Raw genomic sequence first — 144179 nt, 5'->3', positions numbered from 1 at the left:
CAATAAAAGCTCACTGAGCAAGTACAAAAAATAAAATCACACAATATCATTTTTAACTTTGATTAAGTTGTGCTGAATTGCTCCAAGGGAGGTAATGGCAAGCTCCAAGGAGTTAGAACCAGCCTGGGATGTGAAGGATGTTTATCTTGCAAGTGTTTGCTTTGGGCTGTGTATGTAGTTCCCACTGCTGGGGAAACACTTTGTCAAAAGCCCACTATTAAAAAGAGTTTGGGGAATAAACATTGCAACAATGGGAACAAATAAAATCCTTTATACTGTAATGTGCATAGCAAGCCACTGTCAAATATAAAAACTGAAAATGCTTTAAAATTCTCTGAGCCATCCAGCAGGGGGGCTGCCTGAGGACTGGCAGCGAGTGGCTGGGCACTGCCAGGGCCATGGGGCTGGGGCTGGCGTGTGCCACGAGGGGCAAAGGGTGAGGGCACGCCCAGGCTGCTGCTGCAGGGTGAGCACAGCAGTGCTGCTGCTCAGTCTGGGGCCCCTGGGAAACTGGCACTTGCTGTTTTGGGCTTCTGTGCTGTGAAATGTGGGGTCTGGGAGGTCTCCTGCAGAAGACACCTCTGGGAAGGGGAGGAGGAGAGCTGAGGAGCAGCTCCTGGGACATTGGGCTCCTTGTGTTGGACAGGCTCATAACTGGAGTTTGGAATGGTGAGGAGTTATGATGGATCCACATTCATGAAGCTAAAGGACTGGAACCATTCAAGGGTTCTTCCCTCGCCTGAATCCATGGGGGCTGCTGGCTGTTTTATCCTTATGCCTTTTCCCCACTCTGGTCCTTGCTTGCTCGGCACTGTTTCAGTAGTTTAGGACTGGCCTCCTGCTTAGCACATCCTCAGCTGGATCTGGACTGTCTCTGTGACTCCTCTTTGAGATTTACCTCTGAAGATATGTTCAGGGAGCAGTCAGCCTTCAGGTGCTTCACATTTGCTTTTTCTTTAGGGTGCAGGCTCTTCTCTCAGTGCTCAGCATGCCAGGGACATCAGCTCAGCCCGTCCTGCTCTGCTCTGCTCCATGGGGGAGGCAGCACATCCTCAGAGCCACAGCTCAGGACAGCCTCTCCCCTGACTTATCCTGTCCTGAAGTAAAAGCATCTTTACACGGAGGGGAGAGGACCGGAGGGGAAAATCCTCTAACCCTGTCCAATTCCACCTGGCCTTGAGGCCTGCTTGAACAGCTGCCATTGTACTGGAGGTTCCAAGGACTCACAAAATCTGCTTTTTCCTTCCCTGACTTCTGGCATGTAGGACTAGCTGGGGACACAAAGTACATCTCTTTTCCCCTGCTCTGGTGTCCAAAATGTAACTTCATTTTTACTTTTCTACATCCCTGCACTGCCCTGCAGTAGATGATTTCCCCATTCCCAGTCTCCCTTCACTTGAAGCTGTGTCCTTGCTCAGCTCCAATGTTTGTTGATCACATCCTCTCCCTGGATATTACTAATGGCCTTCCTGTTTGCAGGTTTAGCTTTTTGCCTGCAGTAATTCCTCCTGAAAATCTTGGGTCCCACAGAGAGCTCTCTCTCAAGTCAGGAAGTATTTGTGCTTCCTGGTTTGTATGCAGATGCCAAAGTTCTCAGCTGTGGAGCAGAAATCTCTATTCTGTCCTCCATTCCTTGGTTTCAAGTGAAAAAAACAACACAAAACCCCAAGCCCCAACAACAAAAACCAAACTCCAAAGCATTCTATTATTTTTTCATTTTTCCCATTGATGGAGTTTCAGTGTTCATCAAATGACTCTTTAGCTTTTGCACTCCTGGGGATATCATCCTCCAGTGCCTCAATTCACATGCTTTTTATCACTGTGAGGCAGTAAAATCCATTGCATTTTTCTTTTGCTCCCCTTTATCCCATTATCTGCCCATTACATATACACTGTGCTTGCTTCCACATTGGTCTGAAAGTTGTTTGTTTTTTTTTTTTCTCCAGAAATCCATCACTTCCAGAAGCTCTGGCACTGGTATGCTTCATTGCCAACACACTGCTGCAGAGCACCTCTGGTCTGACCCACATCATTATATCTCACAGACACACGGGCTGATGCACCTGGGAGAAGTCAGGGAATGCCCAATATCCACACAAGTGGAGTGAGAGCTGCCAGCAAGGCCATCAGTGGATGCACAGCTCCAGGATAGCTCTGGCCAGGAGAGCAGAGGAGCTGGGCTGAGTCGTTTATGGCCCAGTAGAGACCCATTGCTCCTGTGCCCAGCAGCAGCTTCTTTAAAACCTTCACTAGGAATTGTTTGGCCATGACCTGGCAGGAGGGTCCTGCCAGTTCCTGTGGGCAGCCTGGCTGGACATCTGCCAGCCCAAGGGTGGACACACCTGATGTGAAAAATTTATCCCAAGGCATTGAATGTGAAATTCTTTGTGTGATAGCACCAAGGGGAGACATTTTCTCTCATTGGTTTTCTTTATGAAAACCCACAGGTTTTCTTTGGCTCCTTCTTTAGCACGTTTGGAAACACAAGAAACCATTTCTTAGGGAGCAGCCAATGAGCCCTCCAACCCCCAGTGCATTTCCATTGACATTCACATATTTTTGTCGTATTTCTCTTGGCCTGTGCTGTAATTTAGGCACTTGCTTCTATGCCTCTTTGGTAAAGGTTTATATGGACCTAAAATCCCATGGTGCTTTGCTGTGTAGGCTTGGGCCTGGCTACATTTTTTTAGGGTCTTCAGCTCTTTTGAGTTTTTTTGTATGCTGCATAGTACCATTGGTTAAAAGCTCTGCTTTTGCAGTAAATTAAATTGGAGCCTGTTTGTATTCCTGGTGTTTTCTCTTGCAGAAATGCCAATAGCCATGAGGAGAGCTTCAGCAGCAAAGGCTTATGTGACAATATTTTTGTATGTTGGTGTTTGAAATGGACTCCTGTTGTGCTAGGGGAGGTTTAGATTGGGTATTAAGAAAAAAATCCTCACTGGAAGGGTGGTCAAGCATTGAAATGGGCTGTCTAGGGAAGTCTTAATCTCTGGAAGTGTCCAAAAAATGTGTGGATGTGGCACTTGGGGACATGGTTTAGTGCTGGACTTGGCAGTGTCCACCACTGGTTTGACCTGATGGTCTTAGAGGCCTTTTCCAATCTTAATGTTCTTCCTTAATGTGCATTTTTTAGCATTTTCTTTAGTATTTCTTTAGTATTTTTTAGCATTCTCTGTAGTATTTCTGCCCTATTGTGGTGTCTGATGACAGAGGGACAGCTTATGCTCTTTGTCAGCAGCTGAGAACCTCACCCATGCACTTGACTGCAGGGCTTGCAGCTTGAGGAGCAGAGCCCCACACCAAGGGCATGTTGATCTAGAGAGAGCTGGAATCAGTGTGGCTGTGAAACTGAACATAAACATGCAAGGCTGAAGAGCTGCTGTGTTTACCCACCCTGCCATCCCTTTTATAGCAGTGGCTGACAAATCTTGAAAGGATATTATTTATACTGGAGCCAGTTCCCATTAGGTGAATTGAACTTCTACCCTCTTCCCCCTGAATCTGGTATCAAAACACCTCAGCAGAATAAATATAACAACTGTAAAACATACTATTTACTTTTGATACTTTTTGTGTTTACTTTACAGCATGTTTGCCCAGTTCAACCACTGGCCACTCACTCCAGCCGTGCCTGTGGCAGGGTGAGCTCGTAAAGCCATGGTTGGAGGTGAGGTCCTTCTGCTTAATTATTTTTAAGCAACTGAAGTTTTTATTTGGTGAGATATTCAGAACCAGATGCTCTTCAGCCACGGTGAAGCTGAAGCATGGAGAAGCCTGCTGACCTCCAGCAGTGATGTGTGCATCTTCCCACAGCCGTGTGGGGACTGCTGGGCCTGGGGCTTACAGCTGCAGACCCTTCCTGGGGCTGAAAACCCTCTGTGGGCTCATGTCCTCACCCAGAATTTGGCATATTCCCTCCTCAGACATCTCTCCTAGAGGGTCCTTTCACACTCACAGAGGATGAGGGGGGTTTACTCTTGATGGATGCAGCTCTTTAAAAGTGGAGACATGTGCTTGACATGAATTTGTTGTCTTGTCTTTTGCCTGGTCACTGGGGAGGGAAAGGCATTTCTGGAGGGGGATTCAACCTTCTCAATATCCTATCTTTAGGATGGCATGGCTCAAAACCCCAGAAGGGCTGAGGGGAACTCAAAGCTGGTTTTTGCATTCCCATTGCTGTAAGGCAGGGCTGACTTCCATAACTGTCTGAAATGTCCTCATAAGGAGTTCTTGAAGGAGGTTAGACTGGTGGTGGTAAATCCAGAGCCATCCCAGCACCACTTATCCTCTGGCCTTTTCTTTCTTATGTCCCCATGGGGCTGTGTGCCATGTGCCTGCACCAGTGTCACTGAGGACCACTGTCCCTGGGGCCCTGGGGCCTCTCTGGGCCCACCTGGATGCTTCAGCCACAAGGTTTCTACAAGAGAAACAAAGCCAGTCTCTGCCTAGACCTGTGTAACATGAAACTGCAGAGCAAATTTCATATGCATGCATAGATAATCAGAGCTATCAGGATATTCAGAATAATCAGAAATCAATATATTTTCATACACTGACATCAGCAGTGCTATAATTTCCCTGGCTGTCTTGCAGGGCAGAAGGTCTGCAGAGATCTGACTTAGGTGGTTCATGTGCAGCAGCCTCTTTGTATCCCAGTGTTATTACAGCTCACCCTTAAAGAAAATTAGCACTCCACTTAACAGCTCTTCATATGACAACACACCATAAGTTAAATTCAGTGTAGAAGTGTATGCATTACTGGCCCTAGTCTCTGAGCCTTTTCTGTTAGGAGTAGAGCTATATTCCAGATTAAGATGCTATATTAGCTCTGGGCTTTGCCACAATTAAATCACCTTCAGGTTTGAGCTGTCACTCGAGACAGATTCACTTTCTCCTGAACAAAGACACATAAAGAAATGAGAATAGGCTGTAATGGGGAAATTGGCCAAATGTCTTAATTTCCAGGCAAATGTTTTGGGGTGGATGAAGGTATGAAGTGTTTGTGACAAACACAGAAAGCCATGAAGAACTGCCATATGTGGGTGAGAGAGGAGAGATTTGGAGGAGCCTCTTGGCAGTGGCATTCTGGAGAGGTTATAGAGAGTAGCTTTGGATGCTGCTCTTGTGCCAGTGAGGTCAGCATCTGATCTTGGGGCTGACACCTCAGGCAGCCAAAGGCTGAAGATGACCCAAGTGGGGTGCTTTTGGGACCTACAGAAGGTTTAAGGGAAAGATAATAGAAAAATAGGAAATAGCGAATATTTAAAATTATTTCAAGGGCTATGACAGCTTCTCTATCACTGGAAATATCTCCAGCTCAAGAACTACTCAGCTCATGCAGATTCAGATATCATGCATGGGCATAATGCAGATGAGACTTGGATGGCTTGAGTGGTCTCCAGTGGGGTACACCTTCACTCTGGAGAATGTGACCATAACCACAAATAAAATAAAGGGAAGGAAAAACCTCCTGGCACGAGAATGGCCTGACAAGAGAAGGCAGACTGGACAACCAGGCTACATTAGGTAATCAAGGCCTGGGAGTAATTCATACAAAGTAGTGGACTGAGTGACAAGTGCTGGTGTGGCATTTGGAACTCACTGCTGCAGGACACCGTGGGGGCTGGGAACATATTCTGAGGCAGAAAATGAGCAGACCTTGGAATCAGGTGGGGGAGATCCAGAACCTGGTTTCTCACCTCTCCTCTTGCCCTCAGGAGAGTCCTGTAAGACACATTTAACCTTCATGACTGTGCCTGAAGATCATCCCCTCCTGAGACAGGCTCTCACGAGGGAGTGGTCTTTGACACTGGTTTACTCACACTGGCTTCAGTGTGGGCAGAGGCAAGGCAAGGCTGAGGGCTCTGTGGGTATGAGGGAATGCTCCAGTTCTTTTAGACTTCATTAAGCCACCTAAAAATAAAAGAAAGAGCTGAAGATGTTTAAACTCCATTGTGAAGCCATCCTGGGCTGGGAAATTGGAATGGGATAACAGGTAACACCCTGACTCCTCTGCACAGGGAGGAGTGCTAAGAAATCAGCATACACACACACACACACACACACACACACACACACACACACATCTATCTATCTATCTATCTATCTATCTATCTATCTATCTACACTGGAATGTAGGACTTGTAGATACAGACACTTCAAGAATGTGGTCACTGCACACGGGCATTGAAATGCCAATTACACATCCCTGCAGGTAATTCAGCTGAGTAGAAATGGGACCAGAAGTGTGTTTCTGCCTCTTGTTAAAAAGGCACTCTTTCAAATGCTGGGCCCTATCCTGACCTCAATAACTTTGAGTGGCCTCTACACTGTGAGTGAGGTGGTTTGCTTTATGCTGTGATGTTGAAATGGGAATCTGTCCCATTAGCTGACTTTTTATTTTAATCTAAATATCAAAGCTACTGAAAGGATGGTTGATCTTTAAAATAGTAGTTGTTCTCATTAATTGTTCCAAGTGCAGTTCAAACTGGGTTGTAGAATTCATAATTTAAGTGTAAATTTTAGTCCATCCCAGCTGCAATTAGCATTCCCATTAATATGCTGATTTATTCCCATACAGTCCTTTGTTACTCAGGGAGCGAGGCAGTGAACGAGATCAAAGACACGTGGTCCTGGCACTTCAGCATCCCCTGGGAAATTTCTGCTCCCTCCTGCCAGGAATTTTTGCAGTTATGGCTTTGGGACTTGTGTCTTGCTGCTCCTGGGTACCCAAAGCTGCAGTGTCCCACTGCATATAGCCACTTTGCCTAAAGTGATCATAACAATTCCTCAGGAGGAGAAAAGGTTTCTGTCCACCTTACCTATTGGAAAATCAGTTCCTGGCCCATGCTGCTTTGTTGTGCCCCAGCATCTTGTGGGAGGCCAAGGACACTCATGGAACTATAGACAGGGTGTTTTTCCACTTAGGATTCTAGTATGGATGTAGCCACAAGGAGCAATCTGTTTTCCAGGGCTGGTGGGCCCTGGCTCAGCTGCTGCCAGTACAGCAGGTCCTGCTCTCTTCAGGGGAGAGGGAGAAATCTGTCTGTTCCTTGTGTTCACTATTCCGTGGCTCCTGTAGCAGCAAAACAAAACACAGATTTATTGCAAAAACAGAGAGGCTAGGTAAGGACAGTTTGTTCCATTTTTTTTTTGTGCACCCAGCTCTTCCTCCCACATTTCTGCGTGTACCACAGTGCAGATGTGCACAGCTGCTGTAACCTCCTCAGTGGTGGCTTTAGCACTGGGGCCATGCAGGACCATCCTTTCCTGTACAAACCTCAGTGTCTGGCTAACCCAGATTTGAGGAAATGACATTTCCAGATTGTTTTGGGGAAGCACACACTATCCCACACTTGTGTCTAGGGTTCCAGGTTCCCTGTCCATCTAAGTCCTTCAGAGGCCAGCCCAGGCAGTTTGAAGTGATGGGTCATGAGGCAGGGTTTCCCCCAGAACAGAAGGTAGATGTAAGAAGCATTTTTCTCACTTTTGCTCTCCTCTGTGAGCATGGGGCATGCTCTGCTTGCCAGCATTATCTCAGAGCTTTGTCTTACAAATCCCTTCCTGTTGAATTTCACAGAATATTCTGAGTTGGAGGGCACCCACAAGGATCATGGAGCCCAACTCTTAAGTGAATGGCCCAGAAACCTGCATTTCTCCAGCTCGCTTCCACTGCCACATCAGAGTGATTTCCCAAGGTGTTCTGCTGCAGGATACAAGTTGGACCCTTGAGTGGTCCTTGGAAGCACTGCAGAGCACCCCTGCGTGCCCAGGTGCATGGAGGGACTGCGCATCTGAACTGGGTGTGTGTTTTTAAGACACTGGAGGCAGTGACCCTCTCTGTTTGCCTTTGGAAAAGTAGCAATGACCCCACTATTGGCTGGGAAACTGTGAGCAGTGGCCACAGGCTGCTGTCACCAGCTGCTTTTACAGCTCTGCCCAAGCTGTTTCCCCTGTTTTACATCCTGGAAGCAGTATACAAGGATCATACACCCCTGAAGAGCTTTTTTCTCCAAATACATAACAGTGCTACCTGAGAACGACATTACAGCTACAAATCACACCCCTTTTGCCTCCAACAGTACAAAGCCTGCCTCCCTGGTTTTAGTGCAGCACACCAGCTGTATATGACTGTACATTAGCGTTACTAGCCCCAGAGGTGCTGTTCAGTCTGCCACATTCTCTTTTCCACCCTAACACCTGCACATTATTTTGTCCCTTGTATTTCTCAGCTGTGGCTGGAAGGCGTTCCCGCAGGCAGATGGGAACTGCGTATGTCAGAGGAGGCTCTAGATGGTGCTGCTGCCCCGGGAAAGCAAAGCTGGGCTCTTTATGCACGGACAGTAAAAGCTCCAATAAAAGCAGTGTAAAATGAGCAAGTCGGAGCGACTGAGAAAACCAGGGCGGCTCAGAGCTGCGGGAGCACCTTGCTGGGTAAATCCTGAGCTCCAGGGCCAAACACTGGTCAGTCAAAAATGGGATGCAGAGAGACTGAGGAGTAATCATGGATCACTGTGGGATTCATCAGGGCATTCTCCTTTGGCCGTCCCCTGCAGACCCTGTCGGTCCGAGGTGAAGCAGGACGGTGCTTTGCACATGCCAGTGCTTCCTAGGCACAGACTGGAGGCTCTGGGAGGAGATGTAGCACTCCTCAGGGGTTCAGGAATAGCTGAACTTCAGAGAAACATCTTCCTAATCCCCATTCACTGGTTTAAACTCTGAGGAATTTTATTTCATCCAAACATCTTATTTTTGTTTGTTTAATTCTGGCTCTTGTGACTAGCTAATCTTGTTAGCCATAAGTGCAAGCCATTCTCTTTTGGATTCCTGCTAGGTTTGTTGTGTATGGGAGGAAAATCACAAGGAGTTGAAGTATCATGGCATAATGAATTACCCCTTCTCCACTGGCCATTTGTGAGCTCTTAGCCCTCTGCACAGCAAAGCTCAGCAGCAATTTTAGCCAACCTGCATTTACAGAAGGGGAGGATGTCCCCAGCACCAGACTCTCTCAGTGCCATCCAGTGTGTTAAGGAGCAAGCCATGATCTGTTTATTCCCAGACTCTTGGTAATGCCCTGTAGCAATGAGTTTCACAGGTCAGATGGATAGTATTTAAAGCATTTCCTGATGTTGGTAACATGTCTGTGGCTGGCCAGGTGCCTCCAGCTTTCCTGCAACCTTCTAGCCCATGCAAAAGAGAGCCAAGATTGCCACATAGAAGCTTTGACTTGACTGCTGTGACTTGCCAGGAGGTTTTCAGCTCCAAATACATGCCTAGTACTGCATATCCTCGCCCCTTTCTGTGTGGAGATGCTTGAGGAGCTGCGTTCTGAGCCCTTCATCTGTCCTGTGCACAGTGCTGGAATTTGTACCACTACAGCAACAGTCTGGGATGGTTCAGATTGGGCATTTTTTGTCACATGGTTAAAGAATGCTAGGTAATGCTTCAGCTTTAGAGCTGAGTCTTTACTTCAGGGCTGGCAGTACTGCACAAGTCCTGAATAACACCTTCATCAGACCCTTCAAGCAAATCGAGAAAGCCAGCCCTCCTCAACTCCATTTCAGCCTTGCAAAGACTTTTTCTTCTTTGCCTTCCCTCTCACAGAGGAAGTTTATATCAGAATACTGCTGAATTTCAAGATCCTTCATCTGCCTCCCCCACAAAAAACAGAGGCACAAAAGAGGCATTAAAGACACCGAACATGCAAATAATCGAATGTTTTCATATGTGGAAGAATGGTTGCTTTTAGTAACTCATCCCAGAACACGACAGCATTAGAGGTTTTGGAATGAGCACCTCCCAACAGCATCAATAAGGGGAAAAGGTCCAAAAAGTAAGCCAAACAGTGCTGCTGCCTGAATATAGCCTTTCATTCAGCTCTCCCCACACCATTTCAGGCCCATTTTGGAGGTTTTTTTTTTGATAAATGATGGAATTTGTATTTTTTGGCTCCCATTCAAGAGTTTATATTTTCATTCTATAATTTCCTTAAACATTTAATTTCCTACATTAGCTGACAGTCTCTTGCATCTGTTGGAAAATTAGTTCTGGTACTTCTCTGCTTGTGCTGGGAATTTATTTTTTAAAATTTTTGTTGTTGAAGATACAGAGAGAGCGAACCCACCTGTGAGTAGATGCTGTTGCACACTGACCTCCAGTTTTGCAGATGATATAGATAGACATAAAGGATAAAGAGATATTTGAGTCAAAGGGCTCCACTTTTAAAGCTATTAGAGAATGTTCTGTTCTTCTTGGCTGTGATACTGTGGCCATCTCCTACAGATCTGGACCCAGAGGTGATAAATGCACAGCAAACAGAGTTTTCTTACAAATGCTGCCATTGACCTGTGCAAGTTGCTGCTTTGAGGTATTGGTGCCACCTTCAACCATCAGGCAGCATTTCTGTGAGGTCTCCCCACTCCTCCTCCATCTATGCTGTTCTTCCTTCCCAGTGCTGCCTCTGCAAACAAGGTGCTCCTCATTCCAGACTCACCTTTCCTACAATGGTGGAGCCAGCACATCTGAAGAGTGGCAATCTCAAAAAACAATATGGGGAAATATTTTTTCTAGTGCCCTTTAGGTCTCCAGGGCAAGAATTAATTTAGCATGGAGTATCAAAGAAAGTGCTCAGCATCGTTGGAGGAGAGGCAGTGGCAAGGTCTAGGAGCAGACATAGGAAACAACTGCATAGAAAAGAAATTAGTTATGGATAAAGTAAAAAACGTGAGCGGGAAAATTACCCTGAAAAAATGTAGCTAGGGAGCAGGCCACAAGAGTGATTTTACCTGATCTGTCAGGTATGGAACCCTTCTCTGCCAGACTGCGTACCAAAGAGCATCCCCCCCAAATGCTGATGCAGTCCTTAGGAATCATATACTTTGAGAAGCGTCATTTGACTCTCTGGTGTCTTCTTCAAATAAACCGAGATGAGTTTTTTTGAGAAAAACCCCTTAACCTGATGCCACAAGTTTTTGGTGTGGTTTTGTTTTTGTTTTTGTTTTTGTTTTTGTTTTTGTTTTTTTTTTTGTGCTACTGCAAGGATCAGAAGTACTCAATTTGATTTCTCTGTCACCAGCAAATTATTCCCCACATGGAGTGACTCCTCATCAGTTCCTACTGGGCACCTTTCAGATGGATTTGAAGATGCAAAATGTCAGGATCTGTCTCAGCTTATCTAAGTTGTGCAGTATTAAGGCTACTGGAAAGTTGCAAATTTGTGATTTCCTTGATGCTTGGCTAAAAAGAAAGCCATGTGCTTCAGCTTTTTCCAGCACACAGGACTCAGGGTTCTTGGCACTGAGGCAAGCAAAAGGGCTGAAGTCCTGGACTGAAGTGGGATCAGACATCTGAATGGCAGATGATACACCAGTGGCACCATCAATAAACTACCCCATCAATAATGCAGGTGCTTTCTGACCAGGTTACATTATCTCTAGGATTTAGGTCTGGTCAGATGAGTCTGGTCTTATGAACACCCCTGGTTCTTGTAGCAGCCTGAGCTTGCCACCATAGTCTCTGAGGAAAGCTGAACTGGTTTGAATTAGCGTAGTATTATAAGAGATAAAGGCCTCCTCCCAATCAGTATCAGCTGATACTTGCTCCAACAGACATCTTGCCCAGTCTTTTCATAAGTAAAATCTTCCACTGTCTGGACCTTAAAATTTGTCATATCTTAGTGGAAATGATCTGATGGAACACATAACAAATTTTCTTTGTTCATTAAGCCCACAACATGCACAGTCCTTTCCTTTTGATGGCTGGACTTCATCTCCTTCCTTTCTGCACAGTGTGCTGGTTGTCTCCTCCATCCCCTTCTTGTTCATCAGGCTGGGATATTAGAAGAGCTGTGTGTGGTCCTGGCCAGCTACTGATCCACACTTGCTCCAGCAGAAACTGAGGTTTGAAAGAAAAAGTGTATGTGTGGAGTGGGACTTATTTTTCTTGATACCAAAAATGTCTGGAAAAATGAAGTTAGGCAAAGAAATGCCTGCAAAAGCCACACATCACCTGAATTCCCAGAAAGGCAACGGTTGGAAAGCACAAAACAAGATGTGAGAAAGTATCAGAAGTGGAAAATAGCAGTTTTTAGGCCAGATGTGTTTGAAAAATTAAAGCTCACAATTGGTTCTGCCATCCTTTTCAGGTGAGGTAAAACCTGATGCTGAGACTGGCCAGCAGAAAAAGGCACAAGGGCTCTTGTCCTGCTGGGAATTTTTGTTACAGCTCTTTGTTGAGAAGGAGGTTTTCCCCCTTTCCTCCAAAGATGACTTTCTTCCTGATGGCTCTACTTGCTGCTCTGACCTTGATCTCCTCTAGAAAACTCTGAGGGCACGACTGGGACAAATGACCACAAGAGGAGGACAGATTTAGTGGGAGAGCCTGATGTCTTGAAGATGGTGATGGAGGGAATAGATGGACAGATCCAGCCCTCAGAATGGATCCAGGCCAAGGACATGCTGGTGTGGACAGGCATTCCCAATGCTGGCCACCTCAGCCACACTGTCCCCCCATCTGTGTCCCAGGGAAGACAACAGGGGTGCAGTCCTGCTGTGCAGTTTGAGGTGGGGATGTGTCTGGAGTGCTGACAGACCAATAAACTGATACAGCTGGCTAAGAATTGTCCATCATTTAGGCTAAAAATTAAACAAGGCCAACAATGCTGAAATGAAACATTTGGGCTCAGCTGTGTTGAGCATTTCTGTATGCTCAGCTCGCACAGAAAGAGATCTGATGGCCCCTTCTCCTACACAGACCAAGCCATTGGCTGGATTAGGAATTCTGTGCTGAGCTACTGCTTTCTGCCTTGTTGGATTTCCGTGTGGTACCATGGGACCTGCTGATGAATGCTGGGTGGGAAGCCCTGGATGTTCTGAGCTGGTCAAAAAAGGAGCCTGGTAGCACAAGGCACTAGCATGGAGACGGCTGGGCAGCTCAACCAGGTGCAAGTTCAAGCCTGAAACACGTCAAAATGACGTAAAAAACACTTCTTCCCAGAACACTTCATCCTATGAAAATGCTTTGATATTTCAACATTTTGTCCCCAGTCATAACGGAAACAAATACTAAAATATTGGAAATTCCTGTGGGATGAAATTCCTGTGAAGTTCGTTTTTGCACTTAGTGAAAGTAAGTACAAAAATGCCTTGTGGGTGGTTTTTTGTTTTTGCTCCCTTAATTAAAGTTTCCTGGTTTTTCCACAGTGTCAGGGATGGTTTAAAGAGCTTTCTTCCTCTAAGAGTCATTGCACAGAAATAGGCCTTGAGATTTCCCCATGGTGAGGAGGGAGATGTGCATGGAAATCCAGATTAGTGAGCATGGTCCAAGGTTGGGGAACAAAACCTCCTCCTTGCGTGGTTACGGGCACCTCTGTGCAGAGTGCTGATTGCTGCTCGCTGCTTTGCTCAGTGCTTTGAATCAATGTGATACTGTCAGGAAGAAACAAAGATATGCATTTTTAATTCATTTTCTTCCTGGCATATAAAAAATGTGGTGCTTTGTTGGAAACCTTTTCGGTTTGTTTTTAATTGGAGCGTGGGATGTCAGGAAACATTCAGATTTCAAGCCTTGCACAGTGGCAGAATTCACATTCAGTGAGGTCTGAGGGAGCACTGCCTTTGGCCAGCAAGGTGCTTGCCAGCCCTGGCACTCATCTGTGGGCCTCCTCCTTCTCCTCCCTGATGCCCAGCTCCAGTAACATGGCTGGTAAGTTTATTGCTACCTTGTTTGACAAGAGATTAACACCAGGCTGGGGCTTTACAGGCAACTGGCATTTTTAGCAGGTTTAGTCCATCTGCCTCCTGAGATTCCTGGTTTGAGGCCCAAACTTTAATTTTTGTTCTGCCTCAATGCCCACAAATATTAGTAAGTTGAGATGTGACCTTTTGCTCCAGCATACACCTTTCCCATCATCCAGGGACCCTTAACCTCTCTGAAACTCAGGAGCAAGAAACTCCTTCTACTCCATACAGCAAATAGCATGTGTGTAACGGGGCCATGGCATCTCCAGCTCTCGATATGCCACTCACACTTCTGCATCCTTGCTGTGTTTGGAGTGTGCAGGTGTTCCTCTGAAGGGGGTAAGTCTGGGGGTGTCTGTGGTATTAGGGTGGGTTGATGCTACCTATTTTCGCTGCTGTTGCCACTCTTCCAGGATTACAGCTATCCAGTGCCTGTGAGTGTTTCCTAGCTCAGAGCCAAGGAAGCAATTTAGGATGGTTGGCCCTGGCCACAAGAGGACTGTTATCTTGAGCACAGACTATTCCCTAGCATTTCCAGCACATTAGAGACCTGTTTGTTATGTTTTTCCTTGGAAAGGAAAATGTTACATATAAGAGCCAAGTCCCAGGTTCATCATAGTGGCAAGGTATAAGCACAGTATTTACAATGTGGTGAGCAGGAGAGACACACAGGGACATGAACTTAAGGATCTTTGGATGTTTGCTGGAGCTGTGGCCCCACACCACCCCAAGTCCAGAGAGGTGACATTTCCAAGTGACTTTGAATCCACTTCCCCATGCAGATTCTCTTGAAAATTGCCATGCTCCCTGTGTATCTAATTTGGGGTTCCTGGGTCAATACTGTGGTAATTTGAGCAAGTGGTTTTGGGTGTAGGCCCTCTGAAGGGACTGGGGTGGCTCCAGAAGGCACAGCAGCTATGGGCCCTCCTCTGCAGGCTGATAGGGAGCAGCCTCTCCTCAGGTGGCTGCTGCTGCTGAGGAACTGACCACTGCAACCACAACTTATTTGGGGGAAAAGCTGGGAAAGTGATGTGTCCAAGTCAAGGAGACAAGCCAGAGGATCTCTTTTGGAGGGGCAATAGCTGCTGCAAGCCAGGGCCACTGCCCCTAGCACAGGGCTGGGTGGCTCATGGTGACACCTTCCATGCAGGTCTCCCTCTGTCCCCAGCACCCTTTGTCCCCAGCAAACTGCAGTCTGCTTTCCTGAAGTGGTCAGAGCAGTGTCCCCTCAGGACCATCGTGTCAGCAGGTGACAAAGCTGTTTGGCTGCAGACAAGCCATTTGTCTTGTCTCTGCAGAGGAGCAGGCAAACACAGTTTTCGCAAAAGCCATTGTGTGCAGGGGAGGTGCTGTCTTGGGAACTGCACATCACACAGGACCAGGGCAAATTTGACAACAACTGACATGCAGCCTCAGCTCTTTTATTATCCAGAACAGCAAATTCAGTAGAAATGCCCCCTCCCTCCAGCCAATTTAGCTTACTAGAATAATCCTTTCTATCTACACCAGGGATGAGCTTACACCTGTCTGTTCCAATCCCTTTAGTTCTCGAGACCATTTAACTGTAGGAAATGTCAGACAGAAAAAATATGGAGTCATATGGGATTATTTCACTGCATGGCAAAATAACTTGAGGCACAGACTTACCAAACTGTTTAAAATTTTTTCAGCCTTGATCCCCATTAAAATGCACAATGCAATGTTATTTTAATACAATATGTACTACAGTGCCTATGTAGCCACGCTGTCAATATTATGGTACAAAAATACCTTAATGAAAGAATAAGCACAAAATAACTAAAACTTCTACACAGAATAATTAAACTTCTACAAAATCCCCTGTGCATGGGGAGGTTTCATCCTCAGCCCAGGTGTGGTAGGGCCAGGAGGATGGATCTGATAAATGAGTGATCCTGAGGAACTTGTGTCTGCTGACAGCAGCTTCACATACATCCTGAGCCCATTGCTGCCATGATGCAGCCAGTGAGAAAAGTGGTTGTGCCAAATCCCTTTCAAGTCACTTCCCTTTTTTTCCTACATTTTTTCTATTCAGTACCCAAGAACTAGTTGCTCTTTTGCGCAAAAATAAGCATTAAGATAAGACTCTAATCTTGATTGACTTCAGGACAGTTAATGTTAACTAGTGGTTCAGAGAAGGGAGACATTTCAGAGGAGATTAATAGAAGTCACACAGATACGCTGCTGGAGATTGGTTTTCATGTTTGTCTTGAGACTACTACAATTTGAGTTTCAGTGTGCTCCCCAGACACAAAAATAGTAAATAGTTCAAGCATCAGAGCAACATACATGTTACAAGAATAAGAGGAATGGAGAGGTGGCTTCTTAGCTGGATGCAAGCGATGAGATACTGGTATGCTGAGCATGAAAAATTTGTCAACACATTCAAAGAGCCCAGGGGTGGGGGATGACTGACATGGCCAACACAGCCTTGGGAACACACTTCAGAAGGTGAATGTGTGGGATGCTGCCAGGCACGGTGAGAGGAGACAAGTAGTAGCAGCTATTGCTGTCTGTGAGATTTTCCTAAGGGAACCAGATGGTTGGGAGATGAATGGTGAGTCCCCAGAATCTTGCTCACACAAGCCTTCTCCAGGACAGCCCCTCTGCTCCCCCCACTCTCACGGGCACTGGGTGTGCATGTTGAAGGTTGTGTTCAAATGCTTTGCCCTGACAATGTGTTTTCCTCCCCTGTTTATGGACAAGCCCAGCTGAACAGTGTTTGGAGCTGTATAAAGTCACTAAAATAAATAAGAGTGGAGAAAGCAAAGCTGACACTGATGGCTGTGAAAGAAACTTTTAAAAAAATCTTTTAATATAGCTGTTCCTCCCTCAGGAATTGAGGAATTTGCTCCCTGTTTCTTTAGCTTCCCCAGTGTGCTCTGGTGCATGATTCAGAGCAGACCTGTTCCTCCATATACACCTCACCCTCCTCCAGCCTGACAGATTGAGCAGTCCACAGGGTGATGGAAACAACTCCAGAAGAGACTGCCCCACCTGGGGAGCTGCTCCTGCTGCACTCTGCATCACTCTTTCTGTTAGATTTGGCTTTGAGAAGCCACACACTGCATCTTGGAGATTTCACTGACTATCCACGTGCATCCTTCAGCTGGAGACCCTTCCCACAGATCTCCCTGTGAGAAACCACCATGTGAATCCACACCTGGAGCATGCCTGACCCTACAGTCAGTGTGCATCCCCGTTTCTCCCTCATCTTCTCCTGCTGGTGGGCTTTAAGCTATTGGAACCCATCCTGTGGGAGCTGAAGTTATTTTTTTTTTTCACAGAGCAAGGAGCTTTGCAAATGCAGAACACATCAGAGAATGGGCAGAGGTCAGCTGGCACTGAGCTGGGTGAATCAGTCACCATGCACATTTTTCTTTGTGGTTTGTGCTTCTTTTTGTCACAGAGAAGGTGGTTTTTGTTCCTGAAGTAGGGGGAGACTGTCTATGGTACTGCTGGTATTTGCTTAACTACCTTCCTGCGAGTGTAAATCTTCCCTCTTTCTTTCTCTCTATGGGGGTAAAACATTCAGCAAATCCCCTTTTTCAAACCAGGGATCAGGCATATCAGCAGGCACAAAATGAATTTTGCATTGAGTTTGGATCTCCTCCTCTGCAGGGGTCTCTGGGTCTGCTAAACTTTCACACTTGATAGCTGAAGTCTGCTTGTGATTAAAGGGGAAAATGAAAAGCAGACGGCTGAGGTGAAAGGTGCAGATTGCTCTGTTTTACTGCCCTGGGAGTGAAGTGGGTTGGTATTCAGGCCACTGCAGAGAAGCTCAAAAATTTCTTTCTTATTTCAAAGACTGAAGGGAGCGTCACATCTTCCAGACAGTGCTGGTGAAGGTCCATGTTCATACTGCCCAGTGTCAGGATGCAGCTTGAGCAGCGCAGCAGGTTCTCTGTAGAGGGAGTTGGGGCAGAAAACCTGGGAAATGAGTGCCCCAAATTGCCCATCACTATCTCAGTATTGGCCAGGGGGATAGACAGGCACCTGCTGGGGCAGTAAACCAAATCTGTACCTGTCTAAACTCCTTTCATGGGTGGAAGTATCAAAGGAAGAGTGAAGCAGAGGAATCAATAAAGCAGTGAGTGATGCTTGCCCAGGGTCCTGTCACTTCTTCCAGAGGAGATGTCTGAGACACTGTGAAAGGTGTGACATCTTGCTGATATTAGCAGTCCTGGCAGGAGCTGGAGGGAAAAATGGGCTGATGCAGTTGTCCATGGTGATGGAGTGGGAGGAGCAGAGCAGATACTCTGGTACCCGATGAAGCAACTGAAGTGGCAAAATCTGTAAACAGAGGTGAAGAAATGATTCCATCCTTCACTTACTCCTTTCCAAACCCTCCTAGATCACTTCTCCCAGCCTGGCTGTGTGCTAAGGTCGAGCTGGGACTCGTGCTCGGTCTACACTCTGTGACTGCTGACTTCAGTCCAAGAGCTGAGTGAACCCACCCCATCTGACCAACACAGCCCTGGGGCCATTGTCACCATTTCAAGTCTTATTGCATTCCTGAAGGAGCATTCCCAGCTTGGAGGATGAAGCAGAGGCCAAAATACAAGAGGAAAGTTGAGAAGTTTGGATTACACAAGCAGAGCAAACTTTGCCTTGACTTTTGTGCTGGGCATCAATCACCAAAACAGAGGAATGTTTTTGTGTGAGTTAGAAATCATCACCAAACCTTCCCGGACAGGCACAGCCACCACTTTTGTCTCCCTCAATATAGATGGGCCTGATGATGACATGGGATGTCTCTCTGTCTCTTCAGCTTGGGAGTGGGGTTTTAAGCAGGCTGACCCACTGTGTTGTCACAGGCTCTCTGAAGTGCACAGCCTGAGAGATCCCACCCTGGCCATCAGACAGACACCCTGCTCGCCTCAGTAAATGAAGTGGTGAGAAATTATTAAAAGGATTAGCTGCAGGTCCAAAAGCTCTCTGCTGGGGCAGCCAAAATGTCTCTGCTGGTTCCTAAGCTTCCTCTTGTATTGTCTGTGATTTCATAATTTGGGGGTTCACAGTTCACAGGGGAATTGAACTGGTGAAGCAGCAAAAGGGCAGATTTCTGAACGAGACCTCTGAAAGAAGATAAAATTAGGAATGCTATCAGAATGCCATTTGCTGTCATTATCCATGGAACCAAATCATAGAACAGACTGAGAAGGGCCAGGCCAGGGCTCTGCCAGGTAACTGCAAGAGGCAGCTGAAGAGAGCAGCCCCTCTTCCCACCCTTTGCTCCACTCTGTTTATAGAGGGCTAAGCAGGTATCTGACCTTTTCTAGGCCCTGAAATATTTGCCAAAAGGCCATTCTGGCTGAGTTGGGAGAAGTCCCAGGCCTCATAGAGAAAACTTTAGCACCTTGCCTGCCCACCTCTCCTCCTTCCTGCCAGCAATCTCTTGTTTGAGGACCTGGGATATATTTGCTCAGGACCTTGCCCCATAGCTCAGCAATATTCCACTGAAGCCTTTTATTTCTGAGCCAGTCTATATTTCTTGTTATCTTAGGCAATATAAAAACAAAGGTGTGGTTCCTGCCAGAATAAAGAGAAGCAAAATTTGCCCTGTTGCTTGACTACTTGCTCCCAGCCTGAGATCCTGGATCTTCACTCCCTTGAGGGCAAGTGGAGACATTTAGATCCCATGTTCAGCTTAAATTTTGGCTAAAAAAAAAAAAAAAAAATCAGATCTAGGCTGTCTGGCTCTCCAGAATTCAGGACTATGAAGACCTCAGGGTTTGGTTTCCTAATATATATTGTCTATATATGAAGCTAAGACAGGAAGCAATGAGCATAAATTAGAGGAGAAAAACAATTTAGACATTAGGAATAGTAGAAAGGCAGTGAAGCATCAATGGGATTAGCTGTGGGATCTGCCATGGAGATCTGTGGGAACAGATTAAGTCTTGTCTTCATAGAACTATGGAATGCTTTGGGTTGGTTGGGACCTTTAAAGGTCATCTAGTCCAAACCCCCTGCAATGGGGTCATATTGCCCTGTTCAACCTGATGATGAATATTTGCAGGATTGAGTCATCAGCTCTGTGGGCAACACCTTCCAGTGTTTGACCACCCTCATAGTAAAAATTTCATCCCCTGTGTCTAGTCTAAATCTGCCCTCTGTCAGATTAAAACCACAACCTCTTGTGCTACTGCAACAGGCCATGCTGAAACTTCTGTCCCCACCTTTCTTATACTCTCCTTCTAAGTATTGGAAGGTCACAATAAGGGTTCCTTGGAGCCTTCTCTGCTCCAGGCTGAACAACCCCAACACTTTCAGCCTTTCCTTATGGGAAAGTGCTCCAGACCTCTGATAATTTTCCTGGTATTCCTGTGGACCTGTTCTAGCAGGTACCTCTTATCTTGGGGACCCCAGAGGTGGATTCAGCACTGCAGGTGTGCTCTCACCAGAGCAGAGCAGAGCAGAGGGGCAGAATCCCCTCCCTCACCTGCTGCCATGGGGCTTTTGATGCAGCCCAGGACATATTTGGCTTTCTGGGCTCCCAGTGCACATTGTTGGGTCATGTCCAGCATCTCCTCCACCAGCACCCCAAGTCCTTCTCCACAGGGCTGCTGTCTTAGGACAGCAGAAGGTGGTACATGATTCCCGGGATTGTTTTCAGTCCTTTTCAATTATTTTGTAGCAAAGTTTTCCCTAGTTTCAGTTGGGTGCAATTTTTTTCTCTACTTCTGGTCCCAATGATTCTCTTATTCTCTCTTGTCATAATGTAGGCTGAGGAAGGTGGAAATATCTCCATATGTAATCTGTAATCCTGAGTTCCTTTGGGATTACCAAAATGATATAAATACACCTATGATTTATTATCTTCTGTGCCTAACGCCTAAATGTTCCTGTGTACCCTTTGTTTGGATTTCATTCATGCCATGCATCTCTTGTCCCCAACAAACTCCTTGATTCTTGATTTTGATTTGCAGTGCTCAAAGAGATCTGCTGCCTTCACAGACTTGCACAGTTTTCTCCATCAGCCATTTCACTTTCTCTGGATTTATTTTATGGGCACAAACAAAGGTTAGTCTTCAGTTCTATTAAGTGTGCTAACCAAAAGCAGGGAGAACAACACACATAGAAACAATAGAGAGTAGAATGGAAAATCTCTCATTGAATTATCAGGACTCCAATGGCTTTTTATACCAAAGCTCTGCTTGCCTGAATTTACAGCCATTACCCAGATCAAGATGTGAGGAGAAGGCACATTTTCCATGTTCATCAGAATTGATGAACATCTGCTGGATGGACAATATTTCTAAGTCTTTATCTGGCTGGTGCAACGTTGTTTTCCAGCTTGAGGGAGGTTTTCATGAATCTGTGAGTAATTTGGTGTCTACCAGAATGATTTATGTTGGTGTTATTAATTGTAGCTACCCAAATGCCATTTCAAGTGCTGAGATAACATGAGATCCTTGATGAAATACTGGAGAGCTGAAGGAGAAAACCTCTCTACTCTCAGGAAAAAAACAATAGAATTAATCCTGATCTGCCTGAAGTCCACTTATTACTGATTGCAAATTATCTGGTGTCCATGCAAGCCTTTCTTGAGGCCCATAGGACCTTCCTACAAACCTACATTTGTTCTACAAATGGGTCTACAAACATTCATTAGTTCGTATAGAGCTATAATAAATCCTTGAGTGTCCAGGAATAGACTTTGCAAGACAATAATTACTTGACAATTCCCAAGTAATGGCATTTGGGATTTCCTCTTTATGCTGGAAAATAAACTGTTTAATTAAAAGGAAGAGTGGAATTAAAATGATAGAGATGAAAAGACTCTTCAGCAGGTCAGAGTGTAATTGGTTCCTTAGCTCAGTGTGGTTCAATGGACTGTTCTGCACTCAGTGTCTCAATTATCTCTGAGTATCCAGGGCAGTTTTGCAGCATTTCCTAGCTAGTGTAGTGAAAAGGTTTAAAATAGAAATATCTAGCAATATCAGAGGCTTTCTGTTTAGCTTTTCCTATGCAGAATCAGTGAGTGGTTATAAAGAAGAAGAAAAACTCTGGCATTTTGGTGTATCTCTTGGAATGATGATGTTTAGACATTTGCTTAATCTTATCAGGCCAGCCAGAATGTCTGTTGTGTCTGTTTGTGTTCCCTCACACGATTTCAGAAAACAGCCTGGCAGTGGAAATTCCGAGATGATCCCACCAGGACAGTCACAGGCAGAGCTGGCTGTCAAAGACCATCCTACACTTCTCCTCTGCTTGGCTTCTGGTTTTCACCTCCAAATTCAGGTGGGATTTGAAGGTGATCCCCATTCTCTAGAAGCCCACAAAGGGGAAGATTTTGGCTTTCTCTGACTTCAGTGGGGAGCCTGTGGAACAACTGTCAGGAGCACGACTTTGGTGCTCCACTCACATCCAGGACCCTCTCACAAAATGTGGCAATTCTGTGTTTCCCTGAATTGTATCTCCATCAAAGTATGAAAAGCAAAATGAGAAATCCTCAGGTATTTCTAGACGTGCCAGTTCATTCTCGCTGGACTGAAGATCTGTCAGCAGAGAGAAAAATCCATGCCTGCATGCAGTAGAGTGTCCCAACCTGCAGTGCCTCAATAGCTTTAATCAAGGTCCCTCTGTGCTTTAATCAAGTTCCCTCTGTGCTGGAAGTTTGCGAGGTGATAGTCAAGGTGTGAAAAGAAGAGACAAGTTCATAGAGCGAAAAGATTCTTTTTAGATTCCTTTATCTAGATAGAAATATTTCAACAGTTCTTTAGACACACAGAACAAATCTGAAGGGCTTAAATTCCCCCAAAACTTGTCATGTGAGCTGCACAAGAAGGGCTCTGTGCCCTGCAGGCTGATGTTTAATTCCAGCTCTACCTGTCAGAAGTTTGCCCACGGCAGACTTGCATTTATCACCAGGGAGGGGCCCGTGCTCACAGCAGGGAATTAAAGCAGGCAGGGACCTTGGGGAAAGCCTGCTGTGGGACAGGAAGAATAGCAGCATTCATTGCTTTGAGGGAACCTGGCAGGATGGGCAGCTCCCCCTGTATCTTGGCACTCCTGCTTCTGATACAGGGATCCTGAAGAGCTGAAGGGAAAAGAAAGACAGGAGAAGAAAAAAACAAAACAAAACAAAACAAAACCCCAAACCTCTATTATTCAGACTTTTAAAAACCTCCATCAAAGGATTGGTTTGTGTTTTGGACATGTCTCAATGTAGGTTGTCATTAGTGACTGGCTAGCTATATTTGAATAGATGCAAGTGACAATCCAGAGCCTTTTCCCAGCCTTTTTTTCACTCCAGCATGTAGTTAAAAAAAAGGTTCATTGCAGTCTAAAATACATCTGCAGATGGTGTGTGCTCTCCTTGGCTCCAGCTGGGGCTCAGAGTGAAATGCCACAAAATGCCTCTTGTTACCAGCACTTTCTGCCCTGCTATGGTAAGAAACCCTGTTTGGTCTCAGCAGATTTGGATCCCAGTTCCTGGCTCTAATGTTTCATGTGAACTTTTTGGATGGCACACTAGCCTCTCTGAGGTTTGCCAGTTTCTGATTATAGGGTGGTTCTTGGGAAAAAGAAACAGAGCAATTGTCCTCCTGCTCCAAATGTGGGCTGCATCCCAGGACCCCTGAGGTCAGCAGATCAGCAGCAGTGGATGTTAGAGGGAGTATGAAACCACAACAACTCTGCTGAAGCCCTTGAAAGGTGAGTAAAGTTCATTGCCCTTCCACTTCCAGTAAGTCTGGAATTTGGATCTTGATCCACAGAGGCATTTAGGTCCCTGACTCCCAGTGGTTTCCTTGCCATGGTGCAGGTTAGGAGTGAGTCCCTAAATAACTGGTGGCTGTGAGCCCAGTCTCTCAGTGTGTTCAGATGTATCTAACATTACTTGTGTTATTGTTGTATATTGAGATCCTGACTGGAATCTGGGCTCCTTGAAATAGAGACAGAGACACTCAGGCTGGGATTTAGGTGGCCAAATGTTGAAGTTTATGGTGTGGGTGCCACATCAGAGCTGAAGACAATGGAAACAGTACAGCAAATACAGTTTCTGTAGAGTGGGATATCATGAAGTAATCACCTAAAGCTGATCTTCTGAGAAAGTTTCTTTCTCTTAATCAACAGCAAGGGAAGTTGGAGCTACATCTATGTTATTGGTATCTAAATTTAGGTAGGAGGTGTCCCATTCAGAATGGAAGGCAATTCCTTCTCCAAAGAGGTCACGATGCTGTATAATCGAGGCAGCTGGAGCTGGACTGTGAAAAGCAGAGGCAGTGAATTTTAGTTAAGGTCCAGCCACCAGAGCCAGGAGTTGGCACAAGCTGTGGCAGTCAAAGTTGTTAAGCCGCTCCTGAAATCTTGGTCTGTCTGGTTTTCTCTCTGATCCTCTTCCCCTCTCTCCTCTTGCTCTCTGGCTCAGTTGTTTCGATTGCGTGAAGTGCAAACTCTTCTTTCTTGCGGCCTTTGCCCAAAACTCCAGCAAGACACTTTATATCTGGTTTCAAACATCTTTGGAGCAGATGAACAAGTTTTAGAAACCTAATTCTCCAGTGGTAGCAAATAGGAACATTTCACCTGACCTCAGTAAGTTTTTACATCAGCTGAGGCTGAAGCATTTTATCCTCTGTTATGTACTTCAAAGAAAGATGGCAAAAACATGAAAATGTTTGCTGAGTTTTGTTTTATGGATTATGGGAGACTTTTTGATCATTTCTGAATTGTCTGGGGTAAACCCTAAACCACCAGTTCTTTACATGTTCTGTTCAGATGATGTCAGAGCAGATGGTGAGAGAGTATTTTCACTTCAGCCTCTCCATGTGTGCTCAGGCAGTTCAGCTCCATCGACCTTGATCCCAGCCCGGGCCTGTGGCCGTTCCTGCAGGACACATGCTAGAGAATAGCACGTTTTATTTTCTCACATCAAATGCTGGGTGTGTTTCCATCCCTTAGATAAACTTTATAGTGTTTCTATTTCCCTTTCCCCCATGGTACTGATTATCCCAGAAATAGATAGGCACTGGAAAGCTGTGTTCTGGATCTGAACTATTTCTGCATTGCATCTGGCATTGTGACTGGATCCATTTTTGGGAATGTGATAATTCTGTGTTTGCCTTTGTGCCAAATTTTCTGTCTTTAAGTCTTATTTTTTCCCTACAGGCATGGATTGATTTTTTCTTTTTTTTTTTTCTTTTTTTTTTCTTTTTTGGCATTTCACGTGCTTCTTGTTTGAATAGTTTTGTTTTCATCTTCATCTTTGTACTTGTGCATCTTTCTGCTTCTCGTTGTTGTTAACTTGTGCTGTGCCACCCACCCTGGTCTCTCAACAGCTGAACCTTTTGCAGTTAAAACACAGCAACAGTGGGACACCGTGTTCTAAAGGGAAAAAAAGGGAAGACAAAGGCTACCTTTAAGTTAGCCCTGCCTGAAGAGAATCTCAAACCCTGGGTGAGATGCTCACCTGTTGGTCAGACTGAGATTTCAGCACTTTGCAGTTATTCTGGAAGGATGTGAAACTTCCCCAGGAGGAATTTGATACAAAAACCTTTGGTGTCCTTTTGGGAAGAGCAATACTTCATTGTTGGGTTTTCTACCCAGATGAGCGTGGGATGGGGTTAGCTAATGCCTGTGGAGATGATGGCACAGATGTTTCATTCTTATTGTTTGTTTCAGGGAAGATGTGTCTGTGGTTAGGACACAGCCAAACACCAGACAAGATAAGACACAACCAAAATGAGTGCCCAGTGGCCAGAATGGGCTGGAAATGGAGTGAGCACAAAGGGACAACACAAAGTGCCACCAGAGTGCCGGACTGCAGGGATTTACTGTCCCTTCCCTGCACAGCACACAGCCATCACCAGAGCACCACACTGCTTGCACTGCTCACCCAGACTCAGCCCAACAGCTCTCCAGATTTATTTTGGAATTGTTTTCCCCAGTTTGACTTTCCTCAGGGTTACAAACAAACTGCATAAAAGAATAATGTTCCCAGATGCAAAAGACGTGACATGGTCCATGGGGAGGGGAGCTGGGTCTCCTTGCTCTTCTCCAATTGCACAAAAGGGACATCAGGGAGAAAAGAGCTCCTGCCTGAGGCAGGGAGAGTGACCCCTCTGAACAGATAACACCATCACAAATACACGACTTACAGTCTTTGGAACAGACCAGGCTGCTCCAGATTCTCCTATTGAGATGTTTTCCTTCTCTAGAACATAAAACAAAAAAGGAAGACAACCCTCTGCCTTATTCCCAAACGTTCTACTAAAGTTCAGGAAATTGGTTCAAGAGGTGAACAATGCTGAGCTGTGTCTGCCACTGCTTTGGCAGCATAAATTACCTGGAACCACAGTCTGCAAGTGTTTGGTGTGGGGCAGGGAATCCCACAGGACTGTAGAGAAATTACACTAATAGGAGTGAAAAAGTAATGATTTGCTTCTTCAGGATGGTGGTCCAGGGATTTCCATTGCCGTCTATGAGCTGATATTGACTTTTAAGTTTACTTCCCATGGAAAGGTAACTTCAGTCTCCAAGAACACTGCAGTTTTGGAGGCTCCAGAATGACCTTGGGGCTCTCCTGACATGGGAGACAGGATCTTGTCCATGATTTGCAAAGCTCTTTCAGATCCTTGAGATGCAATTATTATTTCAACACTATTGTGAAATCTTGAGGGTCGTGGCTGAAGAAATAATTGGCTGTATGGAAATAAGGATGAGATATTTCAGCAGATGACAGGACTATCCAGAATTATAATAACAACATTTTAAAGACTACACAAACAATGGCTATGGGAAAGACATAAACTTTATGTTTCAGGGCATAACGCTTGTGTGTCAGGAAGTAATTCTCCTTTTAGGCCATTTGTTCTGTAACTGGTGGCTGAAATTGGAGCTGGACACCATCAGAATCAATAACCCATGGCAGAGGCACCTCTGATTGTTTGTTACTTCCATGTTTTGCAATTAATTCATTGGGATAAACAAGCTTTTGTTTTCTTCTTGCAAATTTGACCACCTCCCCACTCCTTGTATTCCCATACTTTATATTCTTCTTGGCACTAATTGTATGCTTTCAGTCAGAATGTTTTAGCTTTCCAAGACCGTAAGCCATGACTTGGGGGCAGAGTCACATTTACATCCCTTTGCAGATGGCCTGTTTCTAGCACTGTCAGTCCTTGGGTTTTATTTTTTGCTGTCTTTATGCTGAGGGACAGACACTGTTTAGTGGGTCTTTGTGATTCTAATCTTTTTCATACAGTTTGAGGAGCAATGAACTTGAAAAACAAGATCCTTTTTTCCTGGGAGAGAAGGCACCTGAATTTAGTCCTGTCTTTACCACCCACTAAGGATGTGCATGACAGTTTAGAGAGGGCTGTTAGTGGTTGCTGTAATGCCCTTTGTTGTTTCCATATAACTCCCATTTCTGTGGGCACCATCTGTTTGTTGGGAAGTTTTTTCTTTTTGCCTCGTCACTGCAGGCTTCAGGAAATGCCATCTTGCCAGGTGGCACCTCTATTTGCTGCTGATACAGCAGCTCCAGAAGCAGGTGCAGCTTGTGGGATAATGTAGCTTTGTGCCAGCCCATTACAAGCCATGGCCCATTCAGGGACTTGGATGGGGTTATTGCTTTAGCTCAGCTCCATTTGAGATGTGGGCATTGCTTCTGAAGTGGCCCTGGCAGCTGACTTCTCACTTTGATTTATGCTAACCTTAGAGCTGCTGGTAATTACATGCATGTTCTTGTATTCAGGAAGTTTTTGCAGTCACCAAGGAGCGGGGACTTCTTCATGCGACACCAGGAGAATGAATTGTTCATTTTAATGGGCATCTCAGACACTTTGGGACACATGAAAAGGCCTGACTGTGTGTTCCTTCTTGTCATGGAGGAAGGGCTGGTGGAAGAAGAATTGTTAATAACACTGCAGCTCTGATGTCTAAGAGTTTCAGTACTAATTTGCTGGTATTTTGTCAGCCAATATAGTGTGTGCAGAACAATGGGTTTGCATAGTGTGATTCTGTGGCTCATTAGCCTTGTTGGATGACTAGCTGGGATTTGTTGTCTTCTTGACATCCCTTACAAACAGTGCAAGGGAAAGAGTGACCAATACACATTGTTCCATGGCACTTTATTTACCTGAAGTGAATCCAAAGGGTCACATCAGAGAAATGGTCAAAAATCCTTTTCATACTGGTGTGCCCTCTGTGAGTGTCCTAAAGATATCATTTAGCTGGTGTTTTACACAGGAAGACTTGGTCTGATCCGAGCACTGACCGCCAACATTTCTCTCCTAAGCTATCAAGCATTTAATATTTTAGATAACTTTTTCTTCAAGTAGACTCTCATTGACTTTTTTCATTTTCATGCACTGCTGAAAAAGATCAGATGCAGTCAAATGACTGAAAGAGACGAAGAAGAAGAAGAAGAAGAAGAAGAAGAAGAAGAAGAAGAAGAAGAAGAAGAAGAAGAAGAAGAAGAAGAAGAAGAAGAAGAAGAAGAAGAAGAAGAAGAAGAAGGAGGAGGAGGAGGAGGAGGAGGAAGAGGAAGGGTTTTTCTAGCCTAAGCAGCACAGAGAAGTCTGGAAAGCTGTGGATTAGGTCCTTTACAAATTTTCATTTCTCCACAGCGTTTAGGTACCGATTAATATGCAGAATATATATTAAATGGGCTGTAAGCAGAGTTGGTAATGCCACTAATAGAAGTCCAATAAAATATGTGAAAAGAAGGATCATTCTTTTGCTGTGAAAAGATGTGATCATTCCTTCTGCCCATCTGTGTTCACTTTTTTAATCACTTGGCTAATTGCAAACCGATTCTGAGAGAAGAGGGGAGAACTTGAAAACAATAAAGGGACCCGCAAGTTCTTCGAAACTTCATGGCAGAGTAGAGAATTGAGATGCATGTGAGTGTTCTGAAAAAGCTGAGAAGAGGCCAAATTTTGTCATGGCCAGTCTGTCCATAGGCAGGTGGCTCAGGACAGCCATGGTGTGTTTTGCTGTCCAGGGGGGCAGGTCAGAGGGCATGGGGGGAAGGAGGGGAATTGCAGGGAGGGTGAGCTACCAGCCCAGCCTGCATGTTGAAGTGAAACCACATTTCCTCAGTCCCACTGTTCGTGAAACAGCTTCCTGAACGTGGGCAAAGGAATGTATTTTTCCCCCGTCTTGTGCACGAAATCTCCTGAAATGTTTTGTCTCAAATTGGCTTGAAACTTTTAGTGCACAGCAGATATTCAGAGCATAACATTTCAGCCCACACAGTTAAATCTGGCAAAATAGGAAGTGATTGAAAGTAGGGTCTGTCCAGGATCACTCAGGAGGGGACTGAGCTGAAAGGGACAAGCCCTGCTGCTTGTTTCACCCATGTCTGGCTACTTCTGCAAAATGTCACTGAATTTCTGGCTATTGTGGCCATCCTCCACTCCGGGCAGATAGGTCTGAGTTTAAGTAATAGAAGTTGTTTACCAAAGCAGAAGCTGTACAGAGGCCCTTCAGAAAGCCAGAGGTACTGCCTGTGGTGTTTCACTGGCAGCAGAAGGCAAACCTGGACTCAGGATATTGTTTTGGTTGAATTCTGAGTGTGTAAAAGCAAATGTGCCAGAAACACCAGAGAAGGAGAGAGGAGATAGTAACAGAAAGTCCCAAGCTGCCAGAATCAGCTGTGCATATAACCCCAACTGACCACAAAGAGGATGTTTTGGGTGTAGATGTGACCAGAAGAAGAGACCAAGAAAATAGGGAGAGGCTGTTCTTTTACTTTTTGATTCCCATTATGCCCAGGGAAAAATAAGAACATGACCTTACTCTGCTGATAAACAGGACTGAGTAAAAAACACGCAACTTAATTGCCATCTTTCATAACAGAAACATTTCCCATGATCAAAACTATCAGCTCTCTACTGTGGCCAAATATTGCAGTGCAAATTGCACTGTGTTTACATACACATGAAATACATATGTATATCAAATAAAGCCACTTTGGACTAAGCATCACTTCACAGGTTTTTGAAAGAATTCTACTTCAATTTTAGTGTATTCCCATTTGTCATGTTGGGTGAGATACACAGGCTCCAAAAGTTGATGCATGGACATAGATATTTTCATCTAAGCCAGACTCTGGGGCTATGTTTTCTGTTTTTTTTAAATATCCAGGGTATTACTTTACTTATCTTAAAACAGAGCTTTAGAGTAGGTCAGACAAGTGGTCTCCTTAAAGATCATTTTTTGAAGAACCTGAGGGTGGCCAGCTCTTCCTTGTAGGCATCTGAATTAGGTGAAATTAATTCCTTCACCACTGATCACCAGGTACATGGCACATAACTCCTGTGCTAGAGTGGGTGGTCTGATCTTTCAGGCCCTGAGCTGACTGACAGGGCTGTTTGCAAGTGGTTTCCATGAACTCCCTGTAGTTTTCTTTGCAGCCAAACATTAGCTTTTTATGCCTTAGATGGTGGTGGGACACTCCAGCCATGACCACGTGCTTGTCTTTCTGCAGGAGATGTGTGTGATGTGTCTCACTTCTGCGTTTTAGTGATCCAGACATTGACCCTGGGCACTGTTTTTCTCTCTGTGGTGTGGCTGGTGCCACTGGTTTTGGAGTGCTGTCCCTTAACCCAGCTCTTGCAGGCTTGCAAAGGAAGGAGTGTGGTGTGGTGGTGAAAGTACCCCCACTGCATGGCAGGAGATCTGAGCTTGACTCTTCACTCTGCCACAAAAAAATATCATTGTTGATCTTGGGTGTGTTTCTTACACTCTCCACTCCACCACAGTTCCCCCATCTGTAAAAATGTGAAAGATTTTTACCTACCTGGCTGAAAACTGAGGACTTCATAACTGGAACTCGAGGAACCTAGAGGGAAACTCTGGTCTGGATTTGCTCATGACAAAGCATCTACTAACATATTTTCAGCCAGTGCCTGGCAGAGCAGAAATGTTCAGATTTCTGTTTAAATAAGCTCTTTCATCAGATGAAAGAACATACCAGGAACTGGTCAGCAATATTCTCTGCAGAGTGGCCCCTGGAAGGGGAGCGCAGACCAGGGAGTTAATGGCTTCCAGGTAAGGAGAAGGTGCAGAGCTGCAGTGAGATGGAGCTGGTAACAGAATACTGAGCCAGGGAGCTCCTCACCCCTGAGCAATCCCAATTTCCAGCTGCTGGTCACCTCTGCAGGGGGAGGACAAGGTGAATACAGCCATTGCTCTTCACGCTGCTGGTGAATATTGAACAATAACCAGTGCCTTTTTTTGACTTTAACTGGCATGAATCAAAGGCTTTGGTCAGGTTGGCCTTGGAATTGTTTAGGATGAAATTGATTCCTTTCAGCCTTTGAGAGGGTCCAATTTAAGCTGTTTAGCTGAGCAGTGTGGAAAATACAGCAGTTTAGCTATTATGTGGTCACACTGGAGAGCAGACGGCATTTACCGATATTGCTGGATCCATAACCTCACATCCTCTTGGAAACACCGTTCTCATTACACTTTCTATGGCTGTTGTTGTGGCCACCAGCGATGAAAATCCAGCCTGTTTTATCCATCATGTTTCTTGGCTTCCATTTTTCTTATATGTCTTATTCACCCCTCAGAACATTTGATGCACATGTTCATTGCAGGGCCTCCACTGCAAGCAAAAATGTGTGAGTTTTGAGACAGAAGAGCAGGAAATGCTTTTGGAAGGTGTCAATGGCCTTATAGTTTGCAGAGATTATAATGTGGCTACAAAAGTTGTCATGAAAAAAACCCACATTTCTGAGAGTCTGATTGCTTGTGCTTTTAACCCTAGAGCTTTTTAGCCTGGATACAGTAGCATCTTCTTTTACTGCAGATGTGTAAAGCTTATATGAATATATACAATAGTATGTTTTCTGCACTGGAAATTCTCTTTATCCATCCTACCTGAGGGTTGGTTTCTTCCAGAAACACTGGAAATGACTGCTTTGTGAAGTCAGGACAGTCTGAAAACAGAGGCTATTTTTTTTCCTCAGACACATTTTACATCAATTCTCAGCTGCCGTAAAATTATAGAGGGTATGAATTTGTGAGTTTTATACTGGCTGAGAATCTGACCTAAATTTTGGACAATGGATTATATAGACAAAGGAAAATATTAATTTGGACTGCTTTCTGGGAGGAAAAGAACATTTTTCTCTTTACAGCTTGTACCTCTTGTGGAGGTAAATGGAAGAGCAATGAGATAAAATTGAGAAAGGAAAATTTGGGGTGACTGCTAGTAAACTGAGGTGTTAATCTTTCCCCATGAGGACATGATGATGATCTCTCAGCAACATGCAGAGGGAAAAGAAAAGAGATGGAAATGGCAAAATAATAGAAAAGGCATCCTGGTTCAATTATCACTGGTTTCACTTGGGTATAAAATGAAGAAGAACGGGAGAAAACAAGTAAAGCATGAGTCCTTTTCCAGAAGAAAACAACCATGTGATGTGATTCTGAGGCTGGACTGCCAGCACTAATTGCTGCCTCAAAGGCATAAAACTCATGCTTTGAGCAACAGCTCCTTGACAGGATGAGAACTTCTCCTGCCTTACCAAAATGAGCAGGTTGGTTCCTTGGCAAGAAATTTCATGCCAAGACTGGACAGAGTGGAGAAGAAGCATAACCCTATCCTGGCAGACAAATGAGCCTGGGTGATCTTAGAGGCTGTTTCCATCCCTGTTTTTCCCATTTTTCTCCAGAGTGGTTAACCCTCGAAGCAGTCAGTATTTATCCAAACACTTCCATTCTGAAAAACTGGGCTTCTGGCAAAATTTCCTGCCCTCCCTTGTGCTGATGGCTGGAAGTGCTCTGAGGGCACCATTGTGTGTAATGTCTCCTTACTCCCACTTCTGGCACAACTCTTAGGAAGTGCGCAACCATACAAAGAAATAAAAATAAAAAGCCTTGTGGCTAGATACATCAGGTAAAGTCAATCTGAGAGTCTGCAGGAGGACCTACTTTGAAGCTTTTTATCCTTGATATTAAAGCCAGATTCTGTCCATGGTATCGATGTTGCTGGTACAGTGCCCATGACTCTTACTCCTGGGGCAGACCATGCCCCTGGCTAAATATGGGTGGCACGAGGGACATTGCCTTCTCCATGCCTTCTGCTCCTCCTGATGGAGGTGGGCTTTCCTCCATAGCCCAATACACTGTCCCTAAAGTCACAAGAAACACAAATGAATGTGGAATTTTCAAAACAATCACCTAATTTCCTGAAAACGTGTATGAGGTTTTCTATTTAGACTGCTGGAGAATCTGGAAAAGAACCCATGTTTGACTATTAATTAATATGGAGGGGGTTAAAATTAGCAGCCTCTCCTGCAATAAAAACTTGGTTAAAATCATCAACATGATCCAGTACTCTCAACATTCATGTCTGTCTTTATTTATTTCAGGGTTGGGACACATCAACTTAATCTCTGGCTCTGCCAAAGCAGGTCTCCACTAGAGATTGATACTGCTACACTTCACTTTGATTAAGCTGGGTGTGCCCATACCAGAATCATCTCCAACCTGGCAAAGGCAACTTGTCTGTCCCAATCACAAATAGCTCTTTCTTCCAAGAATGACGGTTTGGTGCCATGGGGAGCTGTCTCCTCCTGCCCAGAAACGATGACTTGTGTGAACAGCAGTTGCTCATCCACGGCCAAGGATGTGCTGTACCTAAATCTGGTTATGTGTCAACTGTATTAGAAGAGTTTTCACCTTATGATATGGTTTATTTTATCAAAATGTAATTTAGGTGATGTTTAAAACAACCATGCCTACATCTTAGTTGGGACCTTTGATGTCAGTGGAGCACCATGACAATGACATGACGTCCTCTGAGGGATGAAGTTGCAAACAAACAATGGCCATGTTGGTTGGACAGGTGCCAAGAAATGGCTGACAGGGATGATGTGCCATAGAAAAAGAGCAGGGATAGCCTAAACATGCGTATTTGTTTGGACAAAAAAAAAAAAAAAAAAAAAAAAAAAAAAAAAATCTGTGGAGGGAAAAATGGGTATTATTGATAAGACATTGGCCGGGGACAAAGAGCTGGGTTTAATTCCATGCTGGCACAGGCTTTGGGTGTGCGCCCAAGAATAAGTCATGGCACCTTGTGCCCTGGTTCTCAGCCCATAAAATGGAGATGTGGCAGAGGATAATAACAGCCCCTTTCCTTTATCCTGGCTTTGTGTCAGACCAGCAATCCTGGGGGAAGGGGCTGCATCAAGCACAATAGAGGCTTGTTCCCTTTTCATCATGGCTGCGCAGCAGACACAGGTTGTGCTATCCCAAGGCCTCTCACAAGGTTGTTTTGTTGAGACCAGTATTTAACTCTAGGCTTTAGAAACAGAAAATGAAAAGACACTACTGTTTAAAAGGTCAAATTGTCCACCTGTTCCAGGCAGGCTGGGTTTGGGGTGTGCACTGCATGGCTGTGACGATTTTGCCTCAGGTCTGAGATGTGAGTTCAATGGCAATTTGCAGAGCAAAGCAGTGATTGCAGCAAAACTTGATTAGCAAATCTAAACGTTTGAGCTCAGCAAAACATAACCTTCCTTCTGGGACAGCATTTAATTTTAAGGTTAGGTTGTTTTTGTCCAGGACTTACTTTAATGAGAAATTCTCTCCCAACTGGGAAGATAACTTATACCTTGTGACATAATGAAAATTGAGAGGATAAGTTCTGATTCTTGATTTTGTATTTAATTTAGGTTTTGTGTAATAGGATCACTAAGGTAGAGACAAATAATTTTGAGTTCACTCTTTTCTCCACCATACTTTTTTCAACAGGAAAAATATTTATTTTCTTTAGTCCTCAAATGGAAGCAGCTGCCACAGTGAGAAAGAGCACTGTCTTTAAATTTTGAAAGGGAAAATCTCCCAAGGAGGGTTTTCTTCTTTTTCTTTTTTTTTTCCTTTTCCTTAAAGAACATTACATTTTTGAAATTAAGAGATGTCAAAAAAAAAAATTAACAGTTTGTTGCAATACCTTTTTTCCTGCATTTGTGGGTTAGTCTATTGCATAGGTTACAGAATCATAAAGAGAATGAGCTGTTCTAAAATACCTCTGTAGAATGACTGTACTTGTGTTTGGAAGAAAATCCATAAAAATGTAAAATAGTTCACTAACACTTATTTTAGAAATATTGATAATAGGCAAGAAAAGTGTTACAATCTGTTTACAACCTGAAGTAACCTTTCTGAAAACTTCTAAGAGGATAAAAAGATCACATAGAAGAAGAAAAAAAGAGTAACACAAGTAGAAAATTTGAGAAAACTCCAGAAAAACTTATTTTCAGTTAACCAGGATCAATGCACAAAGTCTAAAAAAGCACTGCGTATGGCTGATAAATTTCAATGTTATTTTGTTTCCATTTTGAAATATTGTGGTGTTGTGCTAAGCAGAATTCCTGAGGCTGAACGAAAACTCAGGTACTCCAAACAAATACCATTTGAAGTGAATGTTTTTTGGCAAGGTGTTTCACAGTATGCATTGAAAAATTCCATCTAAGATATTTTGATACCTTGTTTTAGGAAAAGAAAATGCTGAGGATTCAAAGTAAAATAAGACTGCGGGGAAAGGAAAATTAATCTGTTTCCTTGGAACTTCTCTCAGAATGTTACAAATCCTGCAGAAATTTATGGGTAGCCAGAAGCATCAACTGAAGGCCTCACCATTCACCAGTTACCAAAAGTGAACATGAGAGAACATTTCCATGTTGTGGAATATATATGATGATTTTATGATCGAGAGAAGTCAAGCTCAGACTAGCTCCTTAGGAATGCTGCTCTCCAAACTTCCCCAAAAATCCTCAGCATCCGGCAGCACATCGTGTTTTGTAATATCTACTCATTAATCACTGCCTTACACTATTAATTAATCCTGGCAACACCTTTGTCAGATGGGGAAAGTTAAGGCAAGATGAAGTTAAATTCCAGATCACAAGGGGATTCCTAGCTGGCTGTCAAGAAAACAACACAGAAATCACAGGCATTTCTAAACAATAGGTGAAGCTGGAATTCTAGAGATATTTAGACACATACTACGAAAACCAGGAGATGATGAGGAGATGTTTCTATTTCGGCTGCAGTCAGCATTTTGAGAATTTTCTCTCTTCTGTACCACAGAAAAGATTTATGTGTTTGTGGCATATATTACAGAGCTGTAGGAAACACTGAAGCCCATTCAACACTTGGAATGAGCACACTGAAAGTTGTCACACATTATCTGGGATTAGAGCTGAGTACTTCTAGCCAGACCCTCCACTACTGAAAATTAATTGGTGAAACTTGATTTTATAGGCTGGCAAGATGCCGGTGTACCTCAGCTGGAGGTCAGGAGTCCCCTCCTGCTCCCTGGCTAGGCAGAGGCATGATGGAAGAATTTCAAGGCTGCTTCCATCCTTCATTTTGGGTGACAAGCTGTGATGGGTCTTTAGAGTTGGGGGGAAAAAATGGAGAAAAAGCACATTATTTCTTCCAATTCCCTGATTTAGAGGAGTTTGTGGAAAGAGTTGTAGAAGCCTTGGATGATCAAAAGGACTGGCATGGCCAGGAGAATCTCCTCCCCTCCTCCAGACTTGGGCTGCATGCAAGGTTTGGCTGTGGACACGTAAGAAGTACATGGGCATGTCTGCATGCTTGTAGGATGTTTTAAATTTTATTTTAAAAAGAAACTTAAATTAATAATTCCCAAAGGTGCCTATTTTGCTCCATTGGATGACTTGAGTTCAATGGGATGAAACCCAACCCAGCTGCTTCATCAGTTCTACTTCAGGGGCTTGTTCCTCTGTGAGTTATTGACCTTCAATCAGCTCTGATGGTCCAGCCTTAGGGTGACTTTGCCTGAATAAGCAACAAAAGCAGAAATACAAGGTTTATTTCCCAGCTGTAGACAGCTTTCTCCTCACCTTGTCTGCAAATAGGAAGTGACAGGTCATAAGGCTCCTCTCTGGGGTCTTGTGAGACCTCCAGGTGTTGGGGCTGCCCTCAGCATTGTGCCACCCTGTGCCTGCAGGGATGGCATTGAACATGATGGGGATGCAGCTGCAGCAGAGGCATTTCTTGCCCAGATACCAGGTCCACACAAATCCTCCCATTTCTGAGTCACACTGGGACCAGGAGAAGGCCTTGAAAAATGAAGCTGCCAGCATGAAAGCAGCAGGGGAAAGCTCACAAGGACCCTTCTGGAAAGCTGAAAACAGGAAATGTTTAATCAAGCTCTGAGGGGAAAAAATATACTTTAAAAAAAATAAAGAAGAAGAAAAGTCAGTCTCTTTCTGAGCAGTCAGGATGTTTGTGAAATCCCTGCTCCGTTTATTATGATGCTGAGTTTCAGCTGGCTGTTTTATTAAAGGCAGCTGGGACACATTACTTGCGCATTAACACTGAGCCAGCTTTCATTTTAAAACTTACCCGTTGCTGGGATCTTTCCTTAATGCGTTCCTGCTGCTGCCAGCTCCATAATCCACACCAGCAGCCGCAGGGGAAGATCACCTCGCCTCACCATGCTTCTTATTTCCGGAGAAAGGCCTCATAAAATTCAGCCTGGCCGCTCAGGAGCGGGACTGTCGCTCTCCTCGCCGTGTCTCCGAGGTGGAGCAAAGCTCGCCGGAGCGAGAGGTCGGTGGTGCATCTGCCAAGAGGACATCTGCTTGTGGAGCAAACCCCTTAACACTCATGTGCAGCTCTCCCTTAATTGCTTTCCAGGGACGTATTAGAGCTTTTTGCAATGTAAACTGCATTTCAGTACATCACAAATCACTGAGTGATGGCTCCAGTGGATGGGGTGGAGGCTGGCACGCCTGGTTGGGAGGGCGGTGGAGAAGGAGCCTCAGAGGTTTGTCCGTGCAGCATGGCAAGAGGGGTGCTGGGGTTTGGGAACCACAGTCTCTGTCCCCCAAGCACACAGGGCCAAAATGTTCTTCTCAGGGATCTGAGAAGTTACTGAAGTCCCTCACTCTCAAATTGTTCTGTTTAAAGAAACACTTGTGCAAAATGAGAGAGGGAACATGCCTCCCCTGTGCCCCCAGCCCTGTAGCTTGGGGCATCAGAATCTGTCTGGGCCCTGCCTGCCATCCTGGTTCTGCTCCTGAGCATGGTTCTGAATGCCCCCTGGGAACCCAAGTGTAAAATGCTGCTGTGAATTTGGGTCACAGTTTTGGGAAGGGATCAAAGGAGTGATCACACCTCTTCACACCCCTTCTTAGCTTGGTGTCAGAACAAGACTGGTGCCATCACACAGCGTGTTGGGTGCTGCACATGTGTGGGTTTTAGCAGGTTTGTTCCCTAACTAGTTTGGAACTCACAAGCTGACTGCAACTAAACATAACTGAAAGGCAGAAAATTTCAAGAGTGTTAAGCCCTTACAAGTGTGAATAAGCTGTGGGCTGGAGAAAAGCGGCTCTGTTTATGCCATTGCTCATAGGCTACACTTGGACCCTCAGGCTTCATTAGGCACTGGAGAACACAAATATGCTCCATTAGGTGGTTTAAGTGCAGAGGACAGTTCATCAGCTTTCATACAGAGGGCTTTCTTTTGCAATACTCCTTCAATTCCACTGCCTTGAAACACCTTGTCTTCCTCAGCTCCCCCATTACAATGTCATAATACTCATCTGAATAAATGTGAACTTTCTGTTGTACACCATGTCCCCCATGTTAGCAGGGAATTAATTACTGGAGTTCAATACAGGAAGGAGCTCTGCACTTCATTCATTGCAGTTTGCTGTAATGAATTCAAGAGCAATTGTGTCAGGCCCTAAGCTCAAGTAAATCTACATAACTGCACTAGACCAGGTGATGATCTGCCCTATTATTTTTCTTACAGTGCTGCAATTTGCCTGGGACACTTGGTTTAACATTTACATCCTGAGTCTTGCAAAAAGTGCCAGGGGAAATTTATAACCACGAGTTAATTAACCATGAATCAGTTAATATTTGGGCATGTGAAGTGCTATATACATGCAAGGGATTAAGCTGTCAGAGGGAACTTTGGTTTTAAATCTCTTAGGAAAGTTGTCACTTCTGGCAGCCTGCTGGTCTCCAAGTTAATGCTGTGCAGGGCGACTGCAGGATCATTGATTCAGGGACAAAGTTCCTCTTGCTATTTTTTACATTTTCTGGGTTGACTCTATGGGACTCCCATCCAAATAATTCTCCCCCTCTGACCTTGGGAACCTACTCAAGGCTTTGGTCAGGGGAGAAACTGGTGCAGAATGGCTGGGTGAGATTCATGCTCTTGTGCTGTACAGATCACAGTGTGTTCTGTCAGCTCTGGAAGACAGACAGACACCTGTAAGGTCTGCACAGCCCCTGGTGTCTGCAGGGATCTTGGCAGCAACTGAGAGATGAGCTCTGCATAGCAGCTGGGATTCAGTGGTGAATTTAAGGACCCATCTGCTACTGCTCCCCTTTCTGGCCAATTTTGCTGGAAGATTTATACTCTAATCAACCCCACATTTCATTTTTATCCTGAGCAGTGCTGTAAGCAGTTAGTGCAGTGACCCTCTGACACTGCCTCTTTCCCTACTGGCATGCTCTGCCCTGCCCCAGAGATGCTCCACAGATGCAGGCAGAGGTAAGCATCTCCACATTAAAGCCAATTCCTTACACCCCCTTGCTGCTGGGATCTTTGTGCTTCCACGTGGGCTTTAAAACAGCTGCTGAAACAATTGGGCAGCTGGGTGGATGGAGAGGGACAGAGATGTTAGTTTTGTGTCTGGCTGGCAAACCTTACTTATATTTGGGCAGCACTAGCTATTAGGATAATATTAGCATGCTTTGTCATCAGGGCAAAGAAGATAAAGGCTAAGAATAAAGTAGGAGTGTTTTTTTAATCTTGTCCCTGGTGATAAAGTCTGGCTTAATGGTGCTGTTTGCAGAGCTCTGACTGTGGTCAGTGAGCAGGAGGAGGAGAGGCACATCAGAACAAGTTGGTAATCAATAACAGAATCACAGAATTATTTGGGTCAGAAGGGACCTTTGAGAATTCTAATTCCACCCCTCTGCCATGGGCAGGGACACCTTCCACTAGAAGGTGGAAGACCAGCTTGCTCAAAGCCCCATCCAGCCTGTCCTTGAGTCTTTGCAGGGACAGGGCATCCACAGCACCTCTGGGTGAACGCGCCCAGCAGACTTCAGCAGCCCCGAATCTCTCACCCTCTGCCCTGTGAAACCCACTGGAGCAACCACTGCTGCTGCGAGGCATTTCAGCTCCTTGCTGGGACAGGGTCAGCCCCGCTGGCCCAGAGGCTGCAGGTGACCTGCTGGGGCCAGGAAGGGATTAGGAGCTGAGGAGAGCAGCGCTGGTGCTGTGCTCCGCGGTGGGGCTGGAGGAGGTGACGTTTCCCCGTGGTGGCCAGGAGCACCGCTGGCTCTGCAGGACAGCACAGCCCTCCCCGAGCTTTGGCAGGCTCGGCTGAGCTTTAGGATGTTGATGTGGCTGCTCCAAGCTCCCTGAGGTGGCAACAACTGCGTTTCACACAGCTTCAAAGAGCCAGGTTTGATATAACAAACTTATTTTTTTTCTGCTTACTTGAACCTGATGAATGTCCTGTATGAGCAGCAGCTGCTGACAAATAGTGACAGTTTGCATGAAGAAAATGAGCATGAATGGAGCGTTAATAAAGCTCTGCTAGACTCATTTAAAGCAGGCACTTTCCCAGAGCTGAGGTGACTTTAAGTCACTGGAGTTGTATAACCAAAGGAAGGGATGGAGCTGAACTTCCCTGCCTGTGATAACCCTCTCTAAAATACTCGGAGAAATAAAGTCTGCATAATGATGTGCCATTATTCAGGGGCTCTTGCTACCAGTTTTCTCTGCTCTGCAGGTCCAATTCAAAAGCCTTATAACATTTTTATGAGCAGAGAAGCAGAATAATATTAAGAAGGGTATTTTTTGCCAGGGATGGTTGTAGAGTTATATATGGGTAGGCAAATGTCTTGGGTAATGTCATGACACCCAGCATGTCCATTCACCAGTACAACTATTAACCATATTTCCTGTGTTATTCAGTCTTTTGGGGCCCAGTCAGGCTGGTTTTACCACAGGGAATAGCAATTAATGTTTCCTCCCAGGCTAAAGATTAGATTTATCCCTGCTCTCCTCCAAGTAACTACATGAAGCATTAACATCTCAGAGACTACTTGAGGATGATCAAGTGTTATTTATAATGCAGTCATTTTAACAGGAACTACAGAGTTTTGGCTGTAGGAGGCTGATTTCTCAGTAATTCTGTTGTCTGAAAGCTTGAGCAATGCAAAAAATACACGACTTGTATTTAGGGACTGCTCCCAGGGCAAGAGGCTGCTCCAAGAACAGGGATGGAAAGGCCCAGCCCTTGACATGGCAGTTGTGAAAGAAACACAGAGATGGCAACTTCCTGCACCTTCTCCAGTATCTGTCTGCAAATCCAGACAGAAAACTTTGTGGGGAGAACAGGCTGCCATTTACTTTATTTTTCAAAACATTTACTCTACTCCAGCACCTACCAGACCACCTTATCCTGCACTAGATGGGAATGGATGAGCCGAGCTCTTGACAGGACCACAGTGTGAATGTTTTCATGCAAGCATAAGAACAGCACACAGTGAAGGAGATGGATAAATATCCAACAGGTTTTCCCCAAAACAAAACAGTTATTAATGATTCTGCAAATTTCCCTCAACACTAATTTCCTGTTTCATGCAATAGATGAAGAATGTCAGTGCTTTGTTGACTTCAGGGCTCATTTTTTTCAGGGCTCAATCCCTGATGGACCAGATACCTATGACATCTTTGTGATCAGATACAACTCAAGATGTTTATTTCTTGTTCCAACACGTAGTTTCTAACATTCTGCCTCCCTTGATTCTAAATCTTTCAGATGCCAAGAACCTGGAATTTCACCCAACCCGTGTAGGAGCTGGTTTGGCATTCCCTCACCCCACACCCGTCAGGAGCAACCTTACTGGAAGAAACAAAATTGTATCAATACGAGATTAGGATCAGATCAGCTCAAGGCAATTCCCCTGGAAAAAACCCAAACAAACAAGCAAACAACAAAAAGAAAACATTATGAAGTTAGCTCTAGGATGAGCACTTGACTGGCAGAAGTCTCTGACTACGGAAGGGTTTGGGACATGGTGCCTTCATTAGTGTGACTGATGGAATTGCAGAGAATTCCCATACAGAGCCACGAGGCCCAAGCAGGCCATTAACACAATTCCACTGCATTTTTCTTAAGGCCATTAGGCTATACTGTTGTGGAGACCCATTTTTTCCTTCCATTTGTAGATTCATTTCAGAGGGAGTGATTTTGCAGGAGCACCTTGTGATTTAGTTCAGTGTAACCCAAAGTCAGACTGTGGTCTCCTGAAGGAACACTAATTTCTCTTACAGTCTATCCCCTCATGCTCAGCCTGTTGGCAGCTCAGAGCATGCACATGTACATTTCTTATGAGATCCCTGATGACCACAGGGAAAAGGTCCTGGGAGATGCTGGAAATGCATGTGCTGTATGGAAACTATATCTTACCCAGGTGCACAGCTCTTGAGAAGCCTGAGCCTCTGAGGAGCTGAAAAACTCTCCTTCCTGTGTGGGAGGAGAAGGTTTTGCAAAGATTGTCAAATGGGAGCATAGACAAGAAATAGGTATAATTTGCCTGTCATTCCTTGGGCAGTTGGGTTTTACAGGCACATTCATATAAAAATCAATTAAAATTCATCTTCCAAAATGAAATGAAAGGGGCAATTAAAAACCACCCAAATAAACTCTGACCATGAGAAGCTATCTACATAGGAAATTTGCTTTATTATTGCAGCAGAGGCAAACCATGCCAAATAAAGTTTAGCTCCTGCTGTGCTGGGTACTGCAGAGACATTAACAGCCAAAACTTAGTAGAATGGATATGTAATCAGAACACATACATATGTAGTCAGAACACCACACCACATCTTTTCCAACTGATTTTCTCACATGAAAATTATAGCCTCAAAATATGAAGCAGCTCTGTGACACAAAACCAAAAGGCCATGCTAAAATCAGAAATTAAATACTGCTGTGCTGAATTCTGATCCAGTGAAGGTGTGCAGTGGCTCAGGCACTTCACAGTGATCAGCATCTCCTGTAGATGTGTTTCCACATAAAAACATGACCCTGCACAGAAACCTCCCCTCTTCCCTGTGATAACTCCTCCATGAAACAATACCATCATCACAGGGAGAGTGGGTGGTTTAGTTTTTGCAATCAGGAGCTGCTTCAGCGTCTCCCATGCACACACCTGCCTTCAATTCCTTTCTGAATGCAGCTCAGCTGTGTCTTCACTCAGGTGCACTCTGCTTGTTCCAACAGCAGCTCCTCTGTCTGCTGCTGGCATCATCTTGCTCATTCCTTCCAGAGCAGCAACAGCTGTTTCCTCTGCATGTGTGAAAGTCTTTACACTACCCGAGAACTGCTAAATACCTCTAATTGCTCGTGTAATAATCTCAGAGTGAAGGACATGAGCTGGATAATTTCCATCTGTGCAGGCAAACTCTTACCCCCCACTCTGAGGAAGCACAGAGTGGCTTCTGGTGAAAATGAGGTTGTAAGTTGTTGGAGGAGATGATCCTCTCAGGTTGGGAGCCTGTGTCTTACTGATTTGGGGAAGAGCATGTGAAAATGGCAAATGTAGTGTTGCTTGTCAAAAAAAATTCTCTTCCTATCACTGATTTGCAGCTTAACTACAAATTAAATTTTGTATTTCATATTTCTGTGCTGCTTCTTCTTCCATGAATTTGCCCAGTGGCTTCTTTGAACCCAGGTGTCTGATATCTGGAGTACCCAGTATCAAGGAGTTCCAAAGTTTAACAGAGAAGCCTTTTTTTTTGTGTTAGAACCTGATATTTTTGTGTGATCATTAATTGTTTTTGTACCAGGAGTGGATCTACTTATTGTGGACTCTCTTGAGCTCAGAAGTTTCCAGCACCTCCTGATTTGTAACTTGGTAGCTGTGGAAACCAGCAAATGATGAACTCAGCTGCCCCACTTCTCTGAACTGGAGGAGGTCAGAACAGCATTACTGTTTATTTTTCTTGGTTTTTTCCTCCTAAAATTATTCTCTTTTTTTTAATGATAAACAAGCTCATACTCAATTAAATGCTTGAAAATTTAGATAAGCCACTGTGTTATAACTCTCTTAATCCTTTTTTATACTTTGCCTTCCTCTTCCAGCCTCCTGAGGGTCTTGACTTGCAGTTTGAGAAACTACTGCACAGCATTTGAGACAGTAGGCAGTATCCTTAAATTGCCTTTTACAAGACTGAAACTTTTATTTATGATCAGTTTGTGGTTTGAAAAGGAACTGTACATCTCTTCAGCAGCTCTTTCACAGCTCATAGAGCAGCATATCAACATCAGTGAGCTGAAGTTTACCAAGTCTTAGGAAATCAGTGAGCCTTAGATGTGCTTCAAGCCTTGCCATCTCACTGAAATGTTGATGTTTCTGCATTGGAAAGAGCCAGGAAAAGCTCAGTTTCATGTTTTCCTTGTCCTTGATCTTAATCTAGTACTTATCCAGGTTTCAGAGATTTGGAAACAGGTACAGACACTTGGGCTGCATCAGAGGACAAATCTTGGGCAGAAACTGTGCTGACTTCTGCTTTCCTTATGCTTTAAACCTAAGCTTGGACGTTACTGAGGGTTAAGAAACAATTTGCAAATTGTTAACTGAGGAGTGTTGATTAACGTTTCATTTCACAGAGGAACTGGAAGCAAGGTTGTTTCCATGCACAATTTAACAAGGAGGTGAAGGTGAAAGGAAACTGTACACCATCCACCTTAGAACCTAAAAGTCTTAATTGCTAAGGAAAGCAGAGGAATTTTGCAGTATCACAGGCCACAGTAGGATTTCTATTTTATACCTCATAACCTGGCATTTCTTTTTGGGAATAATGACACACCTAATGCACGGCAGAAGAAATCCTTGTCAGGTAATCCAGCTTTGAAGCCGAACAAACAGTGAGAACAGCATCAGAAGCTTTGAATAACAAAACACTCATCCCAAGGAATGGGAAACACGCTCCTTCTGCAGGTCTGCTCACTGCTATTTATTCAGCAAAGGCTGTGAATAAACAGTAGAAAGCTAAATGACATTAAACTTTAGTAATGACAGACAGCACAGATAGGATGTACAGGTTTGAATTCCTTTGTAGCCACATGAAGCAGGAGTAATTAGAAGTGGCTGGGCAATTGCCAGCAGCGTGCTCTCATTGAGAAATAAAATCCTATTACAATGCAAGTACTAAACTAAGTCACACAGTAATTTTGAAAGTCATGTGCTGGAGAAAGGACCAAGTTCTCAGTTCTGGCATTCAAAGCTATGTACTTGAAAATGAAAAAAAATCCCAACCGACTGATGCTGTGTAATCAATCCTAAATGTTATTTCTTCCATCAAAGATTTCTCCATTTACTGAGCAGTGGAAAGGGAGGGAATATTTTAATGTGGCATGAAGATAGACATCAGCCTCTCAAAAAAGATTAATATCTACTGTCAGTGGTACCCAGGCCAGGGAGCAACCTCTGGCTCCAGAGAAATTCAGTGCAGAGAGTTTTGCATCTGTAACATTTAGGGCAACTTCTAGGAGCAAAATGTCTGAGTCCATGCTGTGTGTCCAGGCACAGAAATCTTTCTTTGTATTGTTGAGGGAGGTGTCTCTGGCTGTACAGGGTGCAGTATTGGATGTGACCAATGCCCTGTGGCCATCCATGATCAACTGCTGCAGTTCAACACTCACAGAAATCTTTAATTCTCTCTTGAGATGGCAGATCTTGTTGCATGGGGAATGTGCCCTGCAAGTTTTCTGGCTGCATCATCTCTGCTCAGATCTGAGCCCGTTGCTTCTGAGCTATTTACAGATACATTGCTCAGTGAGAAAGACCTTTAGCTGTTCAGAATACTGATGGCCTCTCCAACTTATTTTCCCGCTGATCAAAAATTTCTGGAAAATACAACCAGATGTGAGGCTTGTCTGTTGAAGGAAATGGATTTCAATCTTGCCTTTTTACCTAGTACTCTATTGCATGGAAGCACACAGCCAATAGCCATGGAAAGGAAGGGGCTGCATGATTAAATGATTCTTCTATTCTGCAGGCAAACCAAAATACCAATATTCATTTAACTGACTTGAACGAAATTTTCATTTTGTTTACAAAAGAGATTGTGACAAAACACTTACCCTGGTTTACATGTAGTGTTATGGTTTAGGCTTTAAAATGTCTTAAGAATTAGCTAAATGTAGCTACAGAGTGAGAATGATTTAATTCCAGTTAATCTGTTTAAAGTGAAAATAATTTCATTTAACTTCATTACTTTGAAGACAAGCTCTTTTCATACTCCATCTAAAGTTAGGCAGCTCCAGAGGATAAATCACCCCATCTGTTGCAAAGCATTGAAAGCAAAACTGTATAAAGGTTTCCTTTGAAAGCATAAAAATAAAGTATTTCTGTGTTTAGCCCAGTTTTTTAATAGCTTTGTGAAAGCAACACATTGAAAAAAAAATTTAGTCCCAAATTAGCCGGTTGATTGGAATCAGCACTTTTAATTAAAAAAACGTTCCCCTTCCTTGTCAGCCATTCAAAGCTGTTTCCAGCAGCTGAAAAGTCAGGCACTGTGGATGCTGAAGCTGCAGGAGCAGTGTGGATGGTGTGTTTGTGCACACAAATGCAGCCTTGCATGGTGCCCCAGTGGGCATTTCCTGCGATGATGCATGTGCGTGCAGCAGCGCTGCCTGCCACACCGCCCTCTGCCATGGGGTGAGCCCAGAAAACATGCTACTCTGCAGAAAACTTAACTTTGTGCCTGTGTCCCTGTTTTTGAGCTGTCTGTAGTTTTCCATCAGGTCATACTTGCAAGATTTGATCTGCAAGCCTGGAGGCCAGAGATGCGGGTTTGGTGGAAGCCGAGATCCTCGCTTAATCAGCCGAGTCAAAGAGCTGATGTTTGGGAAGGGTGCCAGTTGTGACAGAACGTAATGAAATGATGAGAATTGGCACCACTACAGTGCAGAGTGCTGCTTGTCCCTGACAGCAATCCTGAAAGTCATTTATACATGGAAAGTACACACAAAAGCCATAATTAGACCATATGGCTGAGTGGTTCCTCTGGTGCTGCTCAGCTGAGCTGTAGAACTTTTCTCTTGCAGCAGAGGAGTGACTGGAAGGGTCAGATCCAACCTGGAGGATTTCCACTTCTAAAAATTTTTAGAATTTTCTCTTACATCTCTATGGAAACCTGCCATTTTTGGCTTTCTGGGGGGAAAACAAGTCTATATCTTTGATCTTAACCACATCCCACATGGCCTATAAAACCTGGAAAGCTGCAGTACTGGGATTCAGTATCCCAGAACAGAGCAGCCATTCTTATTATGTCTGTATTTTTAACATCCTTGTCTTGGGCAAGGTACAACACTCCAATGACTCAAATACAACTTGGTGCAGAGGAAAATACAGTTTATCCATATATAATTGCTTAACTGATTGTGAATAAAAATATAAACAACTCAGGGAGCTAAATGGGGTGGAAAGCTCATGTGTAAAGGGAAGGTCTGTGAGTCCCCCCCCCCCACCCATGACATTCACTGTGTTACTCTAGGAGAAGGGCAAGTGTTGTAAAGAGAAATAATGACAGCTGTTTGTTTCAGGTAAAATATGGGACATTTCCAGTTCTCTCCACTCTGGATGCAACGCTAGGAAACATTTCTGCAGTCAGTGGGGTTATATCAGCAGAGACAAGGTGGAGGTGAATGGAACTGACACTTTGAATTTCATATCTGTTTTGCAGACCACTGAAAACAGATATAAAGCCAGTGAGAGATCACACCTGCAGGCCTGGTTACACTGGGGTCAGAAAAAAAAATAAAAGGTATTTTGTTTGCCAAAAAACCTTGAATTTTGTGCATGTTCTGGTTTCGTGGCCATCATGATTGTGTCAACATCAGTACCCAGCCCTAGGAAATGTTTATGTCTAAATTTTTCAGGTCCTATCCTAAGCATTTTAATAAATAAATTATTTTATCCACAGAGCAATTCATTAAGGGAATGGGTCACAAAATGTATTTCTAAAGGCTGCAAAGGATGATGGTGAATGGATTACGGTGTCCCTCAGTTACCCAGTAAATTTTTAGTACAGATGGTATTGATTCACATCTGTTGGTTTGCATTTCAATGCCTGAATCATGAGAATGAACTTTATTTACCTGTCTTTTATTTCCTGACACTCTTCATTGACCCACTCTTCTCACCATTATGCACAACAAAAATGATTCCTTTTCAGGCAGAGGAAAGTCTATGGGTGTGACAGCTGGTTCCAATATTTCCAATTTCCAAATATCGGTAACATTTATCATGAATTTTGAATTTCCTTCCAAGAACACCCAGGAATCTGTGCATTTTTTCACTGAATTCCTCCTCATTTTTGACCAGCCATGTACAGGATGTGTTTGGGGTACAAGACAGAGAAATGTCAGTACCATTTCAAGTGAAATCTTTGACATCACTTTACAAAAGGCGGGCAGATGGGGCTTTATATTTCTGTGAGAGCAAAGCTTCTAATTTATTTATTTATTTGTATTTCTATAGTGTAGATCAAATTGAAGGTCTGTGCAAAACATGGACCACCTCATGCCTTCAGCCCTTTGGACTCTACAGAGACATTCCCAGCTCAGAAGGTGTGGTGGAAATGTCTTGTTGACATAGTTCATTCCTTTCAGCATTTTACAGAATAGGCCACTGATTTTCAGCTAGTGAGCAGGCATGGTTTGTCTGCCTGAGCATCAGTAAAATGAGCATCAGAGACACCAGAAGGCCCCAGTGTTTATTGGTGTGGCTGGTGTCTTGATTTCTTTTGATACCTCACATGTTTTTAGGGTAGTGGGCAGGGAGGGTGCCTCTCCTGCCTGGTGGGAAGTTCATCCCAAGGGAGGGAGGACGAGGAAAGCTGGATCATTCCGTGCTGTGCAAGCCACAGCTCTTGCGTGGCGCCAAAGCAGCCGTTGCTGCTTGTGAGGGGCAGAAGCAGTGCTGGGTTTATCAAATTATAGCTGGGTACAGCTCTTCAAAGGCATCCTTGTGACACGTCACATCAACACCGTGATCAGTCATGATTTATGAGTGTCTGGCAGCTTCTCTGCCAGATGTGCGTGTCTTTTGTTTTCCGCAGGAGCTGGAAGCCATCCATCCCGAAGCCGACCCACGCAGAGGGAGTGTGCAGAAGAGACAAGTTCTTGGAAAGGGAAACCAGGCAGTTTGGAAATGGCAGAGCCCCTGGGCACTGCTCAGATGTCTCATCTGCCTGCATTGAGCTGCATCTGCTCTTTACAAGCTGCAGGTTTCACTGATGCGTAGACGGATGTTGTGAAAGGCAGTTGTGGCTGGGATTTGCTGGGGCTTGCAGGTGGTAGTAAAATTTTGGAGAGCTGACAGCAAGTGATGTTGTAGTTCAAAATCTTAGAGAAATAACAGTGATTGTTATGGGGATATAAAATGCTTAAGATCGGTGGAGAAGTTCCCATTTGTATCTTGGGGACAGAAATAAAATGGGATTCAGTGATTCCTGGTAATATTTGTTGGCTGGAAGGAGACACACATGTAATTAATTCTGCATTCACTTGAAGTGCTGGTGGAGGAATCTAGTCCACCTGCCTAAGGCATGTTGAGGAATAATCCTCCTACACTGGATGAAACTGCTTCTGCATAGTTAGTGAAGCCAGTTCCCTCTCGGCTGGGCAGGCCCTCACACAGTAGAATTCCTAAGTACCTTCCTTTCTTTCTCCATAGGAGATGCAAAATCACTTGCTTTAGGAAGACTGGTTCACCTGACCCCTAAAATGTACAGCTGCTAAGGGAAGCAGAATCCAGTTCACCCAGATTTCCCCCAGATTTCCCCCAGATTTCCCCCATTCCTCTGGTTTGGGACTACTTGGCTTCCAATGACTTCAGCTAAGTTTTATCAGCCAGTCATGGAAATGACTCTGCTGAAGACCAGCCTAAAGCAATGCTGCAGGAGTTGGGAATCAGAGATAGTGAAGTCAGAGTGAAAAAGTTGTTGGAAGCAATCTGATCCTGAAAGGAGATTTACAGATGTGACTTTGTAGCCTTCTGGATCTTTTGTTTCTTTGATTTGTTGAAAAGATGATATGAACAGACGAAAAATGTAAATGGGAGTGTACTCTGGAGAAAGCATAGCCTGGGGAGGGCATAGAGCAGGAGGGGACATGCTTCTTTGATGGGTCTTTAAAACTCTTCTATAGAAATCAGCAGAGAGGCGAGGAGAACCTTCCCTTCATGTTCCCAGGCTGTGAACTGATGAGAGGCTGTCACCACAGATCCCTCCCTTGTTAAGGCCAGTGCCATCTCCAGGCACAAAGCCCCAGAGATCCGGGGTGTCCAGTCTCTGTGGGAGAGGCAATGCAGGTCTGACAGCTCATGCTTTTGTGGTGTTCAGGAGGGCTCAGTCTAAAGGCACAAAATAAGTTATTTTAGACAACATTGGACTCTACCACACAGCTTGAAGGACCAACTGGAAATAAATGAGGTTGGAGGCAGACCAATTCCTATCCATGGTTGGCTGTAAACCCCTTTCTAAATGCAATTTCTTGGACAGGTAGGCCATAGAGGAGTCTCACCTGGAACATCTCACCATTGTGTATTTGACTTGCCTTTATACAGGGGCAAGAAATCTGGCAAGCAAATGATAGCTGGAGATTTAAACTCCCAGGAATAGCAAGTTTCATCCATTTCACACTCAAATCACTTTAAATCCAGATGGTGGCTAAAGGACCTTCCTTGAGAAATTTGTCATCAGCAAATAGAAAGGTGACAAAATCCACAAGCCCATCAATATTTATCATTGCTGAAGTGTGAAGAATTTGCAGAATCTGTAAGGAGGATGCTGCTTACATCCCTTCCATTGGCCAAAGAGAACTCACCTAGCAAGGATATATATTATTTTTTATCTTTTAAATATTTTAGATGCAGTCTGATTGGTGGGTTAAAGAGCTTTTGCCGTGGTTAATTTTACTGTCCTCTGTCCTCATGACTGGATTTTTATTCTGTGCACTTGTAATACTACTTAAATGTAGACTATGGGAACGTAGATTTGGTGACTCAGATTAGACCTCTGGGATAATGCAGAGAATTAAAAAATGAGAAATATTTGTGGAAAATCTGAGCCATGAAATCTCTGCCTGTAACTGTGGTTCTTGTTTCCATGTGTGAGGCACACAGAGGCCAGTCCCAGTTCTTCCTGGGCACAAGTCTTAGAGTGATGAAGGTCAAAAGACTCAAAAAGTATTATTTTAATGTGGTTCCCTCTCTTGCTTTATGAAAGGCCATTGCTGCATACTCAGAGGCCCCACATTAGGATGGATCTGTCCCTATAAAGACAAACACCTGAGGTCCTGACAAAGGTAATGTGGATGCAGAGAGCTATGAGGAAAAAGAATTTCACCCTTTGGTCCTGGAGCAGTGTTAAATAGAGTAGCTTAGGTCTGGGCTGATGGTGATTGCCCTGGCCAAACCTTGCAGTAGCATGCACAGTATAGAAGATAGATGATGATGATGATGATGATGAGGATGATGATGATGAGGGTCCCAGAGGACCCACCTGCTTTTGGAGAGAAATTTAGAAGTTGCAGAGCTGAGACTGCAAGACACTTCCCTCAGTATCTGTGTACCCATGGGCAATTTTTGTCTTCAAGTGAAAATGTGCACAGCTCATACCAGAATACAAACGCACCCACAGAGCCACTGGGGGAAACCTGCTGATCTGAGCACTGCCTGTTGGTGTCAGGGACCACTTCAGTGTCTGAATTGCCATTTGCAATCTCAGGGGCTTGAAAAGGAGCCAGGAGCCTTCCTCTGCCTTGCTGGCCATGCTGTGGCAGTGGCAGAGGTCCTGGCCAGCCCCAGCAGCTGCCACCAGCCCCTGGCCATGGTGCCCCTGCTCTTCCCACTGTGCAGGGCAGGGAAACGCCCCAGCAGAGTTAATGCCAAACCACTCTTTTTTCTGGTCCAAGGGCTGCCAGGAGGGACTTTGGGGCTGATGGGCTGTGTGAAAGGTGCTCCTGTTTGCTCCACACAAAGCCACTTATCAGAGCCAGGAGGTGGGAAGGGGGAGAGTTACTGTACAAACAGGCATTCAAGATTAATTGCTTTTCATCTCTGGAGCTGGCCTTTCAGCCCTGGGATACAATAAGGGCCTGTTCAGATTGTATCTGTTCAGGGGCCGTGTACAGCCAAGGGTTCTTTGGCAGGGGCAGGCTGAAGCTTTTTGGGAGAAATGAATCGAGCTACCAAGTGCTTTGTCCTCCTGGGGCTGGAAACTGTTACAGTGCTAATGGAAGTGATTTACCATGTGTTTACAACTACAAACGGGGTGCTTGCATCATATAATTTCTCTTCTCCTTGGAATTTGTGTTGTGAGCTGTTTCCACACCAAACTCCTGCTTGTCATGGTTTGTCACTGCTTGTTGTGCCCTGATCTTGCTGATAAATCCCAGTATTTGATAGGGTGATTAATGTATCTGAAATCAGTTTGCCAGCTCTGGTGCCTTTCTTATGAATCATGCAACATGCAGTGTTTCCTTTAAAACTTGAGGAATGGCAGGTAAACAATTACATGAAAATCTCAACCTTCATTGAAAAAAATAACTAAAAATTGCCCAAAGATATAAGCCAAAAAAGCTGATATAGAAAAAAAAAATAACTCCCAGAATCATAGAATCTAGAATGGTTTGTGTAGGAAGGGACCTTAAATATCATCTAATTCCAGCTCCCCTGCCATGGGCAGGGACATCTTTGACATCTTAACAGGTTGCTCAGAGCCTCATCCAACCTGGCCATGGACACTTCCAGGGATGAGACACCCATAGGTTCTCTAGGCAGCCTGTGCCAGTGCCTCACCATTCTCACAGTAAAGAATTTTTTCCAAATAGCCAATATAAATCTACTCTTCCTTGATTCACTAATATGGAACACCTGATGGTAAATATCCTGAGAGCTCCTTGTGATGCAGATTATGCCATAAGATCTGTGAAACACAAATCATGGATTGCACTGCAGTGATGATGACTCTGGACCACAGGAGGACTTAGGGGGTCTAATGGGCCACTGCAGGCAGCTGTGGCACAGCTTTTGGAGCCACCACACATCCACTTCACACCAGTGCTCTTCCCACCAGCCACAAAATGTAAGGTCTTTTGTTCAAATGCCAGCTGCCTCATTCAGTGTAAACTGCTCTCCTCCTCCTCCTCCTCCTCCTGTGATGGGCTGTCTTCTCCCAGTGTTGATTTCAAAATGCCAACGACAATGCAGTCAGGTCCCTACCTGCAGTTCTGCCCCGCCTCTCTGCAGAGGAAAGGGGCACCTTTGAACCTGACAGTGTCCTTACCCTGTCATTTTGTGCTGTGCTAGTAACTGATGCTAAGAAATGGGGAATATCTTCCTTTACTGGGCTGAATTATGATCACACCCTCCTAAAGTAGTATCTCTGTTTGCAAAAATGTCAGCAGGTAGTGAAGGAATTTGAAGGTGCTCCTGACATGAAGTATTTTAATTTGCTTTAGAAGTGGTTCCAGAGTAACTCCATTGTTCTGATTTAACCATACCTTCCCCCAGATTTGCATTGCAGGAAATCAAGTAAAACCTTCAGTTACTTAATTCAAAGCATGTTACAGTGAGTTGCCAGCATAAACCTGTACTGACTTGTGGTTGAGTTCAGTGCTCACCCATATTGACCAAAGAGATAAATATAGACCAAGTTAAAAACCAAAGAAAATAGTGTCCTTCTGGGACAACATATCTATATATTGGCCAGAAATCTCACATCAATTTTTCTTATACCCTCAGATGGGAAAAACTAGAAAACAATGAAGAGAAACAAGCACATTTTTAAAGAAGAGAAAGATATAATTTTTAAGGCAACATAGTAATTTTTCTGATTTCAAAACCACTTGCCTCATTGATTTTTGATCCAAACCACATAAACTCCACATTAAAAATATAGCCTGTCCCTACAGGGCATTTAAAAATATACACTCTTTAGTTCTTTTCCTTTGTCAATACAGCATGTGTCAGTATGGAAGAAAAACATCAGAAATAATAAAAATTCCAAGGGGGATTATCTGCATTAGTCCAGGAGGTGCTGTGGAATCCCATAGCTGGGGAAGAATCATGGTCTCAGGCAGATGATGGGGAAGTCAATAGGGTCTTTGTCCCTGGTTTCAGTGAGGTTTTCATTTGCTCTGCTTCTGCCAAGGATCATCACATGAAGCGTGTTGCTAAAATATGCTAATATACAAATGTGTTTTAGCTTGTACTCCCAAGACGGAGACCAGAACCACTGAAGCTCAGGATGGGAAAGATGTGACACACTGTAACCAACAATTTTATACCATACTGATCTCATTCTTGTGCAGCTGAATTTCCCCATGTTAATCTAAGACTGGGACATGTCACCCAAACCCAGCTGAGAGCAGCAGCAGAATTCCTCATGTACAGCACTGGGCTTTAGTTTGGACCCATCACAAATTTACTGTCTCCTTGTTTCAGTTGCTTTCCCTGTGTCACTGTGCATTCCTAAGTAATTCTACCACTGCAATAACATCTCAGTGTCTTTTAGCATTGACCTCTCATCTGCTTACCTCACTTGATCCTTCCCCCCACCCTGGGGTCACTGCTGGGGTTCCCTTCTGTGTTGTTGGAGGCAGAACTGATTGCACTCCTGATGCAGATGGGCTGGATGAGCAATGAGAGTGTGGCAGCGTCCTCCCCTCACAAAGGTTCATTTTTGCACGTGCAGGCAGGAGTTTTGGGTAGGGAGTGTTGTATTCCCTTGAAGCAAGCTTACTGAGGAAAGGGGAGCTCTTTGTGACTGAACACTTGCAAAGTGTTTCAAGGGGTTTCTTCTCTGCAGCCTTAGCAGGACGGTGCAGGGGAGTCAGGCCCTGTCCTGGAGAAGGCAGATGGACCAGATGAGCCCTCTGGCTCCTTTGGAGTCCTGTTTCCTATGGATGTGACAGTCCATCAGCCTCAGGGTCATCTTTGATCTCCAGTGTGCTTTTGTTTTCAATTTTCTTTAAATCGTAAAACTTTGCAGCACCCAACAGGCTGCTGACCTTGATGGTTTGGGAGCACACCAAGTCATTTGTTTAGGCTGTACCATTAAACCAGATGGCTACATTTGAAATTCATTTATCTCAATCAGTTTGGGTGGACTGAAATTGCAATTTCATGACAGCTTCTTGGGAATCATGATGATTTTCAATATCCCCATCCTTGATACACCTGTGTTGAAATTTCTTGGAGTTAACGTCCAGAGAATTAAGTAATTGCCATTGATAAATCTGTATCTCATGCATATTATGGAAAAAAGGCTTTACATTCTCTTACATCCTGTTGACTCCATGTAGAAGTGCACGGGATATGCAAATATTTCTCCTGCTCTGGCTAAAGAAATTCATGTGCCCAGCTTCATTCCACCTTTGAAAGTCTGCCTCTGAATTGCTAGGAGCTCAATACATGCTGCATCACATAACGTTCCTAAAATACAAATCCAAAATGGGTTTGGGATTAAATGTTTTCCCTTGGGCGCTCTTAAATCATGTTAAAAAATGAAGCTAGGGGAGGAGAGCGTTTTATAATTGGCATTATTTATTTTCTTTTCCTTGCGATAAAACTCATTACAAACAATAAGAAAACACTCCTACTCTCTCGGTGGGTGAGGATCCAACAAATCATGTCCAGAGGCCCTGTGTGGAATCGTACCTTTCTGCTGACTCACTCAGGATTTTTCCTGACCCTTTGGTGGAACGCCTGGAGATCCCTATCTCCGCCGGGGCTGTGGCAGGGCTGTCAGTCCAGCCGGTGCTGCCGGTGCAGCCAGCGGAAGCGTTCCCGAGGGAGCACACCTGGCGCTGGGTAGGTGTGTTTGTCCAGGCGGTGCTGGGAAGCCTCGTCTCCTGACTGGAAGCCAAACGCCTCCCAGCTCGACGTGCCGCAGCGCCGAGATGTTTGCTGTGGGCTCACCGCCCGCCGCGGGCCAGCCCTGCCCTGCCCTGCCAAGGGACGCAGGTTGCCTCCAGAGGCTGCCGGCACGAAGGGATGTGCTTGTTATTGTTCCTTCCTTGGAGGCTCCTTGGCATCTGCAAACACAAGGTTGCCTCTTCAAGAACAGAGGGGAGGAGAAATGGGGGATTAGGGAGGAAGTGGTGACAAAAAGGCGCTGGCTGGAATTTTCCTGCTGGCAACAAGAACTTTCCCCATTTATCTCTGCTTCTCTACCATGGCCTGGATGAAGTGGGGCAATATCTCTGTGTGAAAATGAGAGATGAAGGTGGTGGAAAGAGCACTGCTCTCCTGATGCTCTTTTCAGAGCATTGTTTTGCCTTTGGGAAAAATGTTTTTTAATGACAAACTCAACATGATGATCTGATTCAGGACACTGCCTTCAGGGGTTGGGTCCTACTCTTCTCCACCCAAAAGTTTCGTCTGCAAAGATGGAGTAAAGGAGTAGCTCTTCCATGAGGTACAGCCCTACAGAGTCATCACTAGGGCAGTAGTGATACAAGAGGAGCACCTTATGTGTTATTTGAAGGGCTTTTACCCAGAATTTTAGAGGCCTCAGCTGGGGTGCAATGTAACCAGGCACATGGAAATGCAAACTTCCACAGAGAGCAAGGATGGATCAACAGCCTTCCAGGTGGCACAAGATTTCAGATCCTCTCTAGACTCACTTTCAGACATTTTTGTGGTGCCTTATTTAGGCTGTGGGACTCCTTCTGGTAACCCAGAAGAGCTGAACTGCTCAGGTCATCTGAGTTTATGCTTGAGCTTACAGATGACAGCTGCTGAAAGAGGGGCCTGACAACACATTGCTCAACCAGAGCAGAAGCTGGCTTTAGGGACACATATCCCATTTTCAGGCTGAGATTGTATATGAACAATAGGAAATTATTGCCCAATGAGCTCTGGGTTCATCTGCTTCTAAGCCATAAGGTCACTGCAAAGACCTCATTCAAGATTGCTCAAATTTTCATGGAACTGTTTACTTTGAGAGGGGAACCAACAAGGAAACGATGGACAGAATTCAAAGGAGGGAAATATTTGGAGTTGTAAGCTGTTCTCAGTCTATCTCTGCAGGTTATAGGCACAGCTGGAAACAGAGTGTGTTAAAGCTTCCTTAGGTATGGGTGAAAAACCAAACCAACAAGTAGTCATTGTTGTTAAACACCCTGTATAGAATTAGGGTTGGTGGTCCAGGGAAAAGTTTTTTACTTGGTGTAAACTGAATTATCAAGTATTGTGACATTGGTGAAATTGGCCTGATTTGCAGAATTAAGTGTTGGTAAGGAACAAATTTTTGGAACATTTCCATTGTAACTGCCTCCAAAAAATTAATAGCTTGAATGAAAGATACAACATTATAATCCCCAACTGGAGAAGACCAAGTGTCAAATCCCAGGACTGACATTGCAAATGACTTAGAAAACAGCAGTCACTCAGGTCAAGGAGAACAAATAACCACGTCTGGAAATTGTCTTGGTGCCACTCATCTCAGTAGGAAATGACACAAAAGTGATGATGAAACAGAGCAGATTGCAAGTTCTCCCTGGGAGGTGGGAAGCCCATGGGAACAGGCTTAGACAACTTCACTAAAAACAACCAGACAACTTGTTTTTATTATACAGAATAATATATTACCTTGAAATTACCCTGCGTATTCACACTGCCCAGGTGGCTTACTGTAAGACTGAGAAGGCATGGAATTACAACAGGAAAAGAAATCCATCTATAAATAAAGGCATTCACCTTGGATAATTGATAGATTGTGTCACAAAACATCCTGCAGCTTTCTTGACAGCTTGTGGGTTTTCCTCAGCAGACACTGTTGTGGTTTCATGGTTGACTGTCTGATCATTCTTCAGCATTATCACATCGAGTCCTTGCCAAGTTGTGCAGCATTTCCTGTTTACAAAACCAGGAAATCTCTGGAGCAGAAAGGGCAGGTTGCAACAACTCATTTATTGCTCTTGATTTTTTTCCCTACCCTTCACTAACTACCTTGAAACAAAGAGGAATGCTGGTGGGAGTGCCCTCCAAATGCATCCAGCGCAGAAAAGGATGTGCTTCACTGCCTTTTGTGCTGGCATTAGGCTGGGCTGTCATTTATGCTCATGGAGCCATGTTTTGCTTTACTCACTGCCTTTCCTTCTTGTAAAGCAAATATATCTCCTGTATTATTTCTAATCAATGTGGAACTTAAAGCAGTCCACGTATTGCTTGCTTTCCATCTGAATGGTGTCTGCAGCTTTCCCAAAGTTATGGCACATTCATTAATTTGACTATAAACTATTTTATGATTCTGTGCTAAGTGTATGCTCTTCATAAAACAACTCAGAGACCTGAATACATTTTCTTGCCCCCTGAGCCTTTTGAAGTGCTACCTTGGTTGGGCAGATGGTTTGGTCTCTAATGTGCAAGGCTATGGATGGTTTAAATTCAAGATCAGAGGTTATAGATAGAGCTGGGATGGTTTAAAGAGCTCAGCCTGAGCATCCTGCAGCATTTGATCTCACAGGTTTGGGAGACTCTTGTCCCAGCAGGTGTTGCAATCTGGAGCCTGAAGCAGGGAGACATCACAGCACTTTCAGCTACCATTACTAAACCTGTCATTTAAATGCTGATTGGGCCTAAGAAATAAAAAGTTAAGTTTTAACATTGAGAAGAAAGGTAGCAGAAGATGCAAACCTTGAAAACCAGATAATTTTTCAGCTGGGGAGAGCAAGTTGTCCTCCTCCTCATTCAATTGCTCTGTTAACCAGGGTGCCAAGCATTGGGCTTTCATGGATATCAGTTTAAACCACCCACTGCAATGAAGCAGGGAAGGTGTTAAATACAGGGGACATTTTCTGTGGGTCCTAACCTAGCAAGTCCTGCTGTTAATTTTGAGGGTGACAAGGGAACATCCTCTCAGTCTGGGGCAGGAGGAAGAATAAATTCTTTGTGTAAGGGCTGAGACATCACCCACCCCTGCCCATGCTCTGCTCATGGCTGGTCCTTGCCCCCAGACCTTCCATGGGCAGTGGTGCCCCCCCCCAGCAGCCTGCTGGCACCCATGGGCTGAGCTCCCAACTCTCCCAGGCTGTCTGCAGAAACTGTTTTGAGAAAGGGCCTTTTTCTCGGCGCCTTAAGGATTTTCAATGAAAGAGCTTGAAAGGGAAAACCGACAGGGGCTGCTTCCAAAGGAGGTTTGGCAGCACTGTCTTCCCAGCCTTGCAGCCCATGTCACCCCACTGGCTTGAGAGGTGGCCTCAGGCAAGGCCACCACAGCTCTGAGGCGGTGGTGAGCTGGGAATATTTTCCATGTGATTAAAAAAGAAAATAACAGAAAAAGGCCCTAATTCCAGAGAGAGTTATCTTCTTGGGGAGGATTTGGGAGCAGCTGGGCTGCAGAGCTGGGGTGTGCAGGGCTGGGAAGCCAGTGTGCTGCAAACACTGATGGCTTATCACCTGGAACCTTCTCCAAGGGGGTTTTGGATCTTGTGGATCTGGAACTACTTGGTCTTGGGTGCTTTATTCATGATCAAAAAACCCTTTGTGACTGAGTCATCTCCATCCCAGGGTGCCCCAGCCTCTGTCCACACTCCAGGGCTCCCATTGTTTCAAGGACTTTTTGTCCATAGTCCAGGAAATCCCATTATTTCCACAACTTTCTGGTGAATGCACTGGAGCTTAAATCTGAAGAACACCAGGACAGGAGAGACTCCTCTCACCCCTTCCTTCCTCAGACACTCTGGGGCATTGCAATGCCTGGGTGTTTTTGTTTTTTTTTTTTCTGGGAAAAGCAGTTTTCCTTGAGCATCAGCCTGCGCTGCTGTTGACAGAAGCATCTCTGTGCTGTGCTGACACCCCAAATCCAGCCCACTCTGCTGCCCCTTCCCCGGGGCAGTGCTGGCCTCCCCCCGCTGGCACAGCCCCTGCTCTCCCCGCCAGCCTGTTAGCATCACAATGGGGGAAACCAGGGAAATATCAGCTCTTCTGGTGCCAAACTGGAAGGAAAACCCCGGCAGAGAGCTGGAGGAAATGAGGCTGTAATACCCAAAGGCAATGGGAACTGGGGCATTTCTGAGGATTTGGCCTTAAAACAGAGCACAAGGTCACAGTGGTGAAGCAGGGCTTGGACCTCCAGATCTTCCAGAGAAGTGGTGTCACTTCCTCCACCCCAGGACTGTGAAAGGATGTGTACAGGTTAGGGCTGGGGTTGTCACTTGCTCTTCCTTGGATCTAGGAGCTCTCCCATTATGTGTCCTACCCCACAGCCCTCAGCTGGGACTTCTCCTGACTGGAGGGACCAAGGCTGAGCAAACAGAGGCAGCTCTGCTGTGAGCCTACAGCAAATACAGAACCCCTGACAAGAAACCTGCGTGCTTTAACACGAGCAGGAGAGCCTGGTTTTGAGCTGCTGAAGCAAGCTCTCCTGGCAGAGCTGTCCCCAGCTGATAGATGCTGGCAATCAGCAGCGTTGGTGGAAGGGCAGCACATCCCAGCCCTCTGGGTAACCTTTATACAGGGAGAGCCAAGATTGCCCTTTCTAGCTCGGGCCAGCCCTTCCTCTCACATAACATGCTAGACAAGCACAAGAAGATATGCACACCATCCAAGAGACCCCTTGGGAGCAGATTTCTCTTGTTCTTCAGAGGGACCAGCATTCCTGTGGCAGATTGCTGTGAAATCCTCTCTCCTGGCTGTGGCTGCAAGTGCCACAGACCTGTCTCAGTGTTGCTGCCCAGAATTAGATGTGTGATGTGAATTTTCCTTTCAGGATCCCTCCAATGAGAGCTGGCCTGTGGGACATCCCTGTCCCAGGAAGGATAATGAGGCTGGTGGGGCAGGATCCACTTTGTTGGACTGTGCTTGGAGGTGCAGCAGGTAGGCAAGAGATGGAGGGAGGGAAAAGACACCCAGTCCCCTGCCATTTCTAATCTGGGGACAAAAGACAATCTTTGTGGATCTCTGTAAATTTAAATGTCCAAATAAATGTTTCTCTTTAACTTAAAACCAGAAGTGGTGTTGTCTTTTAAACAGAAATGGCATTTTCTAAGTTTTTTTTTCTTTTTGGTCCTTGATTGGATTCCACCAACAGAATGAAGAGCAGGATATATTTTCCCACCAACACCACCAAAATGTGAGTGAAAGACATGGAGAAAAGAATGAGATTATTTTGAAATTTTCTTGAGACCCTTCTGATTTATTTGCAAAATGTAAAGAGAAATGTGATTCCATATGGATTGAAAACAATATGAAATGCTTTGTTTGGAGTCTTACTGGATCTAAGATAAATGTTTCAATTTTTGTATGGTGAGGAGGAAAGGGGTAAAACACTGAGAAACAAAGAAATCAAAACCAAAATGGAAAATTTCTGTATCATCAGGAACTTCTTTTTTAATAAAATGAAAATGTTTCACAACAACATTTTCTAAAAGAAGCTAAAGAGAATTTGATCAAATTATAGTCAGGTTAAAATAAAATAACAGTGTTTCAGCAATTTATTAAATGAGATCCCCAGCATCCTCTGCTGTGTTAAGAGATGATCTATGTAAGAACAGCAATAGGAGGCTCTGAAGCACAGAACCTTTTAGGAATGGTCTCCTGCCCCCCAAATCATCACAAACAATAAAGTGAAGTATCTGGAGTTAAATGAGCTTAACTAAGAGATGATGGATGTATCTAGGGCTTATCTCGACCTGTTCTCAATTGTTTCATTTTACTGACAAAATTCCAAGCAGGTTTGTGGTAATTTGAAAGGTCAGGAAAGCCTTTTCTCCTTTAAGTTTGGAAGCAAATAATTTTTCTCCATTCTTCTCTTCCTCAGCCTTTACTTTATCTTCATTCTTCTGAGAACTTGCACTATTAGAAATGATGTGCAGACTTCCCTGTTAATAGCTGTGGATCTTGAATATCTTTCCTGATTTTTGATTGATTTTTATCCTGATTTTGACTGATTTTTGCCTATGAAAAAAAAAAAAAAGAGGGATGTTCCTGTAGCTGATGGAAATAAGGCCAATGAATTCTGTTTGGGGGTAAATGCTGCATAATATGCTGCATAATTCCAATTGCAAGTTAACAATTGTTTGTGGATTTTTATCATGGGATATGTAGTCTTTTGTATCATAAAAAATAATCATAATTATTACGTGTGCTTAGAACATCCCAAGGCAATCTCTTTACTCAGCAAATCTACACAAAGGGCCTTTTTCCAGCTGGGCACTATGTCCAGATTCCCTATGGAAAATGGTTACGAGCTTTTAGCTCCAACTTTGGCTCAGTTTGTATCCCACAGAAAGCCTGGCTTTGCTTTTGGAGCCCTGGAGAGGCCGAGAGAGGCATTTCACACGAATTTGGAAGAGTGCACCTTGACTGGGTGATGGATGCCGTGCCTGCAGTGCCTGCAGCTCACTGGTGTGTGGGAAGAAGAGCTTTTTGCCAGCCAAAATACAGGTGCACAGTGCTGCTCCTGCAGCCTACGTATCACAGGCATCCAAGAAACAAAGGAAATACACTGTGGGCTGAGATTAGGCCCAGAGGGCTGATACTTCTTCCCTTTTTTCTAAAGTTCTTATGTTTTATCGAGTCATATTATCTCTTTTAAGAGCAATCTCGCTCAGGGTCACTGGGTAGCAGGGCCAGGCCAAGCACAATAAAATAACTGGGCTGCTAATTCAAAGCAGATTGCTCCAGCTCTGCGGGTGCACATGGCAGGACATCGCACTTCCAAACCCGACACAGGCTCCCAGGCCCAGCCAGAATAAACTGGGTTGCAGTCATACCTCAGAATAAACTTCAGTAAGTTTAATAAATATTATATTTAAATGTGTGCGGCTCTGTGTGTAAACCGCTGTGACCAAACTGCAGCAAACTGCAGCTTGTGTTACAAGCACTGTGGAAATATCAGCATTTGGCTTTTTTAATAGCCCACTGTTTGTACTACCAAGCAACAAGAGCCCCAAATAAGAAGCCATAGCAGACCTCACCTCCTCCTGACGCCTACTGTCTAATGGAGACCAGATGCAGAAGGATATCTTGCCTGTAGCAAGTCAAAAAGTTGGGATGCATCCAAACACGGTGGTACCAGGACCTGGTAATGCAAGGGACAGCCACTTACCTCTTTTGTCTGGGTTAATTTAGTCAGTCTGCCTTCTCTGACTTGCCTGATGAAATATATTCTGGTTTGGGAAGTGTTTGTTGGTTTTTTTAATTCCCATTTCTGTCAAAATCTTTTTGACTGGAAGTTCCCCTGTAAATTCCTGTGTTATTTTCATGGTGACTTTAATGTTCATCCTTAGGTGTAGTCATTCCATTGAAAATGAACAATAACAGCTGCTTATATTCAATGGCTGTTCAGGTTAAAGAAGTTATCACCTTTGATCAGAAGAAAAGAGGGGTTTTTGGTGAGGGAGAGCAGTGTGTGAATGCCAGAATACACCATTCTCACAGGGAACCCAGAGGAGGAGAGCCTACATGAAAATATCCATCACTGGGTAAACATGGACTGGAAGTATTTACTCAGAAAACAAGTAATAAAAATGGCTTGCCCTCAAATTAGAGGATGCGCTAAGTGGCCTTCTGAGGCAACAGATTATAAAGAGATATTTTAAATGGTGATAGAACATCAAGATTAGCTAGGCTTGTAATAAAATGTTAGTATTTTCTCTGGAGGACAGTATTGGAATTTAAAATTATTTTAAAACTCAGAGACAGAGACTCTAAAAAAATGTAAGGAAGCTGAAAAAGGAAGGGAGCAAATCAGGAAGGACAAGATACCCCACTTTGGCATAGGCAATTGTCCCAACCAATACAACAAAAATTGATTAGACAGCAAAGTATCTAGGGGCTGCAGTAAGACACAAGCTGATCAGAGTCTGAAATGTCACACTGTACTAAAGGCATGGAGGTTGTGGAGGTGTATATAAGTATGAAACTTCCGTGAAGGAATGTTTGCATCCTGCTTAACATCAGCAAAACCTCCGACTGTGCTTCCCTGCATGGAGTGTTGATAGAAAGGGAAAGGCTGTAAACAGCTTTTTATTCCTGATGTCCATTATGCATAGAGCAAGATGTTATCTGTTCATGACCATTTTTCTTTTCTGTTCTCTGTGTGAGCACTGAAATTTTTTTTTAATCTTATGCATGTTTGGTTAGAAACACAGATTTTTTGGATAGGTGTGGCTACAGATGTGTGTAGGCTTCATATAAAATGATGTGCAAAGGCAGCTGTGTGAGACTATGAATGCAAGTCCCCATTTATGAACACATGGACAATTAAGTACACTCATCATTGGAGTGCAGAGTACCAGTTGCACATTCCTAGCAGCAAATGTGAAATTTAACCCACTTTGATCGCATCTTTAGCAATAAGCCAAAAGTATTGACTTTCAGCTCTGCCAATGCACAGCACCCAGGAGGCCAAAGAAACTTGGTACTGATGTGCTGCAGCCTGATGTGCTGACCCACCTCCCCTTTCATGAACACACACCCCAGTGCAGCCCTGGAGCCTCCCCTCTCTGTGCTCCAGCAGGAGCCCCACTGGCATCAAGGTGGGAGGTGAAGGCATACCACAGGAAAAGAAAATCAGACACATCCTGTGGGTTTTCCTGAAATGTTGTAAGTGCATAAATCCTATTGATTGCCATGATATTTTAGAAAAATGCCACTTCAATCTGTGGACAGAAATGGGGTGTACTTAGGAATGGTTCACAGTGGATAATTGAATGCTTTCTTGCACCTACCACAGCATCCCTCTGAGCACTGACATTATCTCACTGAGCTGAGTGGTGGGAGAAGCAAAACACTTAGAAGGAGATAAACGGGCCATGTTTGAGCACTGTATGCCTGATAAATTAGCTGTTCATCCAGGCTGCCTTTCATCTCTGTAGGAAGGAAGGGTATTTCAGAGCACTGTGATCTCCCAACCAGGGAGAGGCTATCCCTGCCCTGCTAGAGGCAGCCAGTCCATTAGCTCCTTGGGCTATCAGGGCATTTAAACAAAACCATCTCACAATTAGCAATTTGCTGTGTCCTCACCACTGCCTCTAATTTGGGGATGTCAGAGGGTTGCTTCAATGCTGGTTCATGCCCTTTATGTTGCTGCTCACAATTCTCAGCTGTTGCCTCCAACAACATTGAGGGACCAGTTTTCTAAATGTTCCTTAAGCAGTGCATCCTTTTTTAATGGGAGAGAACCCTTTCAATGAAGGGAAATCAAGTCCATAAAATGGAATCCCTCATGTCCTGTATGAGATTTTATGGGTTCCCAAAAATAGCCTTCATATGAATTGCCATCAAGGTTGCAGAAGTTGGGATTGATGTAGTGAAAACCTCTTATATGTAGATCAAGAGATGAGGTCGATCATGGCACAAGCTGATTTTACAAAAATACTATTTTTTTTCATTTTGGCCATCTCAGGAGTCAAGTGATTTTTTTTTGTGCTTTTGTTATTTTCTTCAGCCTTTAGGTCAGAGCCAGAAGGCAAGTTGTCTGGCTAGTTTGCACAAACCCTGCATTGAGGCATTTGAAGCTGAAGCCTCCAAAAGTTAAGCAGGGATTCATCCTGGTTTAATTCCTCTACAGCCCAGCCATGTGCTCAGGCTCTCCAGTCCAGCTGAGACAGTGTTGGAGCTTCGGAACTCAGGCTGAGGAGATTTTACGTTCAGTGGCATCAAAAAGTTCAGTTTGCTTGGAAACATAAATCCAAATTCCAGTGGCAAATTTTGCTGTCACAGGAGAAAAATGTCCTGCTTCAACAGGCAAAGCATGGCAAGGCAAGATAAAGAAATAAAGATTTTCTTTTCATGCAGAAAAATCTCTGGAAAAGTTTATTTGGGGAGAATCAAAGTAGATTCTTCTCTAGAAGGGCAAGGTCTTGAGTTACATTTACTTTTTCCTCCTAGACATGACTCAAATAAATGTTTTTTGAGTAGATGGATTACAGGTGCTTACCTCAATTTCACTGACACACAATGGAATTTCAAATGGCATTTACAGATGTCTCAATCGAAAATACTGTTTTTTTTTCTTGTAAGGTGTTAAAAAATCATTTGTGATCCAGCTTCAGGGCAATCAAGTCCTAATTGTTTCTTGTTTAAATGTGTAATGTTAACCAGATTATAGGAGAAGCAAAGCACACCCCTATGGAATTTATGTAATTTCATGCAAAATATTAAGTGTATATTATTATTGTTATTTTTTAAAAAGCAACTAAGCCTCTCAAGTAAAAAGAGAAATGTGCCTTTTCCATTAACCTCTGGAATACCCTTCACTGATTTTTTTGCTTTGTTTTTTTTTTTTTTTTTTCTATTCTAGCTAACAGCAACTCAAAGAATGAAAGCATGGTCTTGATTCGTGGCATGTACTTCCCCAGTTCTCCTTTGAGTGCCTTGGCACCATCTCACAATTAGTGCTGCTTGGTTAATTGGTGTATGACCACTTTAGACTCTGGAGAACTTGAATTAAGCTTCATGAATTTGACTTCCAAGGACAAGGACTCTTAAAGGAGAAAGAGCAGCAGAAGGACAGCATTGATCAACAGCTCAGACAACTGAGATACAAAAAATGCTGTGCATGGGAAGGGAATGTCTCAGTGTTTCCTAAAACCATGGAAAACGAGAGTTTTCAAGCTTCATGAGAGGGTGGTCTTTGCTTTAGACAAGGACCAAAGGGATGAACAATCACAGGTTAAAACTGTCAAAATATTTATTTCTTGGTTTTGACCCAAGTAAGCCTGTAATTAGGAAATATATTTTTTCTTGTGAGCACCCATTTGATGTGCTATGTAGAGCTGGGAGGTGGCCAGAAGAGGACTCTTTTCCGGGCTGACCCTAATAACCAGAGATGGAAAATAGCCCTACACTGAGTACTACTTCAGGGAATACCCAGGCAAACAGAATTTGCTTTTCCTAGGAAAGAATAAGCTCCCGTTTAAAACAGGGTTTTATTTCAAGCATCATGTCTGAAAAAATAGAACAAAATATCCAGGATACCTACCAGCTCTTCTGAATCCATTATTAATGATGGGAAAATTTGCTTAGGATAAAACAGAAGTGTCCCTCAGCTCCTCCCATCAGTGTCCACAATCCAAGCTTACAGGGTCACCACTTCAGCAAAGAATTAATGTTATTGTTAATATTTAGCACTTCTCCAATTTTTTTTCTATTCATGAGAAAAGAGGAGTTAGGTTTTTCAATTGAAAAATTTCCTATTGGTCCAATGACCAATCTGAAGGGTTTTGAATCTTTAGTTTTTTCATTTTTATCACGTGAGCCTCCTGCCTCTACTGCTGTGCTCTGTGCTGGTCTGACCTGAGCCCCTGAATCATCCCTGGGAAGTGGCTGCTCTGAGCAGTCCAGAAAGAAGTGTGAAGCTCTGTGGTGGTTGCTGTGGTTTCTTCTCTCTGTTTTGCAGGGCTCAGCTGTTTTCTGGTATTCAGTAAATGACAAATATGTCCATTTAGTGTGGTTTTGTAAGGAGATGTGAATTGTGTCTGCTGGTACCTGCTTGTTGGTTTAGCCTTTTCATTAACTCAAACTTATTTCCACCAAATCTGATGGAGGGATGGGAGTATCAAACATAATTGTTCTTCTACAGACTTCATCAAAATCAGCACATGGGAAGGAAAGAGAAATCAGAATTTGTGTCTCCTAGGGACACGATTTAGTGATGGACATGGCAGTGCTGGCTGGGCAGTTGGACTTGGTGATCTTAGAGGTGTTTTCCAACCTAAACAATTCTATAAGATCCAGTTTCTGGTTTCTTTGACAGCATCCAGCTGATGTGCCTGATGCCCACCCCTGGCCAAGCTGCACATGGGTGATTCCAGTGCTGCCATAGGACCTGCCTTGTCCTTGGGCATATCTCAGGGAATGTGAGGCAGAGCTGGGCTCTGTGAATGTGACCCAGGGGGACACAGAACAAACAATTCCTTTGAAATGTATTTTTGCCAGAAATCAGATTGGGATGCAGCTCAGTGTGAAAAGAAAAAGGAAATTAAACATTGGTTCTGTTGAAGCCAACAGCAAGATTACTAATCTTGAATTTTAGCCACTCTCTGTAATAATGTGGCCAAAGAAGAAGTTCTTAAAAATAAAAAATTGTGGATACAACCCTTGCCATAGATAACACCCCAATAATGTGGTAGATGATTCAATCCAGTCTCTCTTTGGGAACTACAGCTTGTAAATGCAAAGTTTGGATTTTTCTGTCTTCCTTGAGACTTCATTGCCAACACAAACCTAAGAATTTGTCGTCCTAAACTCCCTGTTTTGCCTTAAATGAGTTAAGCTAATTCTTATTTTGGACCTGAATGAGGGATGAGTGTTGGATGGGACACAGGGCCCTGTGCTGCCAAAGGACCTCAACAGGGGAAACAACCACCTGCCTTGGATACTCACCTCAGGCTTCCTGAATCTCCTTCTGGAGCTACTCATCCCTTCCTGGGACTGTGAGGGAAGCCCTGATGTTGGCTGGTTCCCCCACTTTTAGACAGCTGGGAGGGGATTATCTGTTCACCCTGGAGAATGCTGGAGAGATTCAGTCTTGTATAAAAAATTTTGAGAAATCTCTGCAGGGAGCATTTTATGGTGGAAAGTAGAGAGCAGCAACCTTCAGCTGCCTTTTTCTGAGGTTCATCATCAGTATTTACAAAGCAGTAAAGGTCAGCACCATTCTGTGTTATGCACAGGCAAGAGAGTAAACTCACTTGGTTATGGAAATGTGAGACGTACTGAGATGTTTAAAAAGAAGCTTTCAAATGAGCTTCGTCTTTTCCAGCATTTAGGGACAGCCATCAGCCATTAGCTGTCCCTCCAGCTTTTGATGCAGATGATCAAATACTTGAAGGCATTTCTGGAGTGCTCAGAACTATTTCAGTGAAAGAGGTAATTACAGAAATGATTCTGCTTCCAGCCAGCAACTCCCCACAAGATGAGAGCACCAGACAGCCCCTGGCCACAAGTACCAGAAATCTGAAAGAAAATAAAGGGTTCATTTTAAAAAGAGAAAGATCATAACTTTATAATAACACTATTATTCAAAGAAAAATACTTCCTTATGAATTTGTAAAACCACTTTAGGCTTCAGGATTTTTTTTCCATCTCCCAATTGCAATTAATTCTAAACCATGAAATAGAGCATGCAATAACATCAACTGCTTCCCCAAAGGCTGTCACTTTGCCCTGGTCTACCAACTGGTTTTCAGGATTACTCTACAAACTTTGAAGGTGCTGGAGAGAAAACAGGTTAAATGCTGCCTCCTGGATTTTCTCTCTGCTGAATAGAAACTTTATTTATTGACAGATAACCACTTGTTGTTCATTATTTCAAGGGAGAACTTTTTGTCCATTTATTTTCTTTCAGTTCCTCTCAAATAAAGCATACATTTGTTTCAAATTTAAAAACTGCTGAAAAGTTGACTGGTTTTGTGAGTACTAATTTCACTATTCTGCTCATTTTATCTGTGTGAAATACTCTTGGTTTTGTGTGTGCAGTGAAAAGCCACCCTCCTGCTGAAAGCTGTCCTGGAATCTTTCTCTGCAGTGACTTCTCCCTTTTGTATACAGGAGTGAAACAACACTTTTGTACAAGCACAGTTTAAAGGTGGAAAAACGATCTTATGCCTGGTATTTTAGGTTTCTGCTGCAGAGAAATAGAAGAGCTGCAGTTCAGCCAATCTTAAGGAGAGTCTCGATTTCCCAAGAGTTTCAGATGCATTTAAACTTTCATGTGCTCTACATCCCAGACCAAGTCTTTGGCTTGTAATTGTACAAGGATTGTACAAATTGACAAAAGGATTTTGTCAGCAAAGTATCAGAGCTGATACAACCCTTGTTGTAGGCTGATTTGGTTTGAAAAACTCATATATCTCAAAGCTTATGGCTGTGAAAAATAAATTGTCTCTGAAAACTGGGGTTACCTGTTGTTTTTTTTTTTTTTTTTGTGTAGCTTTTTGTTTGTTTGTTTGTTTGGTTTGTTTTGGTTTTGTTTTGTTTTGTTGTGTTTTTTTTTGTTTTGTTTTTTTTTTTTTTTTAAGGAGAGGCAGGCAAGAAGAGGCTTTGCATGAACCTTGTGTCTCCCTAATTCCTGACTGGATAAACTTGCTTCCTGGTGTGAGGCTGAGAAGTGTCTTGAAGGTATAAGGTATTTTCTTCTACATCTGGCACTCAGGGAAGCTTCTTCATGTCTAGCACTGAGACTGGAAAGATGCCATAATCAACCCCTTCCTGAGGAAAAAAGATAGTTAAAAGTACCCCTCAAAGAGCCCCGGAGTGTAGTTTGCTTCATTTACCCTAATATTAGGCAATCTCTTTAAAAGAGATTTAGGAGAACTGTCATCTACTACTACTACTACTACTACTACTACTATTATTATTATTATTAAATTTCTCACTAGAACAGGTTTTCCATTGGCTCCCCTGGAAAATTTGCCATATTATCTGGTGTATTTACCATATTATTTGGAGTTTTTTCCCTTATGCAGAATAAAAGAAGAAATAACCTTCTACATTGAATTTGCACTTTATTACTAGTAAGAAGCTTATTTTCAAGGATGGGTTGGAGGGCGGAAGGAGTTTGCAATGGAAAGAATGACACTTGGGTTCTTTTCTGTTAGAAGAATGTATTGTACAGCATGACAGAGCTGTCTTTACCAAAAGGCTCCTTGAGCTTGGCAAGGAAAAAAAGGCAAAGCTGATTTGTGGGAATAGTAATGGCCCCTATTACCAGCCTGTTTAGAACAGACCAATGGGTTGGGCAATTGTTTTTGCTCCTGAAGTCCAAATCTGGGTGCAGATGGACACTGGCACCAATCTTCCAGAGTGAAGGAATCTCAGCCCTCGCCTGTAACCCATGTTCTCCAGGCAGAGATTCTCAATTACCCCCAGGAAATAACACTGTCAGGAATGCACCTTAAACATCACTGTTCTGTAGGGTTTATGCCCGAGTCAGGATCCCAGGAAGATTCTATCTGTCCTCTGGAAGACATAACCTTGAATCCTCCCCCAAAGGGTCTTCTGTGTCCTTTCCTTCATGAGCTAAGGAGAGACTCATCTTTTCTCTCAGAACACCATGGTACAGAGTGGCATTCACTTCAGAGTCCTCCTCATGGTGTATGAATCCTCTCCATAGCACCGAGGTTGTAACTTTTTCAGGAGGGAGAAGAGATGAACGTTTAACTTGGGGAGTTATTGGAAGAAGCAAAAGATTTATGAAACCAGAGAGAACATGGATGAGCCTGACTCTGACCAGTGGGGTGATTGTGCCAAGACTCACTTGATGTTGTGTTCAAGTATTTTACATTACATTCCACAAAAACAGAAATGATCTTTTGAGCAATGTCAACATCACGGTCTTGCTCTCCCACATAGAGCCCTTAGGTTATAATGTCATGTTTACTCATTCCCACATGTTCACAGAAATCTTTCATTTTTGTACATAATGGCAGAACTCCTACTGGATAAAAGGATGCTGCTCCCCATTCAAGTTAGCTTGAAGCTGGCAATTAGGGCAGTGTTCAGAGGAGGAAGGAATTTGAGGCAAGGACAAGAACAGAACCTTGGTTTCCAGACTCTGAGTGTCATTCAAGTGTTGGGAGGGTAAGTTGGGTTTGGTCAGGGTTACATATGTTTTTGTGCTTGGGACAGTGGCACCACTAATAGGACATATCTTTGTGCCATATCTGCTGGTCTTTTTCAGATGTCTTGAATGCCCTAGAGCATCTTTTACAGGTTGTTTATCATCCAGACTTTCACAGAGCAGGTACAGTCCAACTTGCAGCTCACACTGTGTCACTGCTCCTTGCCAGGGAGCAGTTGTATGGAAAATCCACTTCTGTCTTCCCCTGGCCGTTGATCACCCCACGATCTCAGCCTTGCTGTACCCAGGCAAGAGGAGGGACTTTACAGTAAAACCAGAACCAGCAGATTTCACTCCAGACAGCAAGAGCTGAATACACTTCTGATTTCTATATTCAGCTGAGGAACATAAAACCCATGATAATAGAAGCAGGTCTTTTTTCCTCCTGATTGTGGTTTTATTAGGCATAATGTCCATTTTTCTTTGAATATTCCAAATATCTGGGCACACATTTTGCTTACAGTTTCCTGTAAGGCAGATGTCAGTGGCTCACAGTTTCTTGCTTGGCATCTTCATCACTGTACAGATATATTGATTTTGTCTCTCTCCTCAATAGCTCTACATGAATGAGGCTTAACATGCCAGTGAGGCGAATGATAACACAGGGCTGACACCGTATCAAATTACCCTTTACAAAGCTGGAACATATGTCCAATAGCTGAGCCTATGTAAGCCCTAAAACATGATACTCTGCTAAGACATGTCCAAGATGTAAAGGGGAGCTCCTGTGTTTGGATACAGCACAGGTCTGAAGGTTTCTCTTTCCCTTTTTTCTCCCTGTTGCTACCATTGACAAAGAAATCAGACTGACATCTCTGCTATGAATGTGTTTAAACAAAGTAATTTGCCTAATACATACATTATTTCTGAGTGCAAATAAAAAATTATTCCAAATTATTTGCTCATCAGGGGCTGTTGAAGTTTGCAGACTTAATCTTGCCTGACTGTGGAGGGGTTTATGTGAGTTAATGTCCAGAAATATTCTTCATAGTTAACAGAGATAAAGAATCTCTTAGAAGGTGTGATTCATATTATCCTGAAATGTTCAATAGTGACTATATGAACGACACCCTAAAAATGCCTCTCTGTCCACTGACTACACAGACAGCTTGCACAAGGTCTAGCTCAGTTTTTGACATCTACCACAAAGGCACTGAAAGTTGATGAGATGGGAGATTCATCCCACCTTGGCAGTCTGAGTGGCTGCATATGAAGTGTCTGCTGCTATGAAAAATCTTTGGAAACAGCCAACCAAGTTAACTTTTCCTTTTCCTGCTACTACAATGGAGTAGCCTTGAATCAGGGAAGAGCTTACACTACAGACTCCATTTCCTCAGCCCCTATTTCCCTCTCAAAAATCTGCACCAACCCAAAGAAAGAAGATGGAGCTCTGGTGCTTGGCTGGGGCTACTAAGTGCTGCAGAAACAGCAAATGCTGTTTGCAGAAAACAGCACAGTAGAACAGCAAAGACTGTCCCATCTCTTAAGTTTTCAAAGTGTTGTGCCAGAGAGGTGCTTAAAAAAAGAGGGAAACAGGTTATGTTAAAGTCATTTATTTGCTATTTGTTGAGACTACTTCTTGCAAATGCCAAGGAAAGGCGGAGAGCTGGGATTATTCATGAAACAGATTAAGGAAAATCCATGTCAGTGAGAGCAGAGACCCAATACCAATATTTGTAGAGGATGGCACCACTCATGCATGGTGTGGGAAATAGGCTGAGGCAGTGATGCTGGAAAATAACCCAACCTCCACATGACACTAGGGAGTGCTACATTTCCATCCCAGACTGGAAGAGAAAGTCATCCAGCTCTGATGTGTGCTCTTTCAAAATCTTCCTTGAACACTGCAGCAGGTGCAGAGAAAAATACCCAATACAAACCAACCAACAAACAAAAACCTGAAACCTAAATGATTTGGTGATTGCAGGAAATGCTGTGCAATGAGCCCCTCAGTGAACTCAAGTTCCTTATTTCAATTTATCAGAAAAGTTGAAAGAGGATTTCACCGTAGTGTGTAATTAATTGTTTTTCTTCAGGAAGAATGTGCTGCCTGTTTGGGGCAGGAAGCTAGAACAAGGCAATTCCAAACTGGAAATAAGGCACATTCTAACTGCGAGGTTGATTAACCATTCCAGTGAACCATGGAAAGATTGATAGATCCTTTCATTTCTCAATGTCTTAAATTAAAGCTGGATGACTTTCTGAAAGAGTTGTTTTAGCCAAACAAAACTTGTTGGAAAATTTAAAGGCTGCATAGTACAGGAGTTGCTGAGGACTTTTCCACAGGGAGGGGAGATTTATATGCTCACTCTGCAGTTTATTTTTTCTGTTTATGTTCTGCAGAAGAGCTCAAATACAAGAGAGATGCTTGAGATAAGTGCAGAAACAAACAAGCCAAGACTAGGCTATCTCCTGAAGATAAATGTAAGCTGAAGTTGATGTGGCTAATTCAGATATGGAGTTTACCTCAATGAATCTACAATGTGAAATGTCTTTTTTATTTAGACACCCTTATAGATCTTATTTGACTACTTAAAAGGAAAGAAACAAACAAAAAAACAACTTCAAAAGTTCAGAGTTGCCATAACCAATAACTAATGAATTTGTCTCCTTTCTCTCTGATTTATAAGTTCCCTTAATCATAAACATTCCTCCAGTTTTGCTAGCTGACCCAAATCAAAAGGACAAGTCAAAGATCATTGTTGCACATTTTAAAATGCAAGACTGTCTCCTTCTCAATAAAACATGATGGATTCATGGTCCAGCATAGAATTCACAATCATAAAGGCGGGTGATAGAGGTTAACCACCACATTGCAAATACCAGGACTTTGATTCATAAATTGAAGAATAAAACATACTTAAAGAAAAAACATCGTTTGCGATTTTGTAAACTATTGACCTCCCTCAAAGCTGGACCTGCCTTTATGCTGCTTGTGAAGAACCTGCTTCCAAAATGAAACAAAGACTAAATTGGCTGGACTATGAGGGTGCCACAGTCAAGAAGTCAAATCCAGTTGCCTTCTATTTTTTTTTCTCTAGACATTACCATGCACATCAAAGCAGACAAGTCTCTTGATCTGTTTAGCAACAGACTTACATAGTGCTTCAGGGATCTTGAAGACTCACATTTGTGACCAAAAAATACCCCACACAAACAAACAAAAACCAACTCAGGACTGCAAAAGAAATGTTTTTTGTGTGCACATTTTTTAGAGAAATATTTATTTTAACTTTATAATTGTCATGATGAGGTGGGAAATTCCCCCCTTTCCCTTTTTGAAAAGCTGGACAATCTAAAACCAAATGATGTGCCAATAAGAGCAGTTGTCATCTCACTAGTGTTTCTGCTGTAGGAATTTCCTCTGTATTACAATATTTATTCTCTTTTTTGCACCTTTCTTTCTGTGGGATAAACCAGTGTGGAGACAAAGTATATTGGAAGGAAATGGCAGAAGATCCACTGGCTGCAGAAAGTAACCTGCAAAGAACCTGTAATGGAGTTATTTCTGCTTTTGTTCTCTTACTCTCCTTCTGCAACACAGAATAATAATATTTACCCTAATTATGTATTTATCCTTCCTCCTTTTCAAGAGATTTCTAGTACTTTCTCAGAGAAACTGTTTATGACTGGTCTCTGCCATCTGCAGAGTCCTGAGGGACAGACTGGGACCATTAACTTAATTTTGGATGAGTGTGTGTACAAGGTAAACATATCCAAAAAAGCAGCGTGGATGCAAGGATCACATACATGCACACACTGCAATTTCCCGTAGCTTAAATAAGGATTCATTTTATTAAAATAATAAGTTAATTAATACACGTGGGTATTTGAGGATCAGATTCTACATACCATTCATATAAACTTGATTTAAAGATCCTGAAATTAATTAAAAGTACTGGTAAAGGAGTCTGTTTCTGGTAGGAACAATGCAGTGATAACTTTTGTAGTTAGAGTATGCAGAAAGTTATGACTGGCTTCTCATAGATCAAAAATTAAAATAAAAAAGGATGATTAATGTCTTGTGGAGAATTTGCTTCCATCTAACCTGACTCCCTGGTGTTGGGCTTGCTGTCCTAAATTCAGACCTGAAGGGAGGAAGGGATGCTCCAAGCCCTCTTTGCCTATGAAGAGGATGGTGAGATTTCCACTGGCTGAAAACAGCTCAGTTTTGTCACCTTTCCATCCCTGGATGAACCCATTTCATTTTGTTTGTGCCAAGGAGTAAAGCAGCTTTGGAGCTGTAGAAAACTTGGATAGGTGACCACATGGAAAACTCAGCCATTGTGGGAATAGATCAAGGACTCAAGGGCAAACCCTCGTTAAACACTAGACCACAAGCACTGGATGTTTTTGTCTTCAATATTGTTTGAGGGCTTCCTGGAAGTTAATTTCATGGCCAGATTTGCTGTCCTTAGGGACAGTACACTAAGGCCACAAGCTATGCAAGGAGGTGGGTGAGTGTTGGGGCATTTCAGAGGAGATGCCTGAAGAAGAGTAAACCTTTGTCTGCAGTTATCCAGCTTTGATGCCTCTGAAACCTTTTGAAGGCAGAAGGGAGATGAACCAAGAGCAATCCCTACAGGCTGTGTAGAACTGTGACTGATTTGTCCTGCTAAACTAAAGCTCAGCTCTCAGGATAAAGAGAAGAAGAAGGTTTTCTATGGCCCAGCTCCTGCAGCAGGTATAAGGCACTGTTAGACATTGGTAGGCACCATGGGTGAGAGGACATCTCATGGTGAGGGTCACTTTGCATGTACTCATGACTCAGGATTCTTCCATTGCAACCTCATCTCAAGACGCTAAGTCAACCCAAAGTCCCCAAAACTGACCCATACTTTTCCCAACAAAACACAGCTTTGGACCAGTGTATTTAATGAAATATCTAAGAAAGCAGCTGGAAGTTTTGTGGGGCAGATTTCATTCGTTTCTTGACTTCAGCCTTCAGGGTTGCAAAGGAGATGTGTCCATGAGCCAGATACAGCAGCTGGTGCTTGTTGGTGACTTGGAGACAAGTGATGGAGTCAAGCACCCCAAGAATTCTGGTAGGACATCTGGGTTAACAAAACAAATATCCAGTGGAAAATAAGCAAAATAGGTCTTCTAAATAAGATCCCAGTTCAGCTTCCAGCAATGTTCTTCATAGAGACAATTAATAAATGAAATATCCAATTGACGCCTATACAGGCTACAAATCAATTTTGCTTTAAGTAGAACTTTGGACTTGTTTAGACCTTTCCTCCACTGGATGTTTTCACATGTTTTGCCATAAGCAAAGCAAAAAGAAGTACTGGATCTCCTAAAAAAATAGTTTGGATGCAAATTCACTGACCTGTGTTTGTCAGATGAAAGCAAAGTAAATGTGTGTGTCTGTGGGGAAACTCATTGCTGTTGTACTTGGCCTCCAAATAAAGAAAATCTTTTTTTCAAGTGTTGAATGAGTTTCGGTGCTGCCCACGAGGCTGGCACTTTACAACAGTGTGTGCAGCCCTCTCCTGTTTCAAATTCACCATATTTTGGATATGGTAAAAAGATTTGGGTTTTTTCTCTCAAATATTTTGCTTCCTCTGGGCCTAGGAAAAATAATTAACAAAGGAATTCTCTCTGTCACTCAGACTTTGCAAAGGCATGATAAGTTTTCAACTCTCTCATAACTAAGTGTGCTAATTTTTTGGAAAGATTTCCCTTATTCTTCTTGTAAGGTTGCTGGTAGCCAAAACAAACACAGAAAGAAGCCAAGGAAAGAATAAGATATATCTATTAGTATGAATGGTCCAACAAGGGAAATCTCCAAAACCTACTGTAGATCCTATAAGATTTCAGATGGCAAACTCATCCAAAATTCATTATTGACAAAACATTCAGTTCTTAAACACCAATAAGATAAAAAGAACAGTTTCCAACAATAACAAATAGTCTTACTTTTAGCGTGGAAGGATTGTCTTGTGGTTAATGAACTGGCCTTGGAGACTGAGGTTTAGCACTTCTTTCTCCAGAGTGGCCCTGTGAGAGTCAACTGACCCTGTTGTATCTTTGTTCTTTACCAGAGGATGGTCCTGGTGCTTCTTTCTTATCTATTTACTTCCCTTAGAGTACCACTTTCTTGCATCACAAACTTTCTGCTGTCATATCTATATGGGATCTTAAATAAGAAGCCTAATCTTGTTTTGAGTTTTCGGAGTGTGTATTTTTGTCCAATTGGAAACGTTGGTTTGTTTGTTTGTTTTTTAATCAGAAGTAATCTTTATGGAAAGTTTTTGTGTAGGACCCCAAAATAACATATTTTGTAAAAGTCAAAATGCTGGGAGATAACTTCCATATTTAAAAGCATCTCAAAATCTCAGGATGGAGTTAAACCCCTAGTTCCTCACACATGCAGCCTAGCACAGGAAAGGAGCAGGATTGCCATAACAATCTATATCTATTTTGCAAATTGTGACGTGTTAAATGGTAGCTTTTGGAAAAGTGGCTAGTAAAATATTCAGGATTAGGTATCCATCACAGGGATACCTAATTCTCTCACAACCCTCTCACATTCTCTCCATGCAGATGAAATCTGTGAAAATGACCATGTTGCTCTTCTCAGTGCCATTGCTATTTGCAGAGAAGAAAAGAAACTGTAAAAGCAGCAGGACCTGTACTGCTGTTTTTGCATACAAGGGACTGAAGAATAGCCTGTTACATGTGAACCATTTGGTTTGAATAAACAATCTATTGACCAATCTAGTGACCACACACACGTGAAACAGGGACTATGCATTGTTGCATGACAGTGCTTCTTGAAAGGAAGCAAAGTCTGCATAAACTCTGGCCATAAAGGACTGAAAACGAGATGGCATTTCAACAGGAACACGTGAGTGAGGTTTTCTGACACAGCCCAAGCTGAGCTGAGCGTTGGTGGGGGAATGGTGTGTGCTGATGTCTCCCTTTCACAGTTCACCAGCTGGATGAAATCAGGCAGAAAATGTCCAGAGAGCCACTCCAAGAAACTTATCTGGGATGGAGCTGCCCTTTCACAGCAAGTACAGCCACCAGCCCTGCTGCCCTGCCTCTATTTCCCCTCAGCTGTCAGTCTGATGCTTAGGAAAATCTGCTGGGCAGTGCAGATTTTATAAACTATTTTGTAAAACAGCCATAGTGCTGTTTTGCCCTTGACATCTCTCTTATTATTTAAATATATTAAAACTTCCATTCACAAGCCTTGGCTGCTGTTCTTGTATGTCCTGAACAAATGGCTGCTAAGAGGAAGATATGAAATATAAATAAACTTTTTACAAGGACATGGGGCAATGGTTTTAAACTGAAGGAGGGTTGATCTAGATTAGATAAAAGGAAGATTTTTTTTTTTACAACAAGGGTATAAAACACTGGAAGAGATTGCTCAGAGAAGCTATGGGTGCCTCATTCCTGAAAGTGTTCAAGGTGAGGTTGGATGGGACTTAGAGCAAATTGGTCCAGTGGGAGGTGTCCCAGCCCATGGTGGGGTGGTTGGACTAGATGAATTTTAAAAGGCCCTTTCCAAGTCAAATTGTTCTGTATTTCTATGATTCCTAGATGGGGTGGATGGGAGAGTAGAGGAGTTACTCACCTTTCAGTCTTGAATCTGGATGTGGAGCAGTCAGGATCCCAAAAGGCATTTGCTGCAAGGGCAGTGGTCACAGATAAATCACATCCCAAAGAGCCTTCATTGTGGCACAACCCTGCAACTGGCCCACATATTTTTCTTTTCTTCAGTCTCTGTTTGATGCACCTTCATGCAGACATGCAGCTGCTGGCAGAGTCAGGAGATGCCCTGTCTCAGCTGGAGCCAGAGCAGTTCATCCAGCCAAAAGCAGGCCAGGAGGGGTTCCAGGGCTGCCAGAGCAGGCAGTGGGAGGACATCAGGAAACCTGTCTGCCCTCTGCTAACCTGACCCACCTTTCTCCACCTTCGCTGACCTGCCTGACCTCCCTGCAGTTACCACAAACTTGGACTTGGCTACATCCCTGTTGAGGCTGAATAAGGCTCTGTATGATCCCTGTATTTAATTTTTTTTTCTTTAAAATGCAGTGTTTTTTGTTTTTTAAATAGGTACTGATGAAAGCCATTGCTGTTCTAATTTTTCCTTTCTATGAACTGAAGTGATGACAACAGAGTTTCTAGTAAATTATAACATAGGCAGTCAGTTCCAGATTAGTTTTGAAGTTGGATTTTTTTTTTTTTTTGGAAGGGTACAAAATACAACCAGACAAGATTTAATTAAATACTTGTATTTCATAACTGTAATTTATCTAGCTCAGTATGTCCTTTCCCATGGGTTTGTTTGGACACAGGGAATTTTTAGCTTTCAGGCTGCCAGATGTGGAGAGCTCTGTGTGTCCACAGGACAGGTAGAAAACAGGCAATGCTGGCCTGCCCACACTGCCCTCTCCATGGTTTTCACCCCAGGTAGCCACCTCTGAGGATGAGAGTTTAGCTTAGAATCTGGTCTCTTGCTGAACCTGCCAAGGCTGTTATGTTTACCAGCTAAAACAAGCCAACATATTTTCACTATATCTCTTACTACTGTGACTCAGAAATAATCCCTGTATGGCTGCAGTCTTGCTGCAGCTCTTTATGGGCCGGATCTGGAGTTTGTTGATGTCAGTGGAGAGGGTCTCAGTGATTTTAGTGAGTTTTGGAGCAGGCCTGTATACATGTGTGAGGCCTATAAAAAGCTGTATGTGATGTGTTGTCTCTGATCCTGTTAGCAAAGATGTCACTGCTTACCACACTTACAGCCCAGCTCCTTGCTCCTCCCCACCTGCAGTCCTGTGATGGTGCTGAGATCTCCTAAGAGCACATAGACACTGGCATGATTGATGTTCAGTCCTTGTGCCTTCCTACACCTGTCTTTGCTGCTTCCCAAGACCTGAGCTAAGTGCTGGATCCAGCCCTTCCCATGGAGAAATCACATTCATGCCCACGGCCTCTGCCCATGCCTTTACTGCAGAGATACTGTAGTAAGAAACGTATCTCTTTCAAAGCACTCTTCCACACTTTTCTAGCAATTTATTATTAATTTTCCTAGCAATTTAACACCCACAGATTTCTCTGTAATGACTGCATGAGCTACTCTTGCATTTCTCCAGATCAGCTGAAGAACACTGCAGTTTTTCTGCCATCCATCCCATAAATGAATAATAGAGTTGTATTTCCATACATACTCTAATGCCTAAGTACTTTGTGTATGGACCTCATTCTAAGGATAATTTGTCTTATAGCCCGCAAAATGCCAGTGGTTCTGTGTGTAATGAGAATAAAAGAAGAGTTAGTTCTTGTGATTTCTGTTGATAGGTCAGCATGGAAGGAGTTTGCTTGGTGGGTACCTCATGGGCTGGTACATTCAATTCTTCATTTCACAGAGAGAAGAGCTGGCAGGGCAGGGAGTCACACAACTCTTCTTCTGTAGTGGTGATTCCTATGGGAGAAGGTTGGAGCCTGTGGCCAGATTGTTGGGGGGAAATCTTGCCCTGTTGCAGGGGATAAATAAAGGATTTTGGTATTTTGTGACCTTTCATAACCTTCATTACCTTTTACCTGTTTCATTACCTTTTACCTCTTCAACTCCTGAAAAATTAGTCGCCTGCTAAAAGATACAAAACAGGATGGAGTTCCTCAAAGGGACTCTCCTCTCAGTCCCTGTGGGACCTGCTGACTGAACACATCCTGTCCTCTCTCCTTCCTGGCTCCCAAATATTAACTTTCCTCCTTGACAGATTATGATTCTTTTTTCACGAAATTTCTTAGCCTCATACTTGTGACTGAAGGATGTTCCATGAATAGAAACAGAGTGAATGATGTTCCCCATAACAGATGATAGTGAATGTCACCAGGCAAAGAGGGAAAAAAAGGTAAGAGGCTTCAGCAGACACAATCAAAATATGGCTGCAATTTGCAAGGGGGAAATGATAAACAGACCTTTGGCTGTGCTGATATTTTCTCCTTTTGGTTATCCAAGAAAATTTTTAGTATCGGGAGCTGTAGATATCACACATAGTTGGGATGGGACATCTATTCCAGATGTTGGACCCTGGTCTTGCACGTTGCAGAAAGCACCAAATTCCTTCAAAGTCTGTGGATATTAGTGAAAACCATGGGAACTCAACACCTCGAGGGGCTGTGCATTAATGACTTGTTCAGGCAAAGACATCAGTGTCTCAAAGTTACACATCACAATACTTAACCCTAATGTGCTTTGGCCTGTGAAGATTTTACATGGAATAGTTCAGGACAAAAGGCTAAAGAAATTTGGGAATTATAATTAGAAGCTACATCACTTCCCAGGCTGCTGAACTTCCCAAGCTGCCTCATTGGCAGGTCTGTTGAAACCCGTGTATCACGTTCCTGGCCGTGTTTAATCAGAGTGCAGGATACCCCATCCATCAGCCCGTAGCACACAGTTTGCTTCCCAGGGAAAGATACTGGTAATAAAATACTAATTTTGTTACTGGAATGTACTGGAAGCCAATGTTAACTGCTGTGGAGGAGACAACATCCCAATAAGGTGGATGGAGGTCACACTATCTGTGGCAAAGAGCCATGGAAGTCACTGGCAGAAAGAATCTGTTAGGACAGGAAAGTAGGGAAAGGCAAGGAGAGAAAAGAAGACAAGAAGAGAGTAATTTATATCTGTATTCACTTAATTTTTAAAGCTGCTCTTTCCTGTGAGTCTGGGGTTGATCAAAGGGTGGGAGACCCAAGGGACAAGGAATGGCATGGCTGGATTTGTAAAATACCTGGGTGTTGTACAAGTCTGTTGCTTTGTTGGACTTGCTTTTCAGAGCAGCTGTGAACTCCTTACTCCTGCTGGAGGTGGACAACTGCTGTCTAAAGCCAAGGTCCTTGCATTTTGAAAAAAATTCTGACTAATTTTCCCCTTTCTTCAGAGAAATAGCTAGACTCTGAAATTGTCAAAGTTTTGTTCCAATTTGTGTATGGGATTAACAAAAATTTCCTTGATCAGTATTGCAAATAGTGGCTCCATTTTTTGCTTGCATGACTGACTGTGCAACAAGGCTGCAAGTTTTGAAGGTAGATTACATCTTTTTTGGGTTCTTCTTTCTAAGGATTTACTGCAGCTTTAGTGAAAGAAAAGCAAAAACATTGCTTGGAACCTGCCGCAGAGCAATTTATAGCAGCTTATAACCGTAATTCATGGAAGTTTATTATATGACCTGCTCTATGAAAGTTCACTATTAGTTCAGCATTTAGTGCTCACAGACTTGGCAGAGTTTCCTGCAAGCTGGATGCTGAACATCCGGTGAACTTTGTTTATGAACACAGTATATTGTGGTTAGGAGGCTTTGGAGCCACAGGTCACCACCCAGTTGTGTGCAAGCTTAGAGCCCACTTGCCAGGGGGAATGGAAGCAAATTATTATTATTTCTAAATCCTGTGCAAATATTTTTTTTATTATTATTATTATTATTATTATTATTATTATTATTATTATCACACACTAATATTAATAATAATAATAATAATAATAATAATAATCCCACCACCAATGTAATAAAACAATAATAACCATTATTATTGATTATTATTATTATTATTATTATTATTATTATTAACACACACACCTGCCCCCACTGTGCTTGAAACACAGATAAATAAAAAAGAAAATGGGGAAGCTGCTGAGGACAAAGGTGAGGACAGTGTTCTCGCACTGGTACTAAAATTCTAATTTTATTATTGGAATTGGAATGTACTGGAAGCCAACGTTGCTGGTAAACTGCTGTGGAGGAGAAGACATCCCAGTAAGGTGGATGGTGACTGAACCTGTGTCATCAGCCCCCTGTAGGAATTCCTCAAAGGTGCTTCTGGGGGCTTGTGAGCAGAAGAGAAAATCACGGCTGGCTGACCCCAAGGCAAAGAAACTGCTAGAAAACTAAGGAGAATTTGAAAGAAAACTCGTCCACTGTTTAGTCTTACTCTTTTGTTTGACTGTGGTTTATGGCATAGTGATTGACTACAGACTCTTTCCCAAGCTGTTTATTTTGGAATGGTGCTGTCACTGTCATGTCTCAATTACTGTGTATAGCTTGTTTTTATCTTAAAGAAGCCCAAAACAAACTGAAAACTTCACAGACCTATAGTTCATATATTCAGCTGTGGATGCACAGAGAGAGCCCCAAACCACTAAGTTTATGTGCAGAACGGACCACTTGCACAAACATTCCTGCTGTTCTGCAAATTGTGTCTGTTCTGCATAAATAAGTGGTAGAAAGTAGAGTCTGCTCTGTCCCTGCTCTGTGGTGCAGTGCAAGGGTTTGGGGCCCTTGTACCAGATCTGTGTAATACCTCAGAGACAGATCCTTCACTGCATGATGGCAATCTGTGTTTCTGAAAGGTGTCAGCAAGCTGAGCATCTTCTGCATGTGTCCTCCTACCATTGGGAAGTACTGCTGAACTTGGGCAGCCCAAATTAAAAGGGATATTTATATCCTGATGGGAAGAAATCACTGAGAAGGTGAGCTAAGGACAACTTGGCTGCTGAGCCACCAGGATGGGCATCATGTGCAGGGCATCACAGTGAAAGAGTTTCTCTACTGAACCATAAGTTGAAAGCATTTATGCTGTCTGTGGTGCTTTACTTCTAAACAGAAACTTTGTTCCCTACTTTTGCCTTGCTAAGCAGAGGTGCCCAGAGTGTCCAGCAGAAGTTTATTTAAAATCACTAAAGAGAAAGAGGCACGTTTCATTCAGCATGTTTTGGGGAGGCAATTAATCCAGTACTGAAGACAGTAACATGGAACTAACAAATAAGGGAGAGGACATTTGAGAGACTGATGAAATGGCATGCTGAATGTAGGTGGGACAGCCTGGGATGATGAGGGTGAGCACTGTGTTCAAACAGTAGCAATGTGCTCAATCCCTTGCTAGTTGGAATAAATTAATAAACTCCAACATTTACCTTGACTGTGCAGCCAAATCTGCATTTGAATTACCATTAAAGACCTAAATACATTTTCTGCAGAGTGTATGGTGCTCCCAAGAGAGTCAGCATTCCACTGAGCAATGGTGCTGTGAGAAGCCACCACATGAAGGTAATTTCTCACAATATCTCAGAGAATTAGTATTGTGCTTGTGACACTGTACCATCAGACTGTCTGGGATTATTATGACTTCTACAATTACTAGGACTTCTAGAAAACTAATTTAATATAGTATTAAATCCCTGTGAAAAAATTCCTTCTCCTTATGTCCCAATGCAAGTTAAAATAATGAGGAAGGCACAAACACATTGTCATATAACTAATGCTGGTTATTTTTATAAGGTCAAAACACTTTTGTGGCAAGGCCACCAAAGAGAGCATGTCTCAGAGAAGCTTGAAAATATATGATGAAAGCCACAGTATTGTTCCCCTGTGGGATGTGCAGACTATCTCCTTAAGGCATAAAAGGCATAGTCTGATAAAAAATGAATGCTTTAACAAGTGGGAATTCAGAGCCCTCAGATAAGCTTTACGTTGAATTATCTTCCTGTAATTTCCCTTAAATATAAAGGGGACTGGCCTCTGAAGGTGGAAATTTAATTAGGCAAGTAATTTTTCTCTCATCCCCTGCATTCAGTCTTGAAAAGAAAATATTTCTAATGGACTCTTAAGGAGTGAAAATGTTAATTTAAAGATACTGTTAATTTACAGGATGAGTTGGAAGGTTCTACTCCAACTAACTGTGGTGCACAGTTAACCATCAAGAGGGACCATCATTTCTTCTCTAAAGCATCACCACTGGCCACTCACCTTCAGTGATGCGACCTTGGATACAACTCACACCAAGCCAGCCAGGTGGTGGACCCAGATGAACTTCAGAGTCTCAACTTGGCAACTGAGAGGACACTTATTTTTTTTTTATATGGATTATTTCCTTTCCATTCTTTGCCCAGTTGATGAGTATGAAAAGAGCCATCTCCTGATAAACAAGATACCAAGACAGAGTTGTAAAGCACCACAAAACCATTGTGTTGCTTGAACAGAACAAAACAATCCCTCAAACACTTATTTATGAGCTTATTTTAGACTCTTGTGGCATTGAATTATGAAAGGGAGGTGTTTGTTAATCTATTTTCTACATTTTTGTTTTGATTTGTTTTTCTAAGTTGTTGGCAATGACCTTGTTTATATCAGAACTGGAAAGGGAATAGAAGAGTAAGGTGAGGTTGCTTGGACACACTGAGATGGTTTCAATTATTTCAGCAGAGAAGTAAATATTAGTGATTGTTAACACTTACATATGCCCAGATGTTACACACACACAGACACAAAAGCTATTAATAAAATTATTTCTTGAAGTTACCAAATTGCTCACGTGGTGAAAACCTGGCTGGCTTCCAGTTTTCCATAACTAGGGTAGTCTGAGCTAATTGGGATAAAATTAAAACTATCCTCAAGCTTCTGCCAAAAATGTTGAGATTTAAAAAAAAAAAAAAAAATCTGTTCAACATTTGTCCCTCCTTATTTTTCATCTTCTCTTGCCTCTGGATATTAGGCAGGACTTAAATATATATATTCCTATCCAGACTATCCAGTTATAATTAATGATAAAAAGGATTTTGTTAAACCTAGAGCTTCAGAACATATTGTACTCTTTAAAAATATTCAAAATCAGACCTCTGTAGGTTTTTCTTTCTTCTGTCTTCACCACAACTTTAGGTCTTTCAAGCACTCAGAGCTGAGTCAGAGGTAGAGTACTAAACTGCATGGATGCTGCCCCAGTAGGCTCTTGTTTCTAAGCAAAAATGATGAACAAGTGAAAAGCAGCAACATTCATCTGCCTCAGGTCCTGCTGCACCAGCATCAGGAAGGGGTAGGTCTGGTGCAAGTTGCTGGATCTGCTGTGTGCGTGCCATGGATCTGTGTTCCTTGCATAAGCCTGGGTTGAGCTCAGGCACATGTGACAGTGCATATATTGATAAGCATGTGGACAGTAACCATTTCTCCCAACAGCTGGTACGGGGTCTTTGGCTTGCTAGAAGATCTAGAGACAACTTGTATTCCACTTAAATCCTGTTTAGGCTTAAGCGTCAGCTGAGATGTAGCAACTGTCAGGGTGTGTGCTCCCACTCCATGGCTAATGTGAAAGAATGTAATTTATCTGAAACTCCTTCCACAGTGGGTTGAGCTAGACAGCAATAATTCACATTTGCTGGGTGAGGATAGCCTGCCTCAGCTACCATAACTAAGTTGATTTGCTCCTGAATCAGAGGAACGTGCTTCTATACCTGTGCCTGCAGTAACAGCAGCATCCTTTGGTCCTAATCTTGTGCTTCAAATGGAAACACTTAGTCCTGCTGAACCTTGAGGAGAACCACAGTCTCTTCAGTGCCTGCCAGAATCAGAGCTCTCATAATTTCTGAAGAGCTCATGAGTCCTTTCTGGTGCTTTGAGATGAGGCAGGTCTGCATGTGCACGTAGCTACAAACACCAGCATGGCTTTTACCGTAAATTATTTAATCTCTTTCCTTCCCCAGCAGATCAGTGCTCCATGACTCACACCAGCCCTGAGGAACACATCTATCTGGTTGAATGTCTGCAGATTACTCTGAATCCTCTCCAGACATTTTGGGCAAATATACAACACCCTAACAAGTTATATCTGCACCAGTGCTTCCCTACAACACGACTTCCTGTGCTCAACCAAGATAAACAGTGGAAGAGCATCCTGTTCCATGAGGAGAAGAGGCTTCAGTTCTTGCATTTGTTTTAAAATGTTTATATTTAGCAAATCTCTACAAAAAATAGGAAATGCCTGAACTTACCCAAGCAGCCGCTGCAGTCCTGTGCTCGCCAGCGGCCTGGAGCTCAGTCCCTTGATGTCCTTGCAGTCTGTGCAAAGAGGCCACAGTCCTTGGGGTCCCTGGTGAGCAAAGACAACATTGGGACTTGGGCAGGAGAGCAAGCCTTGGCTCACTGTGTGAGTCTGCCTGCCAGGCACAGTTGTTTGTGTTTAATAAGCCATTTAGGAAGGTCTGTGTTTCTTCGATTGCTTTGCTCCGTGCTGCGTAATCTCACGAACCCTACGATTCATCACGTTACTGAACGTGGGTTTGTGTTAGTGCAGCACTGGAAGAGCAGTGAGAAACTCGTATTCAGTGATACCCTTAAGAAGCTGGACAACAAATATCCCAGGAAGAAAGCCCAAATCATGGTTCTCTGAGGAGGTTTGGACCTCAATGAAGGTCACAACAGAGTGCACCCAGGAGTCCCCTCTATGGGAACAGCTTGCTGACTGGTCCAAACTCTGCCACACCAAGTTAAGCAATTGGAAGACAATGAATTAGAAGACAAGAAATCCCACAGCAAAACCTGGGGTTTAAGGTCTCTAGGTCAGTCATGAGATTCTAATTTGGTGGCTAAGGACGTTATATTGGATAAAAACCAAAATGTCAGTTCTTGTTACACATCTGGAGGCATCTGCACAGAAAGATGAAGGAGTAAAGCCTGAATTCATGCATGTCTGTCTTTCTGAGAGAGTGGGGAAAAAACTCAGTATTTTACTTCCTCTGTGAAGAAGAAAAGACTCATGTTTCAGAAAAGTGTAGTATAAAAATATAGATGAAAACTCCTTTTAACCACAATATGACCATGCAAGGATGGGCATAGCTGTGATCCGCTACAGTGACAATATTGCATCCTGCTGGTGCCACAGTGTGCATGTGTGTGTGCACATGTTAAAGTTATGCCCCTCAGCCCCTGTAATCAAATGTTTGCATCTCTAGGTAGACTGTCAGACACTTGGTTGCCTGTGCCTATCCTTGGCTTTCCTGTGGTAATCAGGCTATTACAACACAGAAGTTTGAAAAACCTTAGATAGCAAATCCCTTCCTTAGTAAAGGAAGAAAAGATAGACGATAAGGCAAGACATAAGCATAGAAACTAGAGACTTTCCAGACTGGTAGCAGAAGGATCATCCCACTTCCATCAGAGCAGTGTGTGATCTTTGAACAATGAAAGAAAAAAATCAACTCCCAAGATTACCATGGAGTAATGATTACCAATGTCATATTAATTATACTTGACACTTTAGAGCCAAATGAAATGACTATCTAATTAAAAGCACAGCATCACCTTAATGAAACAGCCCTCACTTGTCACATCACAGGAGGCTTTATAGCTTCCCTCCCCGCCCTCTATTCTTTGAATCCAAGTTCAAATTCAAGGGAAAGTTTGCTTATGGATTGGGTCCAGATGTGTCTGATGTTTTAACATTTATTTTCAGCAGCTCCCCTTTGCACGATAGATTTGAGCTCTTTCTGAGCATACTCTTGTTTCCTCTGACATGATACTGGGCTATGCTGTCAGCCTGAAATTGGAAAGTGGTGGTGGTGTCACTTCCAAATCCTACTGATTTGGAGCATATAAAAAGATTTTATCCAGACAAATATTAATTCTCTTCTCTGTGGAATTAAAATTTGAACTCTTTATGCTTGTAGCTAAACTTGACAAGATGCTTTGACTAAGGCAAATCAGCTTAGCTCCTTGGGTTTGTTCTGGATTTAGGCCAGCTGATCCAAGACACAACCTACAAAGAGGATCAGAATGGTCTCCCAAATGGCATTTAGGCCACTGGAGAGCCTCCATGGGCATCCTAGAATGCTCAGTTTTCCTAGCCATGAGGACAGGAGTCCCAGCTATGACAACTCAGCTTTTATGGGATTCAGCAGTGGTTCCTGACTTCATGTTGGTTCATGAACCTGTGTGTGGATGGACACAATTGCATCTCCTTGGTGCAATTGACAAATATCTTTTAAGATGTCTCTTGAATTACATCTCTAGAATCCTTCTAGAGTCCCCTCAGCATGTCATTCAGCACATGTCCCACCAGTGCTGAGGTCTCCTGGGCTCTCTGTTTGTCACTTTCTAGTCATATTTCCTGAGGAACTCTTCTGTAGTCACACATTCAAAAACCACCCTTTTCTTGACACAGTCCTTTCATCCAGGAGAACCTCAAAAAACAGCAAAGATAATTTCCCTAAATTATTATTTGTGTCATGTTGCCACTCGTTTCCATCATTTTACAGCATAACCCACTTCTGGGCTTATGTTTGCTGTGTCAGTGGTAAATTGTTTGGGGAGATGGCTGTCTTTGTACCCCTTGTTTGTGCTGCACCAACCACTGCAGGTATTCTGGTGCTGGGCACTGCACTGGCAGTGACACCAGAGTAATAATCCAACTGCAATTTGATAAGCAGTACAACTATCCATTAAAAAAAAACTTGTTGATATGTGTTTCCAGTTATCTTCTCAAACACTCTATGGCCATTCTATTCCATTACTACAGTACTAGCACTATCACATTGTGTTTGATGTCATCCTTCCAAAGCAGGTTTGATGAATTTCTCCTCACTATTATAGTGCTCTTGTAACTTTGATGTTGAATATAATATCAAAGCACCAAAGCTTTTTATCTTCTGACACTCTGGAACAAGCAAAGCTAGAAGAAATGTGGAGCTGTGGTTGAAATGGATCTGTCTGAAAACAAGAGGAAAAAGCTGAGGACATGTTTCTGAGGTGTAGAGGTTCCCTTACAGAGGCCCTTAGCTCCTTATTCCAGGGAACAAGGAGCTCCTTTTTCCAGGGATTTTACTATCAGTGTTTTCCATTGGATATTTATGATAACACAATGACAGTGGGAAACTTGAGCCCTGTCTGAGGTTGGGAGTGGGGTAGAACCTTCACAGCATGTAGCTGTAAACTGCAAACTGACATGCATAGATTTAGAGTCTGCTTTCCTTGTTTTCCTTCAGAGTCAGTGGCAGGATACATGCTCTGCCAAAGGGCAGTTCAAAGAGATGGTGCAGCAGGAAGAGAGAAGTTGTGTCACGCCACTTATCAGAGCCTGGAGCTTACATGGCTTTGGGTAACTTCAGTGGAAAGAAGTGGGATGCATCCTCCAGTAAATTTGGTCCATGGGAACACAGTTTAAAGGACTGGAAGTACTCCAGCAGAGTTCAGCTCCAGCTGACAAAGACAGCAGCCTTATATAATGTTAGCCATAAATGTATAAAATCCCTGTAAATGTTCTGTTGTTTTTTGTTTTTCCTGGTTGCTCCTTGTAGGAACTCCATTTAGGGACTTGTATTTTAACTTGTATCCTCAATTAGCTCATACATGAAACATCATTCACCACTTCCTGCTTTGCTGTCATGTTTTATTAAATAGTTAAAGTGTCAGCTTTTCCTCCACTAAGTCAGTGCTTTCTGCTTTGAGTTACAGCTGAGACATGCTTGCAAATGCAGAAAAGGTTTAGGATCTATGGTTCACTCTAGTGTATAAGCTTTTCTTCTTGTATTGAAAACATTTTTGGAAGCACCAGCTGTATTCATTGATGGTAGGTTGTGACTTACTGCATCCTCATTTTTAACATGGACACTGCTTTTGACATTGTATAGAGTTTTCCTGGCCTACCAAGATTTACAGAACTCAGTGAGCTCTGTAAGGGCATCTCCTTAATCAAATGCATGTAAAAACAGGATACTGTTGTGTTCATTGTTTTCCCCACGAGCTCAGAAACGTCTGATTTTTCTCTAGTGGTCTGGATGAGCTCTTGTCTGGCAGTTCTGATGTTTTAACTTCTTTAAATTTTTGACCTAAAAGTCATGTCACTGTAGCACAACTGCAATTACAATTCCTCATTTTGATGGAAGGAAGTGAGTCATTAACAGGCAGCTTTCAAAAGTTTTGTAGAGTTTGACCCAAGTCAGCAGCAGACACTGTCCTCTCCTCAGTGGACTGTATCTCAAGAGATACTAATATAATTAATAAACATCCTGGAATTTAGCATTTGGGTCATACTATCTCAATATTTATTGGTTTGTTTTGTTTTTACTGGCCTTTTAGAAGAAAACAAAGGCATTAGTAACTACATGATGTAGGCAAGAGACCTCAACAAGAGTGAAATTAGATGTCTGAAAAGGCCTAGAGAAATTTGGATTTGGGGGGAATGTGAAGAAAATCATGCTAGGCAGTGCAGCACCCTGACATTGATACAGAATTGTGGGGGTCAAGCCCAGAACAAATGAACTTCAGGCAGGGTTTTGCCTTAGCCCCCTGGATCTTTGATGGCACAACCCTCCTGAGATGGTGCTGACCCTGCTAGAGGTGCCTAATTTCACACCTGGTTCCCAGAGGACACTTTGCAATATGGGAATGACAATCCTTGCATTGCTGAGAGGTCCAGGACAGTGATTGTGAGGTATGAGACCTCATCATATAGGTCAAGGAAAAGCCTAGCAAGGCAACCTACAGCTGTGGGAACCAAAACTGTTTTTTTGAAATTTATGTCCTACAACACTTGAGGTATACAGGCATATAATAATTTTTTAAAAATATGAATTCAAATGCCTTTAAAGCACATTGGAGGGAGAGCTTATTTGGATCCAGGTTGCTGGAAAGGCACATTTTCAGCTTGGGATGGTGAAACGTTGGAGTAGAACTAGCTGGTTAAATATTCTCTGTATAAGAACAAGACGTTCTGTGCTACAGACCTCATTATAAAATTCTTGAATTCAAAGATTGTATGTTGAAACTGAAGATCAATTTGCTGTTCAATCTGTGATGCAGACCTGGCTCTGAATCCATGACTGGAAGTTGAATTGTTGAGTATATGACAGTTAACTACATACAGGTGTGGTCCCTTTAATTTTATCAAAACCTGTCTCAAAGGCAGTATCATTACACCTTTAATGCTCAACTTTGAAGCAGAAAAGCTAAATGAAAAAATACATCCATATTCACAGCTGGTAGCCAGCTTTTCCTCTGAAGCACGACAGCTTCTATTTTTGTGGTGTTAAAGGCAACTTTCCCACTAGGTCTCTGGGCTAGGCTAAAAGATGTGCAAAACTGACTAAAGAAAGATCTTTTATAACCCTCTAAAATATTGACAAATAGACTTCATCTTTTGGCCTGAATTAGAAGGGGAGAGCACCAAAAATTTCAATAGTCTGAATGTTTTCTGCACCTAGAGTGGAGCCCAGTGATCTTCTCTGCTTATCTTTGCTGTTGCATGAAGTCATAGCAATTAGAGCAACTAGATAACATAATTGTTAATATCACAGCAGTGCTGACCAGAGTGCAAAACCTGTGCCAAGAATCCTATTTGACAGCAATAATTACCAAAACTGGCTGTACACGGTGGTTTTATTTTTCACACTTGACTTTTCCCTCATAATGATCACACACCTAGAAACTCTTTTGAGTTTTTGAATGTTCCAGTTTTTTATCTAATAAATTAAATATTTTTCAAATTATTAAAAACCAAACAAACCACATTGCTCAAGTGAACTGCAATTTCCTTTGTGCTCACTAGCAGGCTGTAAAGGGGCATTTAGCATGAGCACTGGAGTGACTGAGGGATCAGTCAAATCATTAAGTTCCCTTCAAAGTTTTTCTTGTAAGCAGAGATATTATGTTTGAAAACTGCTCAGTAGTTTTTTGTGGAGGTGCTCAAAACACTGTATGATAGGTAAAAAAAAAAAAAAAAAAAAAAGAGGCAATTTCTGTCAGAGACTGTTAGGTCAGAATCAGGCAGCCATAAACCCTGGAACTCAGAAAAAATATAAATTTTGTGGCTGCTCTGTCACTCTAGCTGTGGTAGAACAGCAATCTAATCTCCATCCTAGAAAGTTTTCCCAGGTAGCCTGAGCTGAGCTCCTGCTGTCATTGCCCTGTCCCACAAAGCCACTTCTCCTTGAGCTCAGCATGGCCTAGCTTCTCTGTCATTAAGGGTATTTTCAATGGAATGGAATTGTTCACGTTAATCCTACAGGCTCCCCACAGCTCCTGCTCACTGTATTTATCATACTTGGCTCATATCCTCAGATATGAGGCTCTTCATCACAGCCTTTTTAGGGCAGGCTGGGGAGCCCTTCCTGCAGGACAGAGCCCTATAGCAAAGGCCTCCTCACAGCTAAATTTGTGATTTACCAACACCTCATAATCCACAGATACTTTCTGTGGTTGTGGAGACTTTGTAGGATGGGGAAACCCTCTCCCCACAAGGCAGATAATTCCCTGGGCAAAGACTCCTGGTGGTGATGAGTTTTGTATCTATGGGTGCTGGTGGCACATTTTTCTTTTAAAACAGATCTGAGGGGAGACAGCTGGTCAGAAACCTGGCTGATCTAACCTGTTGGGAAGTCACTGGTTTCACTGCACAGGGCTGAAGACATGGCCAGCAGTGGAGAGTGACCAGAGGTGATAGGAGTTCACCCTAGACAGACTTTTATGCCACAAAGCAAATAGTGACAGCTCATTGTAAAGAAGAATGAATTGCTGTTCTTAAGTATTTTGAAGAAAGTACTATGCCTGTGTGATGAATTTTGGTAAAAAAAAAAAGACACAAGGGAAAACCAAGAAAAGCATGGAAGAAATTTCTTAGATAAAAGGCAAAGTTCCTTACATGGGAAACATGTGAAAGACTAAAAAAAAAAAAAAAAAAAAAAATCATCACAGTAAAATATCTGTGGGGCTGGGGCTGGATTCCCCCAGCCTCTGTCTGTGCTCTCTCAGGAAAGTCAGCCTCCTGGTTCCTCAAATATTTTATTTCTTAAATTCAGAAAATATACATGTACCAGCAAATCATTCTAATCAGCATGAATTTACATTATTCCATATTACCAACTACTGTGGCATTCAGGAAAAAAACCCACAGATTTAATTTCTGGAATTTAGGAACTGTTTCCCATCTGTAATGTGGATGTTTCCTATCATCTGGCAGTGTAAGGGCATTGACAAGGAACGGATGAAATTCACATCAGGTTGCCAAATATCACCTGGGAGGAGGGAACAAGCCTTCTCCTCAGTGCTTTTTTGTTTACAATCTGCACTGTCCCAGTTTCTATAAACCCACAGCCTTCATGGGGCTGTAATCAGTGCTGTGTAAATAAAGCACATTGGAAATGAAGCCCAGAATCCTGTTCCTTTCTCTCTCACACCAGTGCACGGGGGTGTAACACCCTTGGCTTTGGGCAGACACTCTCATTTTTTTCATTTCCTTCACCACTTATCTAAAGCGGCTCACAGTGATAATTTTCCATGTCAGCAGCTAATCTGATCTGTGATCATGTTACTAAACTTTCTACACAAATCTGCTCTTTTTTCCACAGCCTTCTTTAATGACCTCAAACCTGCTGGCTGTTACCAATGCCTACACCTGAAAGGTGCAATTCATTATTGCCCAACATTTTATACCAGGAGTCACAGATCTGCTTCTTTGAGCCTTGTTTTCTGTCCAGGGACAAAATGAAGCTGTGGGCCCTCTTTACCTCCTCGTTACATAAAGGATTAAATCATTATATTTAGCAGACAGAGGCTCCTCTCTGGTGCTGAACACCCCAGGTCTAATCTCATTTAGCATTTATGTGTTGAAAGAACTTGAATAATTTCAGAACAACTGGTCTTGAGTTAAATTGGTCAAGCTGAAAACGGTGTCAGGCCCCTGTTGATTTATTTATTTGCTATGTCAGTAGTCATCTCAGCCCTTGACTCAGCCAAACGAAATACTGCCTGACCTGCACAGCCAAAAAAGAGTTACAGAGTGAAAGGATTTTTGCATTCAGATGTTACCTGACCTAATTTATGGTCCCATTTTTTCTTTCTACTTGTTAGACACAAGTGTATTGTTGTTCCCTCAAACCTAGACCTTGCAGATAAATTATCCTTAATCTCATCTGATTTCTTTCTGTTCTGCAGTGCAGACATCTCTTCAGACAGCAAATCCTTCCTGATCTACCAAGGCTTCTCCACTGAGTTCAGTAATTCACATTCCTCTTTATCCACTAGGAACTTGAACTTTCACTTAAATTAATGGTATTATGAAAAGCCCTTGCTTTCTGTAAACTGTTTGTATTAAAGATTATTTTGAAAACATTTAGTACATTTTAGCATATTTCAATGCATTTTTAAAGCATTTAGCATATTTTTATGTCTGAATACTAATTAATAATTTAATTTTAATACTTTAAAATGAAAAATAATACTGAAAATTAATACTTACGGGGTTTTTTTTTTAACTGATGTCTGTCTGGAAAACATTTATTCTGCTCAATATTTTCTCAAGAATATCTCCTGCTTCACAATTCACATGCAATGTCAAAATGAAGTAAAATCTTTGCTATGAAAACTCCTGAGCTCTGAAGTTTCAGCCAAAGTCCAGGTCACAGTTTTATAATTTCACCTCAACTCTGCAAATATAACTCTCATTAGGGGGATTTTAACTGTTTGTTATAGTGTGTAGGTGCCTTGAGATGGGCTGTCCATGGGCTTAAACTGGAATAGGTTTTTTGCATTATTTTGCTACAGTTAATAGTTTGCCTCTGCCATGCCAATGGGTTTGTTCCCCCAAAGAAAAGCATAATTTAGCTGTACTCTTATTTCCATGGGAAAACTATGCTACTATATCCTAGTTCTACCATACCTGCTACTTGATTGTATCCTTCTATACCAGAGCAATGTCAGGATTCACAGCCTCAAAGATCACCATTCAAATATGGTGCAATACTCCAACAAATCCATCCCTTTAAGCTCTGTGCCTGTTTTTTTCCACTCTGATTTTTCACTTTTGACACAAGGGATCTGGAATCCTGAGCTACTAATGGTGGCCACCTCTCTTTTATCAGGATAAGCATCCATCACCTCTGTAAAGGACTGTTCTGCAGAGTCAAGGAAGCCCAGAACTTCTGCTCACAGATAAGTACATTTTTTCACCTCTGCAGTGCTTTATGACTCCCAGTGTGTCAGTAATTGGTGATAAATATGTAACACACAGGCTGGATCAGCACCTATTTCTCCACACTCCAGACCAGGTCTTGCTCTGTCCTGATTTTGTTTGGCCTTATGAACGTTTGTTTGGTTCTGAGATCTTTTAGCAAACCTGCCTTTCCCTCATGGTCCTGCCATTAAATTTCTGCATAGATTTGTACAAGGCATTGCCAGATAGTTTATGGCTTAGTGTTGTTGTGCAGAGATATTTTGCCAGTGTAACATGGTAATTTCAGGACAAAAGACAGTGAAAATGACATCCTAAGTCCTGTCCTCTGCTTAGGGACCCTTTGGCCTCATCATTAAGGCCATGTTTTTTGAAATTTGAAAGAATTTTTTGGGACATTTTGGTTTTGAGCAAGATGATGAAAGGTTCAAAAAACCCAAATCCAAATGTTGCATTCACTCAGATTAACAGAAGTAAAGAAAAAATCCTCACAAAAAACCCAAATGAACAAACAAACAAACAAACAAACAAACAAACCCACAACCAAAAAACAAAACCCAAAAAATCTACCTTCACCCCTTTTTCTTCATCATGCCCAACCTATTTGACAACTCCTCTTGGATGTTTAACACAGAGTCTGCTCTGCTCTGAGCCTCACTCCTGGTGAGGTCTGTTATCCCACTGGGAAGTTGTTCCTGGTTTCTCTAGCTGAAGCCTCTTTTCCATTTTTTTATATATGAATATGCAAAGAGAGGCAGACCCAGCTGATTCCTCATGCACTTTCAGGTGGATGAGGTCACTACTACACCAGCTGTCAGCCTTTCTCCAGCCGAACAAATATTTTATTTATTTGTTTATCACAGTGATGGATCTTCAAAGCCAGCAGCCTCATACACCTGGGCTGGGAAGAGTGCATATCATGCTTAAATGTGCAGTGGGCTGGAGCAAAACTAAAGCACTCTCTAATTCCTACACCCACCCATAAGAAAGTTTCTACACCAAGACTTCTGAGTCCTGCTTAGCTCCTGGAAGAGCTGGAGTGTAGTCACTTTGCTGGCTTTGTCAGCAAAAGGTTCTTGGCTCCTTGCTGACAGACTTGAGCAGGTAAGTCCCCTCCAGATGCTGGGAAGATTGCCAGCTCATGAAATAAAGTATGGAGGAGGTTTGGGGGAGTTGTTTCTGCATGGACAGAAAGCAAAACTGCTGCTGATGCATCACACTGTTGGTGGTAGGATGGAGAGTGCCTTTTTTTCTTCTCTGCCCTGGGGTCCCTGTCAGTGCTCCTTCCAGACAGTGGTGCAGGCTGGGCTCACATGCTAAAAGGGGAGTCATGCAGCCCTTCAGCTGGTTCTGGTGCCTAGTGACACACAGGCAAAGGGAACAAGTAGGAGTCATCTTCATAATTATTTTATAACAACAAAACACCCAGGGTATAATAGCATATGAGTGTCTGTATCCACATTCATTTCATTCTCTATTTACATCTACATCTACATCTTGCACTGGTACAGACCCATGTCACCCAAGCACTGGTGACCTCATTGACTCTGTCCACAGCCTGTGTCCTCCCCAGATGCTGCCTGGGTGGCTTTTGGCACTTTCCTTCAGGTCCAGGGAGCAGTCCACCTTTTGCATGCCTTGGGTGTGGGGCAGGGAGTGAGAGGGGCAGGACTGCAGCACAGCCCCTGCAGGGCACTGGTTCCACCCTTGCAGGGACATGCCCCAGGCTCAGCAAATACACAAACCTGTGTCCTCAGGAGCTAGTGACTCATGCAGAAGTTGTGCTCCCAGTATGAAATTGCTGGAAGAGCTGCATCAGGCCAGAGCAGCTCTGACCAAAACAGCTCAGCAGTTGTTGATTGAGACGAGTCCATGGTGTGGTGGTGCTCTGTGTATGTAATGTAAAGTAATTTCTTCTCTGGGATGTGCTGCAGAGACCAAAGGTTATTGTCTGCTTTGGAAGGCAATTTCTTTATTTGAACTGCAGGCAGCAAAACAGACTGGTTGTTGGAGTTTACAAAAGGCTGTCATGGCTCTGCTATGTCATTTTTAAATAAACACATTTTAGTCATTAAGTACACACTCTTAAAGCCTCAGTAAGAAGAACATCAGAATTATTAGTCAAGCTTTAATTCATCTGGTATGAGTTACAGCTGAACTAAAGCATGTGGCAAATAAGAGAAGTTATTTTCCAAGGACAATTTATCTATGATAACCTCTAACACAGAAGTAGCCCAAACTCTAAACCATACCCTCTCTCTCTACACATTTTGGTTTTGCTTCTCGTGTTGCTATTATTTATTATATAGCTCAAGAGAGGACCAGGGGATGTAATTGATCTCTCAAGGCTCTTTTGAGCCCTCCATATCCATGATTAAATGACCGTATGAATTGTTATAGACATATCACACAAAAGAATGTTTTATTAAGCACCAGTAAATCGCTACAATAGCAAACCAAAGTTGTGTTTGTACAGTATTTCACAAATCACAGACAGCAAGAAGATCTTTTATATGTGGGCATATTCATTCCTCCACTACCCTCATATCCCTGTGGTTTCTTGTTTCATTTGGGTTGTAGGGTATGTGAATGGGTCCTGCCTCTCTGAAAGAATACCTTTTCCAGACATGGCTGTTAATTTATAAGTGCTTGGCTGGTAAGCTCCTCTGCTGTGCCCAGCTTTGAACCCACCTATGTCAGCCACAAAGAATTGAGGGGGAGTCAAGGAGGAGAAGTACTGAGTAGATAGTGCATGTGGTGGAATATATTTCATGCCTCTGGAAGTAATGACATTAATTTAATTAAAAATCCACACTGGTCGCTACAATTTATAGGCCAACATGACTAATATTGTTATGCTTATGTAAGCAGAGAAATTAATTAAAACTTTGAAGCTTTCTCGTTGGCATAATGAAAGCTTATTTTACACTGGTGAGAGATTAAGGAAACTTTCTTGGTGGGCTTTTTTACAGAAAGGCAAAGAAACCCTCCCTGCCCCACTTTCACAAGCAGGGAGAGTTTAATTAAAAACAGGAGAAAAATTGGGAAAATGAAAGAAGCAAGAAATAGTTTTGTTAATGCATTAGCTCTGTAGAAATGGGCCAGGAATAGCCAGGAGGATTTTGACACTGGCTCTGTTGGTGTGAGAGAGAAATGGGATCATCATTTGTTACAGGAGCTGGGGTGATGGGATGCTGAGGGAGGGACTGGGACACTGCTGTGGGGGCTGAGCTCCCTGTGGCAGAATGACAAGATACTGTAGACATTGAATTGAACAGGATGTCTCCCCCACTCCTGCTTTCAGGGAAGGGATGCTGCAGTCAGGTCCTTCTGCTCAGAGCTCTCAGCCTTCACACTTTTCCTTAGTTCCCATGTCTGCTGTTACCTTTCTGAATAGCATGGAGGTATCACTGGGAGCTAGATAGCCATAGAAGATTTTTTAATAGTCAGAGTGAAATGTTTCTATTTGGAAAAAAAAAAATCCATCTAGTGCTGCAAAAAAGACATGCCCATTAAATTGTAGTTATTATTTATATATATATTTATATTATATATATATTTATAATATTTTTATATATAATTTTTTTTTTTTTTTTAATGTCTCTAAACCTTCCTGAGGAGAGCAAGTGGAGAGGGAGGTGCTGAGCTTTTCTCCCTGGGATCTAATAGCAGAATGCATGGGAATGATTCAAAGCTGCATCAGACGAGGCTCAGACTGAATAATTTCTTTACCATGATGCTGGTCAAACACTGGAACTGGCTTTCCAGAGAGGTGGTCAATGCCCCAAGCCTGTCAGTAATTGGGGCATTTAGACAATGCTCTTAATAAAGTCATTTAATTTTTGATCATCCCTGTATTGGTCAGTGGGGCTACACGGTCATCATAGGTCCTTCCCAACTGAAAGTTTCTGTTCTATTCTACCTGCACATCCATGTAGGGTACAGCTGTTGGTGTGGGTTCCTCTGAAGCCAGCTTGCCTCATTAAACTGGAGTCACCACAAAGTTATTTGATGTAACATGAAAATTCTGTGAGTGCTCTGACTCATGACAAGGACAGGTCCAGACCTTCCCAGCTGCTTGAGCCAAGAAAGGAGTAAATGGTGAGGGCTTAACTGTGCCAAGCTGAATACATCTGGAACCTGAGCTCCCATGTGGGGTGGGGAATTACATGAGGGGGTTGATATTATTTGTATGTAAGGCATGGAAGCAAATTCCAGCAGTAAAACAGCTGAAATCACAAAATTTTGTAGCTCTGGATATTGCTTAGGACTCTCTTCTGCTGTAATTTCCCCTTTTGACATAATGATACATAAAACTCAGTAAAAAATAAAAGAAAATAATTCTCTTCACTTCTACCTAGATCAGCAAGGTCAACATAAGTGCATTGTATATTCAAAGAGCAAAAATGGAACTCCTGGAGCTGTTTGTGACAAACTGTTATCTGGATTTTCCCAATCTTAATGACTTGCTGGTAACCCAGCAGCTACCTGTGCCTTTGCATGGGTGTCCCACATTCCTCTGGAAGGAGAAAGGTCCAAGCTGGCTGGTTCAGTCAAGGTTGTTGTGGAAAGCTCCAACACAACCAAGAGGATTTCAGGGTCTGCAAGTCCAAAGGGTAAATGGGGGGAAAAAATTATTCAGCATTCATTAAAGCATCAAGCTCTTTATCAAGCAATGCTGTGCCCTGATCACTTCCCCCTCCACTGGCCAACCATGCTGCATGCCAGATGTGCTCTCCCCAACATCTGGCTAATAGAAACTACTGCTTTTCCTGAGAACTAGATATACTTCACATTCAGGTGCCTTTTGTGAGCTGTTCTTCGCCCTCAAGCTGCCCTGACAATGTTAATTCCCCATGATGGCAGGTGAGATGAGGCTTTTTTTGGGTTTTTAGCACAGTGTGATCACAGTGTAGCATTCACCATCAGGTCCAAGATCTCACATGCATGTCTTCCTTCAAAATATTAGAACAATCACCCCAGCTGCCAAAAGAATCAGAAAACATTAAATCTGGGTAAAATTTAGGCTATGGATTTGTCTGCCCAGGCAGAACTGCATTTCCCTTGCCTGGGCTGCCTTCTGGCCTACCTTCAGGAACAGCTACTCCACACCATCCCTCACTTTCTGCATCTCTTTACACTCTTGGGATAGCATTGGTGATCCTTCCGGGCCTGTTCCAACTCAGACTATTCTGAAATTCTGTGAAATAACCAAGGGCATGATTCTCCTGAAGGCTTTGGTGTCGTCTAATAGAAATCAGAATTTCCTCAAAGTAGAGAAGGCTGTTTTGGAAGTCAGTGTATTGGTCAAGGCAATGTGGGAAGGAAGTGCATCCCCTTCAGCACAGACATGAGGGCAGCAGCACTAAAGGAAAGGAGAACTCAACATCTCAGTGTGTCCTGGAAGTCTGTAAGGAAGGATTATGTTCTCCACCTAAACAAATAGCCTAAAGCGCAATTAGAAGTTTTGTTGTGCCAAAAAAATGTTACTCACAGATTATAATGTATTGGATACACACATAAAAGAAATCAGTCAAAATGTTTGCCTTTGCATAGAAGGCCCCAGCAAAACATCATGCTGTTATATAATATTTTTTTTACCTGTTTCAGAGGCTATCCATTGTGGTTAATTCTTTTGCAGTAAAGACCAGAGCTGCTGCCTTCCCCTCCACATCACCAGTTTTAGGAGAGCGATGAGAGCCATAGTTCCTATTTGACACACCCTGTGATTGACAAGTGCTATACTAATTATTTCCTTTGACTGGTGGTATTAAGTATTGGCCCTCTACTCCTGAGGAATTAAGACAATTAAACACTGCAACTGTTGGGCAAGAAATCTGCAGTGACAACCGAATGACCATGGCTTTCCTGTCCACCCAAAGAACAAAGTCTCCGGGCCCAGCAGGTGACCAGCAAACACTAATGAAGCAGCCAATACACAGAGGAGTCCTTCCCTTGCACTCCATCAAACTGGCTGAAACACCTCTCATCAAAATATTCCTGCTGCACCACAGGGCAGTGCCAGGCTGCTCTTGTAGAGGAAACACTAGAGAGTGTTGTGAGCACACAGGTTTTTCTTCAGGAGCTCTATTTCAAACAACATGGGCAGGTTTTCTGGATTGTGGCATTTGAAACAAAAATTTGTTTGGGGCTTACCCTTGCCACAAAATGCTGGTTTTACTTTCAGAAATCCAAAAACTTTTATTTTTTTGTATTTAGGACTTTTCTTTGTGAGTGTGTTTGTGTGTTTTTATGCTCCTGAGATGACATTCTGGTTAGGGATTATTGTTATTATTTTAGTATTTTGATTATTATTTCCATTCCACGCAGAACATAATTTAGGTATGTTGACAACTGTAGCAGAATTAAAATATGTTTTTCCAAACAGCTGGGAGTGCTTTAATTACAGATGGGTCTCAACCAGCTCTTGAAAGCTGTTCCAGTGTAAACCTGACCTCTCTGCCTGGCTCCCAGCTTTTGTGATGTACAACATTTAAAACTTGGACCTCCACCCCCTGAAACACTGTGAGTATGTTTTGTTGAAAAATAGAATAATTTTTACTGAATCATGGACATGGAGTTAAAAGAAAATCACTACCAGAAATGCTATTATCTACATGCATTTTTAAGATACAGAGAGTAAATGTGTAGAGATGAAAAAGTTTTGGTTCAAAATGGTTTATAACAAAATAAGCCTGACAGAAAGCTGATGGTCATCAGGAGCTTTTGTAGCACCAGTGAGAAAAGGAAGTTTCACAGAGATTTTGGAGCTTGGTACATTCTTCATTACACAGAATCTTCTTGTTTTCAGCCACTGTTTAAGCCAGGTCTTTAGGAAAGCAGAAGTACATCCTCCAAAACATTGTAGGCTAATGTAAAATTTAATTTAATTCTCAGTTTAATGCCAAGACAGGGGCAAACAATAGAGGATTTTCTGCTCCTTGCTTTCTTGCTATTGATGAAAAAGCAGTTGCAGAGAAAGAGGAATGATGCCAAGCAGCTCCTGCCTGTTGTGTTGCTCAGAGCTGTTCTCAAGGGAGGAGAGGTTATACCAGGTGCAGCCAAATATCAACTCTGCCATCCAGCAGAAGGGATTCCATGGCCAGGGCTGCCCACAGGACAGTGCATACAGCTGTGAAAGCACAGCTCCTGCTGCCCAGCATCCTTGTCAGCACCACATCCTCTCCAAGCAAAGGTGGGCACAAAGAAACCTCCCCAACATCCAACTTTTGCTCCCAACATTTGTTGTGGTGTCAGTGAGGACTTTGAGGTTAGCTGCCTGTTTATTTGTTTTCCATCCTGGGATGTTGTGTGATCTGTTTTAAGCCTGGAGATGGAGAAAAATGCAGTTCTGTCTTCAGCAGTTTGTGTGAGTGGCAGTGACTGATGCCTTTTGGAAGAACACCCCAGGGGCCGTGAGATGATTGTAGATTGTGTCTGGGTATTGGTTAGAAGCATTTGTACCGAGCTGGTTTTCATTATTCCACATGTCAGGAAGAACATTTGTGCTTCTAGGCCACTAGATGATGATGGTACTGTAATTACAGCTGCATCTGAATTAACATTCCCACATGAATAAAACATTAACATGATTATTCTTAGCTTTTTAACCAGTGGTCTGTGGTCTCATCTCATTATAGCTACTTTCATAACCAAACCAAACCACACACTCTAACAAATGAAGAAGAGAAATAAACACAGAACATCACCTTTTTCCCATTTAAGACTGGGAGTTGCTTAAATAATAATGAAGTATCTCTGAAAACCAACATGTTGGTAGAATATCTGTGAACTTCAAGCTTAAAGGTATCAAACCATAAAGGTTTGATACACTTACAACTGAAGACTGCAAATTGAAAATGCTGGCTGTGTAATTATGTCTTTTTCTACACAGGAAAACAATTTACACATTCAAATCTTAGTATTTTGCATTTAAGCAAAATCTTTGGGCTGCAGGTGGAATGTTTTCATAGGAGTTTGGAGTCCCAAAGGGTACAAAGCCAAGTCCCCTGTTGTGATGTGCTTGAGATGCAGGAATTGCCTTTGCCCTGCACTCCTCATGCCATGGGCTGGACTAGCCCCCACAGAGCCTCAGGCTCCAAAATCCTTTTCAGATGTGTCTGCACTGGAGCCAAAGATGTGACACCAGCTCAGAGACACATCCCTGAGGTAGCTTTGCATGGTGTGCTCTTGCTATAATCTTGCCTTTCTCAGCAGCATCAGTAGAGGAAAGAAAAGCATTTTTTGGTTTGTGGGTTAATTACTCTCACACAAATTGAACTGTCTGTTGCTGTGATTTTAGGCTTGGTCAAAACAGAGATACAAAAAAATATACTATTCCTGGTGCCCTGGGAAATCCTGCAGTGTCACCACATCCCTGTCTGTTGATGACTTTTTTAATATTTAGCTCATCTGTTTTTACTGGCCCTCTTTAAATACCTTTTAATCAATAATAACTTTTGAATCCTCTTGCCTGCTTCAGCTGATGCTTGACATGTTTGTGAATGTATCAAGGTCTTAGAAGTTTCCTTAAAAATTATGTTTCTGTAGAGAAGAGCCTCATCATCATCTCATCAGAAGAGAAGTTGGTAGCAGGAACACAATTTTAGGACACATCAGGGAAACCTCCTGAGAGAGAAGGAAAGGCTGGAATTGCTCAGAGCTCACATTTTTTTACATGCACTGCTCATATGATGACTAGACTTAGGAAACCACATTCTGCTGTTCATGAAGCTCCCCTGGCAATTTGGGAAATACAGGTAAGCCTCAGACTTCAGCCTGGTACCTTTATGCAGTGTGTTGAGAACAAGGGGCTTTGCTCTGTCAGGATCTTCCATTGTGTTTCTGTAAGGACTGAAAGCTTAGGCAGTGCAGGCTGTGAAATCTGCTCCTAATGATAGGTTACAAGTTAGTGGCCTGAACCCAAGCTTGACTCATAATAAAAGTAATTGTAGGTGGCTCCCCATTCCCATTCCAGCTATTGCAGGGAGAGTCTTCCAGGGGATGTGTGGTTGTGGCCACGCTTTGCTGACTGGTTTTGCTTCTTCTTGAAAGCTGAATGCTGGACTGGTCTGGCAATTGTGTGAGAAAAGTAAAACTAGAATTTCTTTTTATAGCAGTCTCAAACTAGACCCACATACCAGGATAGGTGACAGGAATGGCAAGTTCGAGCATCAAGAGGGGAGGGGATCACTGAGCCTGTCTGCAAAGGTTCAGCTGTTTCCATCATTAGCAATTTGAGTCTGGTTTAGCAAAGGCATCTTCAAGTATTTGAAGAGACAGGTTTAAGAGCAGATGGGCCAAGCTGAGTCCAGATATCATCAGTCCATGGGCAACTTAGCAATTTGGTCTCAGAAATATTCTTTATTACAATTAAACCTGGTGATTCCTGGCTTCCCATTCCATTGAGGGAAAAGTCTAACCCTTGCAGAGGCTGAAAATATTGGTTATAGATGCTCTGTTGGGAGGATGACAGCTTTGGTCACACAATAGTTTTCTTCCATGGTAGCTTCCCTGGTTTGGATTTTTTTTAAACCAATAACATTTAACAAACAACAGCAGAAAAACCTCTCATTAAAAAAAAAAAAAAAGCAAAAAAAAAAAAAAAAAAAAAAAAAAAAAAAAAAAAAAAAAAGCTGGATTAACCTCCTGAGAAACTGGCAGAAGAATCTGCCTTTTTCCCTCCCTTAAATTATATATTGTGCTCCCCTGCTGGTACAATAAAATAAAATGAAAAAAATATTCTCAATTTTTCTTTCACCAGTGTGTTTGGATATTGTCAGGTCAGCCCTGGTGGTGGGGTACCAGAAGACTAATAGCTGTGGTTTTTAATTAAATGTTATCAGAAGAGGATGATAGATTAGCACCACTACCCCCTACATTTCCCAGAACATTTCAAAATTAGTTTTTGAAAAATGGACTTAAAAAGAAGAAAGAAGGGGGAACCATGAAACAATGGTGGGAATTCCTTGTCCTTGCTGGACTAGAACAAAAGCTTTCTGTCTGTCAGAGAAGGAAAAGCTTATTTATTTGTCACAGTTCAACCCAGTGCAGGCTGGCTTGTACCTAGCTGGGATTTCTGCAGCAGAGCTGGACCTTACCTTCACAGGTCTCTGTTACTGCAGGCATTTCTAAAGAGGAAATGCAGGCATTTGGATATTTAGAGCTCTGACACCTGAAAATGATAAAACATGGGATATTGAGTGAGCCCCTGCATTTCTACTGCCTAGAGGTTCACTGGGAGTAGGTAGGGGAATATCTGAGCCAATGGAAAGGAAAAAAAAAAATCTTTTTTAAATCCAGAAGTAGTTCATAATTAAAGGCTACCATTTTGTCCCTACATGAAATAAGAGTTCAGTCTCTGAAATTTTTCTTTAGGCAAGCACCAAGTTCAAATGATTTCAGTGCAGGTAGCAGGATCCCTGTTTTCTGTGGAAAGATATTTGGTCCTTTCTCCTCTGCTCACCTTTTTGTTACTACTATTAGTTATAGCACTCAGTCAGTGAAGATAGAAGAACACAATCTCTAGACCCACCTTTCCCTTAAAAAACAGCTTAAGAATATTTTCATCAGAAAAATAAAGGTCATTAAAGTAACTAAATCCTTTCAGAGGATTGGGTTTGGATTGTTTGTCTCACAATAGGAGCTGAAACTCTTATTTAGCTTCTTTTTAGGTCCCTGAGTGCAATTCTGGATGCTGCCCAAAAAGAACAAGTGGTGGGGAGTAGGGGTGCAATCTACAAATAAAAGGAGCACATCATTAATTTTTTATCATCATTGTTATTTTTATTAGTCAAGGTTTTGGCCCCCAGAAGCTGGGGCATTTGTAATGAAAAAGAGGCAAATAGCTTGTAAATCAGGCTATAAATACAAGGCACTGGAAAACTGGGCTAGTGCCCAGATCGATGATTACTTTTTAGAAGAAATTTATTTGTATTTCTCCCTTTCAGCCAAAAAGGTGTGTCAGTGCTTAGTGACAGAAAACCCCCCATCTTTATCCTTATCTTTTTTTCTGCTGCACATACATTTTTTTTCTGAGTTTCTTCCATCTTTGGATATGCACATCCCACATAGTGCAGATACAATTTCAAAGCAATGGTAATGGCTATTAACGTTAAAATGCTGATTTCCCAGTTGCCTTGTTGAAACAAAGTCTGAGCTGCAGCACACATGCCAATAAAATCCCACTTTACATATAGTGGTAGGTGAAAATATGATAGAGGTTCCTTTCTCTGCCAGCTATTTAATTTCTGTCCAAGGAAACTCAAGTGAGGTGCAGTTCTCCTACAGATGCTGATTAATTCTTAGGTCCATTTAGAGTGTGCTATTGCATGAAAACAGAAGAACCTGTGGGAGTTGGTATTTCCTTGAATTTTTTTCTCTCCTGGACCTGCACTGAACACATATTGAGTGCATCAAAATGCCACTTCAGGAGTGAATAAAAGGAAAAAACCTGCTACATTGCTGGAAAAGAGCCTGCGTCAGAGTTTACCTACTTTGCATTAAGGATGGTGACACAAACAGAGGGGCCTTGTGCTCCTGTCAGGGTACCCTATGGCCAGTGACAGAAACATGGGCAGTTCAAAATTAAAAGGGCATTTCTGTATTAATTTATCACTCTGGTATACACAGGGCTAAGTATTTTCCAGAAGCTGCTACTGAGCCTCAGAGAGCTGACGGAGCTTAAACCGTTGTGAAAGAAATACAGTTGCTTTCCTGATGTGATGTATTTGGCCTCGTGAAAGGGCATTTTGTTTAGGTAGTGCATAGAAATCTTAGAAAGTGCCTACGGACACAGATATAGTCCCTGGGGCAAAGCAGCAAACCTGAGCAGAGAAAGCATCATAAATCATGGGGCTTAATGTGCAGCTCATAAATCCAGCGTTTGTAAGGAGCTCTGATAAGGCAGGATGATGTCGGGGCACTTTAACTCCACATAACAGAGCATGTGGCATTTGCATCCACACTGCAGCGAAATGAGCTGGGATTTGCATCTCATTTTTCACTCCTCTCTGCTATGGGTGGGGCAGATTCTGATCATGACTACAGGGGTGTAAATAAGAGAAAGGCCCCTGGTTTCACAAGAGTGACTCCAAATGTAAATCTTCATATTTGGGATGAAGAATAGACTCTGAATTATGTCATTTACATGAGATAATCATATCAACCTGTGAATCTCTAAGTCAAACATCTGTGCTTGTTACTCACAGTAATTTGTATGTATACATATGAATGCTTATTTGATATTTGCATATCAGATATTTGCATATTATGAAGGCAAAATGTGAGATACACCAATCAGCTTTTATGTGCCTTTGTCTGTCTGAGTTGTTACTAAAGGATGGCTGGATGCTGCTTAGATAACCAGTCTGATAGCCAAGGAAACCCAGGCTTTCCCAAGCAGCCTGTGCGTAACTCCTCAGGAATAAGGTGTCCTTCCTAATGGCAACATCTGCAATACTTTTGGGGTTTGGGTCTTTCAGTTAAAGTGGACATCCTACCCTAATATTTGAAATAAATCCTCCTAGATATCTTCTTTCCCTCAAAGTTTTAACCTGTAGAGAAAGGAAATTAAAGGAGAGGCCATTATTATTGTATTTTCTGCAATCTGAGGAAAATTTTAATGAAAAATGTATCTGTTCAAAGTAAAGTGCATCTGTGGGATCCACTGAAAGGAAAAGAAGTTGCATTATGCTCTCCTTATGTGGCAAATCCCCAGGTTTTTCTTGGCTCCCAGCATTCCTGATGGTGATTCAGAGTGCCCTGTGATCTTTATCAGTCCTGTGGATGCCACAGAATCACAGAATGTTTTGGGTTGGAAGGGACCTTAAAGACCATCTAGTTCCAGTCTCCCTGCCCTGAGCAGGGACACCACCCCTTAGATTATGATGCTCAGAGCCCCATCCAACCTTGAACACTTCCAGGGATGGGACAAACTGGGAGAAAATCCATGTACCTCTCAGACATACTCTGTACTTACATCAGTGTAAGTCAATAGATTTTGACCCCAGGGACTGGTTGTGGGAAAAATATTCTAGCTGGCATGATGCAGGCTAGACAAGTAATCAAATATCCTACCTTCTTCATTCTTTCTTCCTGCTGAGGCATTGGCAGAATTATTAAATAATCCCTCTAAATTAAATTTCTCTTTCATTTTGTGAACATCATATGGATATCTTTGCTTTCAGGACATAACTGGAAGAGTGGCTATGAAGATGATTCATTTTCCTTATCCATTTTAACTTGATAACCACAAAAAGCAGTAGATGCTTTCTATTTTTTTCCAGTACAACAAGCAGTAGCATATGTTTACTGCATAATAATTTATTCTAACAGAGGAAGATGATATTTCCCTAATGACGCATGTTTCTGAGAAAAAATGAAGTGTCTCTCCCTTTACATATTTTCTTTTTCTCATCTCTTTTGGAAGAGAAATCATTGCTTTCTTTTATCTGTCTGAGATGGATCCAACAAAGTTACTGTAAAGGCTCCAGCTCTCTGTTCTCAACGAGCCCAGCAATGACCTCTTCTCCTTGTAGCATCCAGTCTTTCACTTGTACATTTTTATTTATGTCCTGCAGCAAGCTGTTATGTAAAGTTTTGTGGTTTGGGTGGGGGTCTTAATCTACAGAGTTGTCTGTCTTTAAAGAGAACTCACTCCAAAGTGTGGCTCTAGCTGCCACACAGTACTCCACGCAGAAGTGGAAGCTACATCACAAATCTGGAAATGTATGTTGTTCCATATTGCTTCTTTCCTATGTCTGGTAGGTTTTTTCCTGATTTTGAAAGGGTTTTTGTTTTCTTTTGTTTTTTTAAGAAGAAACAAATATTTGAATCCCTGGGCCTCTCACTTGGCCCTCTTTGCTGAGTGGTCCTGACAAAATCCTTGGAAGACAAATATATAGAAAAACCCTTCGATCTCATATTCCTCATTTAAAAAGGAAGGATGCTTGTTAGCATATTGTCTGAATGCTAGAGTTCTGACCAAATTCTTGAAGCATTGTAGCAAATACCTGCACTAGTAGAATGCCACTCCTTGGCTGGCAGTTTGCAGCAAGCAGCAGCGTGTCAGATGTCAGCTGTGCTTTGGTGAGCTGAGCTTCAGCCTGGAGAGTTAGGTCCTCATGAAATCAAAGATATTGCAAATGAAAGAAAAACCTGTAAACAGCCACTCTGCACCCCTTATCCAGGGAGAAGCCTCTTCTCCTTGAGCAGAAGAGTTATTTGCATCTCTGTGTGGAGATTTTCATCCTGAGAGCTAGAGACACCAGAGGAAGAACATGGACACAGTGGTGGGGCTGCAGATACAGAGAACCAATCTCTGTCTCATCTTGTTGTTTTTTATTGTGTGGGAGCCTCACTGAGGGGGTTCTGCACCTGCTGCCTGCTTTGCTCTGCCTGACTGCCCATTGCTGCCTGCTGGCCCCCAGCATTGCTGCGGTCTCATTTTCCCTAGGAATCACCTACTAACACCCCTCTCCTCCATACAGGAGATCATGAGCAGGTTGTTCCACTCCACAGCATGCACAAGGTATCCAAAGTATCCATCCCATCTCTTTTTTCTCCCTTTCTTGTTCCCAGCATTGGGAGCAATGTCTTAACTTAAGCGCAGTTTCTGTCCCAGGTTCTTTACTCTGTTGCAGTCATAAACTTTAAATCTCTCTGTGCTATTCTGTCTTCTTTTTTTAGGAGAAATGCTTCTCCAACACAATGAAACAACATCTGTGAAATAAATTTCAGTCTTCTCCAAGGTCTCTTTCATTTCTTCCCACTGTTCTCCATTACAGTTCTTTTGGATTCCTCTCCTCCTGGGAATCATTTAGAAATACAGAGGCATCTTCTTTCTCTTCCACAAGCTCTTAAAAGTTTAAATCATTGTTTGTTGCTGGGAAACAATATTTGTTTTCTTTGTCCAGTGAGGGGCCAGTACCTAGTTCAGGTTGCTGGCATCTCAGAGTATTAGAAATCATTGTGAAGGCCTTTTTGGCAACGCTGGATACAGAATGCAGCAGCCCCATCACATGGTGGGGACAAGGCTGGTTTCATTGGTGCCCTCAGCTCAAGGTGGTGGGCCAGGCAATGCATCACACAGGCCAGAGATGTCCTTAAGCTTAAAATACATCAGGGAAATGCCAAGAAAGGTAATGGGAAGGAGAATGACCCACTGCAGAGCTCACAGTGGTTATCTGAAGGAGGGAGGGTGCCTTATGTGGAGCCTCTGTGACTCTTCCAGGCTGGTGGCACCAACTGACTCCTGGTCTACACAGCCCTTCCCAAACCTCCATGCTGGGGCCTGGATCCCTCATGCAGTTCTGAGTAGCTGCATTTTGCATATCTGGCTTTGTTTATTTTGGATATTTCCTTCTCTTTCTCTCCCCTTGCTTGCAGAGGTGCTAAGTATTAAAATAACAGTGAGGAAGGGGAGAATTCACATCTTGGCATTTCTCAGTGAAAGTCTGCCAGACATTTAATAAACTGTTTTATGTTGAAAACATTTGAAGAATGACTCTGCAAACAGTGATAATACTTACTCATTAAGCTTTCAAACAGCATGGCCTGACAGCCTTAACCTTTGCACCCTGCAAGTGAAAACATAAGGCACAAGTAAAACCCCTTCCTGCAGTAACTCCAGTGGGCTGAGTAGTGGATTACACCAGGTATGAATTTACCCCCTGGCATTTGGTTCATTTCTAACAGCAAGTCACCATGGCTTGGTTTGAACCCCAGTGCCTGATATAAGACTCCCAATAGAGTTAATTACTCAGCTCTTTACAATAATCCATCGCCCAGTCAACCCACAAAACATTTTGTCACAATAGCAGCCTGAATGTTCAGTTAGGGGACCAATTAATCAAGCTGGCATTAAAAAAAATATAAAACCACATTTTATAATAGTGTAAAACATCAATGTATTAATTTGAGTTGCATTTGGCATATGCAGACATGCACACACTGTATCTCTACAGCTTGATTTATTACATTTAAAAGTGAATGGTTTTGGAAATCAATTTTATTAGCCTTCATTATTTTAAAACATAAAATAAAATGAAAGCATTACTTAATAATGGCTTTTAAATTCTAGATAAAGATGCCCAAAGGGAAAATATAGAAACCCTGGTGCATTGTATATGAATCACTTTTTTTTTTGTTGTTTTGGTTTTTTTTTTTTGTTTTTTTTTTTTTTTTTGGGGTTTTTTTTTTTGTTTGTTTGTTTGTTTGTTTTTCTTTGTTTGTTTGCTCAGTGATTTGGAAAAAGAAATTATGTGAATTAAGCAGTGTGTAAAGAGATGAAGTTGTAGGTATTGCCACTTGTTCAGCGTGTATGGAAATGAATGGAAATGATTCCTTTTTCCCCAGTATGCCTTGGATCAGAAAATACAAATAGGTGGCATCTGTCTCATTTACCAACAGCACCACAACTAAAAGAGGATCTAAATGAGAAGTTGTCTTCTAAGAGACAAGAGCAAATCCCTTCTTTATTTGCAGCTGTTTCTCTATCCGGAGTTATACTGGGGGGAGGGGGAGCAGAGGGTGGAAAGGGATAGATTAGAAATTAATGGAACAGAGATAAAAGTGTTGCACCACTGAGAAACTCCGCCACAAGCCGTTCCCAGAGGCAGGTAATGGGATCCCTCTCCACCTGTGCCAGGGGGAGGCCAAAAGCAGAGGTTTGCTGGAGGTTTGCAGCAGTGAGGTGGGCAGCACTTCACTTCCAAGGACTTGATATTACAGGAGCAGCAACCAGTGGAGGTCACCATGTCTGGAGCAGTCTGTGACACTCAGGGGAAAGATCTTGCTCTGACAGAGCAAGGACTGGGGGCTGAGGTGCCAGGGAGGCTCTTGGCCATACACTGCAGCTCCTGCCTTTGTCCTCTGCCTGTGCTGGCTTCCTCCACTGGAGTGAGGAATCTGCTGTGGCTGGGAACTGCTCATTAGTAGAGATGTTAGACTGGGGAAGGACTTTCCCCAGAAAAGTTTGCTGCATTTTTATGGGTTTTTGATTAGAAACAAAAAGAAGCAAAACATTTTCAATTATTAAAACTTTAAACATACACACATAGAGATACAAACATAAATATATATGTATATATAGTTGCCTAGAAAAACATCATTATGTATGCTTCCACAGGAAAGTTTTAACCACTCACAGGTCTTAAGGTACCCTTACTTTTAAGATCTGCAGCAGACAACTTGCAACCAGTGCTGAGGGGGTTTGGCCCAGGAGCAAACTCAGAAGCAGTGTAAGACAGCTTGACAGGGTTTGGTGCTGACAGAGACATTGCAGCCAGAGGCTGCAATACAGCCATGGAAAGATGAAAAATCACATGGTGATTATGGATTTGCTGGTGAAATTCCCATTATCAATTTCAGTGTATCCTGGTAAGAACTCTCTACATTTGAAGCATCTTGAAAGGCAGAAATGGGAAGTTCTCTGGAAGACCTGCTGAAGTTTTTTTTTCAAAAGCAGTATTTGAAGAGGCTCACCTGCTTTTGCCTCAGCAAGCTCCAAGGGCTGACATCTGCAGGAGAGTCTGGACTTTTGGTCAAGAACAATGCCTGCTTCATTCTGTCTATTGAATCCTGTTGGAGATACTAATGACTGCAACAAGGAACATGGCAGGACTATGGGTGCTGACAAACCAGGACCTCAGTGAAACCCAAACTCTGCCTTCCCTGAGTGTGTACAGGAGGCAGCTTCCCTGTGTGCTACTGTGATTTAACTCTGAGAAAGATCTCTGTCTACTGCCTTCAGTTCCACTAAGCCTCCTTCCTTTTGCCTCAGGTTCAACTTCTCAAATGGTGGATTTTTTTTTTTTGGGGTGGGGGGAGGGTTTTCCCTCTAATACTAGATTCCTTTGATTTTTTTGTTCAGTGGGGTTTTTTATTTGTTTTTAAAATTTTTTAATTTTTTTGTTTTTAATTTTTTTAATTTTTTTTTTTTTTTGAGAAGGCATAATCACAGGATCTCATCTGAACTCTCTTGTGCTAAGACATTAATCTGCAGTGTACAATGTTTTGGAGCAAACAGTGCTGGAGTGAACGTAAGCTCTCGCCGTCCATACTTAACTCACTTAACTCCTCTTTGCAAACAGAGATGACATTTTTGTGCACAGCAGGCACAAAAGAAGTAGAGGGCCTCGTTCTGGGAGGGTTTTTGTGCTTACAAAGTTCCCCTACTATTTTATAAAATGAAGACAAGTCCGGCTGGGCTTCAAATACTAACCAACATGCCAAATAGTTGTTAGCTAAGGGGCAGCATCAGTCCCTCTGGGATGGGGTCAGAGCATGGAGACAAAGTGATTTAGGGGAAACTGGAGCAAATAAACTTTCCAGCTAGGATTTATTAAAATTATTCCTCATTTACTTTAATTCTGCTGTTTAATTTTCACCCTAACTTTTTTTTCCCAGGATTTGTAGCTGCTATCTACTATACTGGCTGGTGCTGCTTAAGCTAGGCAAAGTCATCTGACATTGTAACTGGTCTGATGGGTTCACAGTGCTGGGAACTGCCTTACCAGGCCACTCCTTATCAGCCAGGTGTGGCTCTGGGTGGCACCACCTTACCCTAAGGAGGCACTCTTTCCCAGCTAAAGGGACTCCTCTCCAAGGAAAAGGCTCTTGGTGTTCCACAGCTGGGAAAGGGTCTCTTGGCTCCAGGAACAATGCAGGGCCATGCGAAGACACAAAGCTGGCTGGGAAGAAAAGGGGAAGAGTAAGTCTGATGTCTGTGGACAGTCATTCCTTCTCCCAAATAGCATCCCTCCCATGAGAGCAGGAGAAGCAGGCTCGGCTCTGCAAGTCTCCTATTCCATTTTTATCCTTTTCTCTTTGTCACTTTCTTTTGAGAGGGTCACAGGAAAGGATCTTGGCATCCATGATTCGACAACATTCTGCTTTGCATTTACAGCTGGGAAATCTTCAGGATGTCCTGCTGGACACAGGACATTTTGGCTTGTTGGGAGTGGCCCTGGGATCTCAGCCTCTCACTTGTTTAGCTTTGATTTGTCTTCAGCACCTGCTCTGCAAGCACAACTAAAGCTGCCTGCCAAAGGTGGTCTTTGATAATGCTGTTGGCAGCACAGGCCATGGAAAACTTGTCTAAGCACAGCTGATGGTCATGTGTGGCTGAGTGCAAGCACAAGAGAGTGTTCATGGCATTGCAGGTGGCTCTGCACAAGCTTTTGGCCTCCAGCTCCCCGGGAAATAAATCCTTGTCTTCTCTGAGGGCTCTGTCCTGCCTGTGTAACCTCAAAGAGCTGAAATTCATTCCTCCTGAATTCTGCAAAAGCTCAAGCCCATGAAATGAGCTGAAAATATACTCTGTCTGCAAAACACAGTGCCAGACATGGATTCTCTCAAAGTTTGGTGTATTCAATGCTGAGAATTCACTTCCACCCATGCCAGAGGTAACAGGATTAGCTATGAAGCCCTGATCCCACTCCCTAACCTTCCCAGAGCTCAGGGCAGCCTGGGCTCCTGGTCTGAGCTTCAGGCCTCTGCAGCTGAAAGTGTTTAAATAGGAATGTCCATCACTCAGTGTGAATAAAAGTGAAAGTGGCCCTTTTAAAAGAGAGCGATGACTTGATCAAAATGCTGCTTTGTCATATCTGTTTCATAAAAATTTGCCCCCTCCAGGCCAATCCAGCTTGATGTCAATGGTGAACGCCAACCACAGCCTTGTCTTGGTGAGTGCCGCACAAAGCCTTAATTTCACAGCCTTCAAACAACAGTGAAAAATCACCAGGAACTTTCTCCTCAGATCTGGGATCTCCCTAGCAACCGCAGACCAAGCATACTGTAATTCAATTTACGCCTTGAACTCCTTCAGGAGTCTCTTCTTTAAAATCTGTCACAGTCAACGTGCCTTGGGAAACTATTACAAGTGCCTGAACCTTTGACCAGCGGGGAAAGTAAAGCATTAGTATAAATCTCGTAAGCATGTTTGGTCTGTTTTTATGTTGGGCGTATGGTACATTTAACATTCATCCCGCAGCTTCCACCTCTTTTCTGCTTGGGAAATGCACCCTGCATCTGTCACACTGTCTGCGCTGAAACCGGGCCGACCATCCCTGAAAGGAGGCGCGGGGGAAATGCCTCCGCTCAGCCAGAAGAATTGCTTTATGTGGAAATGCACTGACATGGCCCTGGGCTCGTTGGGAGACAGGGGGTGTCATGGGAAAGATAAGCAGGAGTGACCTGGCAGGTTTGTGAATGTCTCAATCGGGGACTGAAGTGGGTTTAACAAAAGAGTGAAAGCTTAGCAGGAAAACACAAATGATAATGAACTGCTTGCTGTGTTTAAATAGCCATCCCCAAATAGTTCTGCAGTGAACATTGTCAAGTTACTTGAGTCAAAGTGAGGTTTATAGGCCTGTAATTTTGGGGGTTATTTGTTCATGAGCCCTGTGTGAGCATCTTGAAAAAATTACTGCTTTTGCTGACAAATGCCATTTTTAAATTAACCATATGATACGTTGTGTTATAAATAGGATCCTTTTCTCTCTGTTAGCTCTGTGTCTCAAGTGCGGTCAAAAAGAGAAGGGATGAGCTTTTAATGAGTAACGCTTGGTGGGAAACATGTTGGCATTGAAATCTAGGGGCAGATTTAGGCTAGCTTCAGTTGGTGGGGCGTACACCCAGGGACAAGAGGAGATCTGCTCCCTTCGGGGTGCTCAGAGCCTCCATGCAGAACACCTAACAGGAAATAACTACTAAAGATAATTTTCATGTAGTTACTTGAACAAATTCCATATTCCAACTCAATCCAAGTATTTTATCCCCAGAGCCTCACCCCATCACCCTGTATCAGCTGGGAAGAGCAAGTTTGTGTACTGAGAGGGTATTTTCCAGAAGGATCAAAATAAGCATCACTTTTCCACCCTCCTCTCTCACTTAGCTGTGCAACCACATCCTAAATAAAAAGACATAGCAGGGGAGCTCCAGGATGCACCTATGCAGTGGTTATTATGGATGGCTGGTCCAAGTTGAAATTGCTGCTTTCAGATCATCAGGGAGTGGTTCCTAAGGAACATTCTGTGCTCAGCCCACGCAGCCTCTGCTCACAGAGTGCCTTCAGCTCCAGCCCTGTTGGAGGCACAAGCAGCAGCCAGCAGCAAGTGGAGTACCTGTGTGAAATCCCACAACCCCTGAACTGGGCAGGCTTCGTGCTCACTACAGGACTAGATTTGATCTCAGCAGTCTTTCCTCACATTGCTTAATATGACCATATTTATACTTTCAGTCCTGCTGTTCACTTTGATCTCAGAGAAGCCTTGTAATGCAGGCTGGGGATAGTATTTGGCTGGGCACTAGCTCCATCTACCCTTAGAGAAGGACAGCCTGTAGCTTTTTCCAACACTTGGAGAAGTACTGAGATAAGGACGGCTAAAAATCAGCAAGGGTCTGAATCTGTGTCTGTAGCTGAGTAGAGACTTGGCATCATTTTATGGCTGGAAAAACCTACTCTGTCTTCAGTAAGGCTTGCAGGGATTTGGCATTGCAAAGTGGCTGCTAAAAGGCAGACAGGGCCGTGGAGAAATGGCCAGGCAACATGCAAAGCCATGGAGCTGGGCACTGCACTGGTAGTGCAGCAAACCTGGAGCAAATGCCAGCAAATCTGAGTTTTACCTTTCTCCTGGCATTTCTGCTTTTCCCACACAGTTCTGCTCATTGACCATGTGGGTCTGAGTCACAGCCCTTGTCTGTGTTCCTGTGTGCACTGGCTGGTACAGGGAGGACTTAGGTGTAATAACACCCTGTCACTATTCATTACAGACACAAAATTGCAGCTGGAAGACCCACGGGTTCCCACGAAAGTAAGGCTGTCTTTCATCTTGTTGTCTCTGCTTTAAATAGTCCCTCACTGTTCAGGCCAACTGAACAAACAGGTGGGGGGAAAAAAAACATGCATTACTAATTAACTAGAGATCATTGTTGTACACCAAACAATAATATCAAAACTCATCCATTACAGTGGAGAGGGACTGTTTATAGAGGCATCGATGAGTAAAACATTAGCAGCATTATCTTTAACTGCTTTGTGTCCCTAGGAGAAGTTAAAGAAAATACTGGGATATATTTCATTCCCAGAGTAGTATAGAAGTGGGTTACTACATCATGGTTAAAGTTGGGCACGCATTTGTTTAAGATAAGTCAAGATAAGGGCCAGGATGGCCATCGCCATCCCACGGGTCATTCTCAGAGGCTCTGTGGTAACCAGCTGGGGCACTGGGGATGCCTGGATGCTTCAGACCAAAACCCGAAGCATTTGCGAGAGCAGGGAAGATTATAGTAACTGCTTTGCACCAGTGGCATGCTGCTGGCTCTACATCAAGAGAAAAAAAAAATTAAATATCATTTATCTTTCTCTGAAGAGTTCACCAGCCAAGTTTTGAGGGAATTATCTTTTTTGCATCTCCTGTTCGCTTGGCTGTATAAATACAATACCTGCTTGAGAAAGGAACAACAGTGCTCCTTTCAGCCTTGCAGGATTTCAATTCACAGTAAGTTTATCTGACATCTCTCATGATTAGCTGTGAACTTATCTCAAGCAAGAGAGAGGGGTGGAGAGAGGGCAGGAGCGAAGAAGATAAGCACCAAACAAAAGATGTTTGTCTCTCTCTCTGGGTGCTGGCTTAAACCAGCCCAGCCTGTCAGGTACTGAAATACGAAGTAGCACGTGAATTTTGCAGCAGGGAGCAGGAGGAGAGCGTGGAATATAAACTCATTTTAGACACCAAATATGTCTTACTATTTTTGTTCCCTGACAAATTGTATGGCTAATTCCATACACTCAGTGGGGAAAGTGCTGTTAGCAGGTAAAAGCTTGCTTTAAAGTGCAGTAGATTCCCAGTGATTACAAGTGTGGGTCAGAGGAAAACTGATTCCATTTCCAGCTAAGTCCTAAAGCTTGAACACTTGAGGATGAGGCAGAGGTTTTCCTGTAGGGCCTGAGGGAATCTGTGATCAGCTTTAGACCACGATTCAAACCCCAGTGAATGTAATAAGAAAGGTGTTGTCTACCTGAGTGGTTTGAGGAGAAAACTGGGCATTTTTGCCCAGTCTCCACCACCTATGAAGCAGTGGACATCAAGTGAAGTGATGCCACAAATGCGGCTCTCACTGCCACGAGGTGTTATGCCAAAAGTATAAACTTATTCAAAAGTGTTTAGACAGAAGTCCAAAGGACAACTTCTTCAAGAGCTAAGATGCAAAAAAGTCTTCAGGAGAGCAGGACATCCCTGAGCTTCAGGCAAGTGCCACAGGAGGTGTCTGCTCATTTGCCTCAGGCTTTGTCTCTTGGTATCTGCTCCTGACCACCTCTGAAGGACACCAGGCAAGCTGCCCATATCTTCTATCTCCATTCTTACAGAATCCAAAATAGAAACAGAAAACTTCTTGCAAAATTGCCCATAATTTTTCAAGAGAAAAGAAGAATAGCTTTACTTTTAATGAAATGGAGCACAATGCTGGCTTTGTGCCTGAAAGATAGCTGTTTTCTGGATGCTCTGTGCTGTTGTGTCTGACATTACTCAGGAGCTTCCCCCTGCTGTAGACAAGAAGCTGTTCCAGAATAACCCCGAAGCAGTAGTTGTTCCTGAAATAACTGTCCCTGAGTAACTCCATGTGTGGACATTTTTATTCCCAATTTACCAGGATCTTCTGTTGGTGGATTAGCCTAAAATGTCTCTCTTTTTACCAAATAAGAGTCTTCATCTATGGGTTATTCAACAACTATTGCTCTCTTGAATTTACCTCACCTTTAACATGACAGACCTGTCAAGTAAAAAGGGGCCCAAGGACACAAGTTTGTGTGCTAACTGCTGGCACATACTGATTATTCATCATTTCACAATATTAATAAAGTTTTAGCACACAAATGGCTTTTTCTGGAGTCACTAAAAGTGCTTTGAGAAATCACAGTGGAGTAAGCAGCCTTATTTCCATTGCACAATCATGAAAAACTGAGGAACAAACACAATAAGGCATGATATTCTAAAATGATTAACAATCTGAGATTTTCCATTTTGATCAAAACCTAAATGCAGAGCAAGAAGAGACTGAACTTAAGATAATGGTCAACATCTAAACTTGGAAAACAGACCCTCTAAAAGGTCCTCTGTTTGTACCCAAGACTGGATGCAACAAAACTTTCTTGTCAGTCCTGAAGATGGTGGCTCTGGTCATGAAGATATTATTTTTAACATCATTATTGATTCATGAAAATATAGATTTTGGGGGTTCTCGTTCCTTACACACTTTTCAAACCTATGGCAGACTGGTGCCTGACCCCAAAAGCTTATTTTTCAGACAGCAATACATAATCACTCAAGAGACACTGGGCAGAAACTGAGGCAAAGAAAATCAGATTTGTCCATTTCTGAGACACTCAGGGAAGCAGCAGTGTGCTGCTGGCTCAGCTGCTCTTGGGCTGGATTTTCTCATCTGCTTTAGACAAGAGGAAGGAGCTGGTAGAAAAACGAGGCAGACTTTGCAGTCATTTGGTGGGAACTCTTCGTTTTCCCCATTTGGCAGGGAAACGGTCTGAAAAGCACTTCTTGGAAAGCGTGGCTCTGGCTTCATCTCCCCCACCTGCTTAGCAACTTCAGGGAAGATTTGGGAAGCAACACCAAGCCATTTTCTTTCTCCCTCAGCCATTTCCCCTTCTCCCAGTCCACAGACAGCATAGAAGTTTGTCTCCTTCCCCGTCTCTTTCTTCTGTTGCAATGCCAGTGGTGTCTCCTGGCACTTTCTGAGGTGAAGTCAGATTTTGGCACCATCCCTTCAGCTGTGATGAAAGTTACAGTACGGAGGGTAAGTGGAATTTGATAACAAAAGGCCTCTCGAGGCCTTTTCATCTTTGAACCACTGGCAGTGCCAATAAAGTCTTGTTTCTATCTCAGCATCAACATTCACAATTGTGCAAAATAATAAAATGGAAGATAAATAAATAAGAATTACTGCAGTGAATCTGTTAAATGATTTTTCTTTTACTAGATTCCAACAAATTGCTTAAAACACATCTTAAACTGCCTTTATTTTCAGGAATGTAAATACTATGAAGGACACATTGTACAGTGGCTGGCATGTCAGGAGTACCAAAGAGAGTCATAATCCTTCCCCTCATTCTTCCTGGCTAAATATTTTTATGTGGTCAGAGTGACCCACTGTGCAGTCCTGTCAATTTCTAAGTGGTTTGAGATAAGTGTCCCTTGATCAAAATGGAAAGTTTGTGGAAATTTTCTGAGAAATAAGCATTTTGAAAAACCATTGACAGCTGGCAATGAAGAAAATACGCTCTCCTCCCCTGCCCTTGCTGAAATTCTATGCTCAAATGTAAATATAATTTGAGCATAAAGCAGTAAATTTTTTGAGCAGCAATCTAAATAGTGGCTAAAGAGGAAAAAAAAAAATCAGACTGAACTCTACTGACCTCTGTGTGTATGTATTTGACAATATAGCATCTCTAGCCAAGGTTTAAAAATGGTGCACTCTTGCATCAGGGGGTAGACTGGACCTTATTTCTAAACTGTGCTGCAGTATTAGACATACTCATTTATCTTTTGTTTCTTCAGTTGGGTTTCACAGAAATAAAGGGGATGCCTTTGCCAAAGCACATTTTTCAGAGTGAATAATGATGAAAAAGATGTGGTGGTCTGTTTGCCAAAGCGCAGTATTCTGCACTAATGCACAGAGGCCTCCTGTGGTGGGAATGTCCAAACTGGGAGGACCCGGGTCAGGGAGAGTAGGTGATGAGGCTGCTTCAGAGGAACTCAAAAGGTTCAGCACCAGCTTACAGAGAAGAGGCAGTGGGCTGGCAGCAGCCCTCATTTTGCTCTTCAGATGAGGCCTTTTGCTTCTGCCCCACACTGGGGTGGAAGGGCACAGCCCCGAGTGTCACAGGCTGTGTGGACAGAGGTACAGCTGTGCTTACTAGGAAAGCCTTCTTCAGAAATGAAATTAGAAACGTAATTTTGCTGGACTGGGACATAAATGGTTTTGCTTGGTTATATTTTGGTTTTAGCCCATATCCTTCTTAGAATCATAGAATCACAGAATTATTTGGGAGTGAAGGGACCTTTGAAATCTCCTGGTTCAAATTCCCTCTGCTATGGGCACCTTTCATCAGACCAGGTTGTTCAGGCCCCTGTCCAACCTGGCCTTGAACAATTTCAGAGATGGAGCAGCCCCAGCTTCTCTGGGCAATTTGTTCACACTCTGAATAAAGAATTTCTTCCTAACATCTAATATTCATCTAATTCTTCAACAGTACTATTCTGACTACCTGGGAGAGATTGGAAGTTTCTTCACATTGAGCTTTCCATTCTATTCCTGCAAACCTCCCACCTATTTCCAGAGGGAGTAGTCAATGGGTCAGATAATTCCTCAGCATGGACATTGCCATGGTGTCCTCTCGGTGATGCCTAAAGCATTTGCCATGAATTTCTAGCGAAATTTGTGATAAATGCTTTTTCAGCCACTTCTGATCCCATGTCACCCATTGGCCTTTTGTGTGTGGGCATTTCCAGGAAAACAGGAGCTTTGCAGGACCATGCCCTGACCTCTGTGGTGTATTTACCATCTCAGAATGAGTGAAGAAAACTTCACAAAGTACTTCATAATTTTTGTTCACAACTGTTTTGCCACTGAAGAGTAAGTCATATCTCATCATTATTCCAGATACAACCAAATTCTGACATCTGTTAAGAGAAGTATATTTTATGTACTGCATTTGGTCTGGAATATACAAAGTTGTTCTACTGCTAAAGATTGCATTGATTCTTTTGGGTTTTTTTTAATAATCCAAGAATCCAAGAGGGAGAAGAAATTCTGCACTGAGTATTGATTTCCCTGTGGTACTGATGGTCTCTTCATTTGTTAGTACTCTCCAGCAAAAGGATAGGTTCAGTAGCTGGTATATTCTGCCTTCCAGTCTTCTTGGGCATCACATTTCTTTGCAGAAGTCTCTGACGTGAGTAATACACACACAATAGAGTGACATCAGCCCAGGTCTGAGGGGGGAAATGCTCTCAGGCCTTCCTTGTTTATAAGACAGGCCATAAGCCAGCTTTCACCCTGCTCTACATCAAATTCAAGGTTAGGTGACGTAATGTAGGCCAGGATTCAGCTGTGTAAAATCTGAGAGAGGACAGAAAAGACTCTGCTGGCTTCCAAATGCCTTAATAAGGGCATCTTCTTTTTAAAGAGAGGGTTAGTCTGAAGTGACTTCTCTTATGCTAACAGTTATGACTAGGCAACTGTAAGCACTTAAATCAAGTGGGATTTTCTATCCAAGGCACTGCTAAAGTCCACAGTTTTCAACTGCCTCATCTAGTAGCCCATGCTGTTTCAGGAGCACCATTTGTTTGGGGAAGAAGATTTGAAGTGGAGAACTTGGCTTTAGTCAGAAAAAACGGCCCAAACTGTTCATGGCTATCTTAATGTGAAACTATAAATTGCAAAACCAAAAAATGTGCTTTAAAAAGGGAAAAAAAATAGAAGCTTTGATTCATCAAGGCCTGCAGTTTCATATTTTCTGCAATTATCTGAGGAGCTCTAGAAAGAAGACTTCATGCATGCAGTGCACACACACTCATACACACAAGCACATGGAATATATCTCCAGGTGTTTCTCCAGGAATATATCTTACAGGTGTTTCCAACTGGTGCCATGTCACCAAACGCCACAGAGCCCTTCATAGAAGGGAAGCTTGAAATGTTTCTCCTTCATTGCTCTTGCACATCCAGGCATTATAATAATTCATATAATTATCAAGGTTGGAAAAAACTTTTAAGGTCATTGAGTCCAACTGTGAACCCAGCACTATCAGATCCACCCCTAAATCATGTCCCCAGGACGACATCTGCACATTTTTTTAACACTTCCAGGAATGATGTTTCCATCCTTTCCCTGGGAAGCCTTCTCCAATGCCTATTCCTATTTCAGTGAATAAATTTTTCCTAATATCCAATCTAAACCTGGCACTGGCAGTGCCAGTCTGATGAGACTGGAAAGCCTGGGGTTAGTATTGTTTAGGATTGACCAAATTTAGTACTTTCACCAAAAAAACGTGTGTTTGCACTGCAGCTTTGCTCTGTGGCTGCCAACAGAAGGAAGAATTAACGAAATAAAGGAGTACAGGAAAAGAATCCAGGGAAAGATGCTGATTGGTAGAGCTGGCACTTGCCCTTCATTTCCCCCCTGGTACAGATGTAGGTGTATTGGCAAATGTTATTTCAATTAACACAAAATACTCCCAGCTTGCATCTGATATGTTACACCACAGCCTGCCCACAAAAGGAGCATTGATTTCGGGGGCTCGTTTCACAGCCCTGTTGCAGGACAATATTAGTGGGTTTGAGGAGAGATTTGCCCTGACACCTTTTGTCCATAGCTTGCAGACACCATTGTCTGTGGTGCATAATCTGATTTAGCTTAATCCAGCCCTAATGGGAACTCCCACCTACGAGCTGGGGAACAGGCGATATTGCAAGATTTCCAGCAGGTCATGGTGGTCTTTTTTGTTTTCATTGTTTGCTACTTAAAAAAGAGAAAGAAACCCAACCTGAGCTCCCCATGGAGCAGATGGAGAAAGGAAGGCATCTCCAGAAGGTAGTGAACTGATCTCCCATCTAAAACAGGTCTGAGAATTTAACCTGGTGACTCCTTGTGTTTTTGTGTGTGCATGTTTGTGTGCTATTCTTTTGGACCACAGAAATGAACACTACGAAAACGTGAACTAAAGGATTTTTGGAAAGACCATTCAACCTCCATGGAAAATCCATTTGTTAGGACACTGAGGTTTACGCCAGACTTGAAGCACTGAAATTGTTCCTAAAAATCCAGCACATACTGCAGTACTTCGCTGAATTGGGACCTTCCAGAGTACAGAGATGAAGGATTTCTTTGCAGTCTTAATTGTTTGTTTCAATCCTATTCAGACTCTCTCCTTGTTTTGTCCTTGAGAGAAAAATGCAATCCCTAAAGCTCCCTTTCATCTCCTTGCTCAGTAAATAATTTTGTCCTAAGAGATGCCTCCTTTTTAAATAAATTAAAGAAAAAAAAATTAGTACTGCTTACTACATCATGCTGATTCTGAGAAAAGTATCGATAAAGAAATTTGTGCAAATCCAAACCCTGGATAACACTGGAGATCTTTAACCCAAGACTGCTAACTGTTGTAGTAAATAAAGAAGTGAACACATGTTACATTAAAATTAATTTCAAAAGCAAAAGTAAATCTTCTCTCTGTGGAAATAAACTATTTTTCTTAGATATTTTGTTTATGTGCCCTAATGCTAATAATCTGTTCTCTGTTTCTATCCCACTCCTCCCCCTGCCCCTGTTAATGTGTCAGGTTCCCTTATCAGTGATAATGTCCCTGTGCCTTTCACCTACAGTCACACACCTTTGAGGATGGTCCCAGATGAGGCTGAGACAGAAGATTGATAAAGGAATTGAGTAAAATACCACTTTTTCTTCTGAAAGTGCATTTCCTGAGAGAGAGTGAGAAGCTTTTTCCCTGGAAGCATCTCAGGTTTGCAGCTGTCCCCTGTATAGGTCTCCCGACATAGGCAAAGAAGGAAAGAAAGCTTTAGGGGATGATCCAGTTTAGTAATCTCCCCAGCTTCCACCTCCACCAGCTCAGTTTGAACCAAAGCAGAAGAGGAGGAAGGTATTTGGCATCCTCACTTCTCTCCAGGAGCTCTTCTGCTTGGCTCCCTGTCCTTTTGCTCAACACCTAGCAGAAAGTGATAACAGCAACAAAACAAACTTTCAGCACTTCCAATTAAAATAAAAAAGACTCCACTGTTTCCTCTCTCAGAAGCACAGAGAGCTAGAATGTCAGCCAGCTATCAGCAATACCTGGAAAACATTGTGTTCTCTGCCAGCAAAGCTAATGAGGGCTTTTTATTTTAATGGTTGTGCTCTGAAAGATCTACTTGTTAGGTACATTGTACACCATGGGAATGAGGTGTGGGGTAGTTTTGGCCCTGACACTCTGGTTTTAGTTTTTTGAGGACTTTTTCACATACCTCCAAGGGGGGAAGGAGGCAGTCTGAGATCTGAAGGGTTTTGTCTGCTGTTCCCATCGCTCCTGTGTTACACACATCTGTGTTTCACCATGTGGTTAAATCAAGGCTTTGGTGCCAGCACAGTAGCTGCAGCAGAAAGAGGTGCAGAGATTAATACACCACGTACTCAGAGAGAGCTCACAGCAAAGTAAGACACAACCAGTAAAGGGCAGCACTGTGTCCTGTGCTCCCATAGAGTGGGACTTTGGGCTGGGTAAAGTGTCCTAGAGTTTTAGAGGAGAGCAGAGCATTGCTTGGGATGAGATGAATAGCTATTCCAGAAAATTCAGTCTCCTGCTGCAAACCTGCTCACTGCAGAAGAGCTGGAAGCTGTAGTACAGTGAGTCTGGTTGCAGGGCTGCAGGCTCCAAATTTTGATAGTTATTTGGAAAAGGGATTTTTTTTTCCCAACCTAAAACATGAAGGGAAAAAAAAAAAAAAAAAAAAAAAAAGCAAAATGCTGCATTATTCATGCGGGTAGTGCTGAATCCTGTCCTTTTCACTTAATATCAGATACACTGGCTGCCCACCTGCCCAGGTAACTTGGGCAGTGTTGAGCACCTTGAAGAATGTCCTGGGATTAAGATGTTCTTACATTAAAGGAAAATTTTTTCCAGCAGTACTTTTTTTCCCTAGAACAATCTGCACCCAACTTGCTGACTGTGCAAGCCCAGACTTTGGTGCCATAATTTTCTATTGTACCCACATCCTGAGTTGGTAGAAGCACGGACAAAGTGCCATAAATTCTCAAATGCACAGAAAGCCCTGCATTAAGGGTGAGGGGTGGCCAGGCTGTCATCTGTCCCTTCAGGGAAATGTTTGCCATCTGCCCTGTCCCTTCCTCAGAGGCAATGTGGGCTGCTGCCCGTGCTTGGCTCAGTGAAGACCCATAAATGCATCTCTACAGGAAAAGCATCTCCATCCATGTCTGTGTCTGAAGCCTCAGAGCTATGAGCACGACGGTCCCAAAGCACACGACACATTATTTTGTGAGGAATTGCTGCTCTCCCATACAGTCAAACCTTTGTCATTAAACTGTGTCATTAAACTGACACTCTTGTCAGTGAACTTGCACAGCTCAGAGATTAGAAAAGTGCCTATTTGTTGTGAGATGCTTCTGCTAGCAGGACTTTGTGAGACAAAGCTGCTGCTTGACATGTAATTTGAAAATTTATTATTTTGAGTTACCCAGAAAGAACCCCTTTTCTTTGACCCAATTTGACTTTCTTCAGAAGTTACTTCTTCAGAAATTTTTCAGAAATGCTTTCTATTTTCCCTTGGGTCTCCTAACAAAAATGAAAGCACTGCTGTTTTCATTAGTATTTTCCAGACAAAAGTTTAAGCTTTTCTCAATAAAGGGTGAGCTTTTCTGCTGTTGAAAGCTGGGTTTTTTTATCTTTTTTCTTTTTTCTTTTAAGTTAGAAATGCTAATGTGCTGCCCTGCAGGAATTGCCATTTAAGTGCCTTATACTTACATTTGCCTCAACTGACCACACTCTCTCAGATCTTCTTTCCTATGACACACCACAGCCTTCTCTCATGATGTAAAAAACCGGTTGTGCTCTGGGAGATAATATTTGGCCAAGCCCATAAAAGAAAACGGGAATATAAAGGCATCTGAAACTTCCACCATTTGTTGTGGAAAGCAAGATGAATTTAAACATTTTATTTTCAAAGTAAGTATTTGAATTATGAAGGAATACTTGGCATTTTCCTCAAAAAGCAAAACTTTCACTAATAAATTAATTCTGAAGAAGAAAAAAAATGACCTCGCACCCTAAAATTCCTGACAGCTAATTTTTTTCACTGGAAAACATCTTTTGTGGAAAGTTTTGATGCTCTCCATATTTGTGAACTTAAAATTACACTTGTGCTAATGTGGCTTTGCTGATCAGAACCTCAAAATTTTGCATGTTGCAGAATTTATGCATTTGTTCTCAGCCAAACCATACCATATAAAAGCTGGCTTACAAATAGTAATATCAAAAAAAACCCTGGCTAACAAGACATCCTGTATGCTGCACACATACTGATGGTCTTTATAGAATAAATGCTCTGTGCTCTGATGTGGCAAATGAGGTCATTTGAGTGCACTAACTCTGGTCTTCCTATCCCTGTTCTGCTTGAAAGAGATTTGAATGTGAAAAGGTTTTGGCACTCCAGGCTCCATGGTTTGGAACAGCTTTCAAAATTGGAGACTTAAAGGTCACTTTTCTCTGAAGAAGTGAGGGACCCAACCCCAATAGCAACCATCAAAGAAATGCTAAAGTAAAAAGTTGTTTTCAAAATCACGTTGAAGAGGCCAGAGATGGAGCTGTTCCCCATAAACATGTGAGGCCTCTGTGTTGAATATATATTGTTTTATCCCTGCAGCATGACCCTGGTTCTCAGATAAGGAGAAGCAGTAAAACAGGGAGGATGTGGTTGCTGTCGTGGGAGTTGGAAAACAAATTCAAGCTTAGGAGGCTTGTTTTTCCTCCCCTAAAATTAAAACCAGTGCTCCTGTTAGCTTCCTAAACTCCATCCAAATTTAGCTGATGCTCTGAAAAGGGAAAAAAAAAAAGAATTTCATAAGATATTTCACATTTAACAGTGGTGACAACTGGCTGGAAGATGTGGGCGAAGGATAGGGGGGTCAGGCATACTCATACCACCTTCCCCCTGCCTGTGATGAACCAAGGGATGTGTTTGACCCAGAAAAACTGCAGGGCACTGGTTGCCACAGGCACCTTGAAACTAGGGCCATGGTGAAATTCTGCTGGCCAGGGATCTGCCTGGGCCAGCCAAAAGCTGTACTGGTGGTCGTGGTGTGACGCCACCTCTGTGCTACTCAGGGAGACAAAGTGCTTAATTCTGGGCTGGAGGGAGACACCTGATAGGGGCTGAAATCCACAGCAGATGCTTGTGAGGGGAAGCCTGAGTATGTCCTTTTTCACCCCAGCAGAAGCAGGGGGGTGTGTTCCTTACCAGGTGACCTCACTTTACATATAACAGCCTGATGCTTCCCAGAGTTTTAGACTCAGATTCAGATCCCTCTTCTGGCAGATGCAGAGCAGGATTTGTGCTGTGCTTTCCTACTTGTCTGTGACCAAGCAAGTTTGGGGCATTCTTCTTGTCTCTCTTCTCTAGCTGTGCTCCATCAGGTCTAACAGGATATGTTCAGAAAATATTTCCCAGGTTAGAAGCCTTTATTCTTCAAGCAGTCTGGACTTAGCTTTCCAATGGTCCAGCACCAGCAACCATGGCCATGTCCCATGCATTCTAAAAGTGTTTTTGGAGACTCAGGTCCTACACATCCTCCTTCACCTACCACAACTCAGCTCTGTGACTCAACTCCATGTCCCCAACTCCATGACTTGCTGAGGCCAACCCTTTAAGAGCAACATGTAGAGCCTGAATAGAGAGGCCTGATCAACACATTAAATGACAAAAGTTTTTAAAAATACCAATCTGTTTGATAAATATTGTAAATGTTGCTTTTTTTCCTATTCAAGCAATCGTGCTGCATTTACTTGTACTTTTTGAGCCTGCAGTAGTATCTCAGTCAAGTTTTTGGGAATACTGAATTGCTTGACAGGCTTTCAGCCACAGCAAGGGAGAGGTACTTTAGATGACTGCTCTTTAAGAAGGAATCACTGCTATAGTGAGGAAAAGGTTTCTGAAGTCCCCAAACTGCCTTTTCCATCACTCACCAGCCTGCACCCCATTTGGGTGGGCTGACAGCAAATCACTGCATTCAAGTTGACAGCACATTGGGCTGGTTTTAAATTTCCTGCTCTCTAAACCATGCTGCAAACTGAATCAAAACACTTTCATTAGAGGGATGAAAATAAATCCCACCAAAGCTGGATTTTATCATGTGGATCTATCAGAGACGAGCAGACTGGGTTGTGTGGGGTTCAAGGATGTGGCCATCAGTGCCTAGAGCCAAATAGGAAGCTGTGGAGAATTTCTGCTGCATGCCCACATATTAGACTCAGCAAGCAGTGCCACCACCTAGGAGGACTAGAGCTGGCACACTGTCACTCGTGTTCGGTTTTTGGGGAAGCTTTGATTTCCATCAATGGAATTGGGGCTGGCAGCATCATAAAACTGTCTTTGAATTACGCTGAATTTCCAGAGCTAAAGCAACATTTTGATGGCATTTCTACTTGTGATCAGAATCCAAACACAAGTGTAAGCCTTGCAGCACATGTTTGAGAAGGTGGGTGGGCTCTTTCAGGCATGTCCTCACACTGGGGCTAGCACAAGCCCCAGCTCAGGAGCTGCTCCCAGCCTTTTCCTTTTCCCCACTGAGAACACAGTCCTGGTTAGCTGGTGCTGCCAGCTGGGACAAGCTGCCCCAGCAGGATGCATTGCCTACAGTGTTTCTTTTGCTTTCACTTAACAATCTGCCACCACTCCTGGCAAGATTTGGACTGCATTTCTCAGCTCCTAATAACTCTTTCATGCCTTCCCCAGCCTCCATGCCTACATCCAGGAGAATAGCCTCAGTTTGCTGGAACTAACTCCCCCAGAGCAGTGTGGGCATGCCCTGCAGCATGAAGGCAGCATGACAGGGGAAACAACCACTTAATTTTGGGTTTGTAGCCCTGGGCTAACGTTAGGCCTGATCTGACCAACATCCTTGGTGGAGATGTTTGTATCTGGACAATGTTTTCTGTGAGGAACTTGAAGATGTCTTTAGCAGAGCACAGCCCTTTTCACTATGCCACCACTGTCTGTTTGCAAAAACAATTTCAAGATACAGCATAATGTACATAAGTCACTGACTGTATTCTTAGCTAAAACAGCAAAAATGCACAAGCATGTAGGCACAAATGTACACAAATGCATATTATTATGATTTACAACTGTCAGAGCAGTTCCTGTCACCGATAGCGCTAAACTTAATTACCAATCTGGAACGAATCTTAATCTTAAAATAAAAAAGAGCAAGCTGCCTAAGTGTATGCACATTCTTTCACTGTAAATAACTTCCCAAGAATAGTGGGCCAAATCCTCAGCTGGTGTAGGCTGGTGTTGAATTTTGACAGCTAAATTAAGAGAAGCTGGCTTGTATGATGGGTGCTAGCTACAGATCTGATTCTGTACATTTTCTAATCTTTTTCATTCAAATCCTGTAAGAATATAATGAGTGTGTTTATTAATGGCCATCTGCATCCTCCAGCACTATTTGCCTTGGCATCTAGATGGGGCTGAGGAGGTCTGGGTTTTAGTCCTGTCTGAACCTTTAATTCAGTGTGACCTTGAACATGTCCTTCATCACCTTTCTCACCATTGGTCACAGCATTCAGACCAGAGAAATCAAATTTGAGCTCACCAGATAGGGCAGAAAATGCCCTCAGTCAAGACAATCCGTTGCACAAACACAGGACTGTGTCTAATCTGCCTCTGAGTGCAGACTTCTGGCCGATGCCTGCAAATGTTTCCCCTGTACATTCCCTCTCACTGGCACCCCCATTTGTCATTGTGGTGGTGATTTCTTGGCTGCACAAGGAAGTGTCTCCTCCAGACTGCAGAGATGATTTTTTGTGTCTCCTGGAAATGTTCTGTATGCCACTGGCCATACACCTGAGGCACTTTGCAGCCCCCTTTTACAGACTGTGAGCCCTTGGCCAGGGCAGTCCTCCCTGTGTGTTTGTATAAGACTTCATGCATGGAGGTTCTGCCTCAGCTGGGGCCTCAAAAACATGGCAATAAAACCAGCTATAAATAACAGCACAAGACAGGGTGTTAAACTCACTGATGGCATCTGAGTCATCACTTCGGCCTCTTGATGGCATGACCTTGGAGGTAGGCTGTTAAGTCTATAAAAAATGTTTAGAAAAATAATAAAAAAAATGGTCTCTCAAGTCCAGTGTCTTGCTCCAGTGATAGCAAAAAGGGTAACAGGAGACTGTTGTTCTAGCTCTGTGCTGCCTTTTCAGATCTTGTTTTTGTTTTCCTGCAAGGAGCAGGACTTTATTGGCTTGTTTCTGGGTGCACACATGAAGCCTTTCATCAGTGCATGTTTCAGTAACGGGCCCCTGGATATCAGTAACATTGACACACTCATACAATATCCCACTCCGTGATTTGCAGCGCTCCTACGGCTCCACACTATTAATGAATGAGTGACTCTTTTCATTACCTTGCCATAGATCAAGTGTTGGCCTCTGATTTTGACAGATGATTCAAATACATCTGGTTTTCCTAACTTGAGACCGCTCAACTCCTCCAGCTAGTGCTAAATGATGTTGTTTGCTAGAGAAGAATAAACTATTTTGGAGGGACGTACAAAAGGCACTTTGACTGCAGCACAGGCTGGGAGAGAACATGGCTGTGCCTGAAAGTGAGTCTCAATGGGGAAAAAATCTACTTGAGTGAAATTTTTTCTGGGATTGTTGAGATTTTGTTGGGGAATAGGCAGCTTTGCATGAAGAAAGTCAACAACGGTCCCATTTATAACCTGTGAGAGCCATGAAAGTTTCATTTTCTGTGCACAGTGAAAGATCCTTCTATCTATAGGGATTCCCCTTGACATTATGTGACAAATGCACCCCAGTGTGATGCCAGCAGCTGCATTTTTCTTTGGTTTCTGACATGCCACATCCTAAATTTAATTGCTCTAATTTGTTAACATTATTTTATACTTGACAAGTATCCTTTCTAAGGTTCTCACTGAGCCATAGCAGCTCACTTGACACCTTAATGCCTTTGCAAAACTAAGAGACCCCTGTTAAGTCTGCTCTGGTGCAGCAGACTGCTGTACCTACTTGGGCAAGCATATGTATTTGCTTAAAATAGGAATAGGATAAAATTCAGGAACAAACTCAAAGAGGAAAAAACACCTTTTGCTTCCTCTAGAGGAGCCCCAGCCATAGAACACAGAGGTGTGGTGCTGCACTGTCTGACTCACTACTGCAATGCAGTTTAAATAACTTGCCCACACTGGAGCAGTTGTATTCAAAAGAGTTGAAATAGGCACTTGTCCCTTCACATAGCCTGGGGAGGCAGAAGTACCCCCAGAGATGGAAAAAGGAACGTTGGCACTCTCTAAGTCAAAGGACCGTGGGTGTCTCAACTCCTGACAAAGAGTTCAGGTGATGGACAAAGGATGAGCAGCAAGAGGGAAGGGTGGCCATGCAGAGGATGTGCTCCCAGCTGTGCTTTGTGAGTCTGGTTTAATGGGCACCAAGAGGAATGAGGTTCTGCACATCAGGAGGCACAGCTCCATCTCCCTGGGGAGCATCAAGCCAAGAGCCCTTTGCTGAGCTAGTCTGGCACCCATGGCCAGCTCTGGAATGGGCACAGAACAGAGAAGGGTATTGAGGTTACCAGGAAGTGCCAAATCTTAAAGCTGCACTTGGAGCATTCATTATCTTCTGCTTCAACCTCTCCTTCCTCCAGCAGCACCCCCAGCACACTGTTCCAGCACCACTGGGCCCTGCCAAGGCTCTACCAGTGACACTCCTGTCTGGACACCTCCAGCTGTTTTTTGCTTCAAGGACTGTGTATTGTGTATCACAGACAAGTACAACCAAGGAAACTTCCAGCTCTTCATTTGCTCCTGGAACAGAGGAGGCGTGGTGACATGAGAATGGTGTGCGACTCTCTGAGAGATCAAACTAAAACTGACCTGGCATCTCTGTGCAGGCCTCAGCCCATGCAGTGTCCAAAGCAGTGGCCCTTGCAGCATCCCCTTTGCAGGATAAGAGGGCTGAGCTGTGGTGCTGCTCATTACCAGCTCCCTGCTGACAAGAGAGAGTCACACAGCCTTGCAGATTTTGCATTTGCTCTCAGTGTGAAGGCACCCTGATAGTCTTGGCTTTTCTAGGAGGGCTTTAGACTGAGGAAGCAGCAGCTCAGACAAATGTATCTCATAGTAAAGGATATCCTGCTCAACCAAAAATAAAATCTGCAGGAATTCAAATGACCAGGAAAGGCTGGGCTTTGTGACACTAGAAACTTCATTTGATGAAAGATGAAATCCTTATCCTATCCAGCTCTTACCATTGGCCTGAGAGATAATTCTTCAGCCTGGGACCCTGGCAAGGCTCTTACCTAATGCTGAATAAGCTATAAAGACTCTTAAACTACTAAAAGGTTTTCAGGAAAATCTTGAAAGTACTTGGATTTGAAGGGATGCAGAGGGGAAGTCTTAGGTACTTATGTAGTAACATGCCTGAGTAGCTCTAAAAATCTCCTGTTTCGTCTACAGCTAGCAGAGAGCAGCCCGGGTCTCCACATTGCCACCTGGATATTGGCCCCTGGCTGCACCTCAAATTCTCTGTCCAATTTTGTGCCCTGCACAACAAGAAGGACGTGGAGGTCCTGGAGCATGTTCCAAGTAAGGAACGGAGCTGGGGAAGGGTCTGGAGCACAGGTTTTATGAGGAGTGGCTGAGGGATCCGGAGGTGCTCAGCCTGGAGGAGAGAAGGCTCATGGGGACCTTCTTGCTCTCTACAACTCCCTGACAGGAAGTTCTAGTGAGGTGGGGGTTGGCAAATGACAGGAAATAAGAAAAGAGGAAATGGCCTCAGATTGCAGCAGGAGAGGTTTAGATCAGATATTAGAAAAAGTTTCTTCACTGAAAGGGTGGAACTGAAAGGCTCCCCAGGGAAGTGTTGGAATTGCCATCTGTGGAAGTGCTCAGAAAGTGTGTATGGATGGGGCACTAGGGGGACATGGTTCAGTGGTGAACATGCTGGTGCTCAGTTAATGTTTGGACTTGATGATGGTAGAATTCTTTTCCAACCTTAATGATTCTATGTTTCTATGATTCTTGGCCTTCACTACCCATGGCACAGCTTCCAACCCTGGTGAGACAAGTATCTGTGCCCAGCTCAGGACATTGGCTTGAGTTGTGGCTGAAAGCAAAAAAAAAAAAAAAAAAAAAAAACCAAACCAAACCAAACCTAAACAAAACCCATGTGATAAGGATTTAGGTGTCTCCCTAGAGAAGAACAATGTTTTCATGATCAAAATGGCATAAAATCCAAAAAGCAATAAAAGCATTCACACTTCAGAGCCCAAACTCGCTCCCTCTAAGTGTCCACTAGAGGGTTTCTTGTACTTTCCACCAAAATGCCAGCACTGCTGGCTCTTGGAAGCAGATGGGGGGGATTCCAGAGGCTGGATGGCGAGGATGGATGCAGGAACAGCCTGCACAGCAAAGGGACATCAGAGTGTGTGCCCACACTGGCACCCCAAAGCAGGACTGGTGCGTGTAGGTGCACATCCATGCAGACCTCCCTGAAAGCTCTGTGACTGGCAGGAGAAAGTGCAGCCCCATCTCTGGGGTGCCAACTCTAGAAGGGCTTTATCAAAACTCACAGGAGAAACACGGTTTTTCCAAAGAAAGTGCATGTACCCATCTCTCTGTTTGCCACCTCATTTAATGGTCATTTCTCACACTCAGTCTATGCAAAACTCACTAGCCCCTTCCTGGCACTGCTTTTGCCCCTGTGTTGTGGCACAATGATGAGCCAAATCTTCTGCTGCCCTTCTCTGCTTCACCCTAAAACTTGGTCCCACTCATACCAGGAAGGGGGATGAAACTCATCTCCAGATTTGCCATGTGATTCTGATGAAGGAGGAAGAGGCAGAGGAAAGGGACAGCAAAATGGTGATTTTTGAGCTTAGAACAAGTATTTATGAGATGTCATTACCCAGATTAATTTCCTGCTGCTGCTGTACTCACAGGAACCAGTCATGCACGTTTCAGTTACTTCCCCATGGTCATGAAGACTCGTCAGGTAGATGGATTGGTATGAGAAACACAGCTTCAAAAAACCATCAGTATATTTTCCCAAGTATTGCAGGTGCAGTACTGAAAGCCTTAATAGTTCCTGTGTACAAACCCACAGACTCTCTCCATCTGTCAGAAGCATTTTCATCTCCAAGCACTTGTAAAGCATATCAGCATCACTTTCCCTTTTAACCATCAACAGAATAGAGCTGGAGAGAGGTAAAGTGTTTTCCTTCAGGCCATCCAAAGGAATGGGGACAAAGGTGGAGGAGTCACTTGCAAATGAATAACAAAAACACTTTAAATGACATACTTTGAGTGTGTTTTTTTCAAAATTATAATATAAAATTGTAATATAAAACAAAATTTAAAATACAAAATAATAATAATAATACAAAACAGAAAATACCAAAGGATGGCAGATGAATCTGAAAAAAAAAAATCAGCATTTCTTTAAAATTGAAGTAAAAATTTTTGATTTTTTTAAAAAATAATCAGCAGAAGTGAATGCCCATTCTGTCCCAACACAACCCTGAGTTTTTCATGACAAATTTGCCATTTTTAGTGGCAAATTGGCTGGATCTGGTGGCCAGCTGGGGGTCATTGGCTGGTTGCTGTGGCTGTGCTGCTGGCCCCCGCTGGCTGGTGGCGTGGAGAGGTGTGATGCCAGCCCAGGGTGCTGTGTGTGCCAGGACAGCTCTGCCTGGATGACTCTGCTTTATCATCAGGCTGGTTTGGGAAACGTCTCGCTGACACTGAAGGCGAGGGTCAGATTTTCAAAGCATATAGTGCTCATAATTGGAGCCAGGTTTCTGGAGGAGCTCTGCTCCCATTTAAACCCCTAAAGAAAGTGACTGGATTGTCTCCCCCAGCTGTTCCTGTGGCGGGAAATCAGAGCTGCCACAGGCTGACTCCAGCCCTAGATAAATAATAATGAATGAAAGTCATTATAGGGGGTGAATTTGCAAATATTTAAAGTTTCAAAGCATGAATTTTGTTAATTAAATAATGCTAATAATGCAACATTGGTCTGACCTAAAGGTTAATGTAAAATCGCTGTCTTTGGTGAGAATCTCTCTCTTCACAAATTCCCTGAAGTAAATGAAACTTTTTAAGGTTTCATCTGGCTTTGAAAGCTGAACTGATTGAACTGAAACTTTTCTATGGGTTTCATTCATCCCCTCTGTATGCTTTCAGACAAGCCTGTGGCCATCAAGAAATAATACAGCCTGCACAGATTATGGATTAAAAAGTTTACCTTTCTTAATAACTTTGTTCAATCCTTTTTTTCCCCTTACTTTTTTTACATGTTTTGTTAAAGAGAGCTATGATTATTTAGAGGGAATCAGAGTTATGATTTAGAAAACATGGATACTTGTGGAAAAAAAGAAATAAATGGAGCAGTATCTCATTAGGTAATATTGAGTTTAAGTAGTTTAGATACTGCCAGAATAATTCTATGACTCTTGTTTAATTTGTCTGGTTTTCACTATATTCTCTTTTTCCCTCTCAGATCTTTTCTTATGCAGTGAGAGACATGTATCATATGACATGTGTGCTAAGGAAACCTCAGCTATAATATTAGAAAACTCTATTTATTTTAATTGTGGGTGTCATTTGGTTCAGAAATATTTATTTTTTTTTTAGATTTTTCTAAGTCTAGGACAGTAATTCCCCTAAATTAAAATGATGAAAAAACCTTCAAAAGTTAAGAGTAGTGCTGTGCCTTTAGAGAGGATTTTGGGAGCAAAAATCCCTGTTCTATTGTAACCTTCTTGGGTAATTCCTGTGGGACAGGATTTTTAAAATGGAGACAAGGTGTCTATCCATTCATAATATTTTCAAAACCTAATCTAAGACTTTGTGCCTCAATTTCTCACCTCTAACTCCATATCAGAGTGATGTGATGATAAACACATCAAAAGCTGGAAATGATTAGACAGTACAGTACTGGGAGAGGTGTGTTTGCCCCTCCCCACAAGGCACAGGACAGGTCCCAGTGCAGCAGCAGAGGTATGAGTTAATGGGACAGCACCTACTCTGAGATGTTCCTGTTCTGCCCAAGAAGGTCAGTGATTTCTAAATGTGAGTGTGAGCTCCCAGCTCACCTCTCCAGGCTGTGAAATGTTTGCTGTGGGACGTGTACCATGGTGAGCACGGGTTTTAAGTGACCTCTTCTGTGCCCATCAAGAATGAAGACATTGCAGAATCAAACACAAAAATCAAGTCTCAAATGTGCAAGAGTAATGAGAAAAGAAGCAGGTACTTACATCTCTGCTTAAAATTTTTGGCTTCATCGCTAGTCTCTCTACACTGTTTGGAAAGGTTGGAGAATTTTAAACCCCCTTTTTTCTTGCCTGAGGAGGGTTGCTGTGTGCTGGGCTAACACACATGCACAGCTTTTGACAGCCAACCTGGTGCCTCTGGGCAGAGCTTCCCTGTTTTCAGGAAAGTATGACCACTTCATTTCACTTCACTTCACTTCACTTCACTTCACTTCACTTCACTTCACTTCACTTCACTTCACTTCACTTTCAGACTTCTCACCCAGGTCTTCTTGTGCATTTATGGGCAGAAATGGATTCTCCTGTCCATTAGAGTTTAAAGTCAGTGAATTCCTCCATCCCTCTCCAAGCCCCTTGAAGACACTCCAGATAAGGAGCAGCTTCTGATAGCCTGCATCTGCACAGCACTTATCACTTGCCTCCAACAGCAGTCAGATTTTCTGCACTGCTTTGGTCTGGCAAGGCTCAGATCTGGATCCAATATTGTAGGTCATGCTGAAAGCTTGATATCACAGGTCTGCAGTGGAATCGAAGACCACACTGTCTAATTGCAACCTTGTCCAACCACTAAATAGCATTCTGTGGAGATAAAGCCTATCTTTAGTCCTTCCCAAAAAACACTGGGCCTTTGCCAGGAAGGGAAAATGCTGGGAACATAAACATAACTGGAGAACAAAAAATAGCAGGATTGAGAGGAGATATTTTCCAATAGACAGCCTATAATTTGCCATGGATGTGGTAATTTAGCCAAAATAATTGAATTCTATGTGTTTCCAAAGGGTGTCTGTCAGTGTTGGCACACTTGGGTTGGGTGGTTGGTAATATGATATGGAATCTTTCATCTTGGATTTGCCTCTCTGAGAACTATCCCAGTCAATTTTGTTGATCATAAACATCACTCAGTCAGAGGCATCATAATTGTTCCCCAGGGTGGTTTTTTTGATGGTATCTGTGAAATACACAAACATTTCTCACTCCCCAAGAGAAGAGCATGCTCCCCACATCCAAGAACACCCCTGCTGGCTGGTAGTCTCATGGGACTGCGAGTCACCCATCTCCTCTTTGAGAGTACCAGTGCATGGCAGCCAGGTCCTGTGTTCAAGGGCTTGAAAGGCAGCTTTCTGCTGAGTGGACAGACAGCTTCCCAACTGCTTCTTGAGGGAACAGAAGAAAGAAAGATATCACAGCCATTTGAAAGTGTTTTGTCAGTGGAGAAATGGAAAACAAGGCTGGAAGAGAGCTTCAGAAAGCATTTCAGTTTCCCTGCCCCAAGGCAAGATCAGTTACACCTGGCCAATTTCTTACAGAGATTTCTCTAATCACATTTTGAAAATCTCACTGCATGCCTTGCCCAAATTCAGCCACTGACCTTTCTCCTAATACCTATCTGGAATCTTTATACTTGCAGGTCAACCCTCCTCTTCTTGTCCCCAGGGAAACATGGAGAATGGCTTATTGCTTTTCTTAAGGAGTGTTCTCTCAGTCAGAGGGATTCCCAACCAATGATGGGAAATGACTTGCCACACTCTTCCTGCAAGTAAAATATCTTCCTAGAAAATAGGTAGGGTTGGGACACTGCTATGAGCAAATGTATTCAGAATGGGAGTTCATTTATGTAAAGTACAATAACTACTCAGCTGGATACTGAAAATCACAGATTTCATGGTATCTCTTTGATATACTTCACTTTTCCCTCTAATTCTTCTCCAGATTATTTTCTTGGATTCACAGGTGATCTTGTTTGCCTCACAGGGGCTTATGAAGTTCCTGCCTCACTTGGAAAAGACCACACCTTTTTCTCTCAAACCCTTTCCTCTAGCTAAGCTAAACTGGATGGAAGAAGACAGAAATTGCTCTGAGCCCCTGCTTAGTTTTGAAATGAGCTGCTAAGTTTCCTCAAGACCTGAAAGAGTACCTCTGTGTCCATCAGTGTACCTGCTTTTCTTAAAAGAATAGTCAATGGGTAAATTAATCCTCTTCCAAATCCTCATTCTTCACAGAGGACTGAAGTCCATGGAACTTCAGTGGGTGGGATGTGCTGATGCCAAAGGTGTACCAGCAATCAAAGTCCAAGCTCAGGTGTGCAGGGCACACCTGCCTATGGCTTGGGCAGAGCCAGTGATGCTGGAAGCTGCTTCAAGAAGGCAGGGAAGAGTGTGGGCAGAGACTGTGGGCTGCCCAGAGGGCATGCAGATGGATGTGAGGCTGGAGATAGAGACAGATATGGAAAGAAAGGAAAGGTGGGATCAAGAGAGAAATAAGAAGGCAGCAAGAAAAAAGTCTGTTTGGAAGAGAATAGTCCCATTCCTAGGAATCTTCTTGTCCATCTGCTGCTGAACCCCTTTTCATACCTCTGCACAGCCAAGGGCTGGATCCCCATCAAGATTTGGGTGCTTCACTGCCCTTTCCAGTTCCTGTGCCGTGCCTCCCTCCCAACCCAGCATGGTTATGGGTCTTGGCCTGAGAACCTCACAGGTGTTTAAATGAAAAATAAGAGCTACCCTGAGGCTGGAAAAGCCCAAACTTGCCTCACTGCTTTCCAGCTTTGCCATGGAGTATTGCCACTCACCTTAAGTGACTTCTGCACTGTGGGCAAAAGGAGAATGAGAGTCAATCTCTCAGCCTGGTGCCTCTCTCAGAGATGTTATCTGCCTTTTTCTTGTCTCTGTTGGCTTGACCAAATGAACCTCCCTGCATGTGTACAGCAGCACTGTGGGAGCAGACTCCATTGTTCTCTGGACTGAAACCTGCTGACTATTTAAATAAAACAACTCATTATCTGCCACTACCTCCTCTGTAACTGAATTGCTGTCAGAACATACTGTCCCCATAATCACTTCCCTCCTGCTGGGACATCTTTTCCTGTGTTTACCCATGTCCTTTAAGTAATGCTTAGAGCCAAGTGTCCATGCTGTGAGAGAAACACATATTTTAATGGTTTAGCTTCTGTAAAGCTTGGAGCGTACAGCAGAAAGGAGAGGGATTGTTAACCTCAGTGATATGCCTACAGATCTTGCTTTGAATCTAAAAGGATGTTAAGCAAAGTGAATTTGATAAGGGCACTCTCAAACCGAGTAATTTTCCTTCCTTCTGTTTAGAGGAAGAGCTGTAGAGGCAGTGAGGAGGACAGTGACATGCAAAGTATCTGTGCAGCATCGTCCGGGTGTGCAGTGAGGCCTTGAAATGCCTGAAAAGACCCTAATGTGACGTAGCCACAGACATAACCATAGATCTGGGTGGTGGATCAGGATAATCAGGAATGGTGGAGTCCTGGGGTAGATTCTCACAGTGATGGATTCATTACCTTCATTTCTGCAACACCAGAGATCTCCCTGAGCACCACTATGACATTACGATCTTGATGAAGAAAGATAATCTTAATTTCTTTCTAACATCAACCTGTTTAACATATCACAAAAACCTTATTTCCTCAAAATTCTGCTAGTAGTCTGTCTAGATACACGGCAATAAGCTGTAAAAACCCTGGATCATTAAGGCACATATTTGAGGTTTTATATATGGGGACTTCTCCTGAACACTTTACCATCTCTGTTGCTATGCACAGAACAACCTAAAATTAACAGACTCTACCCTTGGAAATTCCCTGCATGGGAGAGCAGGATCAGTGGTCTTTGCAGGGACATTGGATTTATGCAAATGTACTTTGATCCTCATGTGAACACAAACAAAAGAGTGGCCAAACCCTCTGCTTTTATTTCTCCATAGTTAGAAAGGGGTGGGGGAATGCAACAAAAACCTGTTATTTCGGTGTTGGAAACTGAAACTGTGCACACTGGGCTGTGCACTGCAGTCACAGATCCATGCAAGGGTGGGCAGTGGCCAGAGCAGTTCCTTGCTTCCTTTAAACTGAACCTGTACATGCAGAGGAAATTGTCCTTCAAAGCCAGCAGTAATGTAATGCTCAATAAAAGTTATGCCAGGCAGGGAGCTTAATATGACACGAATCACGCAGTAAAACAGCCACGTGGGGAGGACAAGTGACTACATAAAATTAAAGTTGAAGCATAATTTATCCCTTTTCTGGAAAAGTAAGGAACTGTTGACTGTAGAACGAGAAAACTAAACTGCATTGGGCCCTGACTACATCAAGTACTGTTACAGAGCTTTGTCAATGATAGGTTATGACAGCAGCCATATGACAGTCACTACTATTTGAACAGTTTGTTGAGGCAAGCACACACTTCACCATGATGTCTGATAGCCATCATGCTGCAATTCCAAATGGGACTTGCTTTTGTCATTGTGCTTTCCTCCTTTCCAGGGGACTATTTTTGTTTCACTTTCCAATTACAGCAATTCCATTTTGATCTTGGCTCTTCATCAGGCACACTGAAGGCTCTGGGCTTGAGGAATTGTGAAGTAATTCTATATCCTCTGAGGCTTCAGAAAGGAAATAGTCACAGATTTATTGGGCTTTAAGGCAGTTTAGGGAGGAAACTAAATGAAGGCATCCTGCATCCTGGCTTAAATTCATAAGAAAGTCAATATGTATTACTACACATGAAATATGTCACTTAGAAAAATATTTGAGAATAAAAGTAGGATGGATATTTTTAAAAAAGTTAATTACAAAATGCACTTTTATTTGTACAATTCAGCATAGAACATATCTAAGCTTCCAGTTCTTTTTTCATCTCCTGACCACATGCATTTTTATTATGAAACAGCAATTGTGATTTGAAGTTATTTATCAAGTTGTTCAGGCCAACTTTTTATGGAATCTCAAGTAAAGAATAGGTGACGTTCAAATCAAGGAGTATTTCAGCAGGACGTTGTTGTGTTCCTGTATTATATTTCCCAGTGATTTGGGTCAGCACAGCAGGGCCTATCCATGGCTGAAGCAAGGGACTCTAAATACCATGGCAGTGCACCACTGTGCAAATGTCCAATGTGAGGTCAGACACCACAGAGGCCAGAAATTCACCATGCTTGGAGGGAGAACAATTCCTTCTCATCTGGCTCATGCACTGGTGGCACTGATTTGTTGTGGTTCATCTGGTTTTCTTTCATTTTCCCCAGGTGCCATCACTGATGGCTGTTTAGGAAGAGTGTAAGAAGGTTTCAAGAGCTATCCCAAAGGCAGATCGTCACACCTTCCATTGTGTCACTGCTCACTGCAATGACTTTCACTGCTTGTCTTTTCCCTCCTGGTTCAATAAGAGATTGAGCTACAGTCTTTGATCCATGTTGGCCCCTGAAGGAGAGGGAAACCACGTGCATGTAGGAGGAGCTAACCGCTTCCATAAAGAGCATTAATCATGGGTTTTTTTGGAATTTTTACCTGTCTTCACAGCTCCTACTTGCCCAGAACTATCTCACTCTCTTAGCTCCTGAGAGTTTGCTGAATTCATTGAGAGTTCAAATAAGGCATGGAGAAAACCAGTATAAATCTTTTGGAAAGCTGTGTATGAGGTTATTCCTGGCTTAACCAGCATAAGCAATATCACAAACTCTTGTTTTTTAGCAGAAAAAGCAAAAGGGAATGGGAAAAAGGAAGTAATACTTTGGTATGAAGAGCACAACTGCAGAAAGGGAGAAGTATCAAGATATTAACAAGATATCAAACCACTCATCTGTGCTCACAAGTGTGACCAGGATAGTCATGTCTCTAGTCAGCAAAAATGGGATGCTCTTTAAAGGAATAAACATGAAATTTAATAACCAAACTCAGTCATGCTACTTCTTGAATAAACTGAATTTCACCTAACTTTAGGTGCAGACTACATGGTGAGTTGTCCCTGGTTCTCCTCATGGAAAGCAAAAGACTTTTCTAGGATGCAATTAATTTTGCTAAAGCACCAGTTGAATTTAATGACCCAAGCTGTTGAAGCTCCTATTTTTCTCCATGGAGCATAAAACAAGCTGAGGGTGACTAGCTATACTAGAGTTAAGTCAGAAGGATTTTTGAGATGATTTCTGGGACAGACATACCAATATAATTTACAACTTCA

This window comes from Vidua macroura, chromosome 4, assembly GCF_024509145.1.
Source record: "Vidua macroura isolate BioBank_ID:100142 chromosome 4, ASM2450914v1, whole genome shotgun sequence".
NCBI lineage: Eukaryota > Metazoa > Chordata > Aves > Passeriformes > Viduidae > Vidua > Vidua macroura.
Note: the sequence above shows the minus strand (reverse complement) of the source record.